The 138149-nt window shown below is 38.4% G+C and overlaps 2 protein-coding genes across 10 annotated transcripts; both read left to right on the top strand.

Moving 5' to 3' along the window:
- Positions 1-36609: 36609 nt before the first annotated feature.
- HAO2 (hydroxyacid oxidase 2) lies at positions 36610-120678 on the top strand. 9 transcript variants are annotated; one of them, XM_087888318.1, is made up of 10 exons: positions 36610-37013; positions 49655-49826; positions 94254-94324; positions 97489-97641; positions 102057-102208; positions 106366-106649; positions 108845-109060; positions 109731-109889; positions 112025-112094; positions 120255-120678. In XM_087888318.1, exons 4-10 carry the CDS (start codon positions 97511-97513, stop codon positions 120308-120310), a joined length of 1068 nt encoding a protein of 355 aa, XP_087744444.1. In that variant the 5' UTR covers positions 36610-37013; positions 49655-49826; positions 94254-94324; positions 97489-97510; the 3' UTR covers positions 120311-120678. The 9 variants fall into 9 exon arrangements, with proteins under 9 accessions (XP_087744444.1, XP_087744443.1, XP_060546292.1 ...); XM_087888317.1 differs by lacking the exon at positions 49655-49826 and having other exon boundaries at positions 36611-37013; XM_060690309.2 differs by lacking the exons at positions 49655-49826; positions 120255-120678 and adding an exon at positions 119251-119864 and having other exon boundaries at positions 36675-37013.
- Positions 120679-130498: 9820 nt separating this feature from the next.
- On the top strand, positions 130499-135652 carry LOC117661842 (3 beta-hydroxysteroid dehydrogenase/Delta 5-->4-isomerase-like). Its single transcript, XM_034411024.3, has 3 exons — positions 130499-130690; positions 132892-133056; positions 134637-135652. Exons 1-3 carry the CDS (start codon positions 130537-130539, stop codon positions 135449-135451), a joined length of 1134 nt encoding a protein of 377 aa, XP_034266915.2. The 5' UTR covers positions 130499-130536; the 3' UTR covers positions 135452-135652.
- The last annotated feature ends 2497 nt before the right edge of the window (positions 135653-138149 follow it).

Raw genomic sequence — 138149 nt, 5'->3', positions numbered from 1 at the left:
TCGTGTGCCAAAAGCAGGGGGAGTGGGGGGGCTCACGTGCGCATGTGCGGGGGGGCGGAGTGCATTGAATTATGGGTGTGGGCATGCATGCGTGTGACCCCCCCGCTCCCCCCGCTTTTGGCACACAACAGCAAAAAGGTTAGCCATCACTGGCATAGGCCAATGATTGGGTGCATGACAGCACAGCCAATCAGACCAGGGCTGCTAATAGAATGGAATGAAGTACTGGAGACCATTTACCTTGAATGGCTTAAGATGAGTCAGGTCAGAAAACAACCCTTTTGAATCAAGGTTGGAAAACATGGGCACGGGGTGCATTTTCAATGGGGTGGGGAAAGATTACATCATCCATTTCTGCACTCAGGAAACAGTGGTTGGCCCTTAGCAGTGATGGGCCAAGCTGAAGTGCAGACTTGCCCTTAGTCAAGCTATTCTCGTTCTGTTTTTATAATATATATAGTATCAATCACTTGCCTTCCAGGATTCAGGAAGAGATTCCTCTGTTGTCTGTCTACAAAACATTATCCTACAAGGCAGCCATGTTTTGTTTTAAACATGGTTTTTTGAAAAAGCCATAATAGCTGAGTTTTTACATAAAGCTAAGTTATAAATCATATAGCTGGACCTATGTATTGCATGAAGTCCAATCAGACTAAGCACATGATGATGTGTGAAATCGGATTATGTGTGAAATACTTTGAATCCCTGAAATGTAATACAATATGCTGACCCAAACAAATTGTAGTATGAGTTTTTCTTTTGTTTTGCCAACCAGATTATCACTCCTGCTGCTTTGGACTGGCCCTTTATTTTCTGAAATAAAGAGGATACAGCTTCCTTTCCCCAGTCTTTATATTCCCCCTCAGCTACTGAAACTGTCAACAATTAGTACAGTTACAGGCCCTTTTAGTTGCAACATCTTGACTTACTTTCAACACATTTTGAAATTGGCTGAGGGCTGGGACTATCTAGATCGCCTTTGTGAAATGTGAAGCAAGTAAACTTCGGCCAGGAGGGAATTCAGGTACTGGGCAGGTATCCAGATTTCCTGCCTGTTCTTGCAGAAAGAGCTCAGCAAACGATGTATGTTCACAAAACATACATAGAGTTATAAGGTAACTCTATCTGATGGGTAACACCTATCTGATGCACTTTACTGCCATCCAGTGCTTGTCCAGAGTTTTGCAGCCCAGATACAGTAACCCTAATTTGCTGTTACATGAGCCCCGATATTCCTACTCTAGAGAAGAATTTTATGTATTGATCATACTGACTATATACTTCGTACTTACAATCACTATTTAATATTCATGCTTACTGATCTAACTCAAGCACATTTTGTTCATATTCAAGCCCCCCCCCCATTCATTGTTTGAACCTAGGATTTAATAGCTTATTCCAGATCATCCCAGTTTCATTTTTGCCTCCCAATGTTAGGATTTAGATTGGTTGAAAGATGAGGGTTTTTTTTCTAGGTTCTTCTTAAGTAGTTGAAAGGGTGGCACTGATTGGTTTATTATGCATGCAGCTCAACTTGTGTGTGCGGCGGGCCATCATGTACATGCATTCACTGGCCCGCTGCTCACATGGCCTGGTTCCAAATAGGCCATAGCTGGGCAGTGGGCCACGACCCCAGGGTTGGGGACCCCTGATGTCCATCATCTTAATTTGTATATGATAAAGCCTGAGTATAAATTGAAATAAAATAAATAAAATAAACTATGGCACAAACATGCTCTAGCAACATCTCTTTCTGCCATGACTTGCCCCGTAGTATTTGCTTAATTTTCCAATCTATGAGTGAGATAGGATCAAGTTGTCCCTGTGCACTAACTTTAGAGTCCCTGGACAATCAACAGTCTCCAAGGTGCATGGAATCTGTTAGGCTACATCACTCTGGGGGAAGTCAATGGCAAAAGAGGCAGGATAGGGATTTGAAATAGCATCACACCGGTTGTTTTCGGCTGACTCAAGAATAAGTACAAAGTCCATCCACACATCAATGGGGAAAGCCACCTGTTTCACTTCTTTTAAAATCAAGCAAAGGCCTAAATTAGGTCTAGACAAAGAATATCTGCCAGAGCAGCTAATAAACCTTTGGGGTCAGAAGCCAGTTCCAGTCCCAATTGATAACTGTGGAGGAAAATGCACCCTAAGAAATAATCAAACCAACTAGAATGCTCCCAGACAATTACTTTGAAATTACAGACAACTGTTTCAACCAAATGCAGTGGTCGCCAGATGCTAAGCCTTGAGGCCAAAGCTCCAATATCAAGTAACTATAATATAGATGTTATACACACATAGCACATATGACATTCACAGTCATGCCAAGCCTACCTAAGGTGTGCCTATCCACAGATAACATCTTCTGTTTCAACAACATGACCCTGAAGGAACAAAAAGTCCAGTACCGGCATTTTAGAAATGGAAAGCTGGAAGATTACTGAGCCATGGTGGCACAGTTGTTAGAGTGCAGTCCTGCAGGCTACTTCTGCTGATCACCGGCTGCCAGCAGTTTGGCAGATCAAATCTCACCAGGCTCGAGGTTGACTCAGCCTCCCATCCTTCCAAGGTTGGTAAAGTGAGAACCCAGATTGTTGGGGGCAATAGGTTGACTCTGTAAACCGCTTAGAGAGGGCTGTAAAGCACAGTGGTATATAAGTTTAAGTGCTATTGCTATTACTATTATGATTGAGATAATAATGTATTTTCAGATGGGTGGTTCCTAAAGCTACCAATCAAAAAATGTTTTGCAACAATTTGTTTATTCCTTTTAGCTGATCTTGTGGAATAAAAATGACTAAAGAAGTAAAGCAAAAAACACAGGGGAGTTACATCATCTCAGTCCCTCCTAAAATTCCATGTTTTGAGTCAGGACAACTTCACAATAAATCCTGTGCTTGGAAGCACCTAATAGGACTATTATTTTGTAAAATTTGCATAGAAGAACACATGCAGAAACCACACGCTGTGAGCCCTTATTTTCTCAGATGTTTTCAGTTATGTCCACATTCACACATCACACAGAGCGAGAATTCAGAAGGATATAAGCAGGATGGTAGCAAATTATTTATCTGCCATTCCTGCTGGGGTAGTACATAATACCAATGAAATGCTATCTGTGGTTAGTTTCACTAGAACTGTGAACCATGTTTTGTACTTAGCTTCCAAATCTGGCTTCTTTAGAAAGGATAAACCATGAATCCCTGTTTATCTTGTAAGAGTCAAACAAACAATAAAAAATCCTCCATACTTTGTTCAAGATGCTGCTTGGGAAATTCTGGAAGTTGAAGTCCACACATGTTCAAGTTGCCTACTTTGAAAAACTCTGCTCTAGCAGGATCCTTTCCTTTCCAAATATGCCAGATAAAATATATTTTCATTCTCAGGAGCATGCACTCGCTATATCCCATCTTTGCTTGGCTTGCCAGCATCGTAGGGTTTTATTGCACTCAGTCTTGAATTTTGGGACTCAGTTCTATAATTTTTTTTGTAATAAATATTTTGGTCTAGCTTGGTCTTTTTCTACATTTAAAAATATCATAAAGTTTCACAGCCAGTTACACTTGCAATATTTTATAACATTCAGAAGCTTTTTGTACTGACATCTATGGTTCAAGGTTCTTTTTTTAATGCAAACACCTTTCTTTCCAGTGTAAGTTTTTTAAAAAAAGTATAATGGCCACTGTTTGCATATAATTTTTAGCAGCATACTGAGTAAGGTCGTTAGTGGATTTTGCTTAGCCTTTGGGATCAGAACATTTCAAGAATTTCCCAGTGAATTCTGGGCGTTGAAATCCATGTATCTGAAAATTGCCAACTTTGAAAAAACACTTCTTTAAACTCTGGTTCCTGTATAACTAAACTTTACTTTGAGAAAGGCATGATTTGGCCACTCATATTTTTATCAGCCATCACATGATTTCTTCCAAACAACATCAATCAGATTTTGGAGAAATGGTGGAAGGGGAGCATAATTTCTCTGTCTATATGTTCAAGACAAAGTGGGGCTCTGGGTAGGGAAGATGCCTTTCTAGGAGTAACCAGAGATGTTGGAAATACCATGATTTTCTCTGTTGAATGCTGTCTATTTTGTGTTGAATGTCTGTGGCATCTTCTTTCTTCTTCATTCTTCTACTTGACCAGAACAGCAAAGCCTGGAAAGCCTTTAAGAAAGTGATGGACATTTCTTGCTGTACTTGGATTTCTCCAACTGAATACAGCAGGAATTTCTACTCCAAACGACAAATAAATGCTGAATTAAAATGTAATATTTTTGAACTAAGCAGGGAAACTGCTACAATTCAAAATGAAGGAATGCACAGAGGTAAAGAAGGTGGCTTTGGCCCTTTCTAAGTCATTTGTTTTGGATATAATATCCTTTACCTTCAATCTATTCCTTCTTTCCTTCCTTCTTTCCTTCCTTCCTTCCTTCCTTCCTTCCTTCCTTCCTTCCTTCCTTCCTACCTACCTACCTACCTACCTATCTACCTACCAATATAAGAGAGGGTCTTATATTTAAAATGTTGCCATGTGAAAATTACTTTATAAGATCTATAGCTGGAAGGGACCTTGGAGGTCTTCTAGTCCAACTCCCTGATCAAGCAGGATACCTTATATCATTTCAGAGAAGTGGCTGTCCAGTCTCTTTAAAACCTCCAGAGATGGAGCACTCACAACTTTTGAAGGCAAGCTGTTCCAGTGTTAATTGTCCACACTGTTAGGAAGTTTCTCCTTAATTCCAGGTTGCTTCTCTCCTTGATTAGTTTCTTGTCTTGCCTTCTGGTGCTTTGGAAAATAAGTTGACCCCCTCCTCTTTGTGGCAGCCCCTCAAATACTGGAATACTGCTATCTGTCACCCTAGTCCTTCTTTTCTATAGACTATCCATACCCAAATCTTGCAACTATTCTTTGGACAATATAAGAGCACCTAAAATAGCAAACCAACATCCCTCTTCCACAATATGGGTGAAAGATGGAAAATATCAGCCTTACATGTATGGTATCTTCATGACCTTCTTCTCCTTGAATCTGCAGTCATTAGAAATAAAGACCAAAAATATATATCTCCCAGCTATCTAAGAGTTACCTATTCTGAGTACCATACGCTTTGTTGCATGACTGTTTCAAGTGGTTGAATGAGGATGACCTGGGTCTAAATTGCAGGCATTATGGAAATTGCACCTCCTCTCCATTTCCTAATGACAAAGTCATCCTATTCATGCAAAGCTGAAGAACTTAAAAGTAGTGAATATTATTTGATTGGGACCCCAATACAAGGGCAGCTCTGAAGAAGGCACCACAGTCTTTTATACTCCCAAATCACAGTTTATTTTCTCCCAACACAGTGAGCAGCTTGTGGCTCAGCAGGGCTCACACATTTTGACTGGTATTTATTGACTCAGAATGCATTGCTGACAGACAGATGGACAGGCAGACAACATTTCCTGTTGCGGTGACTTCATTCTCTTAGCTTTCTTTGCTCCAAAGCTCTGACACCCTGACATCCTTTCCACACCCTCTGCCAGCCTTTGCAGCTTCAAACAAGGAAAGTGGCAGCTGCTGCTCACCATCTGATGTTGGGAAATCACCTGACAGTCCAGCGAGCCATTTGCCTTTCCAACGGTGGAATATAAAAATAAAAAATAACCCCACACATCTGCCCAGATGCCATATGAAGCAATGGAGTTCAAGGTTTGCAGAGCAAGATAGCAAAGCTCTTATTTTCCATTCTATTTAGTCATGATAACCTCCAGCTGCATTACAGCTGCATCACAGCTGATATTATGGGATACATAAAACTTTAATTGGTACTTGAGTATTACTGTTCTCCTTTTTTCTGGAACAATGTCTTTTGAGACTGTAAGTTTGACAGCAGGGAACATCTCTGTCTGTAAGCTCTCCAGTGGCCTCCCAAGGGAAGAAGAATGGTTGGCCTTAATTATGGATAAATAATAACAACAACATTCATGTAGAAATGTTGGCAGACTTTACTAACCAAGGAGTATATGTGGATGTGGAATGTTGGAAGTATACTAGACAGTTGAAGAAGAAGAAAATTCATTTCTGAAGGGCAGGAAAGAACATGCAGTAAAGCTAGCGTATCATGAAGGCTTATTGAATACTCGAGAAACCAAACTGACTTACAAGAAAGACCAAATGAAGAATAGAGAAGAGACATAGCAAGGCAAAATATTATATGGCCGGTACATTAAAAATAGGAAGCAAAGTAGATAACAACAAGATCAAGCAATGGCTAAAAGCAGAAAAATTGAAGGAAGAGACGGGGGGGGGGCTAAATTCTGGCCATACAAGACCAAGCTTTCAGAACAAATACATGCAAAGCCAGAACTAAAAAGATAGCAACAGACAACAAATGTTGTCTCTGCAAAACTGAAGAAAAACAGGGGACCACCTAAGGAGCTATTGCAAGAAGATTGCATGGGCTGAAAACAAATAATAGCATGACAAAGTAGCAACAATGGTGCACTGGAATATCTACAAGAGATACGATTTGTCTGCAAGCAAGAATTTAATTGGCACAGACACAAAATAGACAAAGTACTAGAAAATGAAGAAAGAAGCTAAAGTATTCTGGAACTTTAGAATTCAAACAGATAAGCCCTACCACGTAACACCCCAGACTTAACAGTTGTTGAGAAGAAAAACAAAAAAATCTGAATAGTGGTACCTGCAGATAGCGGAATAGAAGAGAAAGAACTGGAGAAAACCACAAAACACAAAGACTGCTAACAAAAGTAAATGATAGTAGCAAAAAAAACCAAAGATACTACCAATAGTAATAGGTGCTTTGGACACAATCCCAAAAGAACTGGAGCACCAACTGAAGATTTTGTCTGGCATTGACAAAATCACCATTAGTGTATATGCTGGACAACACAGTATATTTTAGGTTTATTTGGCTGAACCCTGCACTAAAAACTTTTCTCGGCCATGAAGGCCTCTGGGTTATCTTGGGACCCTCATTAACTAATTCAGAAAGTTGTTGAGAGGCTAGATAACCTTCTATATATCACCTGAGTTGCTTTAAGGAGACCTGGGGTACAGAAGTGATAAATCTCTGAGTTTTCAAGTTGTGTAAGCACAGCCAAGATTGAATCTACCCAGGGCTCTTCAGTTTGTGTTTCAGTGTCAGAGAGTGTGTGAAATATGAACAACCTTAAGCTGGTGCAGGTTATATTTTCTTTCCCACTGAATGGCTCTGGATACATTAATATTTATTGGTTCGATTTATTGGTTCGATTTATATGCTGCCCTTTTCTGGAGACTCAGGGCGGCTTACAATGCATTAAGCAATAGCCTTCATACTTTTGTATATACCTGCTTAGTAGGGCTTTTGCCCCCCCCCCCCAAGCGGTGTTCTTTTTCATACAAAGTCAGCTTATTGCCCCCACAAACCGGCAATAAATTTGTTATTAAGGTTTTTTTAAAAAAAACAAGTTACAAAATGTAGCCCCAAACTTGGGAACTTGGAAATAACAGGAAAAGGTGCAGGACCCTGCATGATCCAGACTGCGGCTTGTCTATTTTTGCAATTGAGCCTCTGTTACTCTTTGCTTCTGGGTCTGGGTGGTGGGCACTCAGGTTTATATGCCCCAGTATGATCTGTCCTCATGCTATTTACTTAACAGCCTCACCATGATAAACACTTTCCTTTTTATTAAAAAAATTACTTTATTAAGAATGTATTACGATTTCATGAAGGACATGGAAACATAGAATGGGATCCAGATTCAATAATGATAGTGTATATTATGTGACAACAGTGAGATTTTCATCATCCCACTGGTTTATTTTATTATTATTATTTATTTTTAGATATACAGTACATCAACATCAATGCATGAACAGTGTGGCATCTAGGTGTCATTAATGTTGATCCAAATAACAATAATGATATTAATAATGTTTGTTATGTTAATCAAGCTTTTGTAATCTTAGTATTGATACACATATTTGTAAGAAAATATAATCCTTCAATATTTAACTGTTCAATGTTTCAGTATGCCATTTGAATGCCAATCACAATATTAGTTGAACATATATAGTAATACCATCTTTCAACTTCTGGTCTTCCCATCTAGTTATTATTTTTATTCTATTATATAAAAATGTGTATACTAATAACCCCCCTGTTTCTTGTTTCTAAAACAGTTCCTTTCTATCCATCATCTTTTGCCCATTTTAAAACTTCAATTCTTATTCGTTTTTTGGCTTGCCTTCCATATTCCTCTCTTGGATCTTTATCTCTATCTAGTCTAAATATTTCTTCCATCTCTACCATCTTATGCTGCCAGTCCTCCAATGTATCTACCCAAGCCCTACCTGCCTTTCGAAGGTATCTTCCTGCTTATCTGATTTCATTTTTAAATCTCTTAAGATTTTTTCCCTTGATTTATTTCATCAGTCATTATTGTATTATCTTTATTGTTCTCTCCTCCTTCTCTTCTTGTTTTATTTGCTGATTTTTCTGTTCTATCTTTTCCTCCATCCTTTCTGTTGTCTTCTCCTTTCCCTGACATTTTGATCTTTGTTTATTGTCTCTTGTGAAACATTTTCTATTTTCCCATCTATTAGGTTCCTTATTTCCCTGTGGTTTTTTGTCATAGTATCATTAATGGTAAATCAAATTTAAAAATAAAATAAAAAAAAATATCCTAGGATTTATTAGTCAGTTCCTTTTAGGTAGTCCAGGATTCTTGTTCTCAGAGTTAAACCTCCAGTAATTATAAGGTAGGTAAAAATAGAACAGTAGATATCACCACAGTCCTCCAGATGTTGTTTAATTCTCTCTTTTTTAAAATTTGATTTATATGCCACCCTTCTTCGGAGACTCAGGACGGCTTACAATGTTCTAAGCAATAGCCTTCATCCTTTTGTATATTTATACAAGGTCAGCTTATTGCCCCCACAACTGGGTCCTCAATTTACCTACCTTAGAAAGGATGGAAGGCTGAGTCAACCTTGAGCCTGGCGAGATTCGAACCTGCAGTAATTGCAGGTAGCTGGTCTTAATAACAGGGTGCTTTAGACCACTGTACTACCAAGGCTCTTATCAAATTTTTCCCAGACTTGTAGGGGTATGGTACATTTTCCATTTGTCACTAGGTTGTGCTCTTCGCTTCAGTTTCAGTGACTCCAGTCTGACATTTATTTGACCAAATTTAATTCAATTTATAAAAGCCAAATCAGTTATTTAAGTAAATAGTTCCAGCATTTTAAAATGCCTTTCCCAAGCCAGCACCTATCCAGTTTAAAAGTCCAATTTTCTGTGTTTTAAAGTTTTTTACTTTTCTCCTCTTAGTTCCTTTCTTCCGGGTCATAGATTATTCTCTAGGTAGTTATTCGCCGCTTTAACTAATAGATCTAAGAATCTCTTTTCCTGGATTTCTTCCCCTTTTAGGGTTAGGTTCTAGGTAAAAAAGGCATAATCTCACCCAATTCCAATCACTGTTCATTTATACCACTCCTGCACTTTCTTTGTTGCCTTGGCTGTCCCAGCTCGTGGATAGGAGGGAAAAGGAAACCCTGGGTCAGGCAGGAGAGTTGCGGCTCTCTGCGACCTGCAGGGCACCCCTCCTTTTCTTCACCACTCCTACAGGGTGGCTTTGGCTCCTTTTGGAGTCCTCCAATGGTGAGAATTTGGCGTGGGAGCATGGAGACCCACTTCTCACACCCGATGGGACATCAGCCAGAAGTCCCCCACTGATTTATTTTCAATGGCTCTCCTTTATGTATGAGTAACTTTGGATCTAACTCATATTTTCTGGAGGATAATGACAGCTTATGCAAACGTTTGCCAACTCCAATGTATTTGGAAAGAGAAAGGGAATAAATTGGAGCCAACACCAGTGAAAGTAAACTATACAAAGTATCACAGGAGAAACCAAGTTCCTCCATTATAGACCCTTTAAAGTGGCCCCTTTCCCATGATCATCTTAGCACAGTTCATGCCTGCCTGCCTGGCCTAGCAAAATATTTTCTTTGCCATGTCCCGAGGAGATTGCCTTATTTCAGTCCTGTTCCTGACTAAGACAGTCTGATATAGTTCGCTATACTGCTGTTGAAGTAGATTTTTCCTCCTTGAGTTGACTGTATCCAAATAAGGTCTATAAATCTGTTGTATTGCCATCATATCAAACTGACTAGATGGATGGGATCAAAGGACATTTTATTGGCTTTTTCCAAATAATGCAATCCCATCCATCCTTCCACCCTCTGAATCTTGACTATCATTTTGCTGTTGCCTCTAAAAGATTCGGAAAACAGATGGTCAGTCAGAATTGTGCAGCAGTGCCAGCTTGCTCAGCTATCAAAGCTATCCCTGCTTATACTCTGTGGCCCTTGTTAGTTGAAATAGTGGAAATGGAATAATAAGTTCCTTGACTCCTGGAGTCTAAGGTGACCAGACGTCCCACTTTTGGCGGGACAGTCCCGCTTTTGAACAATCTGTCCCACGTCCCGTGGCGTTTTAAAAAAGTCCCGATTTTTGGAAAGAATGCACGGCGCAGTGGTGGGTTGCTCCCGGCTGCCTCCTGAGTCCCAGCTGATGGCTAGAGGGAAAAAAACTGTTTAAACTCTTGCCGTGGGGCTTCAAAGGGCCGCCCTACAGCTGATCAGTGTTAAAAGAAAACAAATGAGTAGACCAATGTCTGAAAAAAAAGAAAAAACAGCCCCTTAAAGCTTCAGCATAGGTTAATTAGCACAAGTTGATTAGATCAGCTTCCCGACTCTCAGTTGATTTGCTCTCAGCTGTTTTGCTCAGGGCTTTGTAGTTGCTAGCTGCAGAGTGCTGGAGATTTTTTCCCCCTAACTATGCTTTAAAAGCGAAACTGAAAGTAAAGCAGGGTCTTTGCTGCAATGTGGCAAAATGAGGCAGAGAGAGATTTCTTTTTCTTTTTCCTCACCAAAAAAGGTAGGTGCAAAACTGCAAACAATGGGAAATTTAGGGAAAAAGAGGAGAGTTCAAGATTTTAAAACACAAAAGAAAAAAAAGCTGTATTTAAGTAGGGAATTGTAATAATTGAGATACTATTAATTGTATATTGTGTTGAAAGCAGAAATGGTTAAGTTGTGGTTTGGAGGAATATATGGAGGAAATTATTTGGTTTATTATTATTGGTAAATATAATTAATTGATTTGTAAGAAATTGGATTGCATGGAAATAATTGGAATATTCATGTTCATATTGATTGATATACAAAAAAGATAGTTATATAACTAATTGATTTATATTAAAATGTTGAATTTGTATTAAACAACTGTATTACATAATTACATAATTAACCAATGTGAGGATGGATATAAAAATAGATGACAATGGGAAGGGGTATAATATAGAATAGAAGGGAAAAATTGAATTTGATTAAGATTAGAGATGAGGATGAAGGGTAATATTGGTTTTTTTAAAAAAACAGATGAGGAATAAATATGGCAAAAAGGAAATATAGAAATTGTAAATTTAATTGAAATGACTAAACACTGTTTAAATTTGTGAACCAGCCAAATATTCTGTTCACAGAAAATACATTGTATGTTTGTATGTGTGTTTCTAATTATTGCTATTTATTCATATTTGTTCTCTTTTATTCTTTAAAGTTTAACAATTCATTCTTTATCTTAATATCTTTATATTTGTTTGGGGTTGGCTTTCTTCCCTTTCATCTTTTTTTTTGTACAGCAATCTTTCTCCTCAAACCTACCACCTCTCTCTTTTTTTTCCTTCTTACTTTCTCTTTCCCCCCACTCTTCTTCTCCTCCCTACTTCCTCTTCCTTTCTCCTTCTCCTCCTCTCTTCCTCCCTCTCTTACCCTCCCTCCTACTCTAATTTCCCTTCCCTTCCTTCATCCCTCTCTATTGCTGTATCCTTTTATGCATATGGACTACTCAGAGGGCTGAAAAAGTTATTTTTCACTGGTCTGGTCCTCACACTTTTGACCAGTCCTCAAACTTACGACTGTCCTCACATTTTACATTTTTGCCCTATCTTGTCATTATGGTGAAGAGAAGCAGTTGTGAAATGAGTGACATGGTTGTTAAGAATGCTGCACGGGCATAAATGTGAGGATGGTCATAAGTATGAGGACCAGTCAAAAGTGTGAGGACTTGTCAGAGATGACTTTTTTCAGCCCTCTGGTTAGTCCTTTTGTGCATATGGACTACTCAGAGGGCTGAAAAAGTTATTTTTGACTGGTCCTCACACTTTTGACCAGTCCTCAAACTTACGACTGTCCTCACATTTTACATTTTTTACCCTATCTTATCACCATGGTGAAGAGAAGCAGTTGTGAAATGAGTGACATGGTTGTTAAGAATGCTGCACGGGCATAAATGTGAGGATGGTCATAAGTGTGAGGACCAGTCAAAAGTGCGAGGACCTGTCAGAAATGACTTTTTTCTATACACATAGCCATGGCCACCCGGTCACATGACCAGCTAGCCACGCCCACCCAGTCACATGACCTCCAAGCCACGCCCACAAAATGGTGGGTGTCCCGCTTTACCAATGTTAAAATCTGGTCACCTTATCCTGGACATGTGTAGTGCCAAGGAAGCTGGCTGTCTTGCCTACTTAAGGAGAGGAAAGAGAGTGAGAAAAAGCCTGTGTAGAAGTGTTGGTTTTGACCAACTTCCTTTTGTAGTTCATTCAGCTTACTTCATTCAGTTTACAGCAGAATGGCTTAGGAAAGAATAGGGAAGGGGAAGAAGAGCTTAGAGGTGACATATCGAGTCCTACAGCTAATCCTGCACATTCCTGCTCTGGTACACCATCTAGACATGCAGAAGTTTTCCTCCCCGAATGCTGATGTGCAAAAGAGGCAGCATAGCAAAGCCAGGGTAATCAACCAGATACTTTGCTTATCATGTGTGGCAAATACAGAATAGTACCATTTGGCAGTGAGTCAGAGCAGACACAATTAAATACAGGAAAAAAATCACTGATGAGGGAAGCACATTTTATGCCTGATTAGTTTTCTACTATCTTGAAGATGGGTGGAACATCAAAAGATGTTCAACCCATCCAAGACCGAGTGGCTGTGGTTTCCGACGTCCCGATATAGTCAGCTGGTGCCATCGCTGACTATTGGGGGTGAATCATTGGCCCCCACGGATAGGGCTCGCAACTTGGGCGTCCTCCTGGATTCATGGCTGTCTTTAGAAGAGCACTTGACGGCCGTGACCGGGAGGATTTTTCATCAGGTTCGCCTGATTCGCCAGTTGTGTCCCTTTCTAGATCGGGACTCCCTACGCACAGTCACTCATGCCCTCGTTACCTCTCGTCTGGACTATTGCAACACTCTCTACATGGGGCTCCCCTTGAGGTGCACTCGGAGGCTCCAACTGGCGCAGAGTGCGGCCGCGCGGGTGGTTATGGGAGCGACGTGGAGTTCCCATGTAACACCTCTCCTGCGCGAGCTGCACTGGCTCCCGGTGGTCTTCCGGGTGCGCTTCAAGGTTCTGGTTATCACCTTTAAAGCGCTCCATGGCTTAGAACCTGGTTATTTACGGGACCGCCTGCTACCACCAATAGCCTCCCACCAGCCAGTACGCTCCCATAGAGAGGGGCTCCTCCAGGTGCCGTCGGCCAAACAATGTCGGCTGTCGGCCCCTAGGGGGAGAGCCTTCTCTGTGGGGGCACCTACGATCTGGAACGAGCTCCCCCTGGAGATATGGAGGATCCTGGATCTGCGCACCTTCCACCGTGCGCTTAAGACTCTTCTATTTCATCAAGCTGGCCTGGCCTAAATCTTCCCCCTTTTAATGTGGAAATTTTAAATTTGTTTTAATTATAGGGTTATGGGTAAGGCGTTTTAAATTGGGGAGCCATTTTGGATTTAATTTTGTTTTAAATGTATTTTAATGTTTATATTGTATGTTTTTTAATCTTAGCTGTTCACCGCCCCGAGTCCTTCGGGAGAGGGGGCGGTATAAAAATTTAATAAATAAATAAATAAATAAAAGAAAGAAAAAGAATGTTCCCTGCAGTTCCAGTTATGGAATGGAGGGGGAAAGATATCTATCTATCTATCTATCTATCTATCTATCTATCTATCTATCTATCTATCTATCTATCCCTCTCATCTATTTTATACATCCATCTACCATAGTGACATTCATAATAAAACAAAATATATGCACTTCATTCTTTTTAAAAATCTTGTGTATTTTTGAAAAATAAATAACATAGTTTGAACATGCAGTGTAAAGATTCCACAAGCTTTTTTACATCATTGGAGATGCAAATCAGAACCATGACTTGTCCTGATCAGGATCACAGCTTATCAAGACACATCCTCCATGGAAAGAATCATCCCTGCTGACAAACTGCAATAAAATCTGTGGTCAGAGTTCTAATAAGAAAAATTGTTTTCGGGTCAATCTTGTCTGCCTGTTTTAGTGTTGCAATGTTGGCAAAGCTGATGAGGAACAGAAGAAAACAGAGGCAGTAACACATCATGCTTAGCAGTTAGTCTGTGAAATCATGAATGCTCCACCCTTTAAATCTCCTTAAATGACCCTGGCAAGTTAGTAAATGGTTTGCTATTTCTTGTTATGCAAATAGTGGCAGGACATCACCCTAAAATATTTCATTTATATTTTGTAGCCTCTAAATTAATGTGATTAGATTGTGTTTATATTACTTGTTAACTATTGCTGTCACAAATATTCTGAAGATGGTGACTGTATAAGTAGCAATCAATAACCAGAGGCAAAGAGCACATAAAAATTGGAGTTAACCAATCAGCAACTTCTTCCCTGGATTAAATGATGGTGATAGTGATGGTGATGATTAATGATGATAGATTTTCATCCAATGTTATAGAAATATCTCTTTGAAATTTGTATATTCACGTTATCAATAAAATTATGTATTAAGTTCTGTGATCATTAAGGTTAATAAATATACACAGAGATGAAATATAGTAGCCCTAACAGAGCAAACAACCTCCAGAGAAATTCATCAAAATCAACCAAATAGCTTCTCTTCTTTTCCAGGGTTTAGCTGAATCGCACAATACTTAGCTTTTCAAGATACCCCTCTGTTATTCTAAATTATTGTTCTACATGCTTTCAACGTGATTTAGGAACTTAATCAACATTTAAACCATCATAATAACTTTGGCGCCAGGTAGCAGCTTCTCCTGATTTGATTATGTAACACAGTGTTTCCAGTAGAAGTTATAACCTGGTGATCAGTGCACCACATAGGTTTTGATTGTTAATTTTGATGACACCATTCAATAAAACTGCTGATAAGCACCCATTATAATTGCCTGTACTCTGTGGCTACTGTCTTCAATAATTTCCTGAGACACCTGAGTCCATGTTCCTTTAAGATTTATTTTTTTTTTTAGTGGTCATACTTGCCAGACTCAAAGCTGTGCTTTCCACATTACTGGAAAGATAGTTCAGTAATTCTGCACGAGACAGTTTATGCTTTTGCCTGAAGGAAATAGAGACCAATTCTCATATGCCTCTGCACCTCTCTTTTTATTCAGGCTCGCAGGCAGATCTAATGTCATCTCTTGTGATTAACAGTCATGGCTGAGCCCAGATGAGCTCAGGCAGTACCTATTATTTAATGTATTATTTAACATTATTTAGAGCTACTTTGTTGACACTTCATTCAGATATATGTCCAGTTGCACTTAAAATCACTTCTCAATTAAATCTGTATTCATTTATATAATTTTTATTCTGTTATTTATATATGTATGTAATATGGAAGCCTCCCATCTCAAAGCAACTCTGGGTAGCATATAGTTGAAAAACAAGAAACAATAAAAATTACCAAATAAATCATAGGACAACTAGATGAAAAAAACCACACACATCATTAAGAAGCAACGTAGGGGAACTCTGTAACCACCCTCTACCCAGACTTGGAAAAGCAACCAGATTTTCACAGTGAGACACAGACACACACACACGTTTAAATATTTTTGACTTTTCTTTTAAGATGATGATGACCATGACGACGATGTTCTGAATTTCCCCCCCCCCCCATATGTTGCTTGCATTGGCCAGATATTTTTAAATGTTATGACAGATTTGCATGATGTAAAATAATGCTGAAATACTTCTCCAGTAGTAGAAAACCTGAGCAAAATAATTTAGGGAGCAAAAATCTATGAAAGAAAGACTTACTATATGTGTAACAAATTACGCCTTAGAAGACTGCCACCTACCGTATATTAAGTAAATAAGCTGATAGAGACCAAGATATAACCCCAGAAAGGCTGATGTAACTACTCTGCAAGTAATAGGTTGGATCCGCTGTTTCGCAGTTATGTGTGTTTAACTCCCATGAAAATAAAAAGTTAATTAATAATTTCCTTGAATGATTTCTGTGGAATTAACTCAACTAGTTCTGAATGTCTGAGCTAAGGCAGATTCCATGAAAAAAGTATGAAGATTATTATGTGAAATAAGGTATTATTCCATGGTTATGGAGAAGGCAGAAAAGAGAGTATATACTTGATTTAGAGAGATGGTGTTCTGCACCATAGCTACAGTGAGTAGCTGAAGGTAAGTAGGATGTCCTCGTTCTGTTCGTCTTGAACCACTGAATTTTTGCTTAGACATTTTGTAGTGGTGCCTTTATTGTTTTGTTACTAGTCATTAATGCCTATTTCATATTTGAGAAGCCATCAGAAAATGTTGATATGTCCTATCACATCATAACCATGTTATTCCTGGTACATTGATCTGGCCAACGAAGCAGATTGGGAGATTTCTGTTCAATCTTAGTAATAATAAAAATACCTGTATGTAGAAATGTCAATTATCTTCCTCCTGCAACTGAGGGAAGTTGAGTTTGGCCTTGTTTGGTATGTTCTAAGAAACTTGTACCCATCTAAATCTAGGCTACAGCTGAGAAAATTCAAAAGAATTAGTTTTGGGAAAACAGTGGGATGCCTTTCGCCAGCTTCCTCTGTTTTCACCAAGTAATTTGTTTTCCTTCAAACTCCTGTCACCTATGAACATTTGGTTTATGGGAACTGAAGAAACTTTTTTCAAGCTGTTCAGGTGAATGAACTGGACTGCTGGTCACGGCCTTTGTTGCCTTGATAGAACTGGCTTCCTTTTGATTGCTTTAACAAGTTTCATAGATGCCAATAAACAGAGAGGAAACTGTTTTTCTGCAGGTAAGGTAGCTCTAAAAGTTGATGTCACAATTGATCTGTTTCACTTCAGCTCAACAAAAGTATTGGGTTTTTCCCTTCATAAAGTAAGAACAAAGATCCTAAATTGTTTTGCGTATTTTATAAAAGATATCTTTTTTCTCTCTCTCAGGGTTCTGCAAGAAGCAGGATTGTAATGACTTCTTTTCCTTAAATTGGAATTCGCAAATGTTCTGGTAGACCCACCTTTCTGCAAAGAGTCTGAATTAGTGTGAAAATGACTGCATCTTGGTGGCCATAGAACCATTAAAAGAACCAGTTTCACAATGGGTTCCCAAAGAGCAGGAGACACCATCTGCCCACGTCCAGCACAGCACTCAGCAGCAATAAAGCAGCTATTACTGTGTTGTATAAATGGCACTGGCTCCTTGCGCTAGGGATGGATTTTCTGAGCGCTACTAGCCATCTGCTGCATGTGTTTTTATTTTTGACTTATTTCACTTAATTGCATAGAGATGTAAATCTCAGAGATTTTCTTAGACTGTACCCCAACCATTTAGAATTGACAGCTGGAGAAAATCATACATTCCAAGTGTTAAACAGGTTAACTGTCCTGTTGCAGGGAGAAGGCTTATCCCTTTGAGCTTTACCATTGTGCCTCCAAGCTGTGACCTTTCCCCAAGACTCTGCCAGTCACAAGGCTACATGCTTGACCTCTGTGAAAAATCAGAGCTGAGAAGGTAATAGACTCAGTGGGACAGTGGACCATGGCCAAGGCTTCCAAAGCAGAAACTTTTTAGAAAATATTTTGGACAAAATAAAATAGATTTAGTAATGGGATGAAGCTGGGGTTATCAAGTGGGCAAATGACAATTAGAAAGGAGGAGAGAAAAGGAAGACATACAAGCTATTTAACTTTTTGGCATACGGGACAAAAACTACAGCACAAAACTGCAAAAAGTTTCTAAGGCCTGCATGTATATAAAATTATTTTTTGAGCATCAGAAAAGGTTTTTCAATTGTATTATTTTGTCCAAGAAATCTTTATTTTCAAAAACATATGCTAGTGATATCAAATCGTCTACTGTACATGCTTTCCAAATTTCCCCGTACAATGAATCATGCGATCTACAGACTCCAGTGATCAGAATTTGAAGCCAATAGCTAGAATCATAAAATAAATAATGTAAGTCTAGACAATTGAGTCTGTTGATGATCAAGGAAGAGAAAGAAGCAGACAATTGACAAGGTCACAATACAAGAAAGTTTGAATGACTACTGTTGTAAAAACAGTCCAAAATGTTTTTAAAAATCAAGACACTTAGAAAGCCAGACAATATTTGATTTTAAGGCTATGCCTGCTGGAGGGAGGACATGAGGACGAAAAGCAACAGGTCCAGACATGCCCTTCGTTTGCTGGATGTCTGGTAGATCTAGATGAAGCTGAAGTGTGCAATCAAACCCTTTTTAGGTTTTTATCATCATTATCTTTTTTGACACCCCCAGCAGACGCCTCCAGGTAGAACAAAGTCTGCAGGCTAGAATTGAAAGAAGGGGAACCAGTTTTCTTTGAGAAGCAAAAGGCCAAGGGTGTAATTAGAAGGGTGCAGATAAAAGGAGATTTTTCCTGCTGAAATGTCAAACAATCTTTGGGGGGATAAGGAGAACCCCAAAGAATTCTGTATGGTACGGTAGTATTCTCCCCCACCCAGTAATCAGTATTACTATTTTGGAAGATCACTGTAATGCAGCAAGAGCCTTGGTGGCGCTAGACTAAAGTGCTGTTAAATAACACCAGCTGCCTGCAATTACTGCAAGTTCAAATCTCACCAGGCTCAAGGTTGACTCAGCCTTCCATCCTTTCGAGGTAGGTAAAATGAGGACCTGGATTGTGGGGGCAATAAGCTAACTTTGTATAAAGAAAAAAGAAAAAGAGCACCACTTAGGGGGGGCCGAAAGCCCTACTAAGCAGGTATATATAAAAGTATGAAGGCTATTGCTTAACACATTGTAAGCCGCCCTGAGTCTCCGGAGAAGGGCAGCATATAAATCGAACCAATAAATAAACAATAAATAATAATGGTAAAGAGGCTCAAGAAGTCCTTCCCATTATTTTCTGTGCTTTCCTGTATATAGTGCACAATAATTAAGCCTTTTGCTTTTCCTCATAGTGTGTGCAAACCTTTATAACTTTTTCCTCCTTAATTGATCATTTTCTCACACAGTTTAGCGCATGAGTGTTGCTGCTTTTCAGAGAGTTTAGCTAAGGCCAGCCACATATCCTTTATCTATTCTCTTTCACTGAATGTTGCCATGTCTTGTTACTGCTTGTTTATTTATATTTCCTGTGCATATTATGCTTCATAGTCAGGATTATTCTTTTGCTATGATTGGCTTAATATATCCTTGCAACTTTCACCTCATTCATGTCTTTATTCCTTTCAAATCCACGAAGCTCCTGCCCACACTTTAAATGTGGTAGAACAGATGTGGCCATTTCCTCACTGCAGTTAACAGCCGAAAATTGCATTTCTGTGTTGAAATGCAGGCCTTGAAATGGCCTTGAAATGCAGGCTCGGCCTTGCAGGGCCGAGCTGAGGATTTTGTACAGTATCTGGATGATAAAATAACTCAGATTCGGGAAGACTTGGCCGCTGACTGGGTTAGCTCAGACGAGATGACTGAGGCAGGCCTTGAGAGTGTTATCTGGGAGGAATTCGATCCTGTGGCTCCCGAGGTTGTGGACAGGATCTTGGGATGGCTGAACGCGACCGCATGTTTATTGGACCCATGTCCCTCCTGGTTGGTGCTGGCTTCCTGGGAGGTTACATGAGGCTGGCTCCAGGGGATTATTAACGCTTCTTTGAGTGAGGGTGTCTTGCCGGCCACCTTAAAAGAGGCGGTTGTGAGGCCCCTCCTCAAGAAGCCCTCCCTGGACCTGGCTGTTTTGGCTAACTATCGTCGTTTCCAACCTTCGCTTTATTGCGAAGGTTGTTGAGAGTGTGGTGGCGCGACAGCTTCCCCAGTACCTGGATGAAGCTGTCTATTTAGATCCTCTCCAGTCTGGTTTCAGACCTGGGTACAGTACAGAAACGGCATTGGTCGCGTTGGTGGATGATCTCTGGAGGGCTCGGGGTAGGGGTTATTCCTCTATCCTGGTCCTGTTAGATCTCTCAGCAGCTTTTGATACCATCGACCATGGTATCATGTTGCGCTGGCTGGAGGGATTGGGAGTGGGGGGCACCGTCTTGCGGTGGTTCTCCTCCTATCTCTCCGACCGGTCGCAATCTGTGTTGACAGGGGGGCAGCGGTCGATCCCGAGGCACCTTGTTTGTGGGGTGCCACAAGGGTCGGTCCTCTCACCCCTTCTGTTCAACATTTATGTGAAGCCGCTGGGTGAGATCATCCGTGGTTTTGGGGTGGAGTTCCATCAGTACGCTGATGATACTCAGTTGTACATCTCCACCCCAGACCATCCCAACGATGCCTTGGAAGTGATGTCCCAGTGCCTGGAGGCCGTGCGGGTCTGGATGCGGAGAAACAGGCTTCGATTCAACCCTTCCAAGACCGAGTGGCTGTGGCTGCCGGCGTCCCGGTATAGCCAGCTGGCGCCATCACTGGTTATTGGGGGCAAATCATTGGCCCCCACAGAATGGGCTCGCAACTTGGGCGTCCTCCTGGACGCACGGCTGTCTTTAGAAGAGCATATGACGGCCGTGGCCAGGGGGGCTTTCTATCAGTTTCGCCTGATACGCCAGTTGCGCCCTTTTCTGGATCGGGACTCCCTACACACAGTCACTCAAGCACTTGTCACTTCTCGTCTGGACTATTGTAACACTCTCTACATGGGGCTCCCCTTGGGGTGCACCCGGAGGCTCCAACTGGTGCAGAATGCGGCCGCGCAGGGGATTATGGGAGCGACTCCTGTGACTCCTCTCCTGTGCGAGCTGCATTGGCTTCTGGTGGACTTCTGGGTGCGCTTCAAGGTGTTGGTGATCACCTTTAAAGCGCTCCATGGCTTAGGGCCAGGGTACTTACGGGACCATCTTCTGCCACCAATTGCCTCCCACCGGCCAGTTCGCTCCCACAGAGAGGGCCTCCTCAGGGTGCCGTCAGCCAGACAATGTCGGCTGGCGACCCCCAGAGGGAGAGCCTTCTCTGTGGTGGCACCTACCCTCTGGAACAATCTACCCCCAGAGATACGAGTGATCCCAGACCTCCGGACTTTTCGTCGGGCCCTTAAAACCTACTTCTTTCAGTTAGCCGGGCTGTCCTGATTTTATGATGGGGTTTTTAAAATTTGAAATTGGTTTTAAATTGAAATGTTTTAAATTATGGGCCAAATTATTTAATTATTTTAAATCTATTTTAACTTTTGTATATAAAGTGTTTTACTTGGCTGTTCACCGCCCTGAGTCCAAAAGGAGAAGGGCGGTATAGAAATTTGAAAAATAAAATAAAATAAAATAAATCTTTGACAGCAGGGGCAGCGGTGGGAAGGGGGCAGAAGCTGGGTGGTTGCCATTGGCATAGGTGGTAGCTTCAAAGTGAGACAAAAGGTCTTTGGAAATTGCGTGTGGCCTGCAGATTGGCCTCCTATATTTAAATGAATATGATCAGTAATTGCCGTGGATCAATTACAAATCAATGTAGATAGTTGTACTTGATTGTCGGGGCTAATCATACTATCTGTATAAAAGAAAATTCAAACAGGTGTCAATAACTCCAAACTTTATCGCATCTAGGCTCATCTACACAAGTAGATTATTTTTATGATGGAATTGACAGCATCTGCTCACGAGTCTGAGCATGACTGGCTGGCTGAGATTTACCCAGTTTTTTTTCTCTTTATCCCTTTTTCTTCTTCCAATGATTTCCTTCACTTTGCCATTTCCTCTTAAACTACTTTGTTTTTTTTTCTTTAATCTTTGATTTCTTTTCTTCTTTTTGTCTCTCTTTCCACAGGTTCACAATCTTTTTTTTTTCAAAACTCCTCATTAGAGATACAACTATAAAAATGGACATCTGTAGCAGAATGAACAGTAATCACAAATAAAATCCAGCCAGTTTTCATTCTTCAAGCAGAAAACAAAATCCAAACAGGGACGAACAGAGGGTTGCATCTGCACATTAAAGAAATGTTAGGGGGGGAGGGGGGAAGAGAGAACAAGGTGGTGGGTGGATCGTTTCCATTTTTTTAACCCTTTAACACAATTGGCATATTTATAGCCAAGCAAAATCCACACCCTTCTTTTCCTGTCCATGCCCCAGCCACTTTCCACAATTGACAACCTATAGCACTGAAAAACAAGGACCATATACTCTGTGCAAAGCCAACAAATCCATGACTAAGGACTTACTTAGGTAATTAACTTGTGTCTGGGTTAGACTGCACAGATTCGTTCAGCAACTGCAAATGCAGGATCGCATATCTGAATAAGCTGCAAAAAGTATTCCTCCACAGAAAATAAACCTATTACAAAACAGTGTTCTAATTTAATATAAATCCTGACATATTTTTTTGTGTGCAAGATACTTTGGGGGGAGCAAGGAAATACACTTAATTGTGTGATATACAATTGCTTCTTGAGGAAAAATGGAAATCCTCCCTCCCTCCCTCCCTCCCTCCCCCTCCCTCTCTCTCTCTCTCTCTCTCTCTCTTTCTTTCTTCCTTCCTTCCTTCCTTCCTTTTTAAAAAAATATTATTTACCTATTCATTCATTTATTCATTTAATGTGCATAGCTGCCCATGTCACTTTTGTAACTGGGCAGCTCACACAATTAAAATAACTAAATAACTCAACCAGTAAAAATATAGAAATCAATAAACAAGCACAGTAACACTCTTTGAAACCAAATTAAGAACCCAATTAAAAATAAAAATTTAGTCAATTGGTTAAACTTTGTGTGTCAGCTCTCCTCTATGTAGGATAGTTGGGCTATCTTTTGACTTCTTCCACTACAAAGGAGAAGACTCATTTTCTTTTAAACTAACAATTGTTTCTCCATTGTTCCCATTCCAGCATTTCAAGGAAAAATGAAAATTAAAAAATGGTTTGGCTTTTGTTTCTTGCAGTCTGTCTTCCTGTTACACTGAAAGTCATCTATATTGATATCCTAATTTAGTTTTATGAACCCACAGTCTGTAACAGTTCACTTATGTTCCTTATATTCAGTAGCTTTAGTAGATCTCCCTCGTTATAAGTACGATTTCTGAAATGTAACACTTCAGAGTCCAGACCTAGGAAATTGTCTTATAGTCTAGATTGACTCATAACAGTTTCTGGCAAGATTCTTGCTAACTCTTTCTTACTGAAATGATTGAACTCGAACTTTACACGTGCAGCTCCCCTATGAATCTCAACCCTGTCCTATAGACAAATACTACCTTTATTCAACACATTTTCCACAGACATTGACCATTGCATGTGGAATATTATGCAGAAAAACCAAAATAAAGGCACATATGGTAAACACATGTTTGGGCTACCATTCAAAAATGAAATTCATTTGTACATTTTTTAAAAATAAAAGATGTCCAGTGGTTAACTATGATTTCTGCACAATTCTTTAAGCTAGAATTAGTCCACATTATTGAAATCTAAAAAAAAAAACCAAAACCAAGGTTCTTTGTTAAGTTGTCTGTGCGGCTATAGGATGTGGCAGAAGGATCTCTCGATAATGTGTGATACCTGTCGTGACAGAGGTACAACGGCACAATTGTTTGGTCACACCAAGAGAGGAGTGATAATAGTAGAATAGCATCAGAGGATTACTGACTGCCATTCCAGACAGAAAGATTGAAAGAGAATGTACTCCTTTCTATACTATAAGGGTTATTTTAAACAATATCTACTCAAATGCATCATATGTACATAGATCATATGTGCACTTTAGAATATTTTTATTTTGATTTTTTATTGGATGAGACATTTATAAATATGTTCAAGATAAGTATGTATATTTTTATTTTTATCTTCACAATAAATGCACATTTAAAATAATTAATATGCAATAGCACCCAGAACTTTGTAACAAAAACCTTCTTTTGTTACTAGAATGCCAGGCAAACATTTGGCTGGTTGTTCCTAATTAATATTAGGGATTTGATCTTTCTGATCTTTTGCATCTCTTCATAGTAATGTACAGTCCTTACATCTGCATGTTTTCTTTGTGACTCCTTGATTCCAATGCTCACATCTATCATGCTCAGAAACCTTGGCTTGTACATTTCAACATATAGTTGTCCTGACTGGGGCTCTTCTACAACCTGATACTCATCCAATCCAGCTTCTTCCTATCTATTCAGAAATCCTGGAGAGCAACAATTAAATTATCTGTACAATTGGAATGAATGGAGTTTTGGTCAAATTTCATATTTAAATGGTAGATAAGTATTTTTAAAACAGAAATATGTGTCCAGTGTTATTATTGTATGTATTACTCTATAGTATATTCCTTTTCTGAAAACTCAAGTGAATATACATTCTACATAGTATTCTCAAAACACTCTGTAAGTGGATTTGGTTTTGAGGGACTGGTGGTGATCCAAAATAGATATTGGATGTAATGATTGCTGCACCATTGGTTCTTAAATTGGTTTTCATCTTCATATAAAAATAGATTTTGTATAGTCATAGCTTGCTTCTTATCACCCCAAGATTCATATATGCATCTTTCAGTTGATTTCTCATCACATAGCGACCTTATGCAGACAATTAATCTATTTGAATTGATAGGAATTGATACCTTGTCTGTGAGGAGCTATCACTATTATCAAGAATCTGCAAAAGATTTCACCTTCAAAATATTTTACTTGTTGGTTTCCCATATTCCCTCTCTCTCTTTCTTAATAAAACAAGACAGAGGCCAACAGTAACATAAGTGCGGGGGGGGGGGCAAAGACATTGGAACCTTAATTAAAAACAATTAAAAGCATGTTAATGAAAGCAAATGGGGCTTAGACAAGAGTCTGGCTTGGCATTTTGGAGAAATATCACCACAAGTCATTATACAGTAGTATAGTGTTTATTATCTATTTTAGTTTAAAGAAGAGAAGAATCCAAATGGGATGGCCCAAAGCTACATTGTGGAGAATATTAACTGTTTGGCCAAATCAAAGTGAGGTTCAAAGCAAATGTAATATTAACTTTGCCCTCTATGTCTGTTTGCCTTTGGTAACCTTGTTACATGAAGACCTCCAGAGCATTTACTGGATCCATCACGGATTCCACTGAATTCAGGAAGAACAATAATTTGACGCCTAGATTTTTCCTTTATTCTTTTCTACTATTGCTACTATTTTGTTGTTATTGTTTTAAATTTCAGCTCAAATTTCTAGCACGGGGGACTAAGCAGCATTGCCTGGAGGGCTCCGTTTTGAATTTCACACATGCTCTAGTTGGCAGGAAATTTAATTCAGATTTAGAACTGAAAAATGTGCAGGCAAGAGCTGCTAAGCTATATTTTTCTAGTATCAAATTTGAAAAGGGACTTTCGCAAAACAAGCCTCTATACAAACCTTGTGAGGACCAATACCTGTTCAGGCAGGCCTTCCGTTTTCAGTCACTCCTCTTCCTCTTAAAAGCTGATTGCTGTATTAACTGATTCTAAGCAAGGAGACTTTTTTTTACCAAAGTAAGTATTGCTGACATTTAGATCATTGGGTCTTCCATAGCCAAATGTTCAAATACTAGCAGAACTTGTAATCCTGAAGTGGCGCAAACAATAAAATGGACAATATCAACATATAAAGAAGGATATTTCTCATTTCGGTATTGCTTTCATTTCATTTTTCTCATTTTCTCATATTTCTCATTTTTCCTATTGCTTCTTTTAAAGCTATATTGATTAGTTAATGAACGTGGTTTTCTGCTGGAATCAATGAATAAAGTAGTGAAACAGTTTAAAATAAGCAACATTTTACAACTTAACAACACTAAGGGACTTTTATTTTTTGTTTTTTGGTTCTTCACCATATAATTTTTTAATCTACATATCCACTGTAGAATTCTTTTATATATGATAATAATATAACTGCTTTGTTATATATTTGTGATATATACAAATTATTATATATAATTACACTATTCATTTACAAAATAGGAACTTTGACCAAAACTATATTTTAAAATGGCAGAATAACAATGTAATAATAGTAAAATAAACCATCCCATTTCTTTTCAAGTGAATGGATCCACATCCTTTCCCCCCCTCATACTTTGACAGATTTATAGTCTTAATTATTTATAGTCTTTATTATTTTAAATTAAAAGTGGTATATCTTTGCAATACCTTTTGCATAAGTTTTGATTGAAGAAATGTTTAAATTAATTTTATGATTAGTTTTGAGTGTTGAAAATAACAGCCTCAGATAAAAGAATTTAACTCTACCTCTTTACCTGATTATTACAAACGTTATTAGTATTCTTTTTTTCCCCATTAAAACTATAAACATTTGAACAGGTATTTCTGCAAGTCCCAGAAGGAAATTGGCCTAATTATGAGAAGGAAATTTAGTAAAATCCACCCATATCCAGATTCATTATAATCCTGCCTAGTAGAAAAAACAGGGCTCAAATTTTTATTATTTCTTCAAATCAATAGTAAAACAATTTCAAAGCCTAGCCAGTTATATACTGTCTTTGTACTAAAGTTGGAGAAAAATATGCTCAGACCAAATATTTATACTCAGTTCATACCTCTTAATTGTAAATGCACATGGGTTGCAATTTTCACAATGTTATGCTGTTTGAAACTCAAATATATAAGTGTATAAGGAATAAATACATAGAAATAATAATACTAGAAATCACTTGGAAGAAAGGTACCCAGTAGAAAATACATGTTCAAAGCGAAAATATTAATAGAAGAAACGTGCATGAAAAACGTGCATGACTCAATCAGATGCAGACTTTTTTTATTTTTACCAATCCATTTGTTGTTGCTCTTGTTTTCTGCACTTCTCCCATTTAGTTTATGGAGCCACCAGTTTGGCAATGTGCTCACCTGGTTCCTACAGTGAGGCATGATCTGATGAGGGATTTGGCTTTCAGCCAAGGTTACTCAACTCACTTCCATGCCTAAGGAAGAACTCAAATCTGGCTCTTTTTTCATCTAATCCAACATTTTAACTGCTACACCACTTTGGCTCTCTGCCAATCCCTATTTATCCATTAGGATTAGGAATACTTTGATGGTTATTACTCTTCTGTGATGTTAGTTTGAAGTGATATGCTGGTTGATATACTACAAGCAGCAATACTGTTTGAAAATGTGGATTTTCTGCTAACAAGAAAGCTCCCCTAAATCTAGTTTAATCTTAATCTAAATAAGCCTTTTCTTTCCCAAATCCAGATAACTTTACCAACTGATCTGTTTATTGTCAGCAGCACCAGAATCAAGAATAGTTGGTTCAATTTTGATTGAGAAATAAGGTTTCTGTCTGCTTCATCACAAAGCCTGATGTCGTAATACTCCTAAACTGGAATTTTGGAGCTTCCTTCTCTCCAGACACTGAATATCAAAGGTCTATCAAAGGTTTGGTTGAGACATATCAAAAAATGATAACCAATCCATAATACATCAATTTAGTTTAACATCACATAATAGGCACTGGGACCTGTTCCAGGCCCTGGTTATCCCTAGAAGACCACAACTGTCAAATGGTTTGTTTCCTTATCCTTACTTCCCATTTGGTATCTGGCACAGATAGATGAAATTACCTCAGCACTTTGATCTAGCCCAGGAAACTTACCAAAGCCATCCCTCTTATGGCTGTTGTGGATAGGGACATGACAGTTTTGCCACAATTCCTAAGGGAGTAATTTGGGGTTTGTATCTCAGCAATTCCATGCTAACACTAACTGGAACAAATTTGGTTAATATTTATGTTTGCTTCAAAAATATGACTCATTGTTGAAAATGTATGTGATGGTTAATCTTCTTGGTTTATATCTTTTTGCAGCAAGTATATTCCATGCTTACAGCATCCAAGAAATGCTGCAAAAAAGCATATGTGCTGTGAGCTCCAGCTTGTTATGAGAATTATTATGAGAATATTCTGTAGGACATTTCTACTCAGAAAAAGATAAAGGGAGGGAGGAAGCTGTAGCAGGAGCTGTAAGTCCAAGAAAACCCCCAAATTTCATATCAACCTTAAAGAGGGAGGTCCAAGGTCAAAGATGGAATGTCCCCAGATCTGGGATGCCCAAACACCCTCAGTCTTGGTAGGAATGAATTGGAAATGGTTCCTCCCCACCCAAACCTGTACAGCCTCCAGCCACTTGGACAGAATCCAATAACCTCACTTGTCCAGCCAGGATCAAAAGATATAAATGGGGATCATCATCATCATCATGCTGATGATACTAAATCCCAAAGCAGTGGATTTCTCCTGGGGATTTCATGTAAATATCTAGGGCTTTTTAACTGAAAAGGAAAAAATGAAAACCTTGTCAAACACAAATTTAAAAAGGGAAACTGCAGCTATCCCTTTTATCAATTTAAAGATGGTAGCATGATGTACAATGTACCACCACAATTTGCTTCTTCTCACTCTAGCATTACACCTTGGAGAGTTGCAATTGATCCACTGATCTAATTTTAAAATAGTAGCAGAAAAAGTTCATAAATCAGGGTTATTTAATTGCCGGATGCAAAAGAAATGTTTTGGGACAAGTTTTTCATTGGGAAGAATAGCTGCATGAGTCAGTTAACTCTACATTGGCTAAGTCTCCTGGGAAATCCTGTTGATTTAAAATTATGTAAAATAATGAAGGTGTTGGTTGGATGGCTGTTTAAGCTTTATGATGAAAACATACATCTGTAGTATATGAGCAATTATGAACCTCTTTCACAAATGTTACTTATCATCACTTTCCCTTTATTATGTTAAGGAAACAGTAGAGAGAGTAGATTCTAGGATCTAGATCTTACTACAAACCTGTATCAGAATTTAATACCTTTTATTCTGAAATGCTGTTTGGGATAATTTTAAAAATAAATAATTTTAACATTTAAACAGACCTGAGGGCTTTTTTGCTTACAAATATTCCTATAAACAGGAATTTTAATCTCATCAGATCTTCACTTTATAGAAAAACTATTTTAGACAAGATATAATAAGTACTTTTGTCTGATTAATTTTCAATGAGGTTTCAATAGAAAGTCTTCTCAGGGACTGTGCCTAAAGTGACAGGGCATTGTCTTTCCTGTACTTTGCATCCCTGTGCCAATTTAGGGGGATGAATTGTGCAGCTTTAAATGCTGGCCTCTGGTACCCAACTCAATCCATGAAATAAACTTACCAAATTGCCCACCTAGTGTTGCAAAGACAGCAAGGTCAGTTTGCAGATCAAAACTAATCAAGTGATGGACAGAGAAGACAAGACGCTATTGCCTGGGAAACCAAATAAATAGAAGCACAGATTCATCCATCAGTGCCATCTGGAAGAGATTGGCCTGGATGTCTTTCTGTCAGGCTCTGCTACAGTATTTATTTGTGTAGCTGGGCTCTGGCTTTAGGGATTTCAGCAAAATATTTTTGTCGGCAATGATTTGGCGAGAACATCATCCAAGTTGATTGTCAAGCTACAATTAAAGAGCCTGTTGCTTCAGACTCACAATTACAAGCGAAGCTGGCTTTCCTTTTTAGACATACCTGGGGGACAACATATGTGGGATGATCTCACTTTGGACTCTGTACACATAGTTTTTATAAAAAAAGTAAAAAACATGGATAATCATTAGTTGATGACATGCACACATATAAAGAACTCATGATGGATGATCATTATGAATGATGTATATGTAAGGTTTAGTAAAGGTTGATGTTTCTGCTTAAGACAAATAATCATGCATACTTTACCGGTATCATTAGCATGGTAGAAACCATATTTTTTTATTTAACAGCAAAGGAAAAAGAAGGAGAGAATGATCATATTAAAAAGCATCTGTGTACACATGAAGCTTAAAGAATAAATGAAAGGAGTTATAAAGGATATCATAATAAATGATGCATATTATGATATCATGGAGACAACCCTCACAATTTGAATGAGTGAGTTGTGTGAAGCATTACATTTCAACAAAGAAAGAAAAATCTGGAAACAAGCTCTTGTCAATGAGTTACCTTTCAGTAACTAAGCGGTGAATTCTGTAGACAAATGAGGAAAAGCAAGAAAGTGAATCTACCATCTGATCATCACAAAAAGAAAATATTCTGGAATATTTAATCATATTGCATTTTATTAAGGAAAAACTGAAATAATAATAACAATAATAACAGATGGCTATGTCATCTGAGCACCAAAGAATTGAGGCCTTTGAACTATGGTGCTGGAGAAGACTCCTGCGAGTCCCTTGGACTGCAAGGCGATCAAACCGGTCAGTTCTAGAGGAAATCAACCCTGACTGTTCTTTAGAAGGCCAGATCCTGAAGATGAAACTCAAATACTTTGGTCACCTAATGAGAAGGAAGGATTAACTGGAGAAGAGCCTAATGTTGGGAACAATTGAGGGCAAAAGAAGTAGGGGACGGCAGAGAATGAGGTGGCTGGATGGAGTAACTGAAGCAGTAGGCATGAGCTTAAATGGACTCCAGAGGATGGTAGAGGACAGGAAGGTCTGGAGGATGGGGTCCATGGGGTCGTGATGGGTCGGACACGACTTCACAACTAATAACAACATGTCATTTTCAACCTGTTTCAGTTCTTTAGCCCAGAACATTGCCTGATGAAGGGATCTGGCTCCCTACAGAGGCTCTTAAGGGGTATCTCTGAGTTGTCTAAGTAGCCTTAAAAGCAAAAATAATGAGCAGATTAATTGGGGCGATGCCAACACAGAACCTATTGGACTGTTATATTTTGTAATATTATAGGATATAGCTTCAATATTTATTCAGAAGAAGTACTTGGGAACACACAAGAGCACATTATTAAAATAATTTTCATCTGAAAATGAATTAACATGGCACCAAGGATTCTGCAGGCAATACCTAGATTTCCCATGGTGGACAAACCTGATAGTCCTTTTTAGCATTAGTGAAACATAAGAGAGAGGATACCCCTGGCCTGTCAAGACTGAAGAAACCAGCAGATCAACTGGTTTGGAGTTGATGTGGGTGGTTCTAGTTGGTGTTGTGTCATCATAGTTTACTCTGAGCGGTCAGTCACACTTTTAGGATAGAGCTTAGTGGCCTGTCATGATGGCAACTGTCTCTTGGAATAGCTGCCATTTGGTTGCCAGTGATCACCGTGATCAGTGATCACTGAATTAGACAACATCTGTAAAATGGCCATGCTTTATGATAAAGTGTTAAGAAATGGCCTGGGAACCTGGTGGAGAAAACAACAGCATTTACCTGTCAGCTCCTTTGGGGGACATTGGAAGGCAGGAAAAAGGGAAAAGATGGGAGCATGAAAGTGAACGAATGGAAAAAGGAAGTGTTAGATGTGGGTTTTAAGAAAGAAGAAGGATGTTCTTTTCCATATGAGAAACAAAGAGACTTGCAATGAAGGATTCTTGGAGTGAAAGACTAAAGGTGATTCCATACAATTCAACTTCTTATCAGATTTGGACGAGAACTGAGCCAGGGGAAAGGTATGGGAGTTTGGTTGGGTTGATAATGAGGGAATGATAGTGAGGGGGTGAATTGGAAGTTGGTTGGTGGCTTGGACTCAGTTGCTTGCTGAATGACTTTTGAGTGTTTTGTCAAGTTCAGTCAACCATTAATGATGATGAGTAGATGGAAATGGATATTAATGGTGATGGGATGGCAAAGAAACCTGCCTTGGTAAGGGATGGAGAAGATAAGAAGATCATTTAATAATGGGCAGAGGATGATATCATGGGTGAAAAAGGGCAGGCCACTTGTGCCAAGTGGGATAGGGCAATTGAGACCAGTCCCTAAACCTGGCTTCTTGGCTCCAAATACCATGGAGTCTCTGGGCTCCAGCTACTGCTGCTGAATGCTGTTTCTGACTGTAACAGTCCTTATCCATAGGCATATTGTGGGTGAAAAGCTGGACATGGGTTGAATCTCTGAAATCTGGATAGGTGAGGAGAGGGACCAATCCTTCTTAGAACAGTGGCCATCCAGGTTTTAAGTCATGCATCAGTTATAAATTAAACTTTTGTAAAGTCAGGTTGTCAGGAATCTGGAGGAAAAATATAGCTCAGATTTATTTGGAGTTAGATACTAACTGAAGAGGGCCAATAGAGATAATTGAGTGGGCAACTTATTTATCTAACATGAATGTGTGCTTATGGAAAGGGTTCTCTGTGATATCAGCCTTGCCAGTTACAATTTAATTCCTGTCTTTCCTGATTTATGAAAGCCTCAGCGAGCTAATAGAAGATGCAATTGGATCATGTTGAATGCTCCTTTGAGTGAGGGAGTGCCTTGAAAGAGGTGATGATTCACCTTCTCCTTTAGAAGCCATAATTCAGCCTGACTAGTTTGGAAAATCATAGCCCAGCCTCTATGTTCCCCTTTGCGGGGAAAGATTATTATGATGGTAATAGGTTTACAGTTATGGGCAACCTAGATAAAATGGATTACCTGGAACTTTTTCAGCCTGGGATCCTGCCAGGTACAGAAACTTGTGTGTTTTTGAGTGTACCTGTGATACAACCAGGACAGCAGAGATACAACCCTCCTGTTGTGTTTGATCTTTTAGTGGCCTTCAGTTCTATAAATTGGGATTGCCTTCTGGACTGCCTGCAAGGGAGTAGGAGAGAGGGCATTTCTGCTTCTTACGTGGGCAAGCCACTGAAAGGAGGAAGAGTTTGATCCCTAGTACCCTCTGTTGTGGGGTGCCATGGGGCATAACGTCAAGAGACATGTTGGTGCCTTCATCTCAGTCTTGTCTCCTGCCAACTGCCTGGAAAAATCTTGCAGGTTTTTTAAAGCAAGATTTGAGATGGTTTGCCTTTGCCTACTTCTGAGGGAGGGGGGGAGAGAGAGGGAGAGAGTGGGAGAGGGAGAGGGAGCGAGAGACCAGCCCAACATAACCTATCTGGCTTTATGCTTAAGGCAGGACTACAACTCACAGTCTCCCAATTTTTTAACCATTACACCAGATTGGCTTTTTTTTTTTTTTTTATAATTTGATTTATATGCCGCCCTTCTCCGGAGACTCAGGGCGGCTTACAATGCGTTAAGCAATAGCCTTCATTCTTTTGTATATTTTATACAAAGTCAGCTTATTGCCCCCACAAACTGGGTCCTCATTTCACCTACCTTAGAAAGGATGGAAGGCTGAGTCAACCTTGAGCCTTGGAGAGATTCGAACCAGCAGAAATTGCAGGCAGCTGTGTTAATAACAGGGTGCATTAAACCACTGTACTATCAAGGCTTTTCTGTGACATTTTATCCTTCCTCTTTAATATCTGCATGAAACCACTGGAAGAACTCACCTGCCAATATGGAGCCACGTATCATCAATTTTCAATTGTATATCTTAATTTCGGGCCAAACAGCTGATGTGGTCTCAATGCCTGGAGATTATTTTCTAGATGGGGATGAACAGACCTAGTTTCATCGCAGTAGAATAGAGTGACTTCAGGTGTGGAAGCATTCCAGTATCCCAAGTCATTCAAAGCACTCCAAGTCATTGCATCTTTATTCCTGGATGGTGCTGCACTTCCCTCGGCAGAACTGGTTTCTAATGTGTTTCTAATGTTTCTCCTGGGCTCATAGGACTATGAGAGCAGCACCATCTTGTGCCTGAGTTGCAATATTTCCTGGATCAGGAGGTCATTTTGACTGCCACTCATGCTTTAATGACCTCTCATTTGGACTACTGCAAGGCACTGGACATAGGCTGAAATTGAAGATATTTCCAGAAGCTTCAACTGACCTACAATACCATTGTTTGGGCAGTTTGGCCACCAATTATTTTTCTCATCTAACACTTCTGCTTCAAGAACTCAACTAGTTACCAGATTCTTTCTGTGTTCAATTCAAGATCTGATTGTTACCTTTACAGCCATCCCTGACTCAACTCCTGGTTATCTTTGGGACCATTTATTCTGAATGATGTAATTCAAACTCAAAACAAACCATCTGCGCATGTTAATAGTTTAAGGAGTAAATAATATGGTCAATAAAAAGTTTACCCACTGATTTTAATATTTGAAATTAATTACAAAGCTCTCTTTGATAATGGCTGGGTAAATTGGTCTTTGTAAGGTAGATTTGGATCTTCAGGATGTACGATCTAAATGCACAGATGGCTTGTTTGAACACTGATTTAATAGTTACACCCAATGTGGCACTTGATGGACAAGCTAACTATAAATATAGATATATTCCGGAAGCTTAACAAATTCCCATTACCTTAAAAGGAGAAAAAAATTAGGTAAACTGTGGATCATGCAAGAGTAAAAAGCTGGACTCTCTCAAGTCAATCTCAACCCCTAATGATTGAGAATATATGGTATGTGGCCCTTTAACTGCTCTTCTTCATTTTTATATTTTCCAGATAGATCTGTGCTTCTCAGTGGCTGTGTTTCCATAACACAACCAGCCCAGCATCCCCTTTCTTGATCTTCAGGATAATCTTTGTGAGCTAGCAGTGTTCAGTACAGGTTGCATGGCTCTGTAATAGGGCAGCCAGTTTTATTCTCCTAAAGGTAAAAGTAAAAGTTCCCCTTGCATATATGTGCTAGTCATTCCCGACTCTAGGAGGCAGTGCTCATCTCCGTTTCAAAGCCGAAGAGCCAGTGCTGTCCGAAGACATCTCCATTGGTCATGTGGCCGGCATGACTTTAAAATTTGATACGGATTTTAAATTGACAAGTTTTAAATTACGGGCCAAATTTATTTAATTATTTTAAATTTATTTTTAATTGTAACTTTATGTATAAATGTTTTTATTTTGGCTGTTCACCGCCCTGAGTCCGAAAGGAGAAGGGCGGTATAGAAGTTTGAATAATAAATAAATAAATAAATAAATAAATAAATAAATAAATAAATAAATAAATAAATAAATGCCAAAGGTGCGCGGAACGCTGTCACCTTCCCACCAAAGGTGGTCCCTATTTTTCTACTTGCATTTTTTACGTGCTTTTGAATTGCTAGGTAGACAGAAGCTGGGACAAGGACAAGTAACGGGAGCTCACCCGGTTATGTGGCACTAGGGATTCAAACTGCTGAACTGCCAACCTTTCCACCAACAATCTCAGTGTCTTAGCCACTGAGCCACCGCGTCTTCTACTTGCTGCTAAAGAGGCTGGGAAGGTGCTACTTCTCTCCTTGACATCTTCATTTTTTAATTTATGTTTACCTACATTGTAGGTGTGTAACAGTGTAAAAACTCAGATGAGGATTGGTACTCCTGTGGACAGACTGCAGGACAGGGGAATTATGGTATCTATTTTACCACTTGCTGTTCTTTTTTTACTTACCATGTAGCTGTTGATTTGTGAAAACTATGGACAATGCAGTGAGAGTTTGTGAAGATGCCCCCCTTTTCACATGTCTTTAGGACACTGTTATCACTTTTAGAATGAGAGAGGTCAACTTAATTCCTGGTAAGATCACGTTTTAGAACAATACAGAGGAATTAATGAAACAATCAGGGGAGTGGCGTGGTGGCCTAGAACAATCAGGAGGCTGTGAGTTCAGTCCTAGGTAGTGGCAGATATTTCTCTCTCTGGGTACAAAGCAGAAAATATCTGCTGTGAGCTCCTTGTAGGTGTCCAGCCAGTATACACTCAGCTCCATTCAGTTGCCCTGACTCCACCCCAATGCAAGGGATTACAGGGTCGTTAAAAGAAAAATAAATAAAACAACCAGGAGGAATATTTCTATCCTAAGCAAGGGGTACATGGGGGCAGAGGGCCAAAACTAATCTTACTTGGGTTAATTAAGTGTATCATTTGTGTGATCTACAGAATTTAAATCATCCCATGATGAGCATGGAAAGGGAAAACCAGTGCTACCAGTAACATATACCAGCCCAGAGCATACGTCACACATAACCTTGCGCCTTGCTAGAGGGTCTTCAAATAACACATCTGTTGTTAGTTTCTAGGACATGAACCCCCATTTTTATGCAAGAAAAAAATCATTCCACCAACATCCGAAAGTCCATTGTGCCATCTTTGTTGTCACTATTTTCATCCACTAAAAAGGTACGTTCCTGAGGATAGGGGAAGCAAGATGTATCAGTAGTTATTGTGGTTGAGCTCAATTTTGCTCACAAGTATAGTCAGTACACAACTTATATGAGCATCCTTATAAGTTACTTACCCTATTTTAGAGGGAGAACTACTTTTAGTTCCATCTTGGCAAGGTTGGATCTCTGAAAAGTGCCATGCTCTTCATTGCAGTCTGGCATGCCTTTAGCAGGCTGCATTATCTTGGCAGTCTCAGCAGGTGGCAGCATCTGACCAACCTTCTCTGGATTTAGAAGCTCAAAGTTAGTACAGTATATGTGAATGGGAGATCTCAGGGGAATTCAAGAGATGTAGATAAGCTTGTCAAGTTGATAGAAACTTCCCGAAACAAATAAATGGCACACCACTTTCGTGTTGCTGCCAAGAAAATTACATAATCATAGACAAGTTCATGAAGTCACCAGGAAATGAGTTCTACTTGAAGGAGAGTTCAATTTTATTTTATTATCTTAGCACGCCCATAGCCAGATCTTGGGCAACTGGGAAGTTTGCTCAACTTCTAAGTTGGATCGATCTTATAAAACTTGCATGATCTGACTTGATGCTCCCTGGTAGCCGGCACAAGAAGGATACTGAAATTCGAATGAGCTTTTAGCCTTAAGTTTTCCAGATCTGCAGTCATTACCTAAGACCAGAGAGGAGATCGAATGTCAATTTGCTCTTGAGATCAAAGTAAGGTATGTATTGACTCTAGTCAGCATATTGTAGAAATACAATAGATTAGAAACTGCATTTCATTTTATTTCATTTCATTTAAAACTTTTGAAAGGAAATCTCAGTGTTCCAGTTAAAAAAGGGATAATTAGTTATTTGCTTAAAGATTAAACAAATTAATTGTTGGCTCCAAGTTAGTGCTGGAAATAATTGCTTAGGATTTTAATTGTTAACTCTATGTGAATTATTGCCAGGTAATCTACTTACGATTGTGTTTAATTTGAATTTAAGACTGAGCAACATTGAGGGTTTGCAGATCATGAAACATGAAAAAAAGTTGACTTGTTTGAAATGAGAAAGTTGGACTGTTAGTTGAGAAGGAAGGTGTACAACTGGACAGTTTAGCTAGCTGTGTCTGCAGTGTCACGGTTCTATTGTGGACTGAGTGGCATCACAAGAGTATTGTACCATATCGGACAAACCTGGACCGGTTAGAAAAGCTGAAAAATGAAAGAGATTGAGACTGAAGCAGTGCCATTCCTATCAATCATCATCATCATTGGTTCCTTTTGCACAAAACACATAGGGCATCAACTTCTTCCAATGAATCCTATCCGCAGCAGCATCTTTAGCATCTTTGCATTTGTCCATAAGTCATCTTTAAATGTCTGGTGCCAAGTTTTGTGTGGTCTTTGCTTTCCCTCTGGCAGCTCTCATTTTACAGCGTTTTTCAGGTATCAATGTTCTGGCAAGCAAAAAATTATGGCCAGCTAGGTGAATTTGACATTCTGTCACAATTCTTGCAACTTCCTGGATTCACTGAGCCAGAAAATTTCCTCATTGATGACACACTCATGCCAAGTGACACCCAGAATTTTCTGTAGGCAACATTGAAGGAATACACAGAGCTTTTGTGCTGTCCATGCTGTTAATGCCCATGTTTCACTGGCATAGATCACTGTCGGCACAACAATTGTCTTATAAAGCTGTAACTTGGTCTTCTTATCTATTGCTGGAGCTGACCAAATACGGTAGATCATAAGCCCTGGAATACTGCTGAGACTTTCTCAATTTTTGTGTTTGATATCTGCATCTATGCTGCCATCTTGTGATAAGATGCTACCGAGATATGTAAACTGTTGCACAGGTTCTATTGGCTGATAGACAGTTGTGATTAATGTGTTGGGAGGGTGACTCCCAATCAACATGATTGGTCTTATCTGCACTAATACGTAGTCATACTTTCTAGGCTCATTGTCTAAGTTGGTAGCAACATTGTCAGCAAAATCAAGATCTGTGAGTCTTGTGTGATTCTTCCAGGGAATTTCAGCATTTGGCCCATAAACCGATGGTGAGGAGAAACAGAAAGGGTGATAACATAACATGCAGCCCTGTCTAACACCAGTATCGATGTTGAAAAAAATCAGGAGCTCTACTACCAATCTTTACACAGCGACTGCTGTCATGATAGAGATTTTTGAAGACTCCTATAACCATTCCTATAATCGCCCTTAAATTTTGCTGTGAACAGGAAAAGGTTTCCTGCAGTGTGCTTTACCCTGCCTCCTTGCAGGCTCCAACTCCATCACACACAATCTATAAAAACCTTGCTGACCAGGGTCCCTGAAACATGGCCCTCATTGGCTTCCTCTTAACTTCCTTTCACAGGTGAAATAAGGCCATTTTGAAGTGCTGCCAATTTTTTCTTCCAGTGAGCCTGCTTCTGAGGGTTATTGTCTTACCTTATGATATGTGAAAAGGACGGCATTTCTTTGAACACTCTGACTATGTGAAATGACGTCTAATATACTTTGGTGCAATTAGCTTATTATTGAAGAGATTGCCCCATGAGCCCTACGTCAAACGAAGCATCACCATCTTGGTATGGTGCAGAATTCTACTGCTGGTGACAGATGAAATGAGACAACACAATATTTTCAGTTTTCTTGAGGTTTGTATGCCTCTATTGAGTCATATGGCCTTTTTAGGAACAAATTTGTAGAATTTCACAGCTCAGACTGAAGAATCCCAAGAAAGACATGAAAGGAATTACTCACTTGGGGGCTTTGTGCATAAGTGAAACAAAGTATTGGAGAAGTGAAAGGGTTCTAGGGCTGGCTCACAGCAGAAAAACAATGAGTGACAGGAGCCATTTTCCATGATACTTCCCTACCATTTGTACAGAGAGTAGGGTAGGATAGACACATCACCATCACATCACGCGTTAGATAAAGTATGGTGGGACCACAAGTGGAACATTTTCATTTATTCTTCCCAGAATATTCTTCTATATTCTGCAAGAGCTGTGATACCAGTCACCATTATAATTTATTCTGAATATTGTGCCAACTTCATAGATCTGAATTTTGCCTCTGTCCTTATTGCCATCAGTATTTCTCTAGAATAATGGGTTTTCTCTCTCTCATTTTAGTGATTATACAGCTGGTGCTAGGAGCAGAGGTGGGTTTCAACAGGTTCTGACCAGTTCTGGAGAACCGATAGCAGAAATTTTGAGTAATTTGGAGAACCGGTAGTAAAAATCCTGACTGGCCCTGCCCCCATCTATTCTCTGCCTCCCAAACCCCAGCTGATCAGGAGGAAATGGGGATTTTGCAATAACCTTTCCCTGGATTGGGGATGGTATGGAGATTTTACAGTATCCTTCCACTACCACGCCCACCATGCCATGCCCACCATGCCATGCCACGCCCACCAAGCCACACCCAAAGAACCGGTAGTAAAAAATTTTGAAACCCACCACTGGCCAGGAGGTTGTATATGTCTTTTTGTTTTTTGTTTTTTTTATTATTGAAAAAGTTTTCAAATACAAATTTCCCCCCCATTTTTCTCCCCCCTCCTCCCTAACCCCACCTCACCACCCATCCCCCCTGTGACTTCTTCACAACAAAAAACCTAATTCATAACAGATTATATAATATAATATTTTACCATCCCCTTACTCCCTCCTCTAAATACTGACCCTTACATGCTAGTAATATTATTAATATTATTACTTCCCCCTTTTACCATACGTTTCAAAATAACATTATATAATAACTTCTAATTTAGCATAATAATATTATTATAACTCCCAATCTAGCAACAATCTGCCTTTTTTCCTCCTCCCCCATACTTATATATATAACAATTCAAATAACCTTCCACTTTAGGACTATATAATAAATCCTACTTTAACATTTAATCTTTTGTATATATTAATATGACATTTCAAAGCAGCCTTCCCCATAAATCTTAATTTAACATATTCAACTCTATCCATTTCCTCCACTCCCCTAAATATATCACTTAAACATCCCTTTTCTTAAACTAAACAAACAGTAAACTAACCTATTTCCACCCACTTTCCTACAAAATTACCATGCACAACAATTCTTAATAACTTTAATCTACTGCCCACCCTGCTAAAAAAAAAATATTCCGTTATATAGAAAAAATCAATGACTTTAAATTTATAATCCATATAATGTCTTCTTTGATATCTTTCCACTGGATTGTTGAGTCCATCATCCATATTTGGGTAACATAGCATCCCGGTTGCAACAGTTTGTTCAAAATCCTCAGTCATCATCTGCCCCCATCAGTAATGAATATCCTCATATATATATATATAAAAAGAAACAACCACCTGAGTGACATTATAATTATATTCCATATAATTGTAATTGTGGCTTTCATCAGGATTTTTAATTCCCATCATCATAATGGGTAACAACCAGATCTTCTGCGTGCCCCAGCGAAGCTCTCTTGCCTTATAGCTCAAGATAAATATAATACATTTATCAATAAAAAAAAAGAAATCCAAAATAGATAATTCCAATCCAACAATTCAAGGCTCTTTTCACATCCCCAAATTACGGCATTGCAGAGGTCTGTCACTCTCCTCAGGATAATGTTAACCAATACTTCGCCTCAACTATCTTTTCATATATTCAGTCATTTTTTTAAAAAAATAACTGGCTTCACTGTTGCTTAATTTAGAAGTTTTTGTTTTTGTGAGACCTATTTCTTTTTTTCTTTTCTTTTTGTGGGTTTGATCTCCATCCTGGTTTCCTTTCTACAAGTTGTATATTAGCTAATCGGTTTTCATTCTGCTTTATGACTTGATCTTGTTGGTTTTGCTTTTGTGTCTCATACTTCTTTTTTGTCAATTGTGTATCAGCTAATTGGTTTCCATGCTTATCTGTGACTTGATGAGTCATCACGTTAGAGTCCGATACCACTTCTCTCATATTTGTAGATAATCCAGCTGAGGTGTCTAAAGAATCCAAAGGCAATTTGTCCACAGCAGCCTCTATAATTTGATATTTTCCCTTTGTTTCCAACTCCTTCTGCTTATCCTGTATTATGCATAAAGATGTTAAATTCATTTTCAATTTTTTTTGATAAAATTCTTCCGCTTTTTCAACAGTATTTAGTTGGTATCTTTCTCCTTGATATCTCAATATTATACCAACTGGAGCATCCCACCTGAATAAAATATTTCTTTTCTTAAGCTCAGACACCAGAAAACCAAATTTTTTTCTTTCCGATAACATCTTGAGCGGGAGCTCTTTGTATATCCAAATCTTTCTTCCAAACAATTGCAAAGTAGAGTTAAAGGAATTTTGCACAATATTATTTCTTATTTCTTTATCTGTAAAATAAATCACCACATCTCTAGGTAATTGCCTTTGCTTTGCAATCCAGGAATTTATTCTATAAACTCTATCAATCCTACAAAATACTTCCTCAGATTGAACCTTTAAGATCCCAGCCAGAATTTCAGAAGATATTTTCCTTAAATCTCTGTTATTTTCCTGCAATCCTCTCAGTCTAATCGCATATTCAGTAAAATTATATTGCATCATTAAAACTTCTCTTTCAATCCGTTGTTGTATGTTTTCTGCATTACAAGTCTTTTGATCAGCCTCCATTTTAGGTTTTTCTTCTGAGCTATTGTCTTGAGTGTTTGTCAAATCATTTTCAATTTTTTGTATTCTATTGTCCAAATTGTCCTCAATTTCATCCACTTTAGACTCTAATGTGTTAGTATTTGCATCCAACTGAATCATAAATTCTGTAAAACCATTAGCAATTTTTATAATTTTTCGGTCCAAAGTATCAAACTTTAATTGCACTAATTCTTTAATTTCCTGCTTAAATTTTTCAAAGTTCTGATTCACAATCTCATCCCTTCTTACAATCTCCTCCAAAAGAAATTCAATTATGTTAAAATCAGTTTTCTGAGATTGGAGATTTAAAACTTGTTCACGTAATTTATTAATGGGGGAATCCCCCCCCACCGCTTGTTTGTCCAGCTTTGTGAGTTTTACTGCCATGTTTCCACACAGACAAACTTTTTTAGAAAAGAAAAGAGAGGCAAAGAAGGAAAAAAAACTTCTTTCCAACCAAGATCAATATCAAATCTCCAGGAAAAAGAAAACACAAAAGTAGAGCTTTATCTTCAAATGTAGCCAGAAGTATTTATTCCGCTACTTTGTATCTTAATAGGAAACGGAAGGACTCTCCCTTTCAGCCCCTTCTATATATGTCTTTTTGAGAGGGAGCAGTTCCAGCCTCTTTAAAGGGATGAGGTGTTCTGACCACCTATACAAGTTGACAAGTAGCCACATTACCGACCAAGGCCATGCTTCAAACCCTGAAAGACCACAGACTATTACTGAGCTCCCCTCATTTTATTTTCACAATTAAAGTCCTGTGAACTTGAGGTTGGACTAAGAATTGGGACTGGCTCAAAGACAAGTGGGGATTTAGTATGCCCTCACATTTTCTGGGAACATATGGGTCCTATCATTGCAGATACCTCATGTCTCACTTTATTCCAGGAGAAGGCCTGTCATCCACTCTTTCACACTGCCACAAACTGCCCAAGTTATTCATTGTTCTGTTTTCAGGGGCTCACAGCATCTTTAAATTGCAGGTTCACACTCTATTCTGCCAAGCTGAATGTTCCATCTGCACTTTTTTACTATCTTTATTCAGAGGAATGGAGAGGTAGGATCAGGAAACTAGATCCTGGAGCTTTATCTCCTCTGCTATCTGAACTATCACTTGAATGACTGAGTTGCATTTTCATAATTTGCAAAACTTATTTACAGCAAGAACCAATTTTTGGTTACTTTCATGTATCATCCCCAGGATTTATGCACTTTCTGGGAAATGACTGGTGTACCTCGGCAGAAGTAGATCCAGCTGGAGAGAACTACTCTTTCTTCACATTTCTATTTCCTTTTTTTTTTTTTACTATATCCTTTGTTACACCCCATGAACACCCACAATTCTCCTGCTCCTGCTGCTTTTCTAGGTTTCTTATAGTTAGGACCCTATGGCAGAGGGTCAGACAAGAGAAGATGCAGGAAGGTCTTGGGCAACAAGATGTTTTCAGGAAAGACCTGCTTTCATTTTATGGAACTTGGCAGAAAGGAGGGAGGGGTTGCATTTGACACAGCAGCAAAAGATGAGTTTTTCTGGCTTTATAGGACAGGAGGAAGCAGCATAGCATGTGGAATGGACCAGGAATGGCTGTGGGGTCTAAACCAGGAATTTGGAAGTTGAATCATGGCAACGTCTTTTCTTTTTGGTTTGAAACACAGTGAAACATTTCAGACCAAAAAGAAAAGACGTTGCCATGACTCAACTTACAGACAACTCTATCTGGATGATTGAGAATCTTCATTGACTTAACCAAGAATGTCCTCTTCTCCAGACAAGTTGCATCTTCCTTTTGCTTCTCAGAAAAAATCCTATTTCTGTTGGCATTTTATTTATGGATTTATTTGAAAGATTTACATAGCTGCTCATCCTGTAACTCTGGGTGGCCCCCAATCAAAAATTTTAACAACAATTTCTGAGAAGTGTTGGTGATTGGCATCCCTGTTTCTTTCCCAACTTTCCCCTTGGTCTCTTTTCTTTGACCAGGGCACCATGGTCTTCCTTTATGATGTAGATTTCTTGATCTGTGCCATGTAAGACATCAGGTGAAGATTAACGTGATGAGTGTTCTTCTATTTCAACAAACAAATTAAATCTGTGTCTCTGTGTTGGAAATAACATAGAAGACTTCATGATAGAACAATTTTCTAAAAGAAGGACATTTTCATATGGAAGATTTAATAATATAAAGTGATTCAGCCTAAATACAATTTTACCCCAATAAGAATGGTGCCTAAATTCTTTGCTTTCCACCAAGAAAGAGGCTGTCATCTTCTCCTCTGTCATACTCTTCTTTCTGTTTTACATATGAAGTGAACTGTTTTACATATGAACATAGTGAACTTGAATTTTTCCAGGATTCTCTCCCTGTTAAACTGAATACCAGCCTAATTCATGCATGAAATAAAGTGGGGGGGGGGGGCAGAGAGAAATGGAAAACATCCAGAGGAGTGTGTAGTTGTGCATGTATATATGTGATGATCTATTCCACATCATTAATGAAAAATTCATCTGGCAACAGCCTCTACAAATTATTAAGTCACTGCCAATCTTCCAACAATTCTTCTTGGAGGGCTTAATGATATAATTTGATTTCACACTATGCTTTGGCAAATCTTTCGACTCTCAAACCTCAGCTTGCATTCAGAGAAACTTTCCTTTGCTTGCCCTGATATTCACATGCTGGATGTCAGTGCAAATAACAGTATGAATTTTGAGCCTCTGTCATGAACGCTGTGGTTTGGAAAACCAGCATTTACTCATGTAAATAGCCATTAGAACAGAATCATTGAGCGATATGAAAATTCATCACAAATAGTCTGAATAATGCATTTTTGACCATATTGTATGCATCTGGTCTATATTCAGTAGAATTTAATGCCATTGGCACAAATGAAGAACTCCTTTGCTTCATGCACTGTTTTGTTATCTGTTATAAATTGCATTTATATACTCTCTTTGATTAAAATTAAAGGGGATATATAGTTGTATGTGTTTGTGTGTGTGTGTATGTGTGTCTATTTTTTAAAGAAAAAAATAAAACTGTGAGTTTACAGTCTTAAAATGAGTCCATTGGTTTGCAAGAACTGCATAATCTTTTGTACTCTATCCATATGTCCCAGCTGCTTCTCTTCCCAATAGGGTAGTTATATTTTTTCCTTAGAAAGCAGAATCCCATATTCCGTTGGAGAAGGGAATATCCAACTAGAAAGCAAAACAAAAAACAAAAAACCCGTGTTAAACAACCCTTCTCCCTTTCTAACTTCTCCACTTAAATTTGCCACTTCCCATGGCAGTTTTTCTTTTGTTTCTTAAATATCACTGGGCAGGCTTTTACCCAAGAAATGCCATATTTCAGTCCTTGCTTACCCTGTGGAGAGTAATTGAATTTGTCACATACTGTATAGCCAGTTAATAGTGTGGTATTATAGGTTATAGAAGAAATGTATTGCGGTCAACAAGAATTATATTTAGTTAAAAGGGAGACAATTGTAAATTCAAGAGGCCCTCCCTCTAAGAATAATAGGAAAGAAAAACTCATCTGCCTCGTTTACCATATTGTCAACAAACATAAAATGACCCTACTATTTCAAAGATGAATTATTGAGGGGGAAATGTTAGTCTTCTATTCAATAAATTCAGGAATTATTTGCAGATTACTTTACAAATCTGACAGAATGAAGAGAGAAAAGATATAAAGCATCACAGTCAGAAAAAGTCAATTTGGAATAGTAATAATAATAAGCATGAATAGCCTCAAGAATTCTGAAGAGAATACACTCACACCCACCCATACAAGTGCATACTTGTACATAAAATACTGTGTATGAATTGAAATTTGAATTAAAGTTTCATTTAAACTCCTTATCTATGGCTGTGGGCTCACCACAAGCATGTTAAGGCAGTATTTATTCTCTCTATAAAACATTTGCTGGTCCACAGGAAGATTTTGTTGCATTAAGTAATTTATAGAGTGCTAAGAAGTTCCTCAAGCTATTATTAAAAACATACAAAATCTTTTCTGGTTAGACTTCTAGTGACTTAGACTTCTAACTAAGCAGAACTGATCGAGCTGCCTTTTGATGTTTAATGAGTTCTGAGGCAGATGTGAGATGTGATAGACAGGGGAGCAGCGGTGATTTAGTGTTCATGAAAAGAAACGGTCTGACTCCCCCTTTAGAAAAAAGAAAATGTAGCTAAAAAGGACCCCCCCTTTTTTTTCTTCTTCTTCTTTTTTAGTCCATGTGGTTTTGATTTCCTCATCTAGTGCCTCTCAGTGCTGGCTCGTTTCCATTCAAGCACACACAGAACACTGAAAACTAATTAGCCTTGGATGCCGCCACAGGAAGTTAGCCTGCCAAGATCTTTTTCCCCCACAATTCCTCAAACTTTCTCAGCTTCCCTCAGGCCAAGGAGCTTGTGCTGGGCCTCTCTGTGAAGGTTGCCAGGTCTAATTTTACAATTTCCCTTCACCTTATCTAGTATGCCCCAGGCCCAACCAAGGAGAAGGATCAGAGTCAGGTTGTCTTGGGAGCTTTTCATCCTCACACCCAATCCCCTCCCTCACTCTTTTCTTTTCAGTCCCAGTTTGAGGAATCCTGCTCATCTCCAGTTACAGTGTTGACTTGTTAATCTGACCTCTGCTAATACTTTTTAAAAGAACCAAAGGGGACTTCACCATCTTGTAAAACTTGAAAGTATTTCTGCCTCAGAGACCTCTTTCGAAGGTTAACAAATTTTCCCAAGAGTCACAGTATCACAAGTGTCAACCACTTGCAGGCATCATATTTCCAAGTAAGGCCTACTGGATGGTTACTCTCACCAATGGGACCCAGTTTTAATTTCCAGAAGAAATAGTAAGGTGGATTGTAGCTAAGAATAAAGTTCCACTTATAGAGAGTGCAATCAACCAATAACCAACAGGACACAACAAACAAACAAACAACAGCAAGCTTCACAGTATTGATTACAGGTGGTAGTTGTCACCTAGGTCAAAAACAGCCAATATTTGTGCTCTTAGGACCCAATGTATTCTATACACATTACTAGAAGGATCGGGAAATTCCACATGAAAGGCACAGATGAACAAATGATCGAGGACTGAACTGGTAGAATATGTCATGTTTAATGTGCTAGGCTAGGATTAAGGAGACATTGGTCCAGTCACTCTCTTTTGGCCCAAAGAGTTGCTGTAAGGATGAAACTGGAGTTGAGTCAGAGGCACACTTAGGAAATTGGGATATGTAATTTATTTGTTAGATTTATATTTCATCTTCTTTCTCATAGCTCCAAACATCATGGTAAGCACCTTTTTCATTTTCCCAAGCACAGTACTGTAAGGTAGAATGAGAAACTTGCCTAAAGTCACTCAAGGAGCCTCTATCTCTTAAAAAAAAGGACTTGATTGTATGAATCTAACGTGATGATTTTAACAAAGACAGCATACTAGTTGGAAGGAAGGGGGGGAGGAGGAAGATAAATGTGACCCCCTAGAAATATCCAGTTTGGCAGTGGATATTCTCCTTTTCATAACATGGGTAGGATAACTCTTATATAGGGGGTATGATAGCTGAGCAAACACTGAGTTTGCTAGCTGAAAAGCTGACAGCCCGGGTTCAAGTCCTGAGCACCGCACAATGAGGGAGTTCCTGTTACTTGTCCACCTGGCAGTTTGAAAGCATTGCAAATGCAAATACATTCATAAGTGCCACTTAGGTGGAAAGGTAATAGCGTTTCAAGCCCCTTTGGTGTACAGCCATGCTAGCCACCTCTTCCTGAAGACAGAAATTGTCTTCAAACAATGCTGGATCCCTCAGCCAAGAAACAGAGATGAGCACTGCACCCTAGATTCGGACATGACTGACAGAGAAACCTTTACCTTTTAATGCCATCTATCTATATGAAATATTTCTTTCCATTATGTTTGTTTGAGGGCCACATTTAGACTAAAAATTTAATATGGACACTGGCCACTAGAAAATTTCTCAGCTCTGCACACTTATTGACCTCCCGGTCAAATTTTTGTGATCTGTACTATTAAGTGCTAGGTATTTTGGTACTTTCATCTTGAATTTTATAATATAGAATAATTTTATTTGGATAGCACTCAGCTATTTGCTATGTATACAAACAAACAAACAAATTACACAATGAAATATGGATTATGGACATTGATGGCCAGCATCATATGTAAACATAAAGTTTTGAATGTGACTACATCTGGAAAACGTATTTAGTATACTTCCAGTTGCTGCCACGGTGGTTTTGGTAGAGCCAAACTGAGAAGCTAGGAGCTAATTTCTCATAGGGCAGCCATGTTATATTTTTCTGACCTTGCATCCATCTTTCATTTCAACAAATGGTAATACTAAGTACATTTTTAAATACTTTTTTTTATAATATGTTTTAAATTTCTATTTTCTTTATTAGAGATTCCTATGTTATACACATAGCAATTTAAGAATCATTTCTTCTATCAGAGCAGCACTGAAAATTATAACTCTGTAGAGGTACTGAGGTGAGACTTCTAACAGATTTTAAATGTCAACGCCACAATATAACTCCCAGTAAAGTTGTTGAGGAAAGCTTGACAAATCAACTCCTACAATGAACTGCAAAACATTATGATGTGTAATGTCAGAAGTCAGTCTCTGTTCCTCAGTTTGACTACAAAGCAGGCAACAAGTTAGGTGTCTCTTAACACTGCAGGAAAATAGGAACAATTCAATCTCCTCTGAAACACACCCAGACACACTTCAGTGTTTATTCAATGTTTGGAAGCAAATTCAAAGAGATGGGCGCAGGAATTGAGGATATAATTTTCAGTTACCAAATCTGTAGATTATCAATGTTAAAATTTTCCATCATCAATCATATCTGAAAACTCAGTCCCGTGGAGCTTCTCTGAATGGTAATCTTTTCCATGTAGCCTTAGGAGGTTACTTGTCAGAATTCCTGTTGTGATCAATTTGCATGGCATTTTGCAAATAAAATCGTCTATATTTATCCTGCCAGGTGCCAGGATTCTGAATAAGAAATTAATACTATTGTGACAAAGTTACCATATTTGAATTTTCCCAAAAGAAGGAACGGGATTCAAATATGAATCATGCACGCACAAAGTATTAATATCGTGTGAGCATATAGAATAAGTAACAGACGTTTGTAACATGAGTATGTCATGTGCTATGGAATACATGTCACTAGAAATTGGGACTGAAGGGAGGCATGAAATTGGAATGTCCAATAAATCAATGCCAATGAAAAATATTCTGGCATCTATAAGTTATATTTCAATGGATAGATCATGGTTCATTCAACAAAATGCTATCATCATCATCATCAACAACACTACCACCACTACTATTACTTTAAATATATTGGAACCTATAGGAGGAAAATGAGGGTTCAAGACAAGAAAGACAATATTGTTTATTACAGTCCTGGATCAGCTCAAAAGCAGATTGAAACAAGGTATGAAACAGCAAATATAAACCACAGTCAAAATCAATAAAACTCATGTGATTAAGTGTTCAGCTAATTACTGAAGAATTGTTCAAAGTTCATTTTATTTATTTATTTATTTATTTATTTATTTATTTATTATTCAAACTTATATAGGTGCTCATTTTACAAGAATGGAGATCATATTTAATATGATGTGGTTTCTTTGGGGCCAGATTTTCATCTGTAACTTTCTATTTTTGTTTAGCTGCCAAAGAATATAATGTGCTGTTTTGATTGCAAAAATGTTGAACCTATACTTTGGAAGTATTTCCCATAAATACTACAATAGTTTGAAGTCCCATAGTTGGAAAAAATGTCCTACTGTCATGAATCTCAACTGGAAGACTATTTAGAAGTGTAATTCTAATCTACAACTGGTAAATATTCATATAAATTCTTGTTTTTTCTGATGATGTTGATGATGATGTTATTGTTGTTGTTGATGATGATTTAAAATAATGATACAGGAATGGGTTGAAGCAGTATTTGGCAACATTAGAGTGATCTTCCCCTGACCCCAAATCCAGAAATAAACAATAAGAGTTAAAGGTAAAACTTATTATCTTAAATCCAGCATATTTCTACATATACTTACTGTATATTATGCAAATTGTTTAAATAAGGAAATATATAATAAAATTGTAACAAATAGAGGGCTTGGCTAATCTTTACATTATTCTATTGGATGGTATCCAGCTGGTTTGTCTCTCTGCCAATAGAAGAAATTCATCATTGAAATGATGATTCTTGGTGATTCCTTTTCCACTTCACCTTCCCCTCTTAAAATGTGCTTCAAAGCTCCCCCCCCAAAAAAAAATTGCTGAAGCAGATTCTAAGAGGAAACAGCAATTAGAGGGAAATAGAAGAATTGCTGCAAATCTATTCCTTCACCTTTGAAAATGAATGATTTTTATAATGCCATATAATTTTATTTTCTCTAGAAATATACTGGTTGGTGGGAAAAATACAGATTTAGTTCATAGTATAAGTATTATTACTGCAAATAAAAATGCATATCGAAACAAGTTTTTAACATTAACAAAGGAACTCTGGGTTAGCTCTTATCAATTTGCAAGGTCTTTTTATGGTTCCAATAGCTTCTTCTGCATGTGCAGTGCACATGTGTTTCCAGTGAGTGAACATTACTATCTCCTTCTATCCCAAATTGTAGCCATCACAAAGGAACCCCCACCACAAACCTCCATTGCAATGCAGATTGCATTGCTCCCAGCAGCAAGTACTGTGTGCAGCATGTCCACAGAGATATCCCAGATATCTTGGCCAACAGCCCTTTAAGAGGTTGCAAGGGTCAGAAAGACAAGCAGCTCTTGGGAAGTATGAATTCTCCATCCACTAAAAAACCAAAAGAATCATGAATATTTTCAAATCTTTAAAAAAAAACTGGCCAGGTAGAGAGTTTGTGCTCTTAGACCACCCACTTGATACAATTGTATTATTGGAAACACATAAGTTGCTTGATTCGGCTACTTCTTTCACTATTATAGAAAAACTCACCCAAGAGCACTCCAAAAATTGGAGAGATTCTAACAATAAATTTCTTAAAGCTAACATGTTATAAAGAATCACAGGTCTCTCATCTATATTTGTACTGATTTTCTTTTCCAGCCATTGATACCACTGGTGCCACACAAGATAGAATTCATTTTCTTCTTTATCTTGGAGTTCTAGTGTCAGTCTATCCATTTCGGCACATTCTGTTATCTTTGAGATTAGTTTGTCTTTGGTTGGGAGTTGATCTGATTTCCAATTTTGCGCAAACAGTAACCGTGCTGCTGTCAAAATGTGTATGATGAGGTATTTTGTCTCTTTGTTGTGTTGTGTTGTTATCATTCCAAATAAAAAAAATTCTGGAGTGTTTTCTACTTGTTGGTTTATTATTTCTTCAATAATTTCCTTTGTGTCCTTCCAGTATTGTTGGGCCTTTGTACATTTCCACCAGGCATGGTAGTATGTCCCCTTTTTTGTTTTGCACTTCCAACAGCGTGGGGAGGTGTTTGGATATATTTTGGCTAGTCTGGCTGGTGTTAGGTGCCATCTGTAAAACATTTTTATGAGGTTTTCTTTGTAGGGTATGGCTCTTGTCATTTTGATGTTCTGTTTCCACAATTTCTCCCAGTTTGCCAGTTGGATGTTGTGCCCTATGTCCCTGGCCCATCTTATCATATTTTCTTTTACTGTTTCTTCCAGTAATTTATATCTAAGTAAGTAGTTATATAATTTGGTTATCATTTTTTGTTCTGGGCCTTGTAAAATCTTATCCAATTCGTTCAAATTATTCGAGATTCCATATTGCTTTTTGTCTGCTATGTGTCTTGAGTGTATTTGAGTATAGGGCCACCAATCAATATTTATGCTGGAGTTTTGGAGTTGCTGTCTTGAGATGAGTTCGCCTTCATGATTCAGTAAGTCTTGGTACCTCATCATTTTTCCTATTTCGAGAGTGTTCGGGTATATCAATGCTTCCATCGGGGACCACCATTTTGGTATTTTAGTATAGTGAGTTCTCTTAATATCCTGCCAGATCTTGGATAATGAAGCTCGAATTATATGACATTGGAAGTACATGTGTCTTTTATCCGATCCGTCCCATAAGAAAGCGTGCCATCCTCTTATTAAGTCAAAGCCTTCTAAATATAAAGTTCTTTTGTTGTCGAGTTCCATCCATTCTTTAATCCAGGTCAATCCTGATGCTTTATAGTAGAGTTCCCAATCTGGTGTTGCTAGGCCTCCTTTGTCCCGTGAATCCTGTAGGGCTTTGATTTTAATTCTGGCCTTCTTTCCCTGCCATATGTAGTTCATTGTTGTTTTGTTGAGGTTTTTAAAGAAATCTCTTCCGGGGTGTATTGGTATCACTTGATATAAATATAGTACTCTTGGTAATATATTCATTTTTATTGAGGCAATTCTGCCCATCAATGAGAGTTGTAATCTACTCCAAATTTCTAAGTCTTTTTTGATTTGTTTTAACAATTTGGTATAATTATCTTCTTTAATTGTAGTTGCTTTTGCTGTCAACCAAATACCTAGGTATTTTATTTTCTTTACTATTTGAAGTCCTAATTCTTGTTCTAATTTCAACTGTTGTGTTTGGGTCATATTCTTCGTCAATACTTTCGTCTTCTGCTTATTTATTTTGAGGCCCGCAACTTCCCCGTATTCCTCTATCATTGTCATCAACCTGGTTCCAGATCGTATTGGGTTTTCCAATATGAAGATCACATCGTCTGCAAAGGCAAGTAATTTATACTCCTCTCCCCGAATCTTAAGGCCTTCTACGTCTTCTTCCTTCCTGATTTCCGTTAGTAAAACTTCCAGTGCGATTATAAATAATAGAGGTGACATGGGGCAACCTTGTCGTACGCCTTTCTGGATGTCAAAAGTTTGTGTCATGTCACCATTTATTGCAATTTTGGCTGTTTGACAGGAATAAATCTTTCTTATCAATTCAAGGAATTTCTCTCCGCAATTCATTAATTCAAGTTGTGATGTAAGAAAGGACCAATTTAAATTATCAAAGGCCTTCTGGGCGTCGAGAGATATTAAAGCTATTTCCTTATCTATTTTCTTATCGTAGTATTCCAGTATATCTATGATCGTTCTCAAGTTATTTTTAATCTGCCTCCTGGGTATGAAGCCGTTTTGGTCTGTATGTATGTATTTATGAATTATTGTTTTAAGTCTCTGCGCTAATATTGGCATGAATAGTTTGTAGTCTACATTGAGTAATGAAATGGGTCTGTAATTCCTAACTTGGGTCCGGTCTAAATCTTCTTTGTGTATTAACGTAATAATGGTTTCTGTCCATGATTTTGGGATTTCAGCTGTCAATAATGCTGCGTTGAAGACTTGTAGCAATATTTCGTCTATTTCTTGTTGGGAGTGTTTATAAAATTCAGTAGGAATTCCATCTGGTCCTGGAGTTTTATTGTTCTTTTGTTTTTTACGAGCTTCAATCAATTCAGTCATTGTTATGGGGCGATTCAGGGTCTCTCTATGTTCTTCTTCGAATTGTGTAATATTCACTTTACTAAGATATTTTCGAATTTGGTCTTCCGGGATATCTTCCTGCCGATAGAGATTCTGAAAGAATGTTTTGGCTATGTTTTTCTTATCTACGTGTGTATGGAATAAAGTTCCTGATTCGTCCTGGAGTTGGTGTATAATTCTTTTGTCTGTTTGCTTTTTTAATTTATGGGCTAACCAGCGTCCAGTTTTATTTGCGTGTTCAAAGTTGGTCTGTTTTGCCATTTTTATTTTTTGTGCCAAATCAGCTTTTGTAGTCAAATTCAATTTGTGTTTAGCCAAATTAAGTTTTTGCTGTGCTATCTTATAATAATAAAAGGGTGCTGTTGTAGTTTAGTTTCTTCTATCTTGATTTCTTCCAATAAGTCATTCCTGATTCTTTGTTTCTCTTTTTTTCTCTTTGCCACGTATGCAATGGTTAGGCCCCTAATATATGCTTTCGTCGTGTCCCATAGATTTTGTAACGACGTTTGGTCCTTTGTGTTAATTTGGAAAAATATCTTAATCTCTTTTTCCATCATTTGTAGATACTCTTTTTCCTTTATAATACTTGTATCCATTTTCCATCTTTTTTGTTTTCGGGAGCCTTTCCAAATTATTTTGATGGGGTTGTGGTCAGCCCATATGTTAGGCATAATTTCTACGTCGTGTGTTTCTTTACTTAGTTGGGGTGTCATCCAGGCCATATCCAATCTTGACCACGATTGATGTGGGCCAGAAAAGTATGTGTACTGTTTGGTTGTAGTATTTAATTCTCGCCAAGTGTCATGTAGACTCATTTCTTGTACCAAGTTCTTGAATGTTTGTGGCAGTGTCTTCCTTTTGATTTTATTCTTCCTGTTACTATAGTAGTCTTCTCGTGTGTTGACAATTGCATTAAAATCTCCAACAATGCAGATATTTTCATAATCCAGCTCTTTTAATTTATCGTGTAATTTTTTTATAAAAGTCTATTTGGTTTCCATTTGGGGTGTAGATGGCTACTAACAGTATTATTTTTGTTTCCAGTTTTACTTCTATTATTAAGACTCGACCCTCTTTGTCCACATATATTGGCTTTGTTCTTATATGGTCTCTAACATATATTACCACTCCCCTTTTTTTACAGTCGCCTAAGGATGTGTACATTACTCCTAATTTTTTATTTTCGAGTAATTTTTTCTGTTGTTTTTTTATGTGTACCTCTTGTAAGGTGATTATATCTGCTCCTAATTTTTGCAGTTTAGTGAATATCTGATGTCTTTTGCTTGGTGAATTTAGACCATTTATATTTATAGAGATGAGTTTTAATTCTTCTTCCATTCCTGGTGTTGTTTATTTGTCTGTTATTTTGAGTTTTGATGTGTTTCTTGTGACTCTTTGTGTGATCCCCGTCATTTCCTTCTTCCCCAGCTTTCCCTTCTTCCGTTCCTTGTCCTCCTTATTTATTGGTTGCTCTTCTTGGTCACTGGGGTTTGAATCTTCTCTGCCTCCTCTGCTCTCCTGTTCTCCTTCATATCCTAAATGTTGGTCTGCGAAGTCCTGGGCTTTTTCTATGGTGTCGATTCGAAATTTTCTTCCTTCCCAAGAAATGAGTACTCCTTCTGGTATAAGCCATCTAAATTTAATCTTGAGTTTATTTAATTGTCGGGTTAAGAAGTTATATTCTCTTCTCCTATCCCTGGCCCTTCTCGGTACTTGTTTTAGCGTTAGAACTTCCCTCCCTTTGTACATGACTGTCTCCTCTCTCATCTTTCGGTATATTTCTTCTTTCATTGTTTTTTTTTGTAAATCTGATGTGTACTTCTTTAGGGAGTTTGTTCCTTCTGGCGTAGTTTGTGAAGGCCCTGTAAATTTCGTCGACACCACCTCTTATTTCATCTTTATCCTTATGTGTCGCCTCTGCCAAGATTCCAACCATAATTTCGCCCAAGTCTTCCTCTCTCTGTTCTTCTATATTTTGAAATCTTAAGTAGAAAGATGCCTTTTCCATTTCAAGAAATGTCAGTGCATCTTCTGTGTCTCGACTTCTTGTTGCTTGTTGGTTCTCCATCTGTTCCAACCTGGTAGCTGTGGCTTCCGCCTTTTCCTCAACTTTATGGATTCTCTGTTCGTTTTCGGTTATATTTTGTTGAATTTTCTCTATTTTTTCATCTATATTTCTAATCTCATCTTTAATTTCCCCTACATCCAATCGCATTTGTTCATGGTTCTTTTTGGTTTCATCATGATTCAGGGTCATCTTATCTTCCATCCTTTTCATTCCCTCCTGAATCATTGCAAGGGCAGCTTGGATGTTTTGAATACCTATGTTGGTCTTTTCTTTATCTGTTGTTTCCCCTGTCTTCTGCTGGACCGGGGAAGCCACCAATAGTGTTTGGGTTGGGGGTATTTTCTTGGTTGATTTAATAGTAGTTGGTATGTTTGAGGTTGCCATATCTATTATGCTTATTATTTTTGCCCACAATTTCATAAAATTCTCACGTCTAATGTTTATAACCTAGATCCAGGATTATTTTTACAAGGTTTTTTCAGAGTATTTCTGATTAATAATACGATATTGGGAAAACAGCAAAAAGGAAGGCGGGGGGGGGAAGCAAGAGAAGGGGGAAACAACGGGGAAAAAGTAAGCTTCTAACAATTCATTAGTTACCTTATTCTTCAATTACTTACAAAATAAAATGTATTTTATTATAATAGTTCTAAAATAGTATCAATATCAATTTAATTATTATAGTTCTATCTAATTATTTAAAATCATTTACTGTATATGAATAAATTAATTAAATATAATTAAAGATAATATGCTATAATTGTTTAATTAATTTCAAATAGACAAATTAGACAAACTACTTAAGAGAAAAACTAATAAGTTATTAAAGGTTATTTTCCGGGTCTAGTATCTTAAGATATATAGTAGAATAAACTTAAATCGAGCCAAGCATATATATATTGTCCATTAATTATAGTCTCTTATCTTTCTTGGTGTTATGTAAACTTATCTTTCTTCCAACCAAATACGGTTCCAAAGGTCTGAGTCACCCTATTCACTTTAATTATTCCACGATCCAATTTAATCTATAGTCCTCTGTATTCCAGTTGTTAGAATCCACATCCGATCCCAAGAGTGTAATGTTGTATCCTCTATTTAAGTCCTTATCATCTGGTTCATCAGGTATTAGTCAATATTTAAATTGTTCAATCCAAATAGTTCAGTCTCTAGTAGTCAAATAATCAAAGTCCCTCACACTTTGTATCAGTTTTGTATCCTAATCTTCGCAAGAAGTATCACTAAAAGATAGTTTGTATAAATCCACTCCAATCAATTTTACCGGGGTTTGTCCCAACTCTCACTGTACACTCAGCTGTTCAGATTTTTGCGCTGTCACTTTGCTTTCAAAATGGCTCCATTCCGATCTATCTTCCATCGCCGCTTATCCTCTTTCTTTTTTCGGGTTTCTCTTCCACCAGCGCTGCTTCTTATTATCAGGTAGTTTTTTGGGTTTTTCTAGATAATAGTCTTCTGTTGATGACCTCTTATAGTTTTCAATCTTCGCTTCCCTCTTATACAGTTATCAGCGCCTCTGGCCAGTCCCATAAGGCTGGTTTTTCCTCACTCTGGATTAAGGGCTTAATCTTGTACCTTCAGAGAAGTTGCCATCTCCTCTGAGGTCCTAAGATGTTCCCCTTTAAACTATTGATCACTACGAGATCAATAGCGCCTGTTTCGGCTCCAGATGTGGGATTGTTAGGAACTCAGGAGCGGAGCATCGCCCCTTTCGTCCCTAACGCGCTGAGATCGCCGCCGGAAGTAGGGTAGAAAAAATAAAACCGGAAATAAATAAATAAAGAGGAGATGCAAGATTATTTCTAATCTAAAACATCTGAATTGACAATGTATTACTTATATATTAACTTATAAAGCAATATATATTCTGATGATGATCAAAACATATATGTAAAGTATGGTGTGGGTAGGTTGGTGGTGGGAACTCATTTGTCTTTGTAATGTCTTTGTATTTTTTGTATTGTCTTTATATCTTTGTTTAAAACTCAATAAAAAAAATAAATAAAGAATCACAGGTCTCCTGCTGTTAAGAGCACAGAATGCTGGAGACTGGCCATTAGAGTCCATATATCTATGATTACAGAGACTGAAGTTGAGGATATCCCTACATTTGGCCATTGACGAAGTATTGTTTTATAATTGAGAAGGGGTCTGCACAGAAGTATACAGGAGTGTTCAGTAAGCCTTCAAATGCAAATATCAGTCTATCCCACTTTTAACGAGTTGAGTTGTAAATAAACCTGTTATCAGTATCCATGAGAATGTTGTAGTTAATGGAGATACATAGTTTGTGAATCATCCAGATAACAATCATTATAACTCTAGAAGGATATATTTCATAAGGATGCTATATGTAAAAATTTATATATGAATATATATGAATATATATAAATAAAGCAGATGGTTTAGCAATTACGGTTGTTGTGACTACATAATGGGACTTTCATCTAAACACGAAAGTAATACAGAGGTATGTAGGGGCCATTAGTGACCTAGATGTTAGCATATAGGAAGAACATCGAATAATAATACTTTAACAACTATATTTATCCAGTCCATTTTTTCTTATAGCCTCTATATGTGCATTTTTTTTTAAAAAAATCAAACTAATTTAAATTATTATGGTTCATTACAGTCAGCCAGATTTTTAGATTAGATTTGCCATTTTTATTCACCTATCGAGTTCTTCCCAAGGAACTGGGATAAGGAGATGCTATCATTATTATTCATTTAATTATTTATTTTAAGACAAAGACAATTGTTACAATTCACTTTTAATTATTTACATTATACTATTTAATGATATGTTTGTTCTGTTTCCTTAGCATTTATTTTTTTTACAAAATTTAAAGAATTCTCACTTTCAGCATTTAGATTTCCATGTTTACAGTACAGTACAGTTCATGCCATTGTAAATGGATCTATATATTTGGGAAATCTTTCGACAACATATCAGTGTTTAAACAGGGCAACAACTAATATGCAAGGAGATTTATAACCCCCAGAATAAAATGCCAAAAACATATAAAAAAATATGTTGAGCTTTACTGGTAAGCAATATTTGATGAGCTGTATTAAACCTTTTCTCCAGAGAACCATTTCTGCAGTGAAGCATTTATACAATCATGAAAGGTGATGTGAAATTTGAGGAAGAAAATCGATTGCACCAATCAGGTCACATGCAAGTTGAATATTTTCTTTTCATCCTGTTATTACTGTTATTCCTGTTATTACTGAGGCTTATGAAAATGTTCCTTTCACAATATTTTCTCTCCTGAAACCAGAAACTTTCTAGACTTGTCAGTAATGAGAATGAGGATAGGGCCAAGAATGGTACAGTTTATTCTATACCCTCCATATTTATTTTAAAATACCTGAAATTCAACTGAATACTTTTGTTTGGAAGAAAAAGAAAATGCATTGAGCTATTTCCTCCCATTTCATATATATACATAAGATAAAAACTGTTAAGTTCTGAAATAGTGCCCATTTCTTATGAGGGAGCCATGCATTTTTGCCTGTTTGGGTGCTCAGTCTTTCAGCCAAGATCCTGGCTAACTTGTATGTCTCTTGGCTTATGTGGTTTCCTGTATTTGCGATTTCACTTGTTTGGCTTATTTAAAGTTGGCCAAATTGGGGTGTTTTTAAGAAGTGAAATAGGTGTCATAACATCTTCTCCATTAAAAACATAAAAAGGATAAAAAAGATTGATACTATCCCATTTAAAGCTGGTCAAAGACATTTAAGGTATTCTAGGAGTTGTAGAAGGGACATTGAGGTCCACATGCAATCAGGGGTGAAATCCAGCAGCTTCTGACAGGTTCTGGAGAACTGGTAGGGGAAATTTTGAGCAGTTTGGCAAACCGGTAGCAGAAATTTTGAGTAGTTTGGAGAACTGGCAAATACCATCTCTGGCTGGCCCCAGAGTGGGGTGGGAATGGAGATTTTGCAATATCCTTCTCCCAGGAGTGGGAGGAAATGGGGATTTTGCAGTATTCTTCCCCTGGAATGGGGTGGGATTGGAGATTTCGCAGTATCCTTCCCCTGCCACGCCCACCAAGCCACACCATGCCCACCAAGCCACACCCACAGAATCAGTAGTAAAAAAATTTGGATTTCACCACTGTATACAATCTGTGGATTTCTTCTCCCTGCCCCTGTACAGTTATGGAACTGTTGATCCAATCAAATAAATAAACATAATCATGTAAAGGAGAAAAAAAGGAAATAAACAGAGAAAAAGAAAAGAGGGAGAAAGTAGTTTTAAAAAGCCCACAAACATATTTATAAACACTGATTCAAGGGCATTTTTGAAGTAGCAACCCTTAGCTAGTGGAGGCCATATGTGGCCTGTCTCCATAGATATGGGACCACAATAAAGTTGGGAGAAATGGATTTGGCAGGGAAAGAGTGGCACAGAGGCAGAGGGCTGGAAGTGGAACAAAATAATGGCAGAAGAAAGGGAAACAAATGTGTTTTCTAGGAGGGCTTTTGGCAAGAAAGGTTTGAGAAAATATAGAATAGGAAGCATTATATTGTATTAATCAAGCTATTTATTAAATATCGAGTCTTTCAAATATTGATGCAGCCATTATGCCGTTATGGATAGATCATTAACACAACCACGAAGTTGGTCCCTGCACACCTGCAGTGGCCCAGTCCCAAGCCCAGGTTTTCTGGGCTTTACAAAAGGTCCGCAGGGTGGGGTCATCCAGATTTCTGGAGGAGGAATGTTCCATAAGGTGAGCTAACTGGCATTCTTTGGCAACAGGACATGAAGGATGCCCATCCTGGCTAACTGTATCAGAGAGGTAAAAACAACTGAGGTAAGACAATCTCTCAAGTATCACAAGAAAACTCTTTTTCTGTCACCACATCTATTTTTTTTTCCTCCAGTAAATGTAATATTCAGTTTCCAAGGTATAGAGGCTTTCATGGTTACATCTAAGAAAAACAACAAGGGAGTCAATTCCTTTTCAATAACTTTCTAAAACAAAATGGAACACTAACCATGAATACCAAAGATGCACTGGAGACGGAATTCTTGAGGTTCCAACCAAAGTACAATTGCGATTTCATTATGTACCTAAAATGCACACCTCAAACAGGCAGATCCTGGTCTACATTTATTAGTGCAGAATTTAGTTATGTCAGACAAACAGTCACTAGCTGCAATGATAGATTTAGATGGCCCTGTCCAGATTATTGCACCATTTCAGTACTATCACCGTCATTATTATTGTCAATGTATATTGTTTTAATTCTCTGAAAGCAATGCTCAGGCATATATTTTATAAACCAGTCAGAGCTGCAGAAATAGGCAAACACAATTTTGAAGTAAAACCCAAAGTTTTTGGCAAGAAGCTGTGGATGGAAAATGCCTTAATTTGTTTATATAACACCATTTGTATGATTGAGAGTCCAGCACCACCAACCTATTTCTGACCAAGAAAAACTGACAAGTCTTTCAAGAACATTGTTAAAGGACATAAGGAAAAAAAATAAGAACTTAATAGGTGGAACAGACTATTGGGGATGTCCCCACTAGTGACTTGCATGTCTTGTAGAGTCTGAATTTTCCACTTAGCCAATATTTTAAGTTTCTTCTGCTGACTTGGCTGAACTGTCCTAGTCTGTGAATACTGCTTGATGAAAAAGCTAGCCAGGACATACAAGATTATTTGTATGTTTTAAAATATGTCAACATTCTCTCACAGAGCCCCAGCCCTGTGGAATGAACTGCCCCTGGAAATGCGTAAGAACTCCGACCTCCGGGTATTTCGTTGTGCACTCAAGACCCTGTTGTTCCGCCAGGCTGGGCTATCAACATAACAATTTTAAATTGGGTTTTAAATTCCTGGGATTTTAAATTGAGCCGAATTCATTTAATAATTTTAACTTATTTTAACTGATGTTGTCTTGTGTTTTTAATAGACTGTACACCGCCCTGAGTCCTTCAGGAGAAGGGCGGTATAGAAATAAAATTATTCTATTCTATTCTTAGCTCATTGTGGCAAAAGCTCTCTTCTGTTCAATGAACTCAACTTACTTCATCTCCTAATGACATCAAAATATGTTTCTGCTTATTGAGTACTAAGACTACTACGTGATGAACATTAATCTGAAAACTGCTAACTAAATATTACTTTATGTGTCGGTACTTTATAAAACTCAAAAATTGCAATTTTGAATCCAGAAAAATCTTTATTCATGTTATATAGAACATGACTGCACTTTTCCTAGAAAGGATTGTTAGTGGATATATTAAAATTCATTCCTTCTGATAGGTGATTTAAATCAATTTGACTAAAATAAATCTTCCCTGAATCTTTTTTCAAATCATGAAAAGTACAAGTAGTTGTTTTTAGGCATAGCCACTCGCCAATGGGTTTTCTCTGTTTTTGTTTTATTTTGTAGAAGAGCTTCTAAAAGAAATTTTCTTATGCAATTTGCTTCAAACTATGCCAAAAATAAAAATAAAAATAAAAATCAGGTTACTTCTTGTCCCTGGGAAATAGTTCCCACTAGCAATCTACCCTTTTCAAAAATTGCTATTTTGGAATGGTCTAGGGCAGGGGTGTTAAACTCAAGGCCTGGGGGCCAGATCCAGCTCACGGAGTGCTTAGATCTGGCCTGTGGGGCCCCTCTGGAAACAGCAAAGGACTGGCTCGGGAGGGCCACGTGCGGCCCTCCCAAGCTCCGTTTTCACTGGCAGAGGATTGCAGGATGCTGTTGCAGCTGAAAAGGGAGCTTGGGAGCCCATTTTTGCTGGCAAAGCACTCAGGCCACCACAGGCGCCCCTGACACAAGTGATGTCAAGCTGGCCATGCCCATCCTGGTCACGCCCACCCCATCCCCCCGAGGTCAAACACAACCCTGATGTGGCCCTCAATGAAATCGAGTTTGATACCCTGGTCTAGGGGTTCATGAACTGTTCAGGTTTTTTCAGCTTATTTGTCTAGTTCAGAACATGCAAATATTAATTCATAATTTATCTCAGCCATGGCCCATTTTCACTTACAGAGCACTCTTTCCTGTTCTTACGGCTTTGTTGAGATCCCTTTACTGATGTCAGATAATGCTTTGTGTCATGGAAGAAAGAGCCCCTATATCTACCTCAAGGTAGACGCACAGCATAAATTCATGTCTTAAGACCAAAATCATACCTTTCAGTATTTTTACTGACAGCAGCTGGAATCCTTCTTTGTATCCATTTTGCTAGAACATCTTAATTAACTATTTAACTTAACTTCTTAATCTCAGTAAATTATTTCATAGCTGTTGTGGGATTTGAACAGGAGACTTTTTAATCTGCAGTTTGACATTTATTTTTGAACAGTCACATCACGTTTTCAACTTATTTAGCAGAAATTCTCAATGGATCATTACCAGTGGTGGGATTCAAAAATTTAACAATCAGTTCTCTGCCCTAATTTTTGATTTATATTTATATGCCGCCCTTCTCCAGAGACTCAGGGAGGCTTACAGTGCGTTAAGCAATAGCCTTCATACTTTTGTTTATTTTATACAAAGTCAGCTTATTGCCCCCACAAACTGGGTCCTCAATTTACCTACCTTAGAAAGGATGGAAGGCTGAGTCAACCTTGAGCCTGGCAAATGATTTCTTCCAACAACCAGTTCACCAAACTGCTCAGAAAGTTAACAACCGGTTCTCCTGAAGTGGTGCAAACTGGCTGAATCCCACCACTGGTCATTACCCATATGAACTAATTTGAGGGACATTCATGAATTTAGTGAGGGTTTGAAGATGTAGTTGTTAGAAATTTCTCTTTGCCTGGACAGGTGTAAGACTTTCGCTGGTTGCTACTGCAGTGAGCACGTTGATCCATGGCGAGTGTGAGGTAGGGAGTGAAAGAGACTGTCCCAAAGGTAGGCCTGGATTTCAAGTATGGTGTGGAGGTGACCAGACTTATCTTTGTGTCAGGTTTCGAGGTCGTCTCAAATAAATTGCATTTCAAACAAAGTCTTTGAAGGAAAACTCCTATTTATTAAGCACAACATTCTAAAATCCGACTCCATCGAAGCCAACACTGACTTCCAGACCCAAAAACCCTCCCTTTCCGTTCCCCACTCCTCTGCACTCATTGGCCATCTTCCAAGTCATTCTACCCCTAATCTACCGCTCCAGCTCAAAGGAATTTCCCCCCTCCCATCCCATCTCCTAGGGGATATTATCTCCAGGGAAAATAAGTAGGTGAAAAGTCAAACGTCCCTTTCCAGACGCCTCCACTTCTCCTTCTTATGTCAGCACTGGAGTAAATGCAGCTTGAAGTGCTGACACTTTCATTTAATGGTGTGGATTTGAATTAAGTATTTTACTGATTTTTTTTTTCAATGAAAAGTTTTGTTTTGTCTAGTTGCAGAATTCTATTCTTGTTTTGTTTGGTATTTGGATTGAACTTTTAATTTATGATTTTTATCACTGAATGTTTGAACAGTACATATAGTAGCAACTATTTATCAAATTCATAGATTTTATTCCAAAGCATTTAAAAAGTGACATGTTTTGGAAAATCTAATTTTCAAACAGGAAATTAAACTAAGAAGATATGGAATTATATTCTCTAATCTTGCTTCTCTGGGAATATAAAGTCAATTCAAAGGCTAAGAGTGGACAAATTTAATTCAGATTAATTTACATTTTGGTATGCACTCATCCTTCTAAAAATATAGAATCACCCTTTTCATCATACTCCAAACTTGGTAAAACTTGATATAAAAGTTCTTCAGAGGTCGAAAAAGACATTTGAAGAATAATTATTACCCACAACCCGATTCAGCACTTTAGCAAAGAATTATCAATGGGAATAACTAAAACATATGCATTAATGTTCCCTTAAATTTATTGCATCTCTAATACAGGAAGAAATGTAACCAACATTTTTTGAACATCCTTGGAGGAGTCCAATAATAAATAAATATGTATACATGCACACAAAGAGTATATTTATTTAACCAAATATTTTTTAAAACCTGAGACTATTGCTTTTATAATAAAAGTGTATAGAATAGAATTTGATTGTTGAGTGTGAATGATATCCTTCTTTCATGCCCAATTCAAGTCCCAATAAAGGAATTGGTTATGTGTGAGGGGGAAGCCCCATAAGTTTGTTTATCATTTTGGGGAATTGGTCACTCCAAAGGTTAAAAACCCTGACATCAAGAATAAGCTAATTATTTAACTTTTAAAAGCTGATACAATTTTTGAGCACACACTAAATATATATATAGAGAGAGGAAAGCAGTAGATCATTACCATTCATAGGAGCCCTGATGGCATGATAGTTAAAGTGAAGTACTGCAGGCAAACTCTGCCCATAGTCTAGAGTTTGGTCCTGACTGGCTCAAGGTTGACTCAGCCTTTCATCCTTCTGAGGTCAGTAAAATGAGGATCCAGATTGTTGGGAGCAAGATGCTGACGCTAAACCACGCAGAAAGGGCTGTAAAGCATTATGGGGAGGTGTATAAGTCTAAATGCTGTTGCTATACTGTTGCTACTCATGTTTAGAAAAGATCTTGATGTAGGAAAGTTTATAAAACTAATTATCCTATTGCCAAAATATTTTAAAAAGAGGCCAGTTTGGGTTCCTTTTCAAGTTTTCCATTCCTTGGGGAATGAGCCAGGCATGTGTCAGAGCAAGTCTCAATATTTTAATGGAGAAAATTCTCCACCCCATTCCCCTTTCATAAAATCCCTCTAACACTTGTAAAAATATCTTGTGGTTATCAATCTATAAGCTTTTTTATGTATTGTCGCTGCTGTCACAACTTATTAGATGAAAAAATGGCATATTCTATAGAATAATGTTTCGTATTTTTTTTCCAGCAGGGAAATATTTGGTCTGGCAAATATGCCAAACCAATGGATCTAGCTGCCATATTAAATTTCTTCAGTGCCCCAAAAGGTTGAATCCAAAGGCTTTTAAAATAACTTCAATGGCTCTTCATATTAAATAAGACTAATAATACTAATTTGGGAAAATGCTATAAAATTGTAGGATATTTAGCAAGATAATAGGGTGCTTATAAATATTGAATAGAATCTATTATAAGTAAACTGGTAACTTACATTATGCACATAATTCCATCAAGTTTGTATGCGTGTTTATATTTATGGCTATTTATAACACTAAATTAAGCAAATTGCTAAAGATAATAATATCTAATACAATTTCTCTAGCAATGCCTTCATTATTATTTTAATATGCTAATTGGAATGAGGGAGGAGCAAAGTTTACTAAGGCTATTTTGCAATTTGTGTAGCAAATTTATGCTTTTTTTACATATTCCCATAACTCCTAAGTAATTCATTTTTCATATCATTGCCTGAATCCTGATCCTGTATGGAATTGTCGGATATAACAAAGCTTAGCATAGGATTCATCCATCTCAGGCATACCTATTTCATATAAAATTTTTAGCATCTCTCTCATTCAGTTTATAAGATCACACATTTACCTGGGAATTATACAGTATTGTATTAGTGTAACTTTCTCTCCATTCTTTCTCTTTTGTTCGCAATTGCAATATCCCTGTGCTATATTTCAAACTTTCAGTGTTGTAAATTGCTGTTAAGAATAGTTCAAAATGTGTTCTACAAAGTAGTGCAGGAACACAGCCTGACCACTGGCCTGCCTACTCATGTACTGTGTCAGCAGGCAGGGCAGGGGCTCTCCTTGTTTTAAATCTGGCGCGCCTAATAAATAATTATTTAACATCCTATTTGTGTGAGATGTGCATAATTGAAAAGCACAATAACATCATGCTTCTTTTTTGTTTCAGTGAACCTTCCTCACCTGTAATGCATAGATTTATCCTGGAGCCCAATCTCTCAAACAAGAACTCTGTTTTCCTTTAGGACAGACTTATCTCTGTTCTGTTGCTTGTTCCCTACATTCCCCCTTACCCATTGCCACTTTCTTTCATGAGGATCAAGGGTTGGAAAATGACAAACCAGTTGATTAATAGACATAAAATGTATCCTGTAATTTATTTTCTTTCTACACCTGACTAGAATCACTAGGTCTATTTGGAAAGGGAAATATATTGTCCTTCCTGACTCCAAGTGGCAGCACGGATTGCCGAGCATGTGATATCAAGCTGTGTATGGAAAGCAAACAAAACGCTGTTTCTGTATATTGTAAGCATCTCAGGTCGTAAAAGTGTCAGCACCTTATATTTCTTGCCAGGATCCTTTCCATTTTATTACTTGAGACCTTTTCCATTGCATTCAAGGAGACTCTCTGAAGCATACCACATCTGTTTCCCAACCATGTTTTTGATTATCTGTGCCAGATTGTTTGCAATTCTCTTACTCAGTTAATCTGATCATATTTTGGCAGAATTGCAATTGCCAAAACAGACTCTCTTTCCTTCATCTATTCTAATCTGTCATTTTCACATGTTAAATTTTAGTATTTCTGGTTATAGCAAAGACCAGCATTTATCCTTAAACAAAAGTATAATTAATACATTAATAACCTTATATTTATATAGAATATATCTTTATACAATACTAACTCACCTTAAGCTTGGACCAACCTGTGGTGGAAATTGTGATCCAATTTCTACCACCTGTGGTGGAAAAGGAATGCAAGATAGTATTCCTCAAACAGCAAGCATATGAGTTTGGGGGAGGGGTAGTTTTGACTTGCAGATAAGTCAAGACTTGCAAAACTATTATGCTAAATTTCAGAATTTAAAATGGCTCCCTAGATTTATTAGATTCAAGACAAATTTAACACGCTGTGTCTGTTCTATACAAATAGATTCAAAATCTCAACATTTTTCCTACACCCAAAATATCTATTTTAACTGTTTAACAATGAGCTTCTCTATAGGTTGAGGAGGATTTCTTATAATCTGTTTCAGGATTGTTTGTTTATTATTAGTTTGCAGCAGAAGTGAAATCCAGCAGGTTCTGACAGGTTCTGGAGAACTGTCGGAGTGGAAATTTTGAGTAGTTCAGAAAACCGGCAAATACCACCTCAGGTTGGTCCCAGAGTGGGGAGGGAATGGGGATTTGGCAATATCCTTCCCCTGGAGTGGAATGGGAATGGAGATTTTGCAGTAGCCTTCCCCTGGAGTGGGGTGGGAATGGAGATTTTGCAGTATCCTTCCTGTGCCATGCCGAACAAGCCACGCCGAACAAGCCACACCACACCCAACAAGCCACGCCCACAGAACCGGTAGTAAAAAAAATTGGATTTCACCACTGGTTTGCAGGACTTATATGACTCCCTATCTCATGCAATGACTCTAGGGCAGTGGTGAAATGTAAAATTTGTTACTACCAGTTCTGTGGGCTTGGCTTGGTGGGGGGAGGGGTAATGTGACTGGGTGGGCATGGCCATTTTTTTTTTTTTAACTTTTAAAAGCATTTTTTCTACAACCTCTTCAACCTGCCTCTGATGATCAGGCAACTCAGCTGGGAACGTAGAGGCTTTTAAAAGCATTTTTTTCTACAACCTCTTCGGCCAAACCAGCCTCTGATGATGGCAGAGCTCAGCTGGGCATGGGGGGGGGCAGGGATTTTTGCTACTGGTTCTCCGAACCACCCTCTGCCATCGCTACCGGATTGGGCAATCCAGTCGGAACCGGGAGCATTTCACCTCTGCTCTAGGGGGTTCACTGCAATCCATAAACATAGTTTAAAAACAAAGATACCCTTCCATCTGGATGTCAGACCTAACATCCTCACAGCCCATCCTAGCAAAATGCTTGGGAGAAGGTGTTCACAGCTCTCCAGAAAGCTAAAAGGGTAGGGATCCTATGATGTCAGATGGGAGGCTCTTCCAAAAGGCTGGGGTAGCCACCAAGAAGGTGTCTCTCTTTTATCAGATGGCAACATTTAAGAATGGTGAAGTGAAGCACGCCTACCCACCTAAGCTAATATGGATGACAGAACATCCATCTCACTACTAAATGCAGGTAGTTTTCAACGTACAACAGTTCTTTTAGTGACTATTCAAAGTTACACCACCAGAAAAAGTGATTTATTGCCATTTTTCACACTTACAACCCTTGCAGCATCTCCATGGTCACATGATCAAAATTCAGACGCTTGGCAATTGGTTTGTATTGATGTCTGTTGCAGAATCCCGAGATCATATGATCACCAAAAGAAAACCTTCTGACAAACGAAGTCAGTAGGGAAGCAAGAGCCACTTAACAACTGTGTTACCAATTTAACAGTGATTCACTTAAGAACCATGGCAAGAAAGGTCTTAAAATGAGGCAAAACTCACATAACAACTGTCTCACCCAGCAACAGGTCGAGGACTGCCTGTAATACTTTTTAAAATCAAATTAATAGAATAAAAAAGAAAGCAGACATTCATATTGCTTAATAAATATTAAAATGTCAGGCACAAATAACCAGACCCACATCAGTGGTGGATTGCTCCCGGTTCGCACCAGTTTGCAAGACCCGGTAGTAAAAATTTGTAGTAGTTCAGACAACCAGTAATAACATTGGCTGGCCATGCCCCCGAACCGGTCCGCTTATCCTGCCCACCTCATCAGAGCCTTTTTTTTTTTTACTTTTAAAAGCATTTTTTCTACAACCTCTTCGGCTGAAAAAATGCTTTTAAAAGTAAAAAAAAAAGCCTCTGACAATCACGCAGCTCAGCTGGGATCATCAGAGGCTTTAAAAAGCATTTTTTCTACAACCTCTTCAGCCGAAGAGGTTGTAGGGGGAAAAATGCCTTTAAAAGCCTCTGGCGATCCCAGCTAAGTTGCCTGATCGCCAGAGGTTTTTAAAAGCATTTTTTCTGCAATCTCTTTGGCCAAAGAGGTTGTACAAAAAAAATGCCTTTAAAAGCCTCTGGTGATTCCAGCTGAGTTGCCTGATCGTCAGAGGCTTCTAAAAGCATTTTTTTCTGCAACCTCTTAAGGTTGTAGAAAAAATGCCTTTAAAAGTAAAAGAAAAAAAGTTGATCATGCCCACCCAGTCACATTACCCCCCACCAAGCCACGCCCACAAAATAAGCCACGCCCACAGAACTGGTAGTAAAAGAACTTAAAACCCATCCCTGACCCACACGTGTAGAGTATAAACTATTGCTCAATGCCTATTTCACGACAATCTTCTCAGACTGGGAAATTGCTCTTGGGAAAGACCAAATAAGGTTCAATTGCATTCAAGGGTGGTGGTGGTTTGGACCTTGCCCCCTTATGTCTACATTATCAATTCCAGACTGATTCCATGTTTGACCCCTCCTTCCAATAGGGACAGTATCTCTCCGATGTAACATTAAATGTGAGAGTGAAAGAGATTGGGAAAAATAAAAGAACTTCACAAAGTTTGACCAAATGGATTGAAAGTTCTCATCTTTGCATCATTATTGAAATATTACATTAAACTTCAATTTAATGACTCCTGTTTGCCGACTTCAGATGTAAGACAACAAATTTCTGTCCTAATATCTCCCAAGTAACAGAGAAACCTACTGCATGTAAACAGTCCAGGTAAAGCAGTTAAATTTATGTTAATTTAAATGATAAAACACCATCAGTATTCAGTTTCATAATAATTCAGATGGGGACAAACAGCATAGCTCAACAATCCACTCTTGTACATTATATTTAGATTTATTCTTCTACTGATGCATATTAATTCTTTTGTCCAGTTCCATGTTCACAGTTCTTGACTTATTCCATATACTGGATGCATACCCAAAATAAGCACATTTATCTTTGAGACACAATAATTGGTATAAGATCCTATTAACAATCCTGTGGGTTTCAGTTTAAAATACGTAATTATAGGACAGCCCAAGCCAGAGAACTTATGATCCAACACATGAATAGCAGCCAATCCTTAATCAACAGTCCCTGAGATGGCTAATATACACAAAACCACTTTTTCTGCATTAACGTCATTTTAAAATCAAAGCAGAAGAAACCTTCAACTAATTTAAAAGAATAAGATATTCAAACTTGGAAAGTGACAGAAATTATTAATATCCATTCCATGTAATTCTTTCAGCTGCGGAACAGAGCCAAGAAGAACACTTGAGATTAAAAAGAGCTGTTTTAAATTTTACAGGAGTTTTAAAAACGATTTCTTTATAGGTAAATTGGACCAAAATAATAACCTTGTGAGAGGATCAGTTTACCTGAGTTTGCATCAATGCAGATTTCACATCTTATTTTAATTGGGCTTACCCTATAATGTGACCTGTGCACATATAAAAGGATTTTTCAAGTATATTTTGCATTATATGCAATTAAACATCACAATACTTGCTGGGATTTTGGTGGTGCCAAAATAATAACTTTCAAAATGAGTCCAGAGAGAATTTTACAGCTCTTTTTCCAATCAGGACCGTGGTTACATTCAGTGGTGAAATCCTACCAGTTTGCACCGGTTCGGGCAAACCGGTAGTAAAAAAAAGCTACTGGTTGGTCCAAACCGGTATTTCCTACAATCAGCTGTGCTGCGCGATTTAAAATCACTAAAAAGCAGGAAATTCTGCTTTCTAGTGAATCTAAATCACGCGGCACAGCTGTTTCCCCCCCTCGCTGTTCTACTTACCTTCTTAAGCCTCCTTTTTCCGTGCACAGCGTGTATTTGGTGCGCACTCTGCATGCGCATGTGCACAGCGTGCGTTTGGCACGCATTGTGATTCATGTGCACTGCACACATTTGGCATGCACTGTGGATGGGCGAGCAGCGAACTGGTGGCAAACCGTGGAAGATTTCACCACTGGTTACATTAGGTTATTGGGTTATTTACTTTAATACCTAATGAAATGCTTGACATTAGTGCAGATAGTAAGCAATTTATGCAGTAAAAATATTGAAGGATATTCCCCCAAATAATATTATTTAATAGCATGGAATAGAATTGCAGAGTCATTGATTGGAAAGGGCCATTTCTGCTGTTGTCTGACTTCATGTGTTCTGCAAGAATCCAAATTAAAGTGTTTCTGACAGATGCCCATCCTGCCTCTGCCTAAACACATGTAAGGGAGTCTACAACTTGTTTAAATAATTGGTTCCATTGTCAAACTGTTCTTCATGTTAGGAAAATATCCATCACCCCCCTCCTAAAACTCAACCAGGATCTCACTTCCTGTTCTTATTGCATGCCTTCAATTCTGGATTGTCAAAGGACAGGACTTAATCTTCTGCATGACAATCTTTCAGCTGTTTGAAGATTGCTAAGTAATAAAGACCAGTCAAAATATAAATCAGATTTGAGATTAAATTCATTGTACACTAGATATTTATATGAACTATATGCCATTTGTCCACATCTTTTAAATTTGTATTAAATTACAGCATAATTTCAGAAATACTAGAGGAGAAAGCTTCCCAGGAATCTTTATATCAAAGATAAGAATCAGTCTACAACCTAAAATCCAAGTTACTTAACATATCAAAATTATCACTGAGTGCCAGTGGCAACAAATTTGAATTACTCCAATTTGTAGAGTAAGTAGACAAAGAACCAATTAAATGAGATTACAAATTAATATGTATCATCTATATATAGCACATTTATACTCTTGTCTCCTCTATTACAATTCATCTAATATTTTCAAAATTTCTAATGGGCTAACAAGATGCTGTACAGCCAAATCAAAAAGAAAAAGCAGTTTCCTTGACATGTTCAACACTGATAAAAAAAAAATCTAACTATCCAGGATTGATTGATTTAAAGGATTTATATGGCTGCCCCCAGTGGTGGGATTCAAGTAATTTAACAACCGGTTCTCTGCGCTAATGATTTCTTCCAACAACCAGTTTGCCAAACTGCTCAGAAAGTTAACAACCGGTTCTCCCGAAGTGGTGCGAACTGGCTGAATCCCACCACTGGCTGCCCCTCTTATATACAATTTAGGAACAGAAATAAAAACCAAACTGTATAAAATGTTGGGGGAACCCAAAACTCTTCAGAAATATCCAAATATTCAAGAAACAGGCCCAAAGCCTGCTCAGTGTCCCAAGGAGTGTCCCAAGACGTTCAAGTGTCTATTTTAAGTTAAAGCAATGGCATCAGTTATCAATCAATCAGAATAACAGAGTTGGAAACGACATTGAAGGTCTTCTAGCCCAACCCCCTGCTCAAGTAGGACAAATCGCTGTCTAATATCTTCTTAAAAACCTCCAGTGATGGAGCATCCACAACTTCTGAAGGCAAGCCATTCTACTGATTGTTCTCACTGTCAGGAAATTTCTTTTTAGTTCTAGGTTGGATCTCTCTTTGATAAATTTCCATCCGTTACTTCTTGTCCTGTCCTCAGATGCTGTGGAGAATAGGTTGTCCCCTCTTCTTTGTGACAGCCCCTAAAATATTGGAAGACTACTATCATGTCACCCCTAGTCCTTCTCTTCATTAGATTAGACATATCCAGTTCCTGCAACCATTCATCATATAAAATCTTCAAATCTTTAATATAGCCATAGATCAGAATACAATTAAGAATCTTATTGCAAAAACTTGGTGCCACTTAAAAATCCATTCTGACTTGCACGCAAAATTGCTGCAACCAAGAATCTATCTTCTTTATCCAAAGAAGCTCTTAGAACCAAAGCAATAAATTTACAATTGGAGCATATGGTAAGTTCTTTGGCAAGCTTAGCAAGCATTATATGTGAACTGGTAGTAAAGGTAAGTGGTTTCTACCACCCCTGGATAGTGTGGTAGAAAGATAGAATAGAATAGAATAGAATAGAATAGAATAGAATAGAATAGAATAGAATAGAATAGAATAGAATAGAATAGAATAGAATAGAATACTTTATTGGCCAAGTGTGATTGGACGCACAAGGAATTTGTCTTTGGTGCATATGCTCTCAGTGTACATAAAAAGACAAGATTCACTCGTCAAGAATCACAGGGCACAACACCCATTGACAGTCATACAGTACAATAAGCAATCAAATCATACTAGGAAACAATCAATATAAATATAAATTGCAAGGATACAAGCAACAAAGTTACAGTCATGCAATCACAAGTGGGAGGAGATGGGTGATAGGAACGATGAGAAGACCAATAGTGTTAGAATATCCATGACTGGGAAGACATGGTAACAAGGCCAGCCAATGAATAGGCATAGCAATTAAGTCAGCCAATTGGGAGCTGAGACAGACTGGAGACAGGGCATGTCTTAGTCTGCAGCTTCTGAGTCTGTGCAAAAAGAAGAGAAACTGAAACCTCTGTGTGTGTGTGTGTGTGTGTGTGTGTGTGTGTGTGTGTGTGTGTGCATGCATGCTGTCTGCTCTGCTGAAATGAAACCTTGAATCTGCTGTTGGTATTGTAAATTTATTTCATGTATTATTGTGTATATAAAGAAGTTAATGAATCCTGCTGCATCAATTTATTTGTGTGTGTTTTTGGATTTGTTTTTTGCAACAAACTCTGACAAATAGCAATAGTAATGCAGCCTAATGTGAATAGTTTGACAGTGTTGAGGGAATTATTTGTTTAGCAGAGTGATGCCGTTCGGGAAAAAACTGTTCTTGTATCTAGTTGTCTTGGTGTGCAGTGCTCTATAGCGTCGTTTTGAGGGTAGGAATTGAAACAATTTATGTCCAGGATCCGAGGGGCCTGTAAATATTTTCTCAGCCTTCTTTTTGACTCGTGCAGTATACAAAAGGCAGGTTGGTAGTAATTGTTTTTTCTGCAGTTCTAATTATCCTCTGAAGTCTGTGTCTGTCTTGTTGGGTTGCAGAACCAAACCAGACAGTTATAGAGGTGTAGATGACAGATTCAGTAATTCCTCTGTAGAACTATATCAGCAGCTCCTTGGGCAGTTTGAGCTTCCTGAGTTGGTGCAGAAAGAACATTCTCTGTTGTGCTTTTCTGGTGATATTTTTGATGTTAGGTGTCCATTTTAAGTCTTGAGATATGATAGAAACTAGAAATTTGATCTGTATGTATGTTGTATATTCACAGTATATAAAACTGTATTGAAGAAAGAAATATCCAGGGTGATCCAGTCTCTTAACCAAACTAGCTTAGCTGCCCTGTAGTATGTTTCCCAATCCGGGAGTCCAAATCCGCCTATATCTCTTTTGCCCCTTAAAATTTTAATGGAAAATCTCGGTTTTTTCCCCTCCCATATAAATTCCCTGATGATTTTGTCTAATTCTAAAAAAAAATTTTTATCTAAATTTATCGGTATATTTTGGAATAAGAATAATATTCTGGGGAGGATGTTCATCTTAATTGTGGCTATCTTGCCCAAGAGTGATAATCTTATTTTTTTCCAGCTATCTAGGTCTTGTTTCATTTTTCTAATTAAGGGAATATAATTGTCATCTTTCAGGGTCGAACATCTTGATGTAATCCAAATTCCTAGGTATTTAATTTTTTTGGCAACCTGTAATCCTAATACTTCTTCTATCTCGTTTTTCTGGCTCTCGGTTGTGTTCTTGATCAATACTTTGGTTTTAGTTTTGTTCAGTATAAAGCCTGCCACCTCTCCATATTTACTTAATTCCTCTAATACTTTAGGTCCTGATTCTATGGGGTCTTCAAGGATTAGAGCTACGTCGTCCGCAAATGTTTGCGTCTTGTAGGTCTCCTTCCTAATCTTCAATCCTTTTATTTCCTCGTTAGTTCTAATTTTCCGGAGAAGAACTTCTAGGGCCAAAATAAACAATAAGGGGGATAGGGGACAACCTTGCCTTACTCCCTTACTAATTTGGAATGTTTTGGTCCTATCCCCATTCACCAGGATGCTCGCCTTTTGGTTATTATAAATAGATTTAATCATCATTTCAAAATTTGTTCCGAATTTCATAATCTCAATTTGTTTAATCATAAATTTCCAGTTTAGATTGTCAAATGCTTTTTGAGCATCGACAAAGATCAGAGCCATCTGTTTTCCGGGGTGTTCTTCATAATACTCTAATGTATCTAGCACGATTCTCAAATTATCCCTAATTTGTCTCCCCGGTAAAAATCCGTTCTGGTCTTTGTATATCCAATTATTTAAAATCTTTTTCATTCTTTCTGCCATTATACCCATGAATAATTTGTAGTCAGTATTTAGGAGCGAAATTGGTCTATAATTTTGGATTTGTTTTAGGTCGGCACCTTCTTTCGGCACAAGTGTAACATGCGCCTCTTTCCATGACTCTGGAATTTTATGGTCTAGCAATGCGTCATTGAAAATTTCTACTAATTTCGGTTGGAGTGTTTCTTCTAATTTTTTATATATTTCCCCTGGGAATCCGTCAGGTCCTGGCGCTTTATTATTTTTCAATTTGGAGAGGGCTGTTTTCAATTCTTCAATTGTAATCTTTCTGTTGAGCATTTCTTTCTCATCATCAGTTATTTGTGGGAGCTCTGCTTTTATCAGATATTGTTCTATTTTATCATCCGGTATCTCCTCTTCTTTGTATAGGGATTCGTAGTATTCTCTCACCCTATCCCGTTTTCCTTCCTCGTTAGTCAATAATTCGCCCTTAGAGTCTTCTAAGGTATGAATTATTCCCCTTTCATTTTCCTTTTTTAATTTATAGGCCAGCCACCTGCCTGATTTGTTAGTATTCTCAAAAAGATATTGTTTCGTTCTTTTCATTCTTTGTGCCAGCTCTTCTTGCTCCATGATATTTACTTTATGCTTCCACATCATCCAATTTTCTTTGGCAGCTTCATCTTCTGGGTTATCTTGGAGTTTTCTTTCTGATTCTCCTATATGATTTAAATAGTCTTCCAGGATCTTCCTTTCTTCTTTATTTTTATGTGCAGTATATGAAATTGCGACTCCTCTCAGATAGGCCTTCATTGTATCCCACACTATTGCGCGGGATGTGCCTTTGTTTTCATTTTCCTTAAAAAAGAGGTTTATTTCTTCTTTGAATTTTTGTATACAGTCTTTGTCGCCCAATAATTTAGCATTTAACCTCCACCTCCGTTGGTATTTTCTCTGAACAAGCTTCCATCTAATTTCTAGTGGATTATGATCTGCCCAGTCATTTGGGTTAATTACAGCTGTTCCAATTTCTAACCCCAAATTCCTACTAACCCATGCCATGTCAATTCTGGACCATGACTTTTGTGCATTTGAAAAGAAGGTATATTGCCTATCGTTTGGATGCAAGGTACGCCAAATGTCAATTAAATCTAATTCATCGACTAACTCGAAAAAGGCTCTCGGTAAATTTGTCCTTTTATTTTTTTTTCTTTATTGCTCTTGTGGTCCTTCTCCGGATCCACAATGCCATTAAAATCCCCTATCATACAAATTTCATTATATGCCATTTTCACTAATTGTTCATGGAGTTTCTTAAAAAATTCTCCCTGTTTTTTATTTGGGGCATAAATGCCCACTAATAATACCTTGGAATTCCCTCTCTTAATTTCAATCATGAGGATTCTACCTTTTGTATCTTTGAATTTCAATTCTGCTTCAATTCCTTTTTTTACGTAAATTACCACCCCCCTCTTCTTTTTCTCTGCTAGCGAATCGAATGTTTGACCGAATTTTTTATATTCTAAACATTTACTCTCTTCTTTTTTTATGTGTACCTCTTGTAAACACATTATATCAACATTTTGTTTACCTAATTTTGTTAATATTCTTTTCCTCTTTTTGTAATCATTTAGTCCATTGACATTTACGGATATTAACTTCAGGTCATTCATCTCTATACCTCTATCTGATTATTGGTTCTTGTTTGTTTCTTACGGCCCTTACTGGTCTTGTTTTCTTCTCTTTGGCTTCTTCTTCTTCTTCTGTCTTCTCCTCTGCAGTTGCTTCGTTCATATTCTGTTGGTGTGGGGCTTCCTCCTCCACTACTGCTGTTTCTAGTTCTTCCTTGCTACCCTGCTCTTCTTCCACACCTCTCAACTGATCAAGGAAATCTTGTGCTGTACTCAGGCTTTCTATTTTGATTTTTCTTCCTTGCCAGGTTATTAGCATCCCTTCTGGGAGAAGCCACCTGAATAGTATCTTTCTTTTATTCAACTGTATGGCTAGAAATCTGTATCCCTTCCTCATCTCCCGGACTCTTCTTGGTATCTGTTTTAGGATTATTATTTCTTTTCCTCGATATGTTATCTGTTCGTCTCTTGCCATGTTGTATAGAATATCTTTAACTTTTTTCCGTGCGAAGCGGATATGTACTTCTCTAGGGAGCTTGTTCCTTCTTGCGTAGTTGGTCTGGACCCTGTATACGTCGTCCAGTTCCCTGATTATTGCCTGTTTGTCTTGGTGAAGTGCATCCGCTATCAGCTCGGCCATCTTTTCACCTAGGTCTTCCTCTTTGTCCTCGACAACATTCTGAAATCGCAAATAGAAGGAAGCCTGGTCCATCTCCAATTGGATTATTGAGTCTTCTAACTCTTTATTTTGGCTTGTTAATGTTTGATCCACAATATCTAATTTCTTTTCAGTTTGGTCAATTCTTGTTTCAGCTTTTTGAATTCGTTGTTCATTATTGACTATTGATGTTTGGATTTCATTCATTTTCTGGTCCAATGCATGTATGTCTGATTTTAATTCGGCATGGTTATTTAACAGTTTTTCCTGCATTGCCATCATTGTTTCTTGGATCAAGGTTAATGATGCTTGCAGAGTTTGCATTGCCAGGCTTTCTGTTGATTTTAGTGTCGCCGGAGAGGTTGTCGTTATAGTGGGATTAGAGGGAGTCTTTTTTCCTGTTTTCCCCGCTGTGAGTGACATACTTGTCATTTCTTTCAAAATTTTCTTTTACTCTCTAATTATCCTGTCGATGTTACTCCAAATTCTCATTCGCCAGTTAGCGCCTCTATTATCTTTTTTTTTTTAAAGTATATATTTATATATATATATTCCTAAATCTAGTTTTCCCTTCTAAATTTATAAACAAGTATAACTAGCTTAATAGATATGGGTTAAACAGTTCAATACTATACAATCAATATATCAGTTAATCAACAAGTCACAATCAATGTATCGATATAGCAATTAAATTGGCTAAATATTGTACTTTTAAATGCTTATAGTACTATAAATACTGTAAATGGAAATTTTTGAATACTTGATTTTAAATACAATTACAATTTTAAATACTATAAAAATACTAATAAATACTGTAAATGCTAAGCAGCGGAATATAAATAGCAGATTTAAAATATCATAGCTTGAGAGTATATTATATATATCTAGACCAAGAAAATACTGAAATTCTTATATTACTAAATATTAATAAGTTGATATATAAAATATGTAAAGTTACTATAGATACAAGTGAGTATATTTAAATAATTAATTAAATGAATGCAAATCAAATAACACTGTATACTAGTATATCTTATAAGCAAGTCAAGTCAAGACTTAAATAGCCTAAAAATTAACAATTCTTATTAATAACACTATTACTATGTAGAAGGTCAGGGGGTTGAGGACAGCGTTATAAAAAGTAAAAAGATTAAAGAGGAAGGCTATCAGGATACAATAAGGGACAAATGGTATTTTCCACAAAGATAAAATTTTTTGATTTTGATTTTTTTTTTCACTCAGTCATCAATCTCCTCCAATCTCCTCCAATTCTTCCTTAGCCACAGCCAAAGCTCTATGATAAATCTCGCAGCTAGATTGTCTCTATGCCTGTCCTTTTCAGCTTTTGCTCTGTCAGGCTTCTTTAATGGCTGCACTTCCTGTTCTCCGATACAGGCAAGTAAGATCCGATCTTCAGCTTAATTCACCTTCCCGCTATGGCCAGCAAATGAGGAACAAAATTTTCCTGAGTTCTTATGTGTTCCTTGCTCCACCAAACCTCTTTTTACGCAGACAGTTTCAGCGCCCTCAGACTTTCCTTTTCTGCGCCGGCTAGACGAGCTCTGTGCCTTGGCAAACTGCTCTTTGATCTCCAGCGCCGCTCGTTTCCACTCTGAGCCCCTCGCTCTCGTCTACGCCGACCCCTTTTTGATGTTTAAATCCACATAGGCAGGGAAAGCAGGTTTCGATCACGCCACTGCCACCTCCGATCTTCCTTGCTTCCTTCTAGTTGTCAGCTCCCCACAGCTTCAAGTCAGCCATTAAAAGGCTGACTCACTCACGCTGGTTTGACAGAGCTGCCCGGATTTGCGAGAAGTGCTTGCTCTTCACTTTCTCGCTCGCCAGACTCCCTCTATTGTCCGCGGGGCTCTCCAGGTCCCGCGCCCCCGAAGGGATCCCCAAAACGTGGTGACAGGTGGTGTTGAGGAGTAGCGATCACTCACTCAGCACCATATCGCCGCAGCTCACCAACCTGGAAAATGAGAGGATTCTCACTTTAGAAGGCCATGACTTGCAAAAAGGCTGGCATGCCCACATTTGGGACACGGAGAAGAAAAGGAAGACACATTTCCATAGACATAAAATTAGAGACTCCCTGATACAAACATGGACTCAGATTAGGCAGAAATATTACAAAAAAATTCCAAATTGGCTCTCAACGATGGAGGCCCTAACCCACCCAAATAGGTGGGAGAGGGAGAAAATGGGCAGATACAAAGATATTTTGGACGAAGGAGGGAGGCTTAAGCCAAATGACACCTTACGAGAGCAAGGAATAATTTTAGATTGGTGGACATATTCACAAGTAAAATCCAGATATCAGAGAGACAAAGAACAATACGGTTTAGAACTTGGACCAAATGGATTGGATAAAGTCCTGATGGGAACAAATAAAAAGATTCTGGCAAAACTATACAATTATCTATTAGGCGACGATAAGTTCGAAGATGTCACAAAGAACCAAATAATTGCATGGGAGGCGATATAAATTTTGGGGAATGGGAGGAGGCATGGAACAGAAATCTTAAACTCACTAGAGCGGTGGCATATAAGGAAAACCATTACAAAATGTTGCATAGATGGTACCTAGCCCTGGCCAGACTTGCAAAAATATATCCCAATATACATCCCAACTGTTGGAAATGTGGCCATGGTCAAGGCACCTTCTTTCACATGTGGTGGACATGCCCTGAAGCGAAAGGATACTGGAGTAAAATTAGGAGGTGGTTACAAGAAATAATTGACGAAGATATTGAACTAACACCAGAGATTTTCCTCCTGGGAATAATAAAGAAGTCATATAGAAAGGAAATGACACATTTAATGATCCACATAATTACAGCCACTAGATTGGCATACACACAGTACTGGAAAGAGAAAACTCAACCACCAGAAGAGCTTACAATTAAGAAAATACTCGAGTGCGCAGAGATGACTAAATTAACTTATGAATTAAATGATGAGAAGTCAGTTTACTATATGGTATGGGAAAGGTGGTACAAGTGGTTGCATGACAAAATGAAAGAAAGATCTAAAGGTGTGTTAAATATTGGTTAAAAGTGAGTTGAAATGTCACCAAGTACTATTTATGTAAATAGTTAAAACACTGCACATCTGATACAAATTGAAAGTGTTATTATACTTATGTGTTTTATGTTTCTGTTTGAATGTTTGTTTTTCCTTTTTCTCTTTTTTTTTATTTTTTAATTTTTTCTGTTTTGTAAAAAACCTCAATAAAGTTTCTATAAAAAAAAAAAAGAAAGAAATATCATGCAGCCATCAAGTTCAACTATTTACAATAATTACCAGTAAAAATCAAATATACGAAGGTAGGATTAGGTAACATTATCAGTGTTAGTGAATATGGGGTTTGCTCCTTATTTATATACAGTACCTTGCCATGCTATGTTGTTGGGGATATGGTTTTCTCCTTAGTATTACTTGATTAGGGGTTTTTTTCTGTCATTCTATTTCTGTTGTTAATCCCTGCTTATCTGGGTGTTGGCTGCTGGAGAACATGTGTTCTGATCTTTTTTTTTTTTTTTGTAGCTTTTTTATTGTCTCTTTTGAATGATGTATAAATGTGGCTCATCTCTGCCTATTGATGGCTGAAGCAATATACATATTTCACCCAGGTAAAAATAAGATTTAAATAGTCTTTTGATCTTATGGAAAACACTTGGAATGTTTGAAAACTGCTGGTGTGCATCGTCTTGTTTCAATTTTTCCATGATCTACTTTGTTTCTTAGCTTTAACCTGGTGTATCAACATTATAAATTATCTCCATGTTTTAACTTGTCCAAAAGTTTGTATTGCGACTATGCTTAGTTCAGCTAAAACACAAAAGAAAAATCCTTTTTTTTTTACCTTCAGAGGGTAGTATGTATTACTTGAATATTTCTTACCTTAATTCTTCACATTTTACACTGATGGAGCAAGAGATTTTTTAACAAATCTTTAACTATTGCTACACTTCTGTAATAGTTGATAATTGTAATGTGTTTTAAAGAGCCGATTGTATGAAACAGGTAAGCCTCATAGAAAGGTAAAGGAAAGCTTCTCCTTATCAAGCAAACAAATCACAGCATTTGGGGAGCATTAAAAAGTTCCCAAAATGTTATAATTCTTGAAGACTAAGGCTGCTATCCATATGCAGTTACTGAGCTAGAAATCAGCTTAATTGAATACAGTGGGAGTTATTTCCAGGGTATGTAGATTTAGTTTGCTAATACCAACTATTTAATCTACAGGTATAATCTTTTCAAGACCTGCAGTTTAGAAATAAGAGCCATAATAATCAAACATTTTGGGGCAGTGCAGTGGGGGCAGGGTATGTATAAAAATGTTGCCTAGGTAAAAGCTAATCGGCCATTTACAGACTATATCATGCATCAGTTTCGCTTAACAGAAGAAAGCAGAAGAAAAAAGAAAACCCATTACAGGAAAGCTCTTAGGAGAAAAGGATACCAACATACACCAAAGAGAAATGCTTTGATATTTAAAATATTTATGGCTTTAAAAGGCATGAAAATTGATACAGGCTATTAGCAAAATAGACATTCAGCTTTTGTGATACAGCTTAAAGCTTTAACAAGAAACATATCTTTGTTTGACATTGTTTCAAGCCAGATGTAAACATGATTAATTTGGAGGTGCAACAGAGGGAGTTTTTAACCTTCCTCCCCACCCCTGGCTGCATGTCATTAATACACAAGACCCCAGATGAAAACTTGGCTGAATGCAACCTGCATATTTATTTCAGATCATATTGGAGCCAGGAGGAGGAATGGGGAGCGGTCTGGATTGTGGGACAATTCTCTGAAATGCAAGAAGAAAATAAATGAAGCCTGGTTGAAAAGTTTATTTTGGCATGAGATAGGATAGATGATAGATAGATAGATAGATAGATAGATAGATAGATAGATAGATAGATAGATAGATAGATAGATAGATATGAGAGAGAAAATAGGAGACAGGTAGATAGGAGAAAGGTAGATATGATAAATAAAAGAGAAACATAACTCTAGCTATGGAGCCATCAGCCTGAATGTAAGAAAGGTCTCAGTAGTTCTTAAAAGAAGTTTCCATGTAAAATCAAAAGGATTTTTCTTCCTAGGGACAAAATAATTTTATGTACTGGTACTTATTCTCTGCTAAAAGGAAAACAAAAATCTCCAAAGAAGAAACTTTGGAGGATTTTTTTTTAACTTATTTAAACCTATGATGTGGGTTTTTTTCAGTAAAACTATCCAGACAGCATTCAAACAAAATTAAACATGGGCACATCCTTACACATTTGGATGTTTCACTCATTTAGTCTACTCAGACACCGATAGCTACAAACTTACCCTATTCTGACCACTTTTATGCAGACTGGGCAGCATGAGGAACAGATCACAGTGGTCATACCTTTCCTCATAACAGTCCCCTTACTGCTGTATCATACAACACTACCTACATGTTGAAGTGATGACTTCAAATCAGCCAGCTTCTCTCAGGCCTTATTTGTCTCATTGGCAAACCAGTTAAAAGCCTGCTTCATTTGGCTTTCACTTTTCCTGCCCCTGAGATTGAAGGAAAGGTATTGGACCTATTATTTCAGTGTGGCCCCAAATGAGAGCCATGTTCTATTAATGGGCCTCAGGCTATAAAAGAAGTCCTGAAGCCAAATAACCCACAGAGGTTTACCAGCTCTATGTTTCTATGCCTTATTTTGGCATGTGGTAACCTGACTGCACGTTATGAGGGTCTTGGATTTAAACGGAATAGGGATAGTGTCTGTGAACATTGCTTATTCTTATAGAAACCTTGTTTCCTGCTTGCAAAGTCTCTTTCTGAGTCTATGCTACGGTATCTGCACATGTGGAGAGATGTGGGCATCAGTACTCTTTCAGAGTGATGGACCACCAAGAGACATTTTTAGGGGAAATAAAAATATTGATTTTCTAAAGGTCATGATTTCACTTGACTTAGATATTGGTGTGGAGGAAGAAGGATTAACAATAGATTGGAGATTTATGATGGCAGGGAATAATCTAAAGGAAAAATCAATAAAAGAACAGAAGTAGGTAATGTCCGTATTCAGAATACAAATTATTGAATGTTCTGCTGACTTTTATGTTCCCTCAACTGAACTAAGGAAAGAGGACAGTTGTAGGAAACTCCTGTGCTCTGTTTCAGAAACCATGGGTACTATTAAAATTACATTTTATTATTGGGTCTGTAAACCTCATACTGAACCTAAATTGTTGAGCAGCCATTATGTTATGGTAAATGTGAATAAACAAAATATGAAAAATTTGACTTTCTGTTCCAGAATTTCACACAGTATGTATAAGTTGATCCTCAAAGGCTTTTAGTCAGTTCAGAATAAGAGCAAGCACTGTACATTATTTCTGGCTTCTATGAAATTTATTAAATTAAAATGATCAGATAGGTAGGTTCCCAACATAAAGAGTGGTATGGTATCAGTATAAAATGTTCAGGTATAGTAGTGGTGGTTTTAAAACTTGTCTGTAAGAATGGTCTATTGCCTCAACAATAGCTGAAAGAGCCTGCAAGATGCTAGGGTGGACATCTTGAGAGAGAGAGAGGACATCAGTTCTGTTTCTCTCCTTACCCCAACATTTAGCTTTGACACAAACATGTACTGGCACAACATTTTCTTTCTTTCTTTTTCATTTTGCTCTGTACTTATGTTAGTTGTCTTCAGGAACGAGACTACCTTAAGTGACCCTTAGCTGTGTTTTCCCCCTCCACCCTGTTCAAACACCATCCAAGGGCAGTCTTAACATACTTAAAATCTGTTGGATTTGTCACTGTATCTTGGAAAGAAGTCAGATTGCAGTGATCTATAACAGAAGCTGTAGAGGCAGGATAGAGATTGGCAATGGGGAAGCAAATGTCGTGCTTGGATAGTTTCTGCCCAGTTCATGGATGTAAGAAAAGCAGTGAAGAACAGCCCTGTAACTGCTGTGATTCAAAACAGGTATTGATATTTTAATGAAATATGTGAAAACTCTAAAAGGCAAATATGTATTACTATAAATAAATATAGTATAGACCCCCCCACCTCCCCGTCTCACTTGCTATATTTGTATCCACTCAGCATCACTGTCTCAATTTTTTTTTTCTCCCTTTGGCTTCCCAAGGTGATTCTCTTCCATCTCAATACTGGAGCTCCATGGAATTTGGGACAGGATGGATTCCCATAGACAGGAATGCTTGCTCCATCCTACCTCCTATGTCTTAACTTAAAGCTCACTAATACATTTCACAGGCAAACTTAGAAGCCAATCCTTGTTAGGCCCGGTTTGGTGGGGGTTGTTTTTTTTTCTCTGCTGATTTAAGCAGTGTACACCAAAGTCTTGCCTCATCCTGTCTTTAAGCTCAAGTAAGCCATTACCCCTTCCTCCATGGAAATATATAGAGGCTCTACAATGCAAGCTATAACCAAGGTTACATCTGTTGGGAAAACCAGCTGGCTTCAAAACCATAGTGTCTAACTCTCGGCTTTTGGAGGAATATATATGAATTTGATTGTTGTCTCTGTTCTTGGCAAGCTCATCCTTTAAGACAGCATGAAGTTGCACAATTTGGTTATGGCAACAGCGCCTGTGTTAAAGTCTAATTGCAGCGTACAATTGCAAATGTGAAAGTACAAATGATGTGCAAGACCTGATACAGATTGAGAAGAATGTGCTTGGCAGAAATTCTACCAAGATGGAGAAAAACAAATCTGGGCTACTTTATTGAGCCAAATATTAGAACCAGAAACATGGAGAACAGATAGAAGACATGATACGCAGGTATAGGGGTTTCCTGCTTGAGTAGGGGGGTTATTTTTTATTTTTATTTATTTATTTATTTTCATCAAGCATGCATTTTATGACAGATACTAGTGTAAACATAATTATAAATACATGAAAAAGATACGAATAAAAGAAAACATTAGGACAGGGATGGTAGGCACGTTGGTGCACTTATGCACGCCCCTTACAGACCTCTTAGGAATGGGGTCAGGTCTATAGTAGACAGTCTAAGGTTAAAGTTTTGGGGATTTGGGGAAGAAACCACAGAGTCAGGTAGTGCATTCCAGGCATTGACCACTCTGTTGCTGAAGTCGTATTTTCTGCAGTCTAGTTTGGATCAGTAATTTGCAGCTAAGGTCAGTTAGTGATTTAAAGGGATTATCCACCATCAGGAAGAAAGGTGAAAAATATGGAGAAAGGAAATAATTGAGATGGCAAAGACAATGAGAATAAAGTCTATGGTGAAAATAGGTAGTGATGAAAGGATAGGGGCATGTCCATTTCTCTCAACAAACTCAGAATACATCTCTGGTCACATCCACAACAGGTAACTTGACTTCACCCACAAGATGAGGCATACCAATGCATTATATACTTTATCACAGTGTTTCTTGAACATGGCAACTTTAAGATGTGTGGACTTCAACTCCCAGAATTCTGAGAGCTGAAGTCTATACATTTTAAAGTTACCAAGTTTGAGAAACACCACTTTATATTACAGTCAGATAACATCCAATTAAAGGAGAGTAGGGGAGGGGGTGAAGGAGGATGCTTTTATTCTTCTACCTTAAATGACAAATTATGGGGTGGGGACCAGATGAGGTAAAACTTGTGTGATCAACAAGAAAGATTGGCATGCCAGGACATTATTGTGCTGCCGTGAATTGCACATTGGGACAGAGTGTACATAGTGCAGAGATGTGGCATTATTCATAGTTCCAATATCTGTATACAATGCACAATATGTACTTGAAATCTTAATGCAGGAAAGATTGTTTATCTCTGTATATTACCTATTCAGGAATATCTTACCATTCATAATTGGCATATGGAAATGAATAGTATAACTTGCTGAAAAAATAGATCCAACGAAAAGAAATAATTAATATCCATGGAAATGAATATGCTGAAAACTTTTTATTCTAAGAATATTAGTAAAAAATAGTACAATTAACTTCATTTAGTTTTAAAATGAGATTAATACAACAGAAATGTTAATTTTGTATTCATTGCACAAACAAGAAAGTTTTTAATTCAAATATGAAATGCAAGTAAAGGGACTGTTGAACTGCATAGAATAATAAACCTTGATTTGCAGGAAACAATACATGCTCTTAGTAGACATTTGAAGCAGAAGCTTTAGACCAGGGGTGTCAAACTCAAGGCCCGCAGGCCAGATCCGCCCATGGAGTGCTTAGATCTGGCCTGCGGGGCCACCCTGGAAACAGCAAAGGACTGGCCCGTGGTGCCTCTAACAGCAAAAACAGGCTCCCAATCTCTGTTTCCAGCTGGGAGAGCCTCCTACAACCCTCGGCCAGCGAAAACAGAGCTCGGGAGGGCAGCGTGCCGTGTGCCCTCTGCCATTTTCACTGGCAGAGGGTTGCAGGAGGCCGTCCCAGCTGAAAACGGAGATTGGGAACCCATTTTTGCTGGCAGAACACATGGGCCACCACAGGCGCCCCTGACATGAGTGAAGTCAAGCTGGCCATGCCCAGCCCGGCCACGCCCACCCCAGCCCCCCAAGGTCCAACACAATCCTGATGCGGCCCTCAATGAAATCAAGTTTGACCCTTCTGTTTTAGACAATAAGATAAAGACTTTCAAATAATCTAATTCTACCAAACATTTTGCCACACAATGTTATATTTTTTTGAAGTTTTTATTTTCATTCATATATTACATAACCATATATTGGGCTTGTCATTTTGTTTATGATTTTGTGTGTTGTTGTTGTTTTGTCATTTAACATTTGTAATCTCGTGAAATTTATCTTTGTGCTTATGGGGAAATTGCCAAACATTCTGAAAGAAAGAATATTCAAGAGAGACCCTAAAACAGAAATATTACCAGCATAATTGTAAGCTTCCATGGGAAAAGAAACCAAAGAAAGAAATATGAGCTGCAGAGGGAACATTGTGATGAGATGTGATTTAAAATGAACATTCTTAGAAGATTGGGAAAAGGACATATAATCAAATGCAACAATAGAGTGAGGAAAGCTAAGTAAATCCCTGTTTAGGGGATTAATTTACACAAATGGGTAATCCTGTGTCCCAACAACCAACATAATAGTGGGTTACCAAAACAGATTTGTGGAGTTATGGTGACACCTAGTGGTTCATTTATTCCTGAAATATCTTCAATAATATGGAAAATTCAACACTCTCAAATGTTTCTACGGGTCTAAACCAGGGCAAGAATAAACAGCAATACAAAACAGGATAAGCATGTAGTTCTTTGAGTGATGATTGGTACAGAGGAGATATTCTGTTGAAATGTATTTGAATATTAGTAGCTCAGGTTGGTAGTTAGGCTGTTGGTTTGAGCTCCAAGCTTAGCAATTTGGTTTCAGACGTTTTGTCGCCTGATGATGTCTCCTAGAATGGTGACAAAACATTTGCAACCAAATTGCCAAGCTCGGAGCTCAAACCAACAGGAGATATTCTGTGCTCATGCAGACCAAAATTGGAGACTTCTAGATAATCAAAGAGAGAAGCAACCTAGAATTAAGGAGAAACTTCCTAACAGTGAGGACAATTAACCAGTGGAACAGCTTGCCTCCAGAAATCGTGACCGCTTCATCACTGGAGGTTTTTAAGAAGAGCAGGGGGACAGCCATTTGTCTGAAATAGTATAGGATCTCTTGCCAGAGCAAGGGACTGGTCTAGAAGACCTCTAAGGTCCCTTCCAGCTCTATTCTATTCTATCTCAGATCTTCAATCTCTGCCCTTGAGTGGCAAATTATATGCCCTTAATTGGCTCAAGTATTAAGATTTGTTCCCTCCTTAAAGAGTAGGTCAAGAAAAGATAACAGGTGTCTCACAAGACAGCGGTGAAGATGTACTGGTTATGGGCTGAAAGATAACTTCAGTGACTGGAGAAACAAACTGTTTTCCTTCTATGGGTGTCTCTCAGCGATAGTCTCACCTATAAGAAAAGAACAGGCTGGCAAACCTGTTCAACCAGAATGTCCTGACAACACCATAATTGCTGAACCATTGCCTTGGACTTCCTGAATAAAAAATCATCTTGCATAGATGGAAGTAGGAGATTGCACCTGGTTCTGATTTAGGGGAAAATAAGGGAGTGAGCAAAGCTCTTGGGAAGCACTGATCCCAGAGATTGGAGAGGTGGTTTGCAAGGAAAGAATTGGAAGTTCTTAGCCTATTCAAACCTAGAATTTCAAGGCAACTGCCTGGCAAGGTGAGTGATGGGCTAGATTTAGCCTCAAAGCTGAAGGTCCTTCTCCATCTCTGTGTTAGTCAGTAAAACTCAATTTATGCACCACCCAACTCCAAACTGACCATTGGACAGTGTACAATAACAAAATACAAAGTATACAATTTAAGAACAAAGGAATAACAAAGGGAATAACAAACAAGAACAGAGGACTTGTCCAGCTAACAGCACCCATACCCATAAACATATCCAATGGGCCCCAATCACCCTTTCCCCTGGTTGTGCTTACTCACTATCTAACAAACATTCCCTTCCTCTTCTAATAACATACAAATCCAAATCATTTTTTTGGCATGCCTTCTGTGCAGTGTATTGGAACCATACACATTTGCCGGAGCATTTATAAGAAATGCTGGCTAGTTTGTGATGTGAAGTTTTCCATATAAGCATACTATCTATCACTCCTCCTGGAACCTTATTAACTCCTGACTTAGCCAAAATATCTATAGATTTCTGTAGTCGTGGCAGCTGCCCATAAAGTGTTGGAGCTAAGCTCTCACTCTGAGGAGGAGCCTAAATTTGCTTTTGAAACATCAAGGCTACACTGATCTGCTTACAACTATTTTATCCAGGGTCAGGTGATAATATTTCGGCAGCCTCTCTTTTGTATTTAACATATCACCGTATCCTTTATCAGAGACTCAATATAAATTCCCTAAATTTATATTGTTGAGTCTGTTCAACTCCAAAACATGCCAGTCAGCCCTCACTCTTTGACTTTGTGTAAAAAAAAAAAAAATCGTCCTGGAAAAAGTAATGTTTCTCCTAAGGACAAAATACAAGCACTTTTCTATTGGGCATTTGCAATTTTTGATTATCTTTTTCTCTGGAAACTGAAATATGTTGCAAATTTCTTGGGTCTCTTTGCCAGCAAAATTTCAAGAAAGCACTCTGAAGCCTTTCTTCTCTCTGCTCGACCTGCTAGCAATCAATACAATGGAAAGGCCTGAAGCTATTTAGACCAATTCTGTACTGTACAGTGTTTCTTCTGTTATCAGAATCCCAGGAGCTGGAAATGAAACCTATTTAGAGTTCATTCTGTTCAGGGTGGGGCTGTTGTAACCCAGCCCCACCCCCCCATGGCTCCCCCCCCCACAGCTCACTCCATGGGCCCAAAGTCCACAATCAAGTCACTTACAACAAGCCCTTTTCTTCACAGGGGAGATGTTAAGCACAAACATAAAACAACAGTAAACATCCCACAGAAAAGGATGCAAGTCTTCATATAATATGCCCATTTATGCCTTGCATAAGAATTCTGGATTTATTCAATTGTCCACTTTTTATTTTCTTGGCTATCCAAGATATTCTCAGAAGTCTTCACCATAGTGTCAGTAATCTTCCTAACCTGTTTCTTCAAAATCCAACTTTTGTTTCGTTAGAATATCACAAGGAAAACCACTGCCTGCACAGTTCTGATCTTTGTAGATATAGGCACATCACAGCATCTGAATAATTTGCCAAGGCCTTTTACCAAATATTAATCTCTGTGGCATTTTTCCTGACTGCTGGTTCCTTAACTCCAGTCAGTCTTAAAAGACAGAAGCTATTCACCACTTCATTGCCAATTCTAAGGCTGGTTGCGATTGTCAGTGGTTTGGGATTCTTTCCATTTAACCTTACTCTCATTTTTCACTATGTTCCTTGGCTTTCATTATAGGTAGTCCTTGACTTACAACCCAGACTTTCCATTGCTAAGCAAGGCAACTGTTAGGTGAATTTTGCCCCATTTTGCCACCCTTTTGCCATAGTTGTTAAGTGAATCATGCAGTCATTAAATAAATCTGGCTTCCCCCGTTGACTTTCTTTGTTGGAAGCCAGCTGAGAAGATTACATATGGTGGTAACGTAAATATATGGCAGCTGCAAAGTGCCCGAATTTTGATCAGGTGATCATAGGGTTGCTGCAACTATTATAAGGATGAAAACTGGTCATAAATATATATTTTTTTGCAGTGCCACAGTAACTTTGAATGGTCACTAAATGAATAGTTGTAATTCAAGGACTATCGTTAATAGTATTTGCAGATCTTTTCTATTTTCAGCTGTCAAAGTAATGTCATCAATATAGTCCAGATTATTGATCTTTCTTCCTCCGATTGTAAAGTCACATTTATATTCTTCCAGTCCAGGTTCCCTCAATATACACTGCTCAAAAAAATAAAGGGAACACAAGCAGAAGACATCCGAGATCTGAATGAATGAAATAGCCTTAGTTTTGTGTTCCCTTTAGTTGTTTGAGCAGTGTATAAACTACTGTATGTAAAGAACAAAGTATTTAATAAGGCTATTTCATTCATTCAGATCTCGGATGTCTTCTGCTTGTGTTCCCTTTATTTTTTTTAGGAGTATATATATTAATGTGTAGGTTGAACAAAAAAATAAGGGAGAGTATACAGCCATGAGTTTTCTCCATTGTATAAAAAGTTCTTAAAATCACACTCTGCATCTAAAACTCATCCATCTTCTAAAAGTGGATTCATTCATTTGCATAACAGTTGGCTTATTATTGTTAAGAGATGAAATTTTAAGAAAGAAAGTATGATCAATGCACCACTTCGGGAGAACCAGTTGTTAACTTTCTGAGCAGTTTGGCAAACTGGTTGTTGGAAGAAATCATTAGGGCAGAGAACCGGTTGTTAAATTACTTGAATCCCACCACTGAATTTAGGTACTGCATTATTTGCTTCCTTGCCTGCTCTTGCTTGGAAAGGTACATGATTTCTTTTGTCTATAATGGCATTTTTCCTCTAGTAATTCTGCTTGTAAAAAGCCCCTCTTGTCTTAACAAGCAAGTTTCTAGCAGGGAGAATGTATGACATAAGGAACCATTTAATTGGTATAAATATGTATGCTAACTAATTCGTAAAAGTCTAAATGTCTGGGATTGAGAAATAGATTATGAAGAAATCTGCCAATCATACATGCTCTGAAAACATGCAGGCCTTCTCCATTGTAAAATGCAAGAGCACTGCCCACATTTTTTCCACACTGCATAATGATTTCATCATCCTTGCTTTTGTAAAACTTCCAGGGTCTTGCAACTAACATTGCATGGTCAGAGCATTTTCAGAACAGGGTAAACAGTACAAAGTTTATTGCAGAAGTTAAGATTTAATCTCTTGTAGTAGTTTATTAAATTTCTGGCATTTATCCTCCATAAACTAAGGAACTCCTGTTCTTACAAAGTGCTTGTATACATTCCATATTCTCTTAAAATCCCTGCTGAAGCAAAGTCTTTTACCTGCGGCTATTCTGGTGTTAAAAGTAAGTTTTTGAAAGGGTATGGGAGGAAAATGGATGATGGAGGCAAGGGATGTAGCTGAACAATTTGTAATTTGGGTTGTGCAATGGCGTTTACGAGTCTTCCACTTGTCTGATTGAAATGAATGAAAAGGACCACTTCCATTTTAATATGCATATTAAAATGTACATATTATAATTTATTATTATAGTAAAATATAATACAAACTAAACTGAAAGAAAGAAAAGAGAATATAGGAATAAAAGTGTTACGGTGGCACAGTGGTTAGAATGCAGTGTTGCAGGCTAACTCTGCTCACTGCTAGGGGTTCACTTCTCACTGGCTCAAGATTGACTTAGCATTCCATCCTGTGTAAGAGTATAATAAAGAGAAAAGAAATATATAAAGAACTGACATCCAACCTTTATGACAATAAATATAAAAAGTTTAATAACTATTCATTCTATCTAAAGTTACAAACATTTATCTCTTTATCCCATCTCTTATCTATAAACAAATCCCCCCCTCCCAAAATTTCAGCCCTGTTGTCAGCAGAAAAGCCAAAAAGGGTATCCAGTAGTAATAACAGTTATTTTGTAAATAATTGTGAAGCAGGTGTTGTGACCCACTTAGGATCACCAAGGGAGATAGACACCAGATCTAAAAAGATCTTACTAGATTTCCCTCCTTGAGAGCTTCCTTTTTTGGAGCATCTGTATTTATTTTTCTAGACAAACACACAAGCTTATGCTTACCCTTTTATCTCTCAAATTACAGCTAAAGTGACTTAATCAGGGAGGACACTAAGTTCAGAAAAAGATTTATGCCCATTGGGCATTTTAACCTGTGGCGCCCTTCCATGGCGATCCTTTTCTCCTTCCATGATCTGCCAGATATTTCAAAGGCTCAGATTGTGGAGCTCCTGAGATTGTGGGGCCCTGGAGCTCAACCAGAAAATTCAGTCTTAACTATTACTGGCAGATTCTGCTTATTTTGCAAATGAAGGCAAATATATATGTCCCAGCATAACGTTGAAGGATCTAATCTGAATTGGTCACCAGGACCAAAGCTTTATTCTTTCAGCTATGTGGCTCTTGCTGGAGCCCATCATCAGGGAACTTTTCTCTCTCTAGAGCAGTGGTTCTCAACCTTCCTAATGCCATGACCCTTTAATACAGTTCCTCATGTTGTGGTGACCCCCAACCATAAAATTATTCCTAAAACCATTGAAAATATGTGTTTTCCGATGGTCTTAGGCAACCCCTGTGAAAGGGTCGTTCGATCCCCAAAGGGGTCGTGACCCACAGGTTGAGAACCACTGCTCTAGAGTATGTGCACTAGGCTTTTCTATATGTTGTATTTATATGGTGCATGATTGTATGTAGCTTTTAGTTGTTAGTTAGGGTGTTGATAGTTGGCTATTAAGTCATTGATTGTTGTTTCCTTGTCCTGCTCTGCTTGGCTCCTAAGTACTTGATAAACTGATGGTAAATCAGCACTCCTTTTGATTGATAAGGGACCTGTTTCCTAGGCTTCAATCATTTTTCTGGCTATTTTTGTCCCTGGTTGGCCCACAGTTGTAATAGCTGTGAAATGGAATGTATGTCCTTGTTGACTGCAGTATGAGGCTCCCAATGAGTTTGGGTCTCCTTGACTAACTGCTCACTCATGTTCTCACAATCGGGTGGTTAGCTTCCTCCCTGTCTATCCCACATAGTCGCAGTGGCAATCCATGCAGAGAATCTGGTAACTTGTATTTGAAGTTTCTCCCACCTGCAAACAATCTTTGTAGTGCATGATTTGTCCTTGTATGGTAGCCTCTGGGCAGTGGGCAATGCCCATTGGTAGATCTCGGAAGTTGCATTCTACTTGGTTCTGAAATATATTTGATGGATGGCAGGGTGTGCCACATAATTGGTCTTGTACCTTCATTCTTCCTTTCTCTCCGCAGGATATTGCACCTTGTGATATTGCATCTTGTGATAAACTCTTGTGATTACCTATTCTGCCTAAATTGTTCAGGTAGGTACTCTCTCTCTTTGTTTGTTGGGTACTACAGTGTGTTCTCACCCTGACATATAATGTTTTGACACTACTCTTTTCATGTGACAGTGAATGGTTAATGTTGAAGCTCAGAATGCATGGAGTGTTGGTAGCCTTGCGATATACTGTGGTTTCTAGGCTTCCATCTTCCTGTCTATTCATAAGCATATTCATGAATTAAGCAGCTCTGCTTTCTCTCTATTGCCCATCACTTCCTTGTCATCATCTCCTATTAGCGGACCAATTGTTTCTTTGCTTTTTTATTATGTTTTATATTTTAAAAGAAACGTATTATTATTTTTGACATTTGTTGCAAATCTTAGTTCATTCTTTCCTGACGTCTTTGCAGATTCGGACTATGTGTTGATATTCTGCCTTAGTTATGTGTCCCACTTTCCATTCTTTAATACTTTGTGCAAAGATGCTAGTTTCTTCTTGGATTTCTTATTTTTCTTTTTCAGTGGTTTTGTACTGGACTGGGCTTTTATAATCTTATTTTTTTGGAGTTTCCCAAGCTTGTTGAGTTGTTTTCCCTTTTAGATTTTCATCAATGGAATCCTTCCCAAGCTCTCTTTACGTTTGTTGAAATTAATTCCTAGACTTCAAAATATCTTGAAACTCTTAATAAACCTTAAATTAACTATTTAATTAAATCCCAATTAATTTAATTACAATTAATTAATTTAAGTAAATCTTGAAATACAACCAGATGCCTCTTCATTCCATACCTCACCCAATTTTCTACAAACTAATCTCTATATCTTCAACTCTCATTAATTAACAAAAATACTTAACAATATAAGTATATGATCCTCCTTTTCATTTAATCTAAATCCTCCTCAATGCTCTCATACCAGAAATAATAACTTGTTATTTAGATATCCAAAAATAATGAAGTAGATATTACAAACTAATCCATAGCATCATCAAACATAAGGAAGGAAGGGAGGGAGGGAGGGAGGGAGGGAGGGAGGGAGGGAGGGAGGGAGGAAGGAAGAAAGAAAGAAAGAAAGAAAGAAAGAAAGAAAGAAAGAAAGAAAGAAAGAAAGAAAGAAAGAAAACTATCAAATCCAGGTAACCATTAAACATAACTAAAGATATCTGATGGAAGTTCAGTCATGGCAACTGGACTTATTTTCTTGTTGATTTGAGACTTCACTGCCCATCCAAGCAGCTTCCAGACAATTCTATCTGGATGACTGAGAATCTTCATCAATATCACCAATGATATTATTATTATTTATTATTTAACCACAGTCAAATAGATCAATGTTATTTTTTTCCTTCTCCTCCCAACCATCCCTTAGTTCCATAGATAAAATTTTAACTCCTGTTTCCTTCCAATCTCGTTTCTTTTCTTGAAGTTCTTATCATCTTTATCCAAATCCATTTGTAATTTCCATGAAATAACATCAGTAAATATTTCAGTTTAAAAGGATAGTCCACATCACTCTATAGATATATTATTTCTATGTCCCTTTTGATTTTTAAATTATCATTCAATGCCATTTGTACATTTAGTAATGCCATCTCTTTTTTATCAATTGTAATTTTTAAAATCCATCTTAAAGTCCATTTCAGTTGTGTTCAAGAAAGATTGTTTATCTTCAGCATCAACTTTTAATTCCAGGAAAGAATTAAAAACTCAAGGACTTCATCAGCTCACAAATCAAATGTTTCTTTCAAAGTAGCCATCATGCACTTTAGCAATTGACCTTCAAAATCTTATTTAGCATTGAAATGTAAAATAGAGAGATTTTTCCCAGAGGAGGAATATTTCTAATTAGTTTCAAAGTTTTTGAAGTGTGCAAACCAGCGTTTGCATTTCCTGCGTCAGATTAGAAGAGCATATCTTTCTCCTTCTGTCCTGGCCACATTATACAGAGGCACGATTGAGAGTTTTAACAAACTACATTACTGTTTGGTTTAGTGGTAGCAGTGCCACAGTTAGAAGGCCGATACAGCTGCCTTTTTCATTAGAATGCCCTGCAGTCCGTGAGCAATGGAGACAGATGTGGGCAACAGCTCACCTCATTAGAAGTCCTCCGCTCCAACCCACTTTCTGATATTCATCAGTGCAGGCATTCTTGGAGACCAATGAAATGTTGTTCTGCATAGAATGTAATTGGCATTCTATAATGGTTTTCTTTCAAAAATATACTTGTTGAAGTTATTATATCCCTTCCTATTCTAGAATATATTGAGCATTTCACAGGTTGCAATTCAGGTGACTATGCATGGAGAATTTGGGAAAACTGAACACTTTGGCACTTATTTCTGACCCACAAATCAGCTTCAACAATACAATAATGCAGAGTAATATGTATACCTGTCCTTTCCTTATAGGCCATTTCTTACCAAAGGACATTATGGCAATTTCTGTCATTTTAATTGAAACTGCCTGCCACAGATAGGGAAAGGAATGAATCATTTCTCTCCCGTCCAAAAAAGTCTTCCCACACAAGGTCATCTATATATATAGTTTCTCCAATCTTTGGCTAGCTTTATTTCCACAGAATAAGCAGCTATGCCTACACAAGTCATCAGATTCTGTCAAAAATGAAAAAGTTCTTAACAGTTTCCTTTCTTTAAGGGAAAAAAAGCAACAACAAAAAAAGTTAACAGTGGTGAATTCTATCGTCATGCTCAATAAAATAGGTTTATCTTGGTGGTGATTAGGTTGGACATGGCTATTGCTTGTATAGATGATGGCAAGAAAACCAGGTCTATAGACTAGGCAGGGAAGTGGATTTCACATTTTTTGGGTGAAGATGAGTATAAATACCATATATAATAAAAGAATTACTTGGAATTATAACACATTTTGCTTGGCTTATATTTCTGAGATCACCCAAATCAGGGGTCTCAGATTCGTGGAGTCATGGCGGCATCACATGACATATCAGGACTTTTCCTCCTTCGCTAAACTGGGCAGGGCCGGGGCCAGCATGTGACGCATCTGGTCCGCGGGCCGCGAGTTTTGACAGCCCTGACCTAAATGAACTCCAGATGCTTTTGTGAGATCTTGTTCATTAGATGGTAGGTTCTTGCTTATACCACTATTTCTTTTTCAACTTTATTTTAGGATTTTCATCTGGAATTCTATACCTGTTATATTAATTCAGTCTCTCTCTTCCTACCAGGTTCGTCTCACTTTGTTTTGAAATGACTCTTGTCTGTTTGTCAGATTTTGAAGCATATGCTAAAAAGCATCTTCCCAAGCCTATCTGGGATTATTTTGCAGCAGGTGCTGATGAATGTTATACGCGGGATGACAATCTCATGGCATATAAAAGGTAGGATATAAAGTAAGTCTCTGAAAGAAGATAGCTACTCATAACTGAGTCAGATGTATCCACTTTGAGATGTAGCACCAAGCCAACTGAATTTTATTCTCCTCATTCACTCTCTGATGCAAACTCAGATAGATATGAATGATCTGGTATTCACTAGACTAGAAATTTGATTTGAGAAAAGAAATTGGCTGTGAATATGCTAACAGCTGATAACAGCCTAGGAGTTTTTTTTGTTTCAAGTTTTTCATTTTATTTTATGTATACATATCAATGTGTGAATAGTGTGGCACCTGGGTGTCATACATTCTAATACAAATAAAACTAGTAAAATTAATCATAGTTATTACATTCAACCAACTTATACATTTCTAATAATAATACACATTTGTATTGTTGTAGTTATCATTATTTAATTATTCCATGTTTTAATATATTGCTCTAATGCCACTCACCATATTATTTGATCATACATAATAATACCGCCATTCAATTTCTAAGCTTCCCTCTTGTTATTACTTTTATTTTATTATGTAAAAATGTATACATTAATATTCCCCCTTTCTCTTATTTCTACCTCTGTTCCAACTTTTAATCATGTTACCATTTTATTAAAAGACGTTTTCTTTCTATCCAACATCTCTCGCCCACTTAGGTGCTTTGAATCCTGTTCATTTTTAACTTACCTCCCATATTTCACTCTTTAAATCTATTTGTATTGAGATACAATCATTCATTATTTCATTATTCGATGTTTCAATATACAATTCTAATACCAATTCCAATATTATTTAGACATACAAAATTATTCCAATCATATTCTTTAGAATAATCAAATCTATATAACTCTGATAGTAATACACATGTTTATATTAAAGTATGTTCTTTCATTATTTAATTGCTCAATGTTTCAATATATTATTCCAATGCCAATCACAATATTATTAAAATGTACTTAATAATGCCATCATTCAATCTCTAGTTTTCCCATTTTATTGTTACTTTTATTCCATTATATAAAGGTATGTATATACAAATGTTTCCCCCTTCTCTTATTTCCACCTAACTTCTAATCATGTCACCATTCTAAAAAAGAAGGGAAAGAAAGAGAAAAAGAAAAGCAAATTAAAACATTAAAAAAAAGAGAAACCCTTTCCTTTCTATTCATCTCTTGCTGCTTCAGTACTTTAGTTCAGTGGTGGGTTGCTACTGGTTTGCCCCGGTTCGGGCATAGGTGGCGGAAGGCTCCACCCACCCACCCGGACATCATCAAATACATTCTGTGCATGTGCAGAAGTCTCTGTGCATGCACAGAAGTGGTGTGTATGCGCAGAAGTGGTGTGCCCATGAGTGAAGCAAGCACACACAAGCAAAGCAAGTGCACATGCGCAAGCAAACCAGTAGCAAAGGTAAGTGAAATCCACCACTGCTTTAGTTGCTATTGTCAGGGCATCGATTAATCCCATCATTGGCTCTGGGACAATCACCCTGATTAATTAATTAGAGGATGGGTCGTGGCTTTCTCCAAGTTGCAATATTCTGAAAAGAAAACCCGAAGAAATATTTTCTAATAAAACTCATTTATTGTTATAAAGAAAATAAAACACCTCACTAACTAAGAAAGATAATTGCTACATTTTGAAATAGTTCGGGCCAGCTGCTTTCCAGCAACCGGCACTTGTGGCATGAGAACAAAGGAAAGAAGTGTGTGAAGGAATGTGGGTGGATGGACATGCGTAGTAGCTTTTGATAACAATTCTTGGCAAGGTACGGAAAGTCTGATAGTCCAGAAATATGAAGCTCAGCTGGTAAATAAAATAATGCAGTGACAGCTTTGCTTTTTTTTGACTTGCCTCCCATATTCCTCTCTTGGATCTTTATCTCTGTCTGCATCTATTTCTTGGCTATTCAATCAAGTATTTCTCCCATCTCTACCCACTTCCACTGCCTAGCTTCCAAAGTATCTGCCCAAACCTCTATCTCCTGTTCAAAAGTATCTTCCTGTATCTCCAATTCTCTTTTCAACTCTCTTAAAATATTTTCCCCCTGGTTTAATTCATCAATCACTGTTATTTTTATTACTATCTCCTCCTTGTCTTTTTCTTTTGTTCGCTGGTTCTTTGGTTTTATCTTTTCCTCCATTCCTTCTGTTAGTTCCTCCTTTTTCTGAGCATCTAGATCTTTACCCATCATCCCTTGTACAGTATTTTCCATTTTTTCCATAATCTCCTTAAATCCTTTCTCCACGATGTCCTTTGTGCTTTAGAAAATCAATGCCATTTCCTTCAAAGTTCCACTCATTTCTTCCTTATGAAGCATCTTATTTTGTTTTTAAAAATCTTTTGTCCAGTAGTCCAAGAACCATTTATTCAGACCTAAAATTGCCCTTCAAAAAGTACACTAATCACAGTTCTTTGTATCCCATAGGAAATCAGTCAGTACTGTTTAAATATTTCCAGAAGTTATCAAAAGCCTCTTTATGTCCCCTTTACAGATTCAATCCTCTAGTATAACATTGAGGTGTCACTTTAATTAAATAACTTCCTTGTTCTCATATTTGAGTCTCCAGTAGTCGTAGGGTAGTTAAATATAACCCAGCAAATATTTTCATAATTCTTCATGTAAGTATTCCCAGTATATTTGTATATTTTCCTTTTGTCAGCACTCCCAACTTAAATTTCAGTGTTGCCACTAATCAGTTTAATTTTAGTTATTTTGAGCGTAATTTTAATTGTAATTCAATTATAGAAGCAGGATAAGTTTTAAAAGTAAATAATTCCAGCATTTTAAAATGCCTTCCCATTGCCACATCTTCCCAGTTTAAGAGTCCAATTTTCTGTATTTTTAGAAAATTATTGTTTTTCTCTCTTTAGATCTTTTTCTTCCGGTCTGGTATTTTTCTCAGAATGCTTAATCGCTGCTTTAACAAGCAATTCTGAGTAGATAGTTCTAAATTATTCCTTGGGGTTAGGTAAAAAGGAATCCTCTCCCCCAGTTCTAGTCACTGTTCACCTACTTCGCTCCAGCACCAGTCTTAGTTGTTCCTCAGTTGTCCCAGCTTCATGGCAGCCATCTTTTGGCTGCTCTTCTTCTTGCCGTGGCTGAGAGGGAAAAAGAACCCTGGGTTAGACAGGAGAGTTGCGACTCTCCATGATCTCACAGGGCACCCCTCTTTGCTTCACTGCCCCTACCAGGTGGTTTTGGCTCCTTTTGGAGCCTACCAATGGGGAAAACTCAGCACAGAAGCACAGAGACCCACTTCTTGTGTCCAATCTCGCTGCGACGTCAAACGGAAGCCCCTGATGACACCCTAGTTTTGATTAGTGTTCTGGCCACTTCTCACAGAAGTGTGTGACACAGCCTGGCTTGCTACAATCAGCAGATCACTACTGTGAGCACCAGCAATCACTCCTGGATGGTTAAACCTGAGTTTCTGGTTACCCCAGAGTTGCTGAAATAGTTCCTGGTCCCATTTTCACTACATGAAACACCCAGCCTTTCAAAATAGTAGGACTCTCATAGCATTTGCCCAGTGGAGGCATGGCATGCATTTAGATTATTTATAGCATACTTACAAATCTCTGTTTCTTAGCCAGCATAATCCCTACATTTCTGTGGGCACTAGGATGGGAAAACTAAGCTTACATAATAAAAGGACTGACTGACTGCAACTTTTATATCCAAGTAAGAAAGATGGCTGGTTTCTCTCTTCTCTGATCTAGTGTCTTCTCAGTGTTCAACAAGATTACTCTTCATTGTCTGTCACTGAAAGAGTTAACTGAAGGATATAGCTGGGTAAATGCAAGGGTAACTTGTGTCTATAGACTATGGCATCTCTCCTTCAAAAGCCATTCGGTGCAGTGGTTAAAGTGCTGACCCAGGAGTGGGAAAACCCCATTCCAATTTTCCCTTAGGCAGGAAGCCAGATATATGACTTTTGGCAAGTCTCTCAAGCATAGGAAGAAGGCACTGGCAAGCCACTTCTGAAAAGGTTCCCAAGAAAACAGCAGGGACTTCTCCATTCAGTCACAAGAAGTTCAAGACTAGTGACACCAAAAACACTCTCCTTCACAAGGCTGCATAGGCATTTGTATCTTCTTCATAGGCCTTATAAACTGAGCAAGATCAGTGCCACTGCAGGACTATCAGATCTGCACTGAAAACATCTGGACAACTAGATGGCAGCAATGACACGCATACCACTTTTGCAGCACTCATTTGGTTGCTCTCAGCCATTGCAGAATTCAGGATACATGACAAAATCTAGGACATTGCTTGAGGTTATTATGGTAGATTGCACAATGGATAGAAAATTAAATGGATAAGCAGACAGATAGGGAGAGTTCATTTTTCTGGACTTTCTTCAGTAATTTTACTCCTATCAGCCCTGCTGCTTCTGCTCTCTCTTCATCCCACAGAATCTATCTGCGGCCACGTGTGCTGCGGGATATGTCGACAATAGATCCAAGGACCACGATTCTTGGCTCTGAAATTGACTTCCCAGTGGGGATTGCTCCCACTGGCTTCCACGGTTTGGCCTGTCCTGATGGAGAACAGAGCACAGCTCGAGGTATGCAAGAATCTTTTTCCCTAGCAACTTTATTGGCCAAAAATAATTTTGCTGAAATAGTTCCTGGTCTATGGGATTATGGTATGGGCAGGGGTGAAATCTAAATTTTTTTGTTACCGGTTCTGTGGGCGTGGCTTAATTAGTGGGCGGGGCTTGGTGGCAAGGTGACTGGGTGGGTGTGGCCAAGTCAATGTCACTTCTTTGCCCTTTTTTAACTCAGAAAACACAACACAACACAACTGGCTCACCCACAATGTAAAAGCAGCTGTGCTAGACTCAAAATGGCCCCACAACAAGCAGGAACCTCACACAGCCACAAAAAGCCCAAAAAAACAACTTTCACACTTTACACACACAAAATTCCACATACAGCTTTGTGAGATTTTGTGTGTTTGTGTAGTTAGAGTGAAACACTACAGAAACACACTAAATCTCAGAAAGCTGCACAAATATTATTTTATTTTATTTTATTTTTATTTTTATATAAAAGCAGCTAAATTTAAAACTTTAAATGGCTAGGTCTAAAAAAAGAACAACTAAAAAAAACCCCAATTAACTGTTTTTTTTTAAAGTTCCCAAAGGGGAAAAAAACTTACCCAATAGAACAGGGGTCTCCAACCTTGGCAACTTTTAAGACTTGTGGACTTCAACTCCCAGAATTCCTCAGCCAGCTTTGCTGGGAGTTGAAGTCCACAAGTCTAGGCAGGAAGGCAGGCAGGCAGAAAGAGCTGCTCACCGATGAGCTTGATTGCAGGCAGGGAGATTCAGTTGCTTGCTGATGCATGGATTGCGATCGTCATGTGATCAGCAGCTAAGGTAAGCAAGCTGGAGGCTGGGAGGGGGGGAGAGAAAAAAAGAAACTTTTTTTCTTTTACATGGCTCTGGCGATCCAAGCTGAGTTGCCTGATTAGCAGGCAACTCAGTTGGGATGTCAGAGCTTGGCTGGTCAGAGCCATTTAAAAGGAAAAAAAGGCTCTGATGATCACGGGGCTCAGCTGGGCATGGGGGGCAGAGGCAGGGATTTTTGCTACCAGTTCTCCGAATTGCCCATCACCATAGCTACCTACTCGCCCGAGCCGATCCAAACCGGGAGCATTTCACCCCTGGGTATGGGGGTTCAAAAGAAAACAATCCATTGTAAATCTATCCATCCACCCATCCGTCTGTCTGTCTGTCTGTCTGTCTATCTATCATCTAAAGAGCCGCGATGGTGCAGTGGTTAGAATGCAGTACTGCAGGCTACCTCTGCTGCCAGCAGTTTGGCAGTTCAGGTCTCACCGGCTCAAGGTTGACTCAGTCTTCCATCCTTCCGAGGTGGGTAAAATGAGGACCCAGATTGTTGGGGACAATATGCAGACTCTGTAAACCACTTAAAGAGGGCTGTAAAGCACTGTGAAGCAGTATTTAAGTTTAAGTGCTATTGCTATCATCTACTAAACCTAAATGGTAATTGTAAATTTATAGAGAGAGACAACAGAACACACTACTTGTTTCCCACAGAGTACCTGCACTGTGAGTCCACCCAGTTTCTTTTAGTAGGGAATCACATGCAGGGCTTGAACTGCTGCATGCAAAATATATGGCACTCCAGGAGGCAAGGGTTCCTTAAGCAACCAATTTGACCCCCAAATAGATAGCTAAAGGAGGACAAAAAAAGATCTGAAGGATTGAGCTGCTCCTGCTTAACTTACTTTTGGAGGCAGGTGTTTGCTATGCTTTCCCCTTGTGCCATGAAGATTGTTGTGGCAAGTATCCCAAAGGGGATACAATCTGGAGCCTTTCTACTTTGGCTTTGTATTCATTCCTCTAACACAGAATTCTGACGTACTACTTTTATATACAAGTGCACACGTAAATATGTGAGTGGGTATATACATGAACTATGTCTATCCCTCCCTCCCTCCCTCCCTCCCTCCATCCACTGCTTTCTTCCTCCAACCTTGCCTGTAACTGCCTGGTCAAAAGTCCAGCTAAGGCATTTCATTTGGCTCCATGCCAGTATTAACTGCACTGCTGCTTACTGTCAGGGAAATGGGGCTGGACTTTTAAGGCACTCAGAATTTGGAAAATATGGACAGGACTTGCAACAATGTAGGATAATGACTGATAGACTTCTATGTAGAAAATGTTCTGTCCACTGCTAATACATTTCTTTCAGTCACCTAAATGACAGCGATGTAAGAAGATGTCTTGAAGTGGGCAATGCCATAACAAAATATATTATATCTGATGTAGCAGCAAATGGAAAAGTTCTCTGCTGACTGGCAAACATTGCCAAGGGCTGATTGTGAATCAGGCCATCGGCTATTAATCATAGAAAGGTATCAGACTGAAAGAGACTTACAGTAAAGAGGATTAAACTAATGAGATATAACCTTGAATACATTTCTGAAGAATATGAAGCTAAAAACAGTTTCAAAGTCTGGAACCTTGTGGACAGAGTACCTGAAGAATTGTGGGGAGAAATTAAAATGATCATAAAAAAGGAGAAAGCTAGAAAACATATAATAAGAGCCAGAAAGAAACAAAGGACACACTTTTTCAAGGGGCAACTGCTACTTCAGAGCTGAAGAAGCTTCTTGGATAAGAAGCGAAATATCTTCAAAGAAAAGCCAGAAAGTCTAGTTGCCCCTTGAAAAAGTACCTTTCTGAAGGTATGACCTGGATTACTGAGAACCTCCCTAAAGGACAAATTCTTTTCAAATAAAGTTATAGGAAAAATAGAACTAGCAAAAGCCACTGATTTGGGGAAAACTAAAGAGATTAATACAAACTTCCAAGAAGTGATAAACCGGTATACCTGAACTCAGAATACAGATAAGTTGAAAAAACAACAGTATAGGAAGCACAAAGGATCTATTTAAGAAAATTAGAAGAATCATGGGAAGCTTCCCATCTCAGTGATATAAGAAACAAACAAGAAGGAAGGAATTAATGAAAAACATGTATAAGAAAAACAACTCAGATGAGACCATAGTCAAGACAAGAATCTGAGGATGAGCTTGAGGAGCAAGTCAGATGAACTATAAACCTGTGAGCAAATATAAAGAGTGAATGAAATCTCCATAGAGTTCTTAAAGGGTCTAGAATGGAAGCAATATACTGTAGAACAAGTCAGCCCCCTATGAACAAACTGGGGGGGGCGGGGGGGAAGCAGCATGGCTCCATGCAGAAGTAAGATCTAAAATTGTTGAATTTCCTAAAATGGGAGATTTAAAGGAATGTTATAACTATAGAATAATAACTCTAACAATACATCCACCACATGCCAGGTAGATGCTGTTGAAAATCCTTCAGAAGAGAGTATATGAAAGACAAATTGCAAATTAACAGGTAGACTTCAGAAGGAACAAGGGAATATAAGGTCATATTGCTAATATTTATTTATTTATTTATTTTATTAGTTTGATTTATATGCTGCCAGAGACTCAGCATTAAGCAATAGCCTTCATACTTTTGTATATACCTGCTTAGTAGGGCTTTTTGGGGGGCCACCCTAAGCGGTGTTCTATTTTATACAAAGTCAGCTTATTGCCCCCACAAACCGGGTCCTCATTTTACCTACCTCGAAAGGATGGAAGGCTGAGTCAACTTTGAGCCTGGTGAGAATTGAACTCGCAGTAATTGCAGGCAGCTGGCAGCTAAGTGCTACTTTAACAGCAGTTTTTAGTCCACTGCGCCACCAAGGCTCTTTATTAGGTGGATGATGGAAACAGCAGCAAATTAAGAAGAGCCTTATTGTTTAATAAACTATTCCAAAGATTTTTGAAATCTCTCAAAGCAACGTGTATGCCAAGCATTCAGTTCTTCTGATGCAAAATCTCTAGAATAACCAAGAAATTGCAGTAAGAATCGGACTCTTCAGAGAGGCTGGGGCTGTCCCTCTTACAACAGCAGCATCTACAGGCAATTTTAGTCCTGCCTCTTTGTATCTGTCACACAATGTTGATGTACATACAAAATGGACAGAGCTTCAATTACAGTGGCACCAATTGACTCTTCCCCACACCACAGTCTTTAACTGGGACACCACACTTAAATCGGGATTTATGGGCTGCATGGGAAGCACTAGATGATTAGGCTGGGACTTAATTATAAAAGTCAGTTTTGATCCTTTCCCCCTTTTCCTTTTCCTTTTCCTTCCGTATTTTCTAAAGCGGCAGAAGCTATGAATACCTGCTACATAGCCAGCACTTATTCCACTTTCTCTGTGGAAGAAATTGTTGCTGCTGCACCTACTGGTTTACGGTGGTTCCAACTCTACCTCCATCGGAACAGGAGGTTCTCAGAGCAGCTGGTACAACGGGTTAATGCATTGGGATTCCAGGCCCTGGTGCTCACAGTTGACGTTCCCTATGCTGGCAAGAGACGGAATGATATTCGCAACAATTACCAGTTCTTGAAATCCATTCAAGTGAAGAACTTTAAAGGAGCTTTTGAGGTTGGTAACTCCTAAAACCCATCGGTTTAAAAAAGCATGTGAAGGAAAGGATGGTGGATCTTAGAATCCAAACATGCTTGCACATTTTAGAATCCTGGCTGAGTTTCCGAAATGTGCAGTCTGTAAACTAGGGTTTAGAATTGCCTACCTATGCAGCTTCCACTACTGAGGCATAAACTGTTTCTAAGACTGAATCTTCTGAATTAATGATGTGACCGTGAAAACCTCACCCTAAACAGCTGTACGTGAGCTTCCGGAAGGACAACTTCATGTGATGTTTAAACGTAGCAAGTTCACATCTACAGAATTCATTTCTGAGGTATTATCTTCTGAATTACTAACAACCTATAATGTTAACAGATGACTAAATTATCTCTCTCTCTGAAAATTATTTTAAAAATACCAATATTAATTATTGATCAATTTTGTCTGACTGCTCCACAGATGGTTGAATGACCATCAGTTGAGGAAGCTATAATAATGGATTCCTATATTTGGCAGGAATGAATAATTTCCTTTCACCCCTGGAAGGAAATTATCCATTATATTGTATTGTTCTTAGGCAAATATTCTAATAAAGATATTTCATTAGTAGCACTTAATATTTGATATTTAAGTAACGATGTGTAATATTTACTACTAATATGAGTACATATGGTTTTATGAAGGACATTTCATTTTTATTTTTCCTGTGGAAATTCTGAAACTCAACATTTCCCAACCATTACTTTGTCATTTTGGCCTTAGACCAGAAATGCCACCAAAAGGGCCTTATAGGCTAAAAAAGAACACCTATCTGGACTTATTCACACTACATTGTGTGAACACTACATCACAATGGTTGAGCCATTGTGACAATATAGTTCTTTGTGATCCACAGGTCTTAATTATTCACACAGAAAATGACCAAGACCATTATATATACAATAATATGTAATAAAAGCCTGAGCTATCCAAAATTAAATCTATGACATTCCTCAAAATAAGCTCAAGTATGATTGATTAGCTGGGGAGGGAGGATGAATCCAAATCCAGATTTTTAGAATATACTTTGCATATTTGTACTTGATAGTCAGAAATATGCATCTGCTGGAAGGGGTTTGTTGCGGGATTTTTTTTTTGGCTCAAACTATCGAAATGGTCAACGTGAAAAAAAGACTGTTCGTTTTTATGGAAAGTCAGGCGACTCTTAAACTCTGCAAGTTTTGAAAGTCCTGGTGAGGAAAACCTTCATCAGCTGTTTAAGATGGAAATGCCAAACCTTTAGTGACTAACCATGGGGAGGGGGCAGAGAAACAGATTTCCAACTTCCACCTTCCTCTACTTGAGAAAAGGGTCATGGAAAGGCAATGCAATCCCAAACGAGAAGAAGTTTTCCTGGTTACAGTAAATGAATTCTTGGGGTAATTGTTCACTCTCTACCAGACTGTATTAAGCAATGACCAGGAAAAAAAGAAATCCCCTTGAACTATGAAAGGGTATTTGGCATTTCCTCATCACTAAATTACATCCTGCCCTTCCTTTTCCTGGATCTCTATCTCTATCTCCCCAGGGAAGGAAGCTCACTCTGCTATTTTCTCCCATTTTCTGTGGTTCTCCTTGTGTTAGCTACTGAAGCGACATGTTCTTGGGCATCCTGAGGCTAATTGGGGTGCTGGTGTTCCTAGAGGGTATTTTAACCTTCATTGTCACAACCCTTACAATCTCTTGCAAACTTACAAGGCTTCCTTACAGCAAAATGAGGAATGGCAAAATATTGTCAAAAGGCTACTGATATATTAGAAGTTGAGACCTGAAGCACCAGAAAATTTTGGAGGATATTCATGAAATTTGTCAGCTTTAGAGTCTGGTACCCTGATCTTCTTGTCAGCAAAACAGAAGGCACCTATTACAGCATGCTGGAGAGTTCTTAGGTGAATTCAAGCGTTCCGTGGGACATATGTAAGACACTTGGAAGCACCTTATAAAAAGATAATTATTTTGGAACAGCAGATATTAACGAATACATCAATGATAGGAAAAATAAATTATATACAAACCTAATCATATTACTGGAGAAGTGTTAAATTATAATAATTTGATTTATATAAATCAAATAAAAAAAATAATATTGCCGGACCTGTAAGCTAGCATTTACTTAAACAGACGTATGCATACAATGAACAATGAAGTTTCCGTCTTCCTCTCTCCTTCAGGATGAAGACCAGACTGAATATGGTCTGCCCCCTGGATCCATAGACCCGTCTATCAATTGGAATGACATCACCTGGCTACAAAGTCTGACCCAGCTGCCAATCATCATCAAAGGGATTCTGACAAAGGAAGATGCTGAGCTAGCTGTGAGACATGGGGTTCAAGGGATTATCGTATCCAACCATGGAGGAAGACAGCTAGATGGAGTCCTTCCTACTGTAAGTCATGAGCCATTATTTATCCTATTTGCAATCTGTCTATAGCAAACAATGTTGCATTTTCATTGTAAGGATCCTTCCTGAGTAAAGTTAAAGTTAGAAAACTATAACACCATTTAAAATGTGAGCTCCATCCATCCAGTTGCTAGAGTCCCAAACTCCAAGCTTCACAAAATAAAAAACAGAATAAACATCATAGTATAACATATGGCAAAGCAGCAATAAAATTGTTACTCTGCATCATAGACAGTAAATCATTATAGTAGCTATTGATAAAAATAAAAAGAAATCTTCTTGTAAAAAGTTTTAATCGGCTTTTGCAAAACTTGTTAATAGGATGTTAATGTATTTGGGGTCTCTCTTGGAAAGGAATTCCTGAGCTTAAGTACAGCCCCTGAAGATCCATTTCCTCCTCCCAATCAAATGGATATCGGGGATTGTTGAGATATGCAAGAGGTTCTTGGCCAATAATTTGAATAGACAACCAGGTTACACAGAAGGTTTATGTCCTTCAGATATTCTTGTCTTCAATCATTTGGGATTTTTTCAGCCCTGGAACCTGTATTACTGGGAACTAACTGAAAAAGGGTCTATTTGTTTTAGTTAAGAACTCACACTCACCCCATCCCATGCAATTGTAATAATTTAATTTGATTGATCATGTTTGCAGATTGCTACTCTGGGTGAAGTTACTACTGCAGTGCAAGGCAAAATCGAAGTTTACTTGGATGGTGGAATACGAACGGGGAATGATGTATTGAAAGCATTGGCACTTGGAGCAAAATGTGTCTTCATCGGCAGACCCACAATGTGGGGTTTGGCCTATAAGGTGAACATAAGTCTCTGCATATGAGTGGCTATGATAAAAAGTTGAAGATAAATAGCTGTCTCTTTATGTGAACAACTGAAGTCAGCTTCCCCATTTTCTTTAGATTTGCACTCACTAGATAATGCTTCCCATTTGATTTCATACTGCATGCCTGTCTAACGATCAAGCTTAATGTACAAACTTGATTTATTCAGTAAGCTTCATTACGTCTGCTCACATTCACATAGACCCATATACACACATTTTTAGATTTACTTCAGGTCTCTGATGCAGGAGGCTCTTAGCATGACAAGTTATAATTCAAGCAAGGATAGTGGAGAAAAATTTCTATGCAGAATGGGAGTTTTAAATCAAGTTGATTGTTCACCATAGGAAAAGCTGGTATTCAGAAAGCAAAAGCTGAGTTTTTACAAACAAGTTCTTGGTCAGGCATAAAAAAAAATTCTGCTAGTATTTAGTCTTGGTCTCTCGTGTGCTTGAGCACATCTCTGCCTTTTTATAGATCATTATACCCTTTCCTATAAAGACAAAGCTAATTATAGCCACAACAATATGCTTTACTGAATTTTATGATAGCTGGAGGCATGGAAGTTTAGAAAAAAATGGAAAAGAAGAAAGCGATGGTATGTTATAAGGTTGCTAGAACTGCACTAAAATGAAAGTTCTAATTAAATCATTCTGGAGAAAATTATGTTCTCCTTGAAGACATCTGCAAAAGGGTCAAAAAAGTCAAGTTGGTAGCCATGATGATTACAATCAAAGCCTTGGCCCCTTTTACATGAACAAGTTAAAACATGGAGATATTTTATAATGTTGATACGCCAGGTTAAAACTAAGAAACAAAGTAGATCATGGAAAAATTGAAACAAGACAATGCACACCAGCAGTTTTCAAACATTCCAAGTGTTTTCCATAAGATCAAAGACTATTTAAATCTTATTTTTACCTGGGTGAAGTATGTATATTGCTTCAGCCATCAGTAGGCAGAGATGAGCCACATTTATACATCATTCAAAAGAGACAATAAAAAAGCTACAAAAAAAAAAGATCAGAACACATGTTCTCCACATTTAAAAGAGGGAGGATCTTGCTTGTATAATTAGAATTGCCATCTTGATTTTTTTGGCTCTCCCCCTCCCAGTGTCCCCATTTTCTGGTATCCAACAAATAAATAAAACCTTATCTTTTTTCTAGACCCACCTGACAGTTGTATTCTCCTAATCCAGAATTGATCCCTGTTTTCTACACTGGTTTCAGTTTTTTTCTGGTTATGAGCTATGTTGCAAATACTGTAGTAACATAATAATAATTAGTAGGAACATAATTCCATGATCCTTAGATCAAATTTGCAAGATTCTAAAATTTACTCCACTAAGCAGAAACAATTATACTGAAAGTAGCTCACTAATGCTTTTCTGGTCTCAAAAATTCACAGATAATTTATTGTTAAGACACACATCTGAGAAACAGCAAATGGTTTTGAAAAATGTGCATAAAATCGGATAGCTTTATTATTTTTTTAAAAAAGTCAATAGAAACAATTTGCACCTTTAAAAATTTCTTCTCAATGCTTTTATATGAGCACCTATGTATTTTGGTGGAACTAGCATATGAAAAGTCTGAATGGAGGTTAAATATGTAAATGAAACCAGAGACAGATTTTAAGGATTTATTTTAATCCATGAAAAAAAGTTGCAACCCGAAACAGTACCAAGAAACCTGGATGGTAAATGAAATGGTTGAAGCAGATTCATACATATCTAATAACTAGTTCAAACTTCCCTACTGTGCCAATTTATTTGGTCTCTCAACAATGCTGTTAGAGAAAGTGAAGATTCCCAAATACTCTTGGGAATGGCTAAGAGACAAGTAATATTTTTTTGAGAACTGGAAATGGAATATAGTTAGCCTACATCCCTTTTCTCCCAGTCAAGGCACTAGCATCTTGCTCAGATAGGGTCAACAGGTTTTACATAGCTTTAAACACTGACAATTCTGATTAGAAACAAAAGAAAATGCTGTTACTGAGAGCCTTTTATTTGAAAAGGCTTTCAGTAACAGGATTCTGCAGGATTCTCTACATCTTCAAGCTAGGTTAGCCACATCATTTACAATGCCATTCATTTTTGAAACAGGGTAAAGAAGGACTTCAAGAACTTTTGAAGATTTTAAAAGATGAATTTTGTCTGTCAATGGCTCTCACAGGTAAAAACATTTTTAATTTACTGTTGTATTTTATTTTTTCATTTCTTTGATTGGTATATCTCTATGTGTTGATTAGATTTGGAAGGCCACTTGACTCTAGAACTATTCTGAGCAGCTTACAGTATAAAACAGGTAAAAAAGATAGAATCTGAAATAGTTCTTCAGTTGTTTCCCATATATAATATAAACACTGACAAGGCTACACAAACACCCATCCCAAGGCCTGGGAAAACAGCTGTGTTTTTAAATTTCTGGAACTTTGTTAGGGTGGAAGCTGGATCTCTGTGGGAGGGGAGATGTCTTGTACCAGAGGACAGTTTCATGACTGAGAAGACACATTTCCTGGGTCCCAATAAACAGCATTTTTTGATTGAAGGTACTTGAAGGGTATCAACTTTGTTCAATCTTACTGATCAGGCAAGCCTTCAAATAACGGAGCCTATGCCTTATACCGGCAGGGCCGGATTTTCCTATAGGCTAACTAGGCTTCAGCCTAGGGCCTCAAGATCAAGAGTGGCCTACATTCAAATTGTTAGCAAAATTAAAATTACACTTTCACTATAGGTGAAAGGGCCTCTTAAGTGGAATAGCCTAGGGCCTCTTTTCATCTAAATCCGGCCCTGTATACCGGTATAAGTACCGGTAGTTACCAGCACCTTAAATTGCACCTGGAAATCCACTGGCAACCTGTGCAGCTCCGTTCTATATAATGTATTTTATTATTTTTTATTTTGAATATAAATAATACAAACATAATCCATATAAATATAAATATAAAAAGCGGGGAATACAAATACAAAATATAAATATTACAGTGTATACCCCCGAAGACCTTTTTTTAATATATTTTTTTCTTATATTTCTTCTATAAAACTAAAAGATATACAATATATTCCAATTGTGCCCTTATCCCCTCCAAAACAACATGTATTCTTGACTAGGCTTATTCCCTTTGCCCTTTGTTTTTATAAAATCCCCCCTCTACTTCATTATAATTGTTTACATTAATTGTCCCTTCTTAAAATTTAATTTCTGTTGTTAATTTATTATTTGTTGCCGTACTGCATATTTCTTTATACCACTCATTTCTTTGAATATCCCAATTTCCAAAAAATTTAGAAAAGTGATAAATCAACCATATTCAGAGAATAAAGCGAGAATAGTTATAAATGATGGTCTTACAGAGACAAAAACCTTAAACTGGGGAAAGAGACAGGGTTGCCCTTTATCCCCAGTTTTATTTGCATTATTGATGGAGGTTTTGGCAAATGCAATTATGGAAGATTCATTGATTGAAGGAATTGGTGTACAGAAGAAAACTAAAATACATTTATTTGCAGACGATACATTATTAAGATTTCAAAATCCCGTAGTTATTATAGTCAGGGGACAAAGTTCTATATAAAATTGATATATTCAATTTCAAAATTCATAAGGTGAATTTGCAGAGGAAAGTGTTTTTCAACTGAAAAGTAATTGTATAGATATTCCTCAACTTACGACTACATTTGAGCTTAAAATTTCTGTTGCTAAGTGAGATATTTATTAAGTGAATTTTGCCCCATTTTACAACCTTTTTTGCCACAGTTGTTAAGTGAAACACTGCAATTGTTAAATTAGTAACACGGTTGTTAAATGAATTTGGCTTCCCCATTGACTTTGCTTGTCAGAGGGTCACAAAAGTGATCACATGTCTCCAGGATGCTATAACTGTCATAAATATTAGTCAGTTGCCAAGCAGTTTTGATCATGTGACCATAGGGATGGTCTGTCACTGCGTTATTTTATTTACCAGCTGAGCTCATTATTTCTGGACTGTCAGACTCTCCGTAGCTTTGCCAACTTCTTATCAGTAAGCTACGTGTTTCCGTATCCACCCACATTCCTTCACTTGCTCTTCACACACTTTTTCCTTTGTTCTCTTTCCAGCAAGGTCCAGCTGATATAGCCGGCAAGAATTATTTTCAAAAATGTAACAATTAACTTTTCTTAGTTAGTGAGGTGTTTTATTTTCTTTATAACAAATAAATGAGTTTTATTAGAAACCTTCCTCGCGTTTCTTTTTGGAATATTGCAAACAAGGATAAGCCTCGATTCATCTCCTCCTCTAAACCAGGGTAATTAGTCCCAGAGCCAAACATGGGATTAATAAATGCCCTGACATTCTGATAGCATGAGGATGGTCTGATTTATGGCTTTTTCCTTGTTTTTGTTACTTCTGATAAGAGCGCATAGGCAATTAGTTTTTAGCTACTGAGGTACGCTAATTATATTGCTGAGATGCCGAAACAGAAGTAAAACAAATACAAAATGTATTTTGCTGAGAAGGTGGCAGAAAGGAGGTTTCCAGATTTTCAGCCCCTTACTACAGCCACACGCCTGGAACAAGAAAAAGCCGTGGGAACAGAAATGGAGACAGATAAGACAGAAGCTGTTTTTGAAGATGATGATTTACGACTGAGGTCAGTAACATTTTCTTCTGGTCTTCCAAGCTCTGAAAAAGTCTTCCCAGAACCTTCTGAATTTGTAACGCTCGATGCAAGGCCAAAGCACACTGCTGAGCAAAATTCCTCCCACACAGAGAGAGAAACAATTCATTACTCTTCTCAAAGCCCTGAGCTCACCCAGCGTGAGATGGCTATGAAAGCCTATCATGACCGTATAAAACTCTATGAACAGCAGCTATCCCAGGCAAAAATGGCTATAGCTATGCTTGAGCAAGATATGGGAGATAACTTAAATTTTTCAAAAAGCGCCATATTGTCTTCTTGCTCAGAGCCAAAGACACTCCCCCTGGTGGATTCTGTGTCAGGCCAATTAAGACAGAGGGCACTGCATACGTCACATGAAAGTCTCCCTGATCAAGTTACACATGTCTTACATAACCACTCCTACTCAAAAGCATACAATGCCCCGTATGCAAAGCTGCCCGAAGCTAAAGGTGCAGCGCCATCTGCTGGCAAAAGTAATTTACTACAAGAAGCTGAAATGCCACAAGTGTCTCCACAGGCCCAAACTCAAACACCCCCTGGTGGTGTTGGTGTCTTTTTAGATGGAACACAATTAAACTTAATGAAGCAAAGGCAAATGATTGCATCTCCAGCAGGTCATGCCGATATTGCAGCTCAAGCACAAATGGCAACTGGAATACAGCAGATTCCAGTGCATCAGCCACAGCAGCTACAAATGCCTGCATATGTGCCCCAGCCACAAGTGCAAATAGGGCCACCTCTTGGCCCACCTCCAATGGCACAACCAAGACCATTTTTAGGTCCACAACAGGCACAGCAAATACCACAGGCATTCCTGCCAGCACAGCCAGCATACCAAGTGCAGGCTCCTCACCAGGCATTTTCTGTCTCTCCATTAACTGGTGAGTCAAAACTAAAAATGTCAGGACACAATTACAAAGCCTGGGTCAGTGAGATTACACTATTGCTTCTTAGAGAAGGCACGCACTGTATGGTATTTAACCCACCTGCTCAACCATGGGACTTTGCAATAAGAGATTTAGAGATAAGGGCTCGCACAACATTATTGATGTCCATGGATACTGAAAGGCAGGTCACTTTTCCAGCAAATACAACAGCCCGACAAATTTGGGCTGAATTGGAAAATTGCTACAGGCCTATCTCAATTGAATCTTCATGTTTACTCATGTCTGAACTCCACGGTTCGAGATTGAAACCTGGTGAACAAATTGGAGGACATTTGACCAAACTGAAAGGTCTGAGAACAGAATTGAGAGAAAGAGGCCATAACATTGAAGATATTCAAAAGATCAGCATCATTATTAACTCTTTGAATTATGAATGGAAAGATGCTGTTACAAAAATTAACCAAGTCCCTATTGCTCAACGCACAGTGGACAATGTCTGTAGACTTTTAATTGAAGAAGAGGCATTCATGTTGGCCACGCCACATTTGAGAGGACCACCCGCATCAAGAGCTCCAGCTAGGCGCCCCTTCCGAGGAAGGACCTACGCTCCAAGGATGCCAAGATGCTACACCTGCGATCGTGTGGGACATGCCACCCGGGATTGTCCCCAACGAGTTCCAGCTCCTGTCACATACCAGCCCAGAGGAACAGATTCCAGAGGCAGAGGCAGAGGCGGAAGACAAGGTCGTCGTGGTCCCCGGCGTGATCCACAAACTCCACTCGCCACGTTGGCTTTAACCAATGATCCACAACCTCAACCAGAGTATGACAGACGACTCCTGTGGACTTTGGACAGTGGTGCAGCATTGCATGTCACCTACAGAAAGGAACTTTTCACAGAAATGCACGAGCCTGAACCTGAACTACGTGAACTTTATTCTTTCTCCAATCATCCTTGTCAGGTCAAAGGAAAAGGAACTGTTTATGTTGAAGAGCTCGATGCATTCATTCCTGATGTTTATTACATACCAACAGCAACCAGTAATTTGCTTAGTCAGTGTCACTTGTCTAGAATGTTAAAGTTCCAAGTTCACCACCTTGAAAAAGCAAGTTACATAGTTAAAGATGGAGATATTGTTGCTGAAACCATATTAATTGGTGGTGTTTATTACTTAAAGCCAAAGCCTAAAACACAAATACAGGCAAGTATGCAAACTCCAAAAAGGGAGAGCACAGGCCCAGATAGAGATGCTCCAGTGAGAGATCCTGTTGCTATTCCTAAGGCTCCTAAAGCCAACAAAAATAGAATTGGTAAACAGGTTGCTCAGAGCAAGCCTGAGGTTCCGCATAAAAATGTTAATGTTGAGAATTCACTAACAGGTAAACCTTTGCATTCCAGGTGTATCCATAAATGGCATAGAAGATTGGGGCATGCCAGTTTCCGTGTTCTTAGGAAGATGCAGGAGTTTGCAAAAGATTTGGATCTAAAGGGGTGTAAGGTGTTTTTGGATTGTGCTGTATGCAAGAAGGCCAAATCCAAAGCAGCAGCCATTCCCAAACGCGCTACATGCCTGTCAACATGCATTTTTGATTTGGTTCACATTGACATAGTTGGTCCATTCCCGCCATCATTTGGTGGTAGAAAATATTTTCTAACAATTGTTGATAATTACTCTAGATATGGATATGTATATCCTATGAAAGAAAAATCAGAGACCTTTCAGATCTTTAAAGACTTTGCAACCCTTGTTTCTACCCAACACCAAGTTCGCATCGCCAGAATCCAGAGTGATCGTGGTGCCGAATTCATGTCTCAGCGTTTCCAGGACTGGATGCGTAAGAATGGAATTATTCATCAGACTTCACCCCCTGACACACCGGCTCACAACGGAGAGGTACTGCAAACCATGATGCGTTGTCTCCTAGAAGACGCCAACCTTGATATGATATACTGGGGTGAAGCTATCAAGTATGCAAATTACATTGTCAACCGTACTTGGAGCAGTGTAACAAATCAGACTCCTTTCTTCATGTTGTATGGCTACAAGCCTGATCTTAAAAACATCCATATTTTTGGTTCATACGCTATGGTGAACATTCCCTTAGCTCAAAGAAGAAAAGGAGGTCCAGCAGCAAAGAGACTGAGATTTATGGGTATTGATGATAACTCAAAATGGAGCAAATTTATTGACTCTAAACATGTAATTGTGATTTCCCAATCTGCTAATTTTGAAGAAGATATTGACTGGTCCAGGATTCATTCCAATGATCCTGGAGTTTATTTTCCTAGAGATGATACTGCTGATGCCACGCAGATTGATGATCAAGATTCCACTGGTTCTTCTCAACCCGATGTTCCATCTTCGCAAGCCGCGGATGCTGACGCTAGCGACGAAAGTGAGGATGAGGACGAAGCAGAAGAAGACTGGACAGTTGTCCCGAGACGTTCTAAGAGGGCCACAAAAGGAATCCCTCCACAACGATATTCTTGGCAACTGACAAAAGCACCCTTGCCTTTGATTTGCAATGTCACACTTCCACCTGATAATTTCACACAAATCAAGCAGCTCCCTGATTCAGAGCAAGACAAATGGTATGAGGCAATGCAGGCTGAAATGGACAGTCTAAAGAAACTTAAAGTATTTACACCTGCAAAACCTCCAGCAAACAAAAAGGTCATTGGCGCTCGATGGGTCTACAGAATCAAAACGAAACCAAATGGTGAGTCATTGTACAAGGCCAGACTTGTAGCTCAGGGTTTCGCTCAACATTATCCTGAGGACTACACAAATACCTACTCACCGACAGTCAGAACTGAGAGTGTAAAAATTGCTTTAGCAACAGCAACTATCCTTGGTTTAGAAGTTTTACAGTTTGATGTTGACACGGCTTATCTACATGCAGACCTAGATGAAGAGATCTACGTGAGAGGTCCTCCAGGATTCCGACAGCAAGAAGGGGATACCTGGTTTCTAAACAAAAGTCTTTATGGTCTGAAACAATCTGGTTTAATGTGGTATTTATGTCTTATTGACAAACTAAATTCAATGGGCTTTATTAAGTCCGAAACTGATGAGTGCGTGTTCACAAAAAGATCTAACAATGCATATGAGATAGTTCTTGTTTATGTTGATGATATTGTTTATATTGGTCCAAATAAGCAAATGAGTGAAATTTTTGCCAAAGCTTTGCAGAGATACTTCACATTGAAATCATTAGGTCATATTAGCACTTATTTAGGTGTTCAGATTGAAAAAACACAGAAGGGGTTTAGTCTTTCACAAGAAGATAAAATTGAACAAATTTTGCATCATTGCAACATGAAAGATGCTAACACAACAAAGACACCCATGCAAACAGATTTTCATAACTTGACACAAGAAGAAAGTCCTGAATTCGAGGATCAAACACTTTATCGTTCAGTCATTGGGTCACTATTGTACATTAGTAGTTGGACCAGACCCGACATTGCACTTAGTGTTAATCTCTTATCACGACACGTAGGTAAGGCAAAACAATTTCATTGGACATGTATTAAGAAATTATTGAGATACCTAAAATACACTAAACACATGAAGTTATTGTTAGAACCAACACATACTGATTATGCAGAATTATGTTGTTATGCAGATTCTGATTGGGCAAGTGATAAGAAATCACGTAAAAGTACTTCAGGTTATATGATGTTCTTAAATGGATGTCCTGTTTATTGGCAAGTACGTAAACAGAATTTTGTTTCTTGTTCATCTACTGAAGCTGAATATGCTTGTGTTTCAGATGCATGTAATTCCCTAACTTGGTTTGATGCTTTAGTCACAGATATCTGGACACACCCGATCCAACCGATCACCGTGATGGAAGACAATGAATCGGTGGTTTATATTTCTGAATCTCATTTCACAGGTTCTAGGTCCAGACACATTGACATTCGTTACCAAAACATAAAGCATTTAGTGAAAAAAGGTTTTGTCAAAATGCAATATGTATCTACACATGATCAAATTGCTGATATGCTCAACAAACCACTTCCAGCAGCTCAACACGAGTATCTGCGTGAGAAGATGTGCCTTATTTGATGATGTACTGATATTCGCTCAACTGGCAAAGAAGGGGAATGTCACTGCGTTATTTTATTTACCAGCTGAGCTCATTATTTCTGGACTGTCAGACTCTCCGTAGCTTTGCCAACTTCTTATCAGTAAGCTACGTGTTTCCGTATCCACCCACATTCCTTCACTTGCTCTTCACACACTTTTTCCTTTGTTCTCTTTCCAGCAAGGTCCGGCTGATATAGCCGGCAAGAATTATTTTCAAAAATGTAACAATTAACTTTTCTTAGTTAGTGAGGTGTTTTATTTTCTTTATAACAAATAAATGAGTTTTATTAGAAACCTTCCTCGCGTTTCTTTTTGGAATATTGCAAACAAGGATAAGCCTTGATTCATCTCCTCCTCTAAACCAGGGTAATTAGTCCCAGAGCCAAACATGGGATTAATAAATGCCCTGACATGGTCATTAGTGTGAAAAACGGTAATAAGCCATTTTTTTCAGTAACTTTGAATGGTCACTAAGTAAAGTGTTGTAAATCGAGGACTAACTCTATTTGAAAGTCAGGGAGTGGGGTGGATGCAAAATTAGATTTCCATGTTTAAATGTACTTCTATTCATCAGCTCATAACAAGAAACTTGAATCTGTTTTAATTTTTTTTCTTGATGAGCCTTAATTGTTTTCTGGGTATACTAGATTCTTTTAACCATTTGCATATTTTCTTTTCACTTAGGCTGTAAAAATGTCTCAGAAATTGGCCGGCATCTTGTTCAGTATTCCAAATTGTAAAGAACTCTTCTGCGACACTCACCAGACCAGTAGTAGCATGGTAGCTAAAGAAAAGAAAAGAAAAACTCTGGATGATTAAAAGCAAGGGGGAGACCTCGGCCACCAACCACATGTCAAAAGGTTGTCTGATGAAATTTTTGCAGTCCCCTGAAATAAATGGGACTGGCCGATACTGAACTGTGAATAACTGGGAGCCCCATTCTTTTGCATGCCTGTCTTCATGATACCCAGCTAGGAAACATTCCATAAAAACTTTCAATTTTACTACATTCTCCTCCCTGAATTAAGTGTGTGAAATGCCATACTATCCAATGATTTATGTGTTTTACTTTGAATAATACAATAAAACGAAATCATGGTATCACTTACTTAGAATGGCAATATTAGGCTACGGAGTCCAAGTACAGTTCAGTGATGAAATCTTAATTAAAACATCCCTGGCAGGTTTCTATCCAGCATCTGTTTGAATACGTTCAACAAAAGAGAAACGACCAATTTGCTAGATTAAATATTCTTTTCATTAGGTTTCTTTTTCCTTACTAGAACCTGTCTTTACAACTCTGAAGTGCTCCCAGAGGATCAATCACTCCATTAATCAGAACTCACCATTCCTGGTCAATAGATGATCCCAGAAATGCATCAGCCAATCTCTATTCATCTTCCAGTTAGAAGGGAAAACTACCTGTGTGTCCCCCGCCCCCAAGACTGTAAAAACATTTGCTGATGAGGGAAGAAGTTCTCAGTTTAACTACCGTGACATCAATATGGCAACAGGAAGTCAGACCTGTGTGATGGTAAAACCCAATAATGGCTTCATACAATTACCAGGGAGTACAACTCATTTTTGATTGGCTTTGCACAAATCCATCTGTAATGATAGAGAATAGCTAGGCTTCATCTACAGTATGTGACACTTATTCAGATATTTGAGAGCACTCTTATAGGTATCTCCCTTTCAATAAAATCTTCTCAAAATGTAGCATGCTTAGCAATGTTCATTGTTCTTCACAGGGCTTGGTCTCTGGGCTCCTCAATAGAAACTTTCTCTAATCTAATCTAATCTCTTGTTCTCCTGAATTCTTAAAGGGAACCAATTACCAGATATCAAAAGTGAACATACTGTATTTGAAGGGGTGTCTGATCAATCCAAAATAAAATAGAACAAGTCCTGTTGTTTATAAACTATACTATATAGTACTGTGTTTATATAATCTAAAATTGGGCTTGTCTTTTTCAAAACCCATCAAGTAGTTCATTCTTATCTATATTCTAAATAGCCACAGTCTATGTGCCTAAAGAGAATCTAATCAATCACTCATTATTATTCAAATAATAGAAATTAAATCAGCATATTATGTGCATATTTTTAAAATCCAAGTACTGAGCATAAGCCTTATAAATTATAACTGTAGCTAGGATTTGCTCATCGTGACTTTTTACCTATAAAATGGGTGAGTAAGCTGTAGGTAAGCATTGCCAGAATATCTTGCCAAAATTTAATAGTAAAGCCATCTAATTTCAATGGAGTGATTTTTCATTTTTGAAATTATTGTAAAGTATTATATTCTGTTCTAACAGTCCAACTCAGGGAAAAATATCATATCACAAACCCTGCAGCCTAAAACTCTGAAATAAAAAGAAAATGCACTCCCTAACTGCAAAGAGATTGTTTAACCCTGCAGCAAAACATGCCTCTAAGTTTTACTACTGTGGTTAAAGGAGGCTGCTCAGAAAAATGATTTCACAAAGTCACACAATACTGAATTTTTGCTTGTAATCCTGAATTCATTGAAGTATATATTATTGTCTGGAATAAAGACCAAAACACAAACTGTTTGGCTGTCATTTTGGTTAGCAAGAAGTCTAGTGTCCCTTGGCATTCCTAGATCCGGCTATAAGCCAGCCTTTCAGTCTGAGGAAGAGCAAAGTTTCTGAGATGTTGCCCCAGAATTGCACCTTCCAGAAGTCAGGTTGTGTGATACAAGTCTTCCTTAAGCTCCAGGAATGGGATCACACAAAACAGATTGGCCCTATGCTGCAGCAAGTTTCCTAAGTAGAAATCAGTATAGAACAGGGGTCTCCAATCTTGGCAACTTTAAGCCTGGAGGACTTCAACTCCCAGAATTCCCCAGCCAGCAAAGCTGGGAGTTGAAGTCTGGGAGTTGAATTGAATTGCAATTCTGGGAGTTGAAGTCCTCCAGGCTTTAAGTTGCCAAGGTTGGAGACCCCTGGTATAGAAAGACAAGGAATTTGCCCAAGTCTGGAAGAAGCCGGAGTCGGAGAGTGATCTGCCAAGCTTCCTGCCCTGCTTTCAGGGCAGAGGTCTGTTGAAAGTTTGAACAGAAAAGAGTTAACCGAAGAAAGTGGCACCATTCCACCAGGTTTGACTGTTGCGAGGCTAAGTTTGCAGGAAACTGCAACTCTTGACTTCTGTAAAAATTTGTTTAGATTCAACATTTGCCTGGAGATAACCATGTCTCTGCTTTCAATTCCCCTCGGCCTTCACTTGGGGCCGCCTGCCTGTTCCACAGATACCTGACCTTGTAGCCAACTCATAACTCCTTAGATAAGAAAACGACTTATCACTTATCAGCCCATCCAATAGATGTCAAGGATCTCCCACAGTGACAAAACTTTCCAAGTAGCCCCAAGGATTTATGAGGGATAGGGGGAAACATACTGAGCTCTTTGAAAAAGGAGGACAAGTATATGAAGATTTGGTTTTAATTATCCATTGTTATTAGAGACAGCCACAGAAATACCAAGTCCAGATCTCTGATTTTTCAGACTGAACTAAATGAAACAACTGTGGCAGCAAATGATGAAGACAGCAGGAAGGACCTGGGTACTTGGTTCAAATTATGTCTATTTTTATTTTATTAGATGTGTTATTATATTTATAAATAACTTGAGGCAGCAAACATATCTAATATTCCTTCCTCCTCCTATTTTCCCCACAACCACCCTGTGACGTGAGTTAGGCTGAGAGAGAGTGACTGGCCCAAAACCACCCAGCTGATTTTCACACATAAAATGGAACTAGAACTCACAGTCTCCCAGGTTCTAGCCTAGTCCCTTCACCACAAGACCAACCTGGCTTTCTTTGTTAAAGCTAAGCAAAAATGGTTGCCCCTCCCCCCAGCTCTTCTCTAAAAACGACTAGTCATGTTTAAATGATAGGATAGAGATGAGAACAAACTCTCACAGCAAAAAAAGAGGTTCTTTCAATGGTTCTCATTATTGCCATGTAAGTGATTGACAGGTTAAGCTTGATACTTCGTCCAAAGGGGTTTTTTTTAATTTAAAAAAAGAAACAGTATATAAATTCGAAACATATGCATTGTGTTAATAATCACAGTGGGTTATGCAAAGTAGAGATTAGAATAAAAGGACTGAAATTGTTATGGTACAGAATGTTGGGGAGATCCAGTCATTGGATTTTCAGTCCCAATACGCAAGATGGAGTCTATTTCAAAACAAAGGCCCATAGGAATTTATTGTGAATTATTTTTGCTTCAAACAACTACAAGTAAATGAAATAAGTTTTATGTCAAACTCTGCTCTGTGCTCATTGTCAAAAGTAATAAAAATGAAGAGGACATTTGAAGCACAAGTTAGCCAGATATAATATTGAATGATGGGGAGGTGGGAGAGAGAGAGAATGCAAATCACTCCTTTCTTACACAGAAAATATAGAAAAAGAAATGGCAGAACATGGAGGCAGAGTTAAAAGAGGGATCTGCCTAGAATTCCTACGTAGCCACAAGTGGACTAAAGTTAACTCCCCTCCTTGAATTCTATGAACTCCAACCAGGTGGATTCAGTGGAGTTTAGTCCTAAGAAAACATCCATAGAATTTTAAAATACACATATAAAATTGATTTTCATTTTTGTAATAGTTCTATACTTTGTATTGTTAAAGCTACATTTATTGAAATGACAAAATTATCTTAATAATAATAAAATGCAAAGAAGGTTCTTTGTATTACAGGTAGTCCTTGTGACTACCTCATACAGTGACCATTCACAGTTATGACTGTGTTTATCATCTTACTGCAGTTTTTCCTTTAGCTTTACAAACCTGTGAAGGTCATAAATGCAAGGATTGGTTGCAAAGTTACTTTTCCATCACCATCATAACTGTGATTGGCCACTATATGAGGCAGTTGCTAAATGAATGCTACCTGTACTTTTTCCATTCTGTTTCCCTTGTCAACACCACTACCTTATATGGCAGTTTCTCTGGAGGATTTTTTGTCTTATTTTGTTTGGTTTGGGCTTTTTTGCAAATCACTGGACAAACTTAGACAATTGATCGAATCATATAACATCCTATATATCCTTGAAAGCAGCCATTTAAGCCATCAGAATCAATCCCCTGCTTACTGCATGGAGCTAATTGAAAGAATTCATGAGAAGAGCTCCAGAACTTCTGCTTGAACATATTCATCAAAGGACACTCATCACCGTCCTTAATTGAGTTTCACAATTGAACTGCTCTGCCTCAGATTGGTAGGGAATTTTTCATTGTAGGCTCTGCCTTCCTTTAAGTTAAATACATGTGCACAGATAGATTGAAATTTGAGAGGGTGGGAGGAAACTGCTAGCAGGTGGTGGTAGACAGAAAACCTTTTTTAAAAAAATTCTGATCACCCACCTTGACATCTAATTCAAAAAAATCTTGAGATACATCCAAATGGCAGATGTGATCCAGACAGTCAGTTCTACTGTATGTGCTTGGCTGGGTATTCTTATGCATGGCTCCCTGCATACATAGCAGATGTGAAAATCTACTTCCATTCATGGGTCCCTCATCCATACTGGTTGCATCTCTGCGTGTCAGATGTTTGCTTTGTCACTTCTCTATTGTCAGAATAGAGACACTAACCCATGTCAAGCCAAGGTTCAGTCAGTTTATACCATTTTTTCTTTCAGATTTCTAATCCTGGATTTATTCCAATTCTAATTTATTTCATTACCAATAAGATAATGAAATAAAGCAATTCTTTATGCAAGGTTGCCACTGATGAGAGGATATGGCAGTTCCATAGAACAATTATAAAACTAAAAAAATTAAAACCAAGCTGGTTTTGACAAGTGGTCCAGGGGAGATAACAAGCCTGTCCCCTGAGCTTTCTCTAAATTCTTCATGAAGCAGAACAAAGCAATCATTTGTGTTCCTCAGAGCAGAACAAACCAATCTTTGCTCTTAGATTCAAGATGTCCATCTAGCTTCACAAGACAGCTCTGAGGGAGTGCATTGCTCAAACCTTCATTGAAGCAAAGCAGCCCTTGTAGATTTAGAATATAGAATAATGGAGTTGGAAGGGACCTTGGAGGTCTTCTAGTCCAACCCTCTGCTCAAGCAGGAGACCCTATACCATAGGCGAACCTATGGCACGCGTGCCAGAGGGGGAACAGAGCCCTCTCTGTGGGCATGCATGCCATCACCATGGCAAGTGCTGAAAGCAGCAGCAGAGCAGCAGCGCCACCAAGAGCCGGCCGGCCAAAAAAAAGTCTTCTCCAGTGCGAAAGAGGTCTGGCTCTAAAAGCAGTGGGCAGGTCACGCTGCCTACCATCTCCAGCTTGGCTTCCTCTTCTTCATCCAGCTCCAATTCTTTGGGCCCAGCGCCAGGCGGAGCGGCCTTGAGCAACCCGTCAGGTGCAGGGCACAGCATCAGGGTCGGCCTCATCAGCTGCCTCACTGAGTAGCACGCCATCAACTGCTGGAGGCTCTGCAGGTCAGAAGTGGATGGAAAGCCATCCCTTCTCCCCTAGCCTATTGTCTTTCCTTACCCCCTTTGGGAGGGGGGAGGGGGGGAAAGCGATTCCCTGATGGAGTTGGAACTGGGAAGCAGGGGCGATGTGCTTGGGAGTGGCGCAGGGGAGTGGGTGCCAGCGGAGGGTGGGCAGCGGAAGGTGTGCTCTGCGAATGGAAGCACGGTGGCCCCTCTGCCCAGCAGTCCAATGGGAGTGCTTCCTCCCTCCCCTGTCTGGGGTAAGGCGGGTGGTTCACATGCAGCATGAGGGTGCAGCGCAGCCGGGTTGGCACTTTGCGATAAGTAAGTGGGTTTTGGGTTGCAGTTTGGGTACTTGGTCTCTAAAAGGTTCACCATCACTGCCCTATACCATTTCAGGTAAATGATTGTCCAGTCTCTTTTTGAAAGCCTCCAGTGATGGAGCACCCACAACTTCTGAAGGCAAGTTGTTCCATTGGTTGATTTCTCTCACTGTTAGGACATTTCTCCTTATTTGTTGTTTTCGTTTATTGTTTTTTTATTTAATGCTGTGCAATTTATAATTTATAGTGCTTAATTTTAGCTGGATTGTGCCCAGTTAAAGATAATGGAAAACACTTCATGGAATACTGACCAGAATAGACAGCGCCTGCCATTCCAGGATACTGGGAGGGTTTGATGACATGGCCTTACTTGCCATGGCTTCCTATCTCTCATCACTATTGTCTCAGCTTTCCTTTACTTAATAACAGAAATAATAAGCAACAGTTTGCATGGGAAAGAACCCAGAACTTCAGAAGACTCACTCTTTTTGACAGATTTTTTTTCTTCCATCACCTCACTTGATGGACCAGCAAATATCTTTTATTTCAATCTGGGGAGTTTATAATAATGTGACGAGATTTTCCTTCTTTCTTGTACATACAAAAGGTGTATTGGGCATCTGTCACCAGATTTTGTTTTCCTCCAATTTAGGAATTAGAACTGGCATACTTCTGAAATTCCCTTTGATTTTCAGTCACCATATTTTTTTCCCATTGGAATTCCTTTTCTTAGAATTAATTTCTAATGAAGTTCATGTCCTTTGATAGCTGGTGAATATTTATAATGGTTGACCAGGCAATATAAATTCTGAGGAAGTGGGAGCATTTCATAGCAGCTGCATTAGGTCAGGTGATAGAAGCAGCATGTATGAGTAGGATTACAAAGTATGTGATTATTTTCAAGACTCTTATCTTGAGTCATAATATCATTAATTCAGAGAGTAATTGCTCCAGAGGAGTATTTCACTCCTGAGATGCAAGCTTTTCTGCAGGCTGCAGAATATGGTTCAGATTCTGGCCAATCTAATTATTTCTTTAGCTGGCCTTGGGAAACTTTTCCAAACATCCACCTTTCTGATGAATTCTAATCTCCCAACTATACACTTATGATTTCCATCGTGTATAGCTCTGGATGGAAGATAATTACTGTAATTCTTGTAATACTAGAAATACTGTAATTCTTGTAATACTAGACAGAAGTCAAGGACAGTGATAAAAACTCTGCCAACTGTTCAAAAAGGGATTGGTGAGCTATGAGCAGTAATGACACTGGTAAACATAAAGAATCTTATACTTTGATTTTTTTCCATCCCAAAGCATCCTGGGATAATCCTTTGTCTAGCTCATGGATGTCAAACTCACCATGTCCTGTTGCGTTTCACAATGTTTTTTCCCCTTCACAGAGCTGGGGTTGACATGGCCTGCACATCTGGACCACAGGATGCCAGTTTGACACCCCTGCCCAGCTGAAGGAGAGGGACATATAGATTAATTTGGTCTTTCCCCATTATACATCTTTAAATCTAAATATAACAAAACTCTATGGACAGTCATTCATGTCATGGTTGTCCCAGAGGTGCTTTTTCAAGAGGCAACTGGACTTTTTTTGTTATTCCTTGAAGACAATTCACTTCTTATCCAAGAAACTTCTTTAGAACTGAATTAATGAAAAAAATTAATTGAAAAAAGCATTTTTGGGATAAATGTATCAAAATAGTTTTCTCAGTGGGGTGAAAAAGCAACATGCCTTAAATAAGAAAAATGTTAATGTGGAAATGAAATTTAATGGCAGTTTCAACCCATTACTTTGAATGAAACATTACTGTACGTATGATAAAACATCTGTGTGATAACCATACAGAGAGACGTATAATAGCCTCCCACCGGCCAGTTCGCTCCCACAGAGAGGGTCTCCTCAGGGTGCCATCGGCCAAGTTATGCCGGCTGGCGACACCCAGGGGGAGGGCCTTCTCTGTGGGAGCCCCAGCCCTGTGGAATGAACTGCCCCCGGAAGTGCGTAAGATCTCCGACCTCTGGGCATTTCGCACTTGTGCACTCAAGACCCTGTTGTTCTGCCAGGCCGGGCTATCAACATAATAATTTTAAATTGGGTGTTTTAAATTTCTGGGGTTTTAAATTGAGCCAAATTATTTAATAATTTTAAATTATTTTAATTGATGTTTGTCTTGTGCTTTTAATAGGCTGTACACCGCCCTGAGTCCTTCGGGAGAAGGGCGGTATAGAAATAAAATTATTCTTCTTATATGTAATGTCATTCAACTCTGAATCCTGTACACAATCAAATCCTTGTTTCCCTTGTTTGTTCATTTGCTTTTTGGATGAATGATCAGCAATATTAATTTTTATAGACTTTACTGTACAAAAGAATTCATCATATGGTTTTAGGAAACAGGAGTAAGGTAAACTGCTTTGAGATTCCTTAATATTATCAGCCAAAGCTTTAAGGAAGGTAAGAATTTTATATACAGTGAGGTAAAATCATCTGAGAGATTAAAGAAAGACAGTCTGGTTATGAAGTTATGGCACCGGGCTAGACACTGGAAAACTGTGAGGTTCTCAACTGTGAGCCAATCAGTCTCTCTCAGCTCTAGGAAAAAGCAGAGGTGGGATATACTTACCTTCCCTACCGGTTCGCAAATGTGAGCACGTGGTCCCTCCGGTGCAGCAGGCAATGTGAGTGTGCGCACGGGCGAAGCTTATGTTTGTTCGTTGTTTTAAATTTGTTTTTGCACATTGAAAACTTATGTTTGTTCTTTGTTTTAAATTTATTTTTGCAGGTTTATTTGAAATATTTATTCATATTTGAAATGTTAATCCTGTTTGGCCCACATTAATACACTCCTGAACTAATATGATACAATAGTCTTACATGCAACTGGCCCTTTAAGGGCAACCATAATGCTGATGCAGTGAAAGTTTGCAGGAAGCAGTTTCTTCTGACTCCATCTTCTGCCTTGAAAGCTCTCTGGAGAGGAGGAGAGGATGGTGGGGGAGCAGCATGAGGAAAGGCTGCCCCAACAAGCTAGCATCTTTACCACTCATAACTGGAAACAGGGATTCGCTTTCGAGAAGGGCCAGCCTCCCTCATTCAGGAACAGGGAACACTGCTCCCCTGCCACTTCTTCTTGCTCTCCAGAGATTTGCCAAGGCAGAAGTTGGACTCGAGGAAACTGCTTCCTGCAAACTTTCTCCTCCACGTTTCCACACAGCAGCATCCTCCACTCCTCCTTTGCTGGGAGGATGCACTAGACAGGAAAATGCCAACAATGTCTGGGATTGGGAGAAGAACATATCCTTTAGCATGCTGTGCACACGCACACACACATACATACACCATTCCAAGTTTGGAGACTGTTATCCACATTTGACGTTACAAACTGCCAATTATTCCTGGGCTTGGGGAGAAAGCTCTCTCCTTCCTATGTGGATAAAAGTCTCCAAACTTGGAATGCATGTATGTGTGTGCACGCACGCACTTGGATGTCAACAGTTTGGAGAGGTGATGAGCTTGTGGGGCACCAAATTGTCCCCACATCAAGTTAGCCAGTAAGACTTGTTCTGTCCTGAGTCAGACACACCCAGTGAGCAGCGTTAAACTGGCCACGTCTACCCAGTTGCCCATGCCCACCCAATCTGCCACACCCAGTGAGAGGTGTCAAACTGGCCATGTCCACCCAGTTGGCCATACCCACTCAGTCACCCACGCCTGGCCAGCTCCCTGAGGTCAACCATAGCCCTGATGTGGCCCTCCATGCAATTGAGTTTGACACCCCTGATCTATGGTAAGAAGAGACTTCACTAGATACCAGGTAGAAGGGGTCAGAAAGAAAAGGCAATCTGCAGATGCAAAGTGTCCTCAACTACCATCTCAAGCTTTAAAACCCAAAGACTGTGCAGTTCAATAACATTTAGAGATTAGAATGTTCTTGCATTTCATTTCAAAAACATGTAATAACTCAGCAGTAGTAGGCAGAGGAAGATAAGAGATAGAAGCGAATAGCATTGAATATGAAGACACTCCCACTTGGCCAAAGACTGCCAGTTGCAACCTCCCCCTTTCTGCTGCATTTATTCTTTCTGTCTCTTTTTCTCTTTTGTTTCAGGAGGAACAGCAGGCTCTTACAGCATCTCCTTGCTCATCATCATGTCCCTGGGAGGAATGAGATGTCTAGTGACTGGTGCTGGTGGGTTCCTGGGTCAAAGGACTGTTTGCCAGCTGCTGACAGAAAAGGAGAGTTTGGCCGAAGTCAGAGTCTTGGACAAAACCATCAGCGCTGAAGCACTCCAGGATTTTGAAAGTAAGTAAGGTTGTTGAAAGGAGCGAGTAATTTGGATGCCCAGGAAGAAATACCCAAATCCACATTGTAGAAGCTTCTTATGTAGAGGACCCCACTTTGTTCAGGTGGCACCTCAGTTTCTCAACCAAGCCACTTCAGATTGCTGGTGAAGATTCATATAATGGAAACCTTGTCTCCTGTTTTTTAAACACACAGAATAGATAATAAACTAGATTAAAAACGTTTCCTCAGCATGTTAGAAGAAGCGTTTCTTCTATGGAGGAGCATTTTATCAGCTGAGCCTCAGCCTCAAGTCTGAAGAAGTGTAAGGTCAGCCCCCGCACCGCCCTTTCTTAACGTTAGCCAGACTAAATTAGATAATTAACATTTATTATTAATATGTCTATATAACATTTCTGCTAAGAAATCTGTCAACAATATCTAGGATATCATTCATGACATTTCAATTTTAATTGAAAGGAACTGTACATAGTATGCGTGTACACATGCAAATTGGATTACAAGATTAGCTTTAAAGAAAGGATAGACGTCATCTCTGTGATGCCCAAAATAGTGGTATGCATAAGCTTGTGCACAAATCCAGATTAAGAAAAAATGAAAATCAGATATTGTTTGCACTGTTAATAGAAAAAAGGCTTAAAAGTAAGCTTTATGTATTTAAAGTAGTATAGGAATATATCTGGGTATATGGATTTCCACAGCTCCTGCTCACCCTTCATATTCCTGAAGGTTGTTAACTACTGTAAATGGGTTTGCTTTCCTTTTTTTTTCCCACTCCTGGCAAAACCTTTTATTTTGGTGTAAGGGATCCAGGGAAATATACTTGTCCATTATTATTATTAATAATTATTATTATATCATATTATTATTATTATTATTATTATTATTATTATTATTATTATATCATTAACAAAATTCAAGAGTCTCATTGGTATTTCTGACTTCAGCAACTGCCCGTAGTTTGGTAAAAAGCTATCACTTCACAGGGAAAAAACTAAAAGGATCCTGGCAAACTTCTGCTTTGTGTCCAGAAACAAGTCACCGGCAGGCATGAACATTGCAACTCTGTAAATCAGTAGTGACAGATAGTTTGCTATTATTTTTGGAATCGGAAAGAGAAATGCAGGCATCAAAAATCATGTCTAAAATGGAATGCTAAAATTTTTGGAATATATTTCCTAGACAGAATGCTGAATATATGGATATATGAACTATGGATATAATGTAAATCCACTGGGGCTTTACAGTACTTAATATTTTTATTTAATGTTATTAAATAAGACATATTCCTTATTCTTGTTCATTTCTAATAAATTTTGTCAGCAAACATAAATAGGGTATTTTATGCAGTCAGAACAATCATTTATAAACTGTAATAAAACTAATGTTTTTATAAGTACGGAATATGCATTGTATATATTATGTTATTGACAGAACAGCTCAGTTTAATGCATGTTTTCTCAGAGGATTAGTAAACATATTCAAAACTATCAACTGCCTGGGTTGTAAGAAAGAAACCTCAGTTTGATTGCTCAGCAAGTTCCACAGATTTTTTCCCTCAGATTGCAGCTGTAATGGTTCTAGGGCTAAAGCTTCAGAGCCTGCCATCAACGAGTTTCCATAGGTCCTAGCTTGGCCCAAGGTCTCTTTCTCTGACTTTTCGTAATAAGAAAAGAAGCTCGGCAATTCCTATGATCCTTAGAGCTTTAAATCCTGCTACTTGCTCCAACCTCCAGTCAACGTGCTAAGATGAAGAGACACCTTGTTTTGGAACACACGTCCTTTGCCCTTAAGCTCATTGGCTAAAACCGAGCCTGTCCTTGTGCATGGAGCCACAGATATCTTCATGTAGTGACTTCTCTTCAGATAAGATGGAGAGCCACAGTTCATTGTAGGCTTGAGTCAGGGTTCGTCTTTCAATGGCATTGAAGAAAATTGTATTTTCAGCACAAAGGCAAAGACAGCTAAGTGGCAGCTAAACTGGGGTGTCCATTGCTGTTCTGCCTGTCCTATGTTTTTCTATGTTATCTGACTAGATGGCTAATGGGAAATAAAATTTAGCAGCATGGAGAGAGAGGAGGAGAGGGGGGAGAGCTTATTTCTCTCCCCTGCTCTAAGGATGGTCTGCATTGTTTGTTTTATAGTGACTATAAGGAAGGTAAATATAGGTCATTACTTATTGGGTGTTTTTCTTCTTCCAGAAGTGAAGAGTAATACCCTCTTGACAGTCATACAAGGGGATATCCGGGATGTGGCGCTTCTTGAAACTGCAGTCCAAGGAGTCTCGCTTGTCATCCATGCAGCTTGCATCATTGACCCCCGGGGGTTCATTGATCAACAGACCCTCTGGGATGTCAACGTCAGGGGTAAGGTGGGATGACTTTTGAGGCCGAGCCAGAGAGTGGTGCTTGCAAAGAAATTTTAAATTCTCCTCAGACTGTACAGAGAGAGGTCAGCCACTCACTGGCAGGTGATGAATGGGCCGTTCTTATTAGGGATAACAGTCAGATGTCTCTCTTCATGGGGGGCGTCTGGATTGCAGACTGAGAGAAGGGTTCACCACCTCCTTCCACTATAGCTGGGATTGTTCTCTCTGTGTGGATAAGTGTCTGTTTAAGAAGAAAAGTTCTGGAAGACATTACATGCGCACGTGGATATGCATTTGCACAAACCCTACAAAGTTGTCTGGGGGAAAAATATCTTTCTTAATATCTCACATGGCAAAAAGACAGGGATCAGGTAATCCCATGCACATCCTTTATTCTATAAGAAACCCAGAACAAGTAACTTTAATCTGACCCCACACAAACCTCGTAAAGCAGGCAGCATCTATTTTATTCCATTTTGCCTGGACAAGTCCCTGTAGTTTTCTTGCAAAGGTTTTTCAGAAGTGGTTTGTCCTTGCCACCTTTCTAGAGCTGAGAGAAAGTGACTACTCGCCTAGGTTCACCCATCTGGCTTTGTATCTAAGGCAGGACTAGAACTCTCTGTCTCCCAGTTTCTAACCTGATGCACTTAGCCACAGGTTAGAAAGTCAACTCATCTCCCTTTCTCTATATATACAGGTAGTCCTCCACTTACGATCACAATTGAGCCCAAAATTTCTGTTGTTCAGAAACAGAAAATGTCTGTTTGTTAAGTGAGTTTTGTCCCATTTTAGTGTGACATTTCTTGCCACACTTAAGTGAATCACTGCAGTTGATAAGTTAGTGAGCTGGTTATTAAGTGAACCTGGCTTTCCCATTGACTTTGCTTGTCAGAACGTTGCAAAAGGTGATCACATGATCCCAGGATGCTGCAATGATCATAAGTATGAACCAGTTGCCAAGCATCTGAATTTTGATCACATGTTCATGGGGATGCTGCAAAAGTTGTAACAGTGAAAAATGATCATAAATCATTTTTTTCAGTGCTGTTGTAACTTTGAATCGTCACTAAATTAACTATTGTAAGTTGAGGACTACAGTACATGTGTGTCCAAACACACAAAGAAAGCCCCGATGCAAACTGGTAGTAAAGGTAAGTAGAACCCACCCCTGAGTGAGGTCCTTCAGACATAAAGCCTGAAAAGGAGGAGGACACTAAGAAACCGAGGGAAAATATAAAAGCCTCCTTTAAATATTTCCCTGTAGTTCTGGGGCTGTGAAAGTTCTTCTGGGAACCTTAGCTCCCATTAATGCACAATAAGAAGGGTTTTCTAGCAATACTTGCAAAAACAACAGTATCAGACCTGCCTCAACTTGGGCTTCCAAGTAAAAACGATCCTTACCTCCATTTGTTGAGGATGATATAGTCTAGAAGGTGGGAGTTCTGACAAACGGGCTTAGAGGCCTTTTATGGCATCAATTTATAAGATGATGTTCTCCGGGGTGGGTGGGGGGGTGGGAGGATGAATAGCAACCACCTCAGCCTTTGTAATGTTGCTAACGTTTCCCTTTTTCTGAAGGTACACAGCTGCTGCTGGAGGCCTGTCTTCGCAATGATGTCCAGTATTTTATTTATACCAGCAGCCTTGAGGTGACAGGTCCAAACAACAGAGGAGATCCCATCTATGATGGTGATGAAGACACCCCATATCAGATGACCCAAGGCCAGCCCTATGCTGAAACTAAGAGAGAGGCAGAGAAATGTGTCCTGGAGTTGGATAGCTTGCCGCTCAAGGGGGGCAATAGTTTTGTGACATGTGCTTTGAGGTCTATGTACATCTATGGAGAAGGAAGTCCTTTCCTTCTGAGTCATCTCGATGAAAGCATCCTAAACAATAATGTATTTTTGAGGCTGTCTAGGAAAGAGGCGATTGTAAATCCTGTCTATGTGGGAAATATTGCTTGGGCTCATATTCAAGTGGCTAAAGCCATGAGAAACCCAACAAAAATGAAACAGATCCGAGGGCGTTTCTACTACATCTCAGATGATTCTCCCCACACAAGCTATTCTGACTTCAATTATGAGCTGACAAAGGAGTTGGGGTTTGGTGTTGAACCCAAACCTGTGATGCCCATCACACTTTTATATTATTATGCTCTCTTCCTGGAGATTGTGAGCTTCTTGCTCAAACCTTTCTTCAAATATGTTCCTTCTATTAATCGTTTCCTTGTAATCCTGCTCAACACCCCTTTCAGTTTTTCTTACAAGAAAGCACAAAGGGATTTTAACTATACTCCTCGCTACTCATGGGAAGAATCTAAGCAGCGCACAAGTCAATGGATTGCTGACATAACCCCACTGAGGGCAGCATACCTGAAAAGCAAGACTAACTGAATGCCAGAAAAATCTATTCTTTAAAACAAAGAGGGGGAGGCATAAAAGAATCAAATCAATCAATAATTTTTTATTATGGTCACAGCCCAGCATTACTAAGAGTATCAAAATATTTAAAATGGGAAAACATACTGAAACCTTGAATAAATTTCCCATGTTGTATATATATATTTGCAACATTAAAATATCAGATGAGCATCCCTCCTGACGTCTCACCATTTTTTTATATCCACTTAAGTTGAGTTCCTGTCAGCATTCGACATCCTAATTCCAGAGTATCCAAACAGAGTATTGTGAAAACATTTCATTCTCCTTTGGGAATAAAGAAAGGTGTTGATAGACTCAATTTGTTGAGCATCTTTAAGTCCATATAGTTTTACACTCACACCAATTTTGGTCCACACACACCAGACAAATGACCTAGCACATCATGAACAACTATCCAAGGATCCCATGCTCACATGTCTCTAGACATGGCCTGAACATGCTATGGTAATTGTTTTTATATGACACAACCTCATGACATTGCCTTAATTTCATCCCTAGTCCGCAGCTGGGGCAGCTTGAGGTCATATTTATCTCTTCCACTTACAGTGTTTTCCCTCTTCCCCTGAGGCAATCTTTGCCAGGGACACAATGTGGAACAATGTTGGTGATGACATAGCTGGCCAAGGATTAGCCAGCTCCAATTCTCTATTTTAGCCTGTTGTGGGAATGTTCCATCTCCTGCAGTCACTGTGCAGTCTCTTTCAATACCTGCTTTCTCCACAGGCAACTGCCAGAGTAACATTTTATCAGAAATTTTCAAACTGTTGTCTTGTAAAACATCACTAGGCCTCTCTTTAAAAAAAAAAAAAGGACTACTGTAGTTTCCACTGAGCTCTGCAAAAGAACAAGGATAATGATAGAGCAGCAAATCTCCATCTTTTTCCTTTCTGAAAAGAGTCTTTCCTGCTAATGGCAGCTCCTCACCCAGAAAATATTGCAATTTTGGGCCTGCTTTGGGGTGCTGGAAGTGCTGGGGGCTCTCTCAACTCCGCTGCTAGGATAGCATCGATTGCCTATCCAAGCAGTAATTCAGGCTGAAGCAGGAAGAAGCAGTAAGGTACCCATATGCCTGCCCACCTGCTATTGTAGTTCACAGTGCTACCCTTCTATGAGAGACCTTCTTTCTTCTCTTGTAAGCTGTCTTGATAGCAAAGCCAAGGTACCTCCTGCAGCTGAGAGAAGATGAGGAAGAATAGCTTTCTTGGGGGATAAGGATCAAGAACAATTTAGTGAATACCCTGTCTGCTTAGCAGTGGTGACCCACTATGAGTGTCTCTCCCTCCCTTTGTCCACCATGCAACAAGCCTGTCCCCATGTGGGATTCGTTGTCTAGTTTGGAAATAAACAATCACCAGCCAAAACTTCCAAAAGAAAACAATGGTAATTTTATTTTCCACTTTGCAAAGCGGGTGGACCACACACACACACAGGGACAGTGGACACACCCTAAATCATCAATACATTTGCCTTATATTCCCTAGTACCTTTACAAATTTACCTCCCACCTCTTCTTCATTAGGTTAGTAATTGTGATCTCAAAACCTATTCAAAGTGTCTAAAATGAATACATTATCTCTGCCCCAGATTACATCTCCCACTACTCTAATTCTATCTTCCCCTGCCCTTATTTACAATTTCCTTTTATGGTCCTAGTTCCTAGGGGTTGTCTCTAGAGTAATTATCATATCAGTAAATTCTGGTTATGGCCAGTTTCTAGCATAGCAGAGGCCTCTGATCCTAGCTCCTAGGTACAATTCTCAAGCTTCAGCCTAGCTCATGAGATTAGAAACATATACAATGTATTTTCTTCACAGCCAACATGTCTTCTTACAATTCTGTAAAAACAATACAACTCTGTTTCCCACACCCAGCTCCAAGTATCTCAGGAACATCAGAGACTGCCCAGGCACAAGATTATCACCAGAGCTTCTATTGCCCCTTTGCGGAGGCTTCCTTTGAGATACAAGATGCAGGAGGAAGGCTCACAAGGGGGGGGGGAGTTGGGGGGGGATGGATATAGGAGGGAGGGGCATGCCTTGCCATTTTGGAAAATGATTGGTTTTTGAGGCTTTGGTGGGATATCTTTAAACTGCCACAAAATCAGCTCCAATCCTGCTGGCCTTTATAAAGGCTGTCAAGACTGGTGGTTGCCCCAGGTCTCTAGATCCTGATAGATTGGAGCCCCAAATGACTTAATTTCTGTTTGGGTTGCCATTTTATTATTTTATTGTGGCTTATTGGTTTATGCTTTGGGTTTTTAAAAATTTTTGTTATTGTTAAATTCTGCTGAATCAAAACCCTGAAAGAAAGGCAGCCCAGAATTGCTGTAAGTGCACAACCTTTTTAAAACTGAAAGAAAACTGAAAATATCTCTCTATACTTTTCTACCTTTTAAAATTAATTTTTGCCTGAAGACCTGAAGGGCCAGATTGGAGAGAAATCATCATAGAGAAAATCTACACAATCACTAAGTGTACATCAATTTAAAAACACATAATCAATTTTTGCCTGAGAAATTGATAAATATTTTCAGATTTTTCTTTTTAAAATACACACAAAACCTGTACTGGATTTTTAAAAAAGTATCCTGCCAAACTGGGTAATGTAATGTTGCAGGCTTTTGCGTATCTGCACATCTTATTTCTAAATC

The sequence above is a fragment of the Pantherophis guttatus genome, chromosome 2, assembly GCF_059756535.1.
Source record: "Pantherophis guttatus breed Tessera chromosome 2, ASM5975653v1, whole genome shotgun sequence".
Lineage (NCBI taxonomy): Eukaryota > Metazoa > Chordata > Lepidosauria > Squamata > Colubridae > Pantherophis > Pantherophis guttatus.
Note: the sequence above shows the minus strand (reverse complement) of the source record. Positions and strands in the feature narration are given on the sequence as shown.

Coding starts and splice junctions, on each gene's coding strand:
- HAO2 (XM_087888314.1), top strand. CDS start 112,065: ATGAATTTTGTCTGTCAATGGCTCTCACAG. Junction 112,095..114,422: donor TCTGTCAATGGCTCTCACAG/GTAAAAACATTT, acceptor TTTGCTGAGAAG/GTGGCAGAAAGGAGGTTTCC.
- LOC117661842 (XM_034411024.3), top strand. CDS start 130,537: ATGTCCCTGGGAGGAATGAGATGTCTAGTGACTGGTGCTGGTGGGTTC. Junction 130,691..132,891: donor AGCACTCCAGGATTTTGAAA/GTAAGTAAGGTT, acceptor TTCTTCTTCCAG/AAGTGAAGAGTAATACCCTC. Junction 133,057..134,636: donor CTGGGATGTCAACGTCAGGG/GTAAGGTGGGAT, acceptor CTTTTTCTGAAG/GTACACAGCTGCTGCTGGAG.